Source organism: Bubalus bubalis, chromosome 22 (assembly GCF_019923935.1).
Source record: "Bubalus bubalis isolate 160015118507 breed Murrah chromosome 22, NDDB_SH_1, whole genome shotgun sequence".
NCBI lineage: Eukaryota > Metazoa > Chordata > Mammalia > Artiodactyla > Bovidae > Bubalus > Bubalus bubalis.
The window spans coordinates 22842306-22964201 of NC_059178.1; the positions used below are offsets into that span (position 1 = coordinate 22842306).

A 121896-nucleotide genomic window follows, 5' to 3' on the forward strand; every position below is an offset into this window, starting at 1 on the left:
ACAGAGTCAATATTTTGTAATAACTGTACGTGTAAGATAACCTTTAAAAATTGCATTAAATTTTTTTTTGTTGTTTTTTAGAAAAGAACTAGCTAGGAGAAGTGTGAAAAAATGTGATTGGCACAGAAAAAGCTTATGCATAGGAACACAATATTTGCTATAATTGAAATCTGTCCCAAGCACAGGAGGTCACAGGAAGGGAGCTGGGAAAATCGTAGAAGATAAATAAGCAGCTGTGAAGTCTGGGCGTGGGGGGGCTCAGCCCTCCCAGAGAGGCCTGCCTTCCCCGGAGGGAGACCTGTGATGCTGACAGACATGTGGAATCCAGTTACTCATGTGACTGCACATTTCTGAAAACTCACCGATCACCACAGAAGACCATCCCTTTGCTGGAACATACCATTCCACTATCTTGAATAATTTGGGAAAAACAAACAGATGGGAAACGCCGAGAATTCATTCCAGGTGAGTAAATATTCCATCGCAATTGTACAGAGAACGTAAAAATAAAAACCTCTAGGGCGGGGAAAAAAACAAGCACACCTGGGAATTTTGGACAAAATGATAGATCTGTCATTTTATTTTTCCTGGATGGATGACATTGTAATTGGATTTACTTTTATCTTCAGAGATAGAGAAATGTTGCAATCTTTTATTTTCCTTTAAAAAAAAAAAAGTAACAAAAAAAATAAACCACTCTCTGGTTCCAGATTGCTTCCCCCTCGGGAGATGTTGCCGGGCGGCCAGGAGGCAGGAGGTTCCAAGAAAATAAGTAGAGCATGAACTGCTCCTGAGGTAGAGACGTCTTTCCACATGTGACTTTCAGAAACAGAGCTCTTGGCCCATGAGGGCCAGACATTGGCTTCGGTGATCAGTTTGAGGTTAATCATAGAAATGAAAGAAATCCAATACTCTATAAAGCTAGGCCCCCTCACTTCTCAAAAGTCAAGACAGCCATCATCCATCTACCTGGATCCCCAACTGGCTGGAGGAGTTATTAGTTTTAGGAAATGGATTATTCCCCATTTAGTACTGCTCTGTCGCTTTCTTGAGGCTGGAAGCCCTTGCAGCCAGGTGGTGGTGAACAGCGGGGCTGAAAGGCTTCTTGTAGGTCACACTGTACTGAAAAGAGTTTCGTTTCATCCTGATTCAGTCCTGAACTTGAAACCAAATAGCCATCCGTATGAATTATCAGAAGGTCACACGAAGAAAAATGTTAATACCGTTGTTAATATCTTTCCTCCAAAATGTTTCCTCCTGTTTTCTAATATTCTTTTCATTTTTCTTTGAGTATGTAAGATGATGAAAGATAACTACCTATCATTTCCTAAAAGCTGCATATTCAGCTAATAGTTCTAAATGGCAGCACGTTTCTCATTTTTAAGGCTCCTTCCAGGAAAAGGAAAAAAACAAAAGGACTTTGGTTGAGAAAGCTGAGCCCCTCCCCCTCCCCCCCTTTTTTTTTTTGCCAAACCTCCTCTGAGCCTATTCCATTTGAAAATGAAAATCTGACATCACATCCGTAAGGACCTTGGAACGGTTTACTGTTGCTCCCTCTCCATGTCTCAAATCAGAATAAATGAAACGTTTCAGGCTTCCTTGACTGAAGGCTGACATTCCATCCTTCATGAATGTCTACTGGCCATAGAAGGAAATGAAGAAATAATTTCAGAGTTCCTATTGATCTGGCATTGCATTAACTGTCTGCTGAGCCAAGCTGCTTATTGACTAAATGCTCGCCGACCACTTCTAATTAGCTCAGCGATTCTGAGCGATTTTAGGATGGGGTGAAAAGACGCCAGAACAGGAGCCTCTGAAGCTGTCACAGAGCTATCCATATGACCTCTAAATGTCATTCTTATTTCCCAACCATATTTTAAAGAGTGGAAAGGCAATATTGGATTCTTAATGACAAAAAAGGGCTTCCCAGGTGGCACGAGTGGTAACAAACCTGCTTGCCAATGCAGGAGACATAAGACACGCAGGTTTGATCCCTGGGTCAGGAAGATCCCCTGAAGGAGGGCATGGCAACCTGCTCCAGTATTCTTGCCTGGAGAATCCCATGGACAGAGGAGTGTGGCGGGCTACAGACCATGGGTTGGCACAGAGTCACACAACTGAAGCTACGTAGCACACACGCACACATTCACAAACAACCCCATGTATGGGGAAGCGTGAAACTATCCCTTGAGAAAAATTACTGATCCACACACACCGCAAGGTTTTCTTTCATGGGTCAGATGGCCGAGTCCATAAGCTAAGACCAGGTCTTTCTGTGCAGGAATTCCGTCTCCCTTTCAGTCACTGGTTACTTGCAGTGACACCCTTTTGGAAGCCAGTCTTACCCACTTAGAATCTGTCTTTGGAATCTTTGGAATCTCAAAGAAAATCAGGGAACAACTAGGCTTCTGTAAGAGTAAACTCTGTTTTGAAATGTAAGTTGCATATGTAAATGTCCATATCATTAGTTCAAACTAATGATATGGTCACATTTCCATATAAACATATATATTTTATAAAGTGAAAACACCCGTATAACCAGAAAACACAGCAAGAAACAGAGAGTTACCTGCACTCCAGAAGCTTCTTCAGTCACTTCTGTCCCTGTCTCCCAAAGGGTAACCACTATGTGGACTTCTAAGACCATAGTTAGTTTGGCCTGGTTTTGAACTTTATATAAATGGAATTGTTGTTCAGTCACTTAGTTGTGTCTGACTCTGCGACCCCATGGACTGCAGCACACCAGGATTCCCTGTCTTTCACTATCTCCTGGAGTTTGCTTAAACTCATGTCCATTGAGTCAATGATGCTGTCCAACCATCTCATCCTCTGTTGCCCCCTTCTCCTCCTGGAGTCAGTCTTGCCCAGCATCAGGGTCTTTTCCAATGAGTTGACTCTTCTCATCAGGTGACCAAAGTATTGGAGCTTCAGCATCAGTCCTTCCAATGAGTATTCAGGGTTGATTTCCTTTAGTTTGAACTGGTTTGATCTCCTTGCTGTCCAAGGGACTCTCAAGAGTCTTCTCCAGCTCCACAACTCAAAAGCATCAATTCTTCGATGCTTAACTTTCTTTATGGTCTAACTCTCATATCCATACATGACTACTGGATAAACCATCCTTTTGACTATATGGACCTTTGTTGGCAAAGTGATGGACTATGTAGTATGAAAACTTTTATCTCCAGCTTCCTTCAATCAATGTTCATTTTGTAATATTCAACCAAGAACAATAGAATTTTGAGGCTAAGCTACATGGGAGGTAATATCTGGTCTATACTTATTTTTTTTGCCTAATTTTGACAAGTATGTATGAAAATCAGAAACCAAACTCTCAGTCTTTATCAGTAGGAGTTTAGCAAACCAGTGCAGATAGTCAGGAAGAGAACACTTCGAGTAAGTAGAAATAGCCATGTCTAATTACTTCAGAAATATTTCAAAAGACCATGTGAGTCCAGGTCTAAAAGAATAGTAGAAAGTGTGCATACGATTTCAAGTCTAACACAAATGTATGCCTAGTCATAGTATTACAGTGACTCCCTTCTTTCAAAACTTTGCAAAATTCTTCTAAGCCTCCTAAATTCCCTGCAGCTTAGAGAGCCAACAATATAAATATTCACAGGATTTTCCAAAGCAAAAATTGCTGCTTGGCTCCAGACAAGCAAACCAACAAGAGACTTTACTGGAACAAGATGCAAAGCACAGTCATATTGAATTTGAACATCAATTTTAAAAGCGATTCTTTATAATTTCTGGAGCTCATAATCAGAGAGGCCGCATGCTAATGAGACTGTGCCAGATAGCTTGGCTCTTCCACTTGGGATTTGCTTCTGCTTTTATTTAAAAATAAAAATAACCTGTAATACATAAAAATGTTTTTCTTCATATTATTTAGTCAAAGTCAAAATTACATTTTCTGACAATTAAATCATGCTTCCTTATTTTAGTAGAGGGAATGTTTGATTTTTTTCTCTTGCCTGAAAAAGGGTCACTGGAAAGACATCTATAGGAAAGCACCCACATCCTGAACTGGCTGTGGAGAGACCAAGATGAGTACAAGATGAAAAGGGATGGAAGATACAAAATTAGCATAGGTTCACACCCAACTGATTCTCAGAAACCAGCATGGAGTGCTGAATATATCCAGAAAGGGCCCATTCATTCATTCATTCCTTTAGGAACTCTGATTGTATCCTTACCAGATATCAAGAACAAGCTGATAATGATTTACCAAATGAATAAAGTTTCTTGCTTAAGGGAGAAAATGCATTCTTGGGACCAATTATGTGCTAGTAAACAGGTTCTTCAAGGGAAAAAAAAATCCCTGTTTTTCACTCTTTTGTTGGCATGATATAAGTATTCTCTCCACCTGTGATTTCAAGATACCCATTGAATTATGTGATCATAGTACAAAAGGTGAGTATTCATCTACCCCAAGTAATTATTTAACTATGTTGGGTAAATGGGCAGTTATGCTTCTATGGATGCTTATGATAGGAGGGGTGACGAAAGAGAGGTAAATTTTCCTCTACTACAGTGAGAAGTGAATAGATGCAGGTAAAAACGGAAAGGATGATGAGAAGTACCATGCTTTTCATAACAGGCTGTTGAAAACAGTTGTGTCTGGAATCCAAGAAATAGGCAGAAGAAACTGGGGACAGATATTCTTCCAATAGCCTTGGAGAGCTTTATGAGTCTTTAAACTAGATCTTGAAAATTTTAAAACAGGGTTAATAAAAGTTAAATTTAAAAAGGTACCCGTTGAAGTTGCTGAACCGGAGTTGGAGGGAGATACACAGTTGGGCTTTCGTGATTAAACAGGAGTCAACTCTGACACATCACCGCCTAGAACAAGTATTGCTGATGATGTGGAAAGGTATCCTTGAGACAGGATAAAGGCCGCATACACAGCACTGCACCTTCTCACCAATTAATCAAGGAAAACTGAGTGTGTATTCTCTGTCTCTGGAGGCCCGTGTGCACGTGTCTCAGTCAAGTCCAGCCTTGCTGAAAAGCGAGCCATGGTGTTCCAAAGGGAAGCAATACAAGCAGAATAATCATGCAGGGCAGGGATTTAGAAGAGCTCCAGTAGGTCAGCGAGCCCAGATAGCTCCCTGTGCAATTCCGCTTTGAAGCCTGAAATTCCCAAGGTCAGCATCAGGAGGCCTCGTGAAATGCCAGGGTTGTCCCAGAGGGGTAACAAGTCACGCCCCTGGTAAGCAGGTGGTGTGGCACAGCGGAAGGAGATCTGGCTGATCAGTAAAGGTATTCCATTCCTGGTCAGATAATAACTGATTATGAGATGGGTGGCAAGTCCCTCAGTTTTGAATCTCAGTCTCTGTGTACCCAATGACATCCTTTGTCATGCTCATCTGATACGTTGCAAATCACCTCTGCATCTAGCAGGCCTCTGGACCAAGACAGCAGATTTGTTGGTGGCTCTGTGCTACAAGGTCCGATGCTTTGACAGTGTGCTTTGTTTGGAATTGGGGTATGGAGAGAGATGTCCACCTACTTTTTACAATGTGTGGTATTTAGTTGCTAAGCCCTGTCTGACTCTCTTGTGACCCCACGGACTGTAGCCCTCCAGGCTCCTCTGTCCATGGGACGTCCCTGGCAAGAGTACTAGAGTGGGTTGCCATTTCCTTCTCCAGGGGATCTTCCTGACCCAGGGATCAAACCCATGTCTCCTACGTCTCCTGTGTTGGCAGGTGGATTCTTTACCACTGGGCCACTAGAAATGTTGTGTTCTGTAAATAATTCACACTTTCAGTTCAGTTGCTCAGTCATGTCTGACTCTTTGCAACCCCATGGACTGCAGAATGCCGGGCTTTCCTGTCCATTGCCAACTCCCAGAGCTTACTCAAATTCACGTCCTTTGATTCAATGATGCCATCCAACCATCTCATCCTCTGTCATCCCCTTCTCCTCCACCCTCAATCTTTCCCAGCATCAGGGTCTTTTCAAATGAGTTGGTTCTTCACAGCAGGTAGCCAAAGTACTGGCGTTTCAGCTTCAGCATCAGTCCTTCCGATGAATATTCAGGACTGATTTCCTTTAGGATGCACTGATTTGATCTCCTTGCTGTCCAAGGGACTCTCAAGAATCTTCTTCAATACCACAGTTCAAACGCATCAGTTCTTTGGTGCTCAGCTTTCTTTATAGTCCAACTCTCACATCCATACATGACCACTGGAAAAACCATAGCCTTGACTAGACAGACCTTTGTTGGCAAAGTAATGTCTCTGCTTCTTAATATGCTGTCTAGGTTGGTCATAGCTTTCCTTCCAAGAAAAGTGTCTTTTAATTTCATGGCTGCAGTCACCATCTGCAGTGATTTTGGAGCCCAGAAAAATACAGTCTCTCACTGTTTCCCCTGTTTCCCCACCTATTTGCCATGAAGTGATGGGACTGGATGCCATGATCTTAGTTTTCTGAATGTTGAGCTTTAAGTCAATTTTTTCACTCTCCTCTTTCACTTTCATCAAGAGGCTCTTTAGTTCTTCAATTTCTGCCATAAGGGAGGTGTCATCTGCATATCTGAGGTTATTGATATTTCTCCCAGCGATCTTCATTCCAGCTTGTGTTTCATCCAGCCCAGTGTTTCTCATAATGTACTCTGCATATAAGTTAAATAAGTAGGGTGACAATACACAGCCTTGATGTACTCCTTTCCCTATTTGGAACCAGTCCATTTTTCCATATCTAGTTCTAACTGTTGCTTCTTGACCTGCATACTGATTTCCCAGGAGGGAGGTCAGGTGGTCTGATATTCCCATCTCTTGAAGAATTTTCTACAGTTTGTTGTGATCCACACAGTCAAAGGCTTTGGCATAGTCAATAAAGCAGAAGTAGATGTTATTCTGGAACTCTCTTGCTTTTTCGATGATACAATGGATGTTGGCAATTTGATCTCTGGTGCCTCTGACTTTTCTAAATCCAGCTTAAACATCTGTAAGTTCATGGTTCATGTACTGTTGAAGCCTGGCTTGGAGAATTTTGAGCATTACTTTGCTAGTGTGTGAGATGAGCACAATTGTGCGGTAGTTTGAGCATTCTTTGGCATTGCCTTTCTTTGGGATTGGAATGAAAACTGAATTTTTCCAGTCCTGTGGCTACTGTTGAGTTTTCCAAATTTGCTGGCATGTTGAGTGCAGCACTTTCACAGCATCATCTTTTAGGATTTGAAATAGCTCAACTAGAATTCCATCACCTTCAATAGCTTTGTTCATAGTAATACTTCCTAAGGAACACTAGACTTCACATTCTAGGATGTCTGCTCTAGGTGAGTGATCACACCATTGTGGTTATCTTGGTCATAAAGATCTTTTTTTATAGTTCTTCTGTATATTCTTGCCATCTCTTCTTAATATCTTCTGCTTCTGTTAGGTCCATGCCATTTCTGCCCTTTATTGAGCCCATCTTTGCATGAAATGTTCCCTTGGTATCTCTAATTTTCTTGAAGAGATCTCTAGTCTTTCCCATTCTATTGTTTTCCTCTATTTCTTTGCATTGATCACTGAGGAAGGCTTTCTTATCTCTCCTTGCTATTCTTTGGAACTCTGCATTCAAATGGGAATATCTTTCCTTTTCTCCTTTGTCTTTCACTTCTCTTCTTTTCACACCTATCTGTAAGGCCTCCTCAGACAATCATTTTGCCTTTTTGCATTTCTTTTTCTTGGGGATGGTGTTGATCACTGCCTCCTGAACAATGTCACAAACCTCCATCCATAGTTCTTCAGGCACTCTGTCTATCAGATCTTATCCCTTGAATCTATTTTTCACTTCCACTGTATAATCAAACATTTCTCTCTCATTCTTGTCGTGATCACCAGCTTTTACTAGTGCTTTATAAAGGTCCTCAAGACTTTCAAGATGTCATTCAACTATCAAGTCAGCATCAAACTTTCAGATTCTAAGAACGACATGAACATCATAAAATTTTTTGCAGCATTTCTCTGTGAGTCAAAGTGAGCAGAAGCATAAGAGAGGCAGGAAGTTTGAGTACCGGGAACCAAGGTGAAGAGATAGATGAAATAAGCACTTTAACATAGTAAACCGGGCATGGAGTTTCAAGAGGGAGTTTCCTGTCTCTCCTTCACAGTGCATCCTCCATCCACCCAGGGAGTATTATAAATGTGTGTTTTTATCATCCTCCCAAGAATCTTAAAAGTTACAGCCCAGTAATCACACATTAGAATTCACTTTGGTCAGCAGTAATTGACAGACAAAACTGTGCTAATTTCACCCTGCTCATCATAATTGTACCCCAATTCACAACAGACCCAGACAACACACAACACAGACCTTGAGTCGGCTCAAACAAGAACCGCAGTGCCCTTCAGAACAGGGTACTGAGGATCCGAACACATGCCTGTCACTGCCCTGGTTCTTAACTCCTGTTTGGAGAAACACAAATTTTGCCAAATCTTCATTTTTAAATCTCCTGGCATTAAAAAAAAAAAAAAAAAAAACTTGCTCTCCAGCCATATTTAAGCAAGGAAATGTGTTTGTCCAAATACTTACTTGGTCCTGAGGAGGAGACATTACTCCCATCAGAGAACATCATGGGCTTTAAAATTTTGACAAACTCCATTTGTTCGCGGGCATCTGGCGTGAGCTGACATCAGCGTGACTCTGACAGCCAGTTGGCATTCGAGCCCTAGGATAAGAAGTAAGAACTTTAGAAGTAAATTGTCCGGGGGAAAGGCCATTTGAGGTCTTGCAACCCTGGCTGCCTCAGAGTTTTTCCAGAGATAATGAAGCCTGTGGTTAAGAATATCCATTGATCGCTGGACCAAAATGGGCTTCCACAGGCCGAGAAGCTTCTTCATTGATCTATTTATACTTGCATCATAAATTTTTTTCTGATTCTGAAAGAAATGCAAGCTTGTAAAAATACAAATGGTAAAAAGAAGTAAAAGCAAATGTCTCCTGTAGTCAACTACCCCAAAAATAATGTTATTCTTTTTTGTGGATTTCCTTGAGTTTTAATGCCTATGTGAATATCTACATAATAATTACCATGACTTAATAAAAGTGGATCATAACATACGTGTATATATAGATACACATATATATAATACACAATATATATGTGTATTATACACTATAGGCTTCCCTGGTGGCTCAGTCAGTAAAGAATCCACCTGCAAAGCAAGAGACCTGGGTTCAATCCCTGGGTTGAGAAGATCCCTTGGAGGAGGAAATGGCAACCCACTACAATTCTTGCCTGGGAAATCCCATGGACAGACAAGCCTGGTGGGCTACAGTCCATGGGGTATCAAGAGCCAGACATGACTTAGCAACTAAACCACCACCATGTATATATGTAAGATATATATATATATATATATCTTTTACCCCTCGTTATTGAAGGGAAGTTATAACCGACCTAGACAGCATATTAAAAAGCAGAGACATTACTTTGCCAACAAAGGTCCATCTAGTCAAGGCTATGGTTTTTCCAGTGGTCATGTATGGATTTGAGAGTTGGACTATAAAGAAAGCTGAGTGCTGAAGAATTGATACTTTTGAATTGTGGTGTTGGAGAAGACTCTTGAGAGCCTCTTGGACAGCAAGGAGATCCAACCAGTCCATCCTAAAGGAGATCAGTCCTGGGTGTTCATTGGAAGGACTGATGCTGAAGCTGAAACTCCAATACTTTAGCCACCTGATGTGAAGAGCTGACTCATTGGAAAAGACCCTGATGCTGGGAAAGATTGAGGGCAGGGGTAGAAGGGGATGACAGAGGATGAGATGGTTGGATGGCATCACCAACTCAATGGACATAGGTTTGGGTGAACTCCGGGAGTTGGTGATGGACAGGGAGGCCTGGTGTGCTGTGGTCCATGGGGTCATGAAGAGTCGGACGTGACTGAGCAACTGAACTGAACTGAACTGATCCTGGACATCTTTCTAGGTCAGTTCTTGTAGTCCCATGCCTTTCTTTTTAGGATCTGGACAGAAAGGCCCCTCTTTCAGGATCATTGTGTTTTCTTTGTGAGGGGAACAGAGGAAAGGCAGTGTCCCATTTCACAGAAGGACAAATGGAACTGCAGACAGGATGTCTGCCCCTCCCAGGGTCCACAACCAGCTGATTCCCCAGCACAGTTGAGACCTCCACAGTCTGGACCTTTGGACTAGCGACCCTTTCCAGGTGTCAGCCCATTGCTCCCCCATCTCCTGAAATAGAAGTTAAAATGATCACTTTTGAACAGCTAAGCTGTGCTAACCATAGATTGATTTTGCAGGTTGCTACCAAGAGGGATACTCAATCATTAAACCACAGCGGATGGTCATTCATTCCCGCAAGAACTAAAAATAAACACAGTAGGTCGTCTCTGCACTGTTTTCCAGCAGAACTCGAAACAAACCAATGATACAGGCTTAGCAGTGCTGGTGCCTGTTCCCTTAAGAGAAACAAGCTCTCGGAAATTACAGTTATTTATTGTTCCCTGTTAGACACAAAGACCATCATGAGTCTTCCTTTCTCTATCGACTGGGAAGACAGCATTTATCACAGCAGGAATCTGAAGTTGGGGTTGGGAGTGTACTTTGGGCTGCTTCTGCGAGGAAGGGCTGGAGAACCCCTGCTCTCCATGCTCAAGGCTCTGCTGTAGTCTATGCAGGACACCCTGTCCTTGTTCCTGTCCTTCCACCCGGACCACCCACCCCTCCGGACGCATCTGCTAATGGGCATTGCCTTCTATCAGACTGCTCGTTGCCCCCCACCACTCCAGCCTTGAGCCCCTCCTTCACCAGCTTCTCTCTCCAGATACCTGGTTCCTCTTAGCTTCTTTTTGTTGCTCTTCTGTCTCCCCTATTGAGCTTTGCAGGTGGCTCAGTGGTAAAGAATCTGCCTGCAATGCAGGAGACACAGGTTCAATCCTTGGGTCAGGAAGATCATCCTGGAGGAGGAAACAGAAACCCACTTTGCCTGGAGAATCCCATGGACAGAGGAACCTGGTGGGCTAGAGTCCATGGGTTGCAAAGAATCAGACATGGCTTAGCACTGAACAACAACAAACTCCCTCGCTACTGCACTCAGACTGTCTGCCTGGGCCTTATCCACTGGCCTGTTTTCACTTGCTCTCAGCCACTGAGTTCTGTTGGTTCTTCCAATGCACCCAGCATCATCTTGCCCACCTCAGTCAGCCCTCATCCCACATCAGTTCAGCCCTAGTTCCTGTCAAGTTGCTGTATGGATGTCCACCTCCAAGGTTATTTTCACACCAGATGTCCTGTCTCCTGTCTCCACTAAACCTTCTGGAAGCACAGCTCCCATCACACCCCTTTCCTCTTTCAGAAATGTCCAGGGGACCCACTGCTGGTTTTCACTGGGTCTCTCAACAGCTGTTTGTTGGTGCTGAGACTTCAAAGGTGAATAGCATCTAAATCTCTGCCCACAGAGGTACACATCTCACCTGGAGGAGGATGAGCCAGTGAATAAGACATGGCCAACCCAGACGGCTGCAGGGGGAGGGGAGCCCAGGTGCTGAGGGGCTCCAGGCCAACTCCGGGGGTTAGGGGAGCTCCGGGGAGGGGATGACAGGTCACAGCCAGTCCTGAGGGAGGAGGGTCATTGAACCAGATGACAAAGGGAATCATGATCCTCCACCATCTGGCCTGAGTTTCTAACTTCTTCTCCTTGCCTTCCTCCTGTCCCACAGCTCTCTTCCCCGCCCCCAGCAACATTCTGTAGCTCTCTTACACCCCGGACTTCTCTGGGGTCCCCTCTGCTTAGAAAGCCTCCTGCCCCCAAGCCCACCTTGTCTCTCCAGTCCCCAGGCAGTCTGACCCCTCGTGTGCTGTCAGCTGTCCTGTTCAGGTGTTCAGTCTACAGTTACTTAGCAAATGTTTACAGAGTGCCATTTTGGCCAGGTTTTGAATGATGGCAGAATAGAGACACACGGAGGGGAATAAAAGATTTAGAATCTGTAGTATAAGCAGCTAACTCCCACCCCCGATTGATGGTGTCATTATATTGCAGGTAAAAGGTTTTCTATCAGACATCTGACCCCCATCTACTGGATAACTTCTGCTGTCTCCTCCTCCCTCTTCTGGTTCTTTTCCTTCATTCCTGTAGTCATTCAGATCTTTATCATTCACGTATTTGCCACATGCCAACTTGTGTTACTGATTTATTTCATCTGCATTCTTTCTCTGTCTCAGTTATGAGCTCCTATTGGTAAGGAATCTCTCTTTTACTACACTTCTATACTTCCATAGTTAAGGTTCTTGGCTCTGTAAGACATTTAGGCTTTTTTCAATGGATAAAGATGAATGAATAAAGAATATGTGAATATGTAGATATATATATATTATGTGATACAATAAAGTACCAAAATATCCTGGTCACATATTATATATTATATAATATGTGAATATATATATATATATATATGATGGGATACTACTCAGCACAAAAAAGAATGAAATAATGCCATTTGCAGCAACATGGATAGACCTAGAGGTTATCACACTAAGTGAGGTAAGTCAGAAAGAGAGGTGCAAATACCATATGATATTACTTATATGTGGAATCCAAAATATGACACAAATCAACTGAAACAGAAACAGATTCATAGACATAGAGAACAGACTTGTGTTTGCCAAGGGGCAGGAGGGTAGGGGAGGGGTGGACTGGGAGTTCGGGATTAGCAGAAGCAAACTCGTATATATGGAATGGATAAACAATAGGTCTGACTGTAGAGCACAGGGAACTATACTCAATACCCTGTGATAAACCATCATGGGAAGGAAGATGAAAAATACACATATGTATAATTGAGTCACTTTGTTCTATGGAAAAAAATGGACACAACATTGTAAATCAACTAAACTCCAATAAATTAAAAAAAAAATAATAATAGCCCTTGGCCCTGGGGTCCCCTCATTGGATGGGAAATTGAGGACACGGATGGGAGGAGGATGTGGGCCCTGCAGACACCACGCCCCCAAGGTGCTGGCGCTGATGCCTTACTTGGGATGAGCAGGTGAGCGGGAAACATCGCCGTGACAGTGCCCAGCCTGGGTGTGGTCCCCTCACGTCCTCCCCTGGGCAGCCTCTGGGCCTTCCTCACTGACTGTTGATGAAGAGAAGCATTTCCATCCTCCAGCTCTTTCTCCCACCATGAGCGCGCCCTGGCATTTCTGTTGTTCAAACCTGGACACATAAGCCACTACCATAATGCAATAAATTTCTTTTAACACTAAAGCCAGAGCTGTAATGATTTATCTCAGGATCTCAAATCATTTTGACTCTCACATATACTTAAATTATAAACCATGTCAGGAAAATATCTCATTTTCCATAAGTAGTAATAGTCAGGTTTATAAGTTACGGGATAATATTTTATATGAGAAAAGGTTGAACTCTTGTCATTTCCTTCCCAAGCCTGAAATAAGTAACACGAATAAAATGGGTTTTCAATTTTCCAGTGACTTTGAAAACCATCTAAATGGGAACCACTTCCCTTTTTCCTTTAATGCAGAGACCTACATTCCATAGACTTTCAGAAATATTTTTGAAAGTTTTCACCTTGCTTTTGCTTCAGGATTGCTGATAAGCTGGAGCTTAAATTGAATTTATTTGAAATAGAATTAACAAATTGACTTTTTTCTGGATTCTGTTCTATCTTGCCAAAATTTTAATGAGCTTTTCATATAGAACCTTGAAAATAAATGCATTAATAATAATTCCAGCCACAGTCATATTAGTAGAAGAGTTACCAATGCAGAGAGGTATGGGAAATGTTCCATTACATATAAAGATTAGATAAATAGATGAAGAGAGAAATAAATTGAAATAAAACTAAAGACCTAATAGTGACCAGGATATTTTGGTACTTTCTCTCCTGTATGTCTTTTTTTAATAGTAAAAAATTTATAAAATCAACTTCTGGAAATGTTCAAACACAGCCGTGGTCAGACAAATAATATACTTGACTTGTACTTCATATTTCTTTATACTTCTTACCTTTAGCAAAAAAGAAAATGTAACAGTGAGAAAGCAGAGCTGCTGTAAGAGAAACATCTGTTTCTCTATTCTTAAAGCAACTGAAAAAAAAAAAACTATAATAAGATTCAGTGGACATTATTCAATTAAAAAAAAAGCCTTTCTTCAAGAAAACATTTTAGTGCACCAATTTTGTTTCATTACTAATGGGGTCATTTCAATTGTGGAATACTAAAACTCTTTTTCCATTATCACTGTTAATCGTACAGAATACAGAGTCCCACCTGCTGACGATTTTGACAAATTTACGTTGCTGATAAAAGGAAACCATCTTCGTTTGCAACCAAATCACAGGTTATCGCTGCCTTCATAACTTGGGAATTGAAATTCACTGCTCTTCCAAACTCGGGACTTCAAGAGCTGTATTTTCTCTCTTATCTGGGATCACCGTCAGCAGTGGGGCATTTCATATCACTTTGGACCCCATCAGTATCGCTGAACACACTGGGTAACATGAAGCAAGGTTAACTGGATTGATAACATAGCAATATCCAAATGGTTGAATATTTTAGCATCCCATTTACTATAAATCTGAAAGCACTTGTCATTTCCTCCCTTATTTCTGGTGAGAGTCTAGCCCCCAAGTTTTACCATGTAACCTTATGACTCTGACCCCTTCCCTCAAGCATTTAACCGGTCACCTTGGCACTGACCAGTGACTAATTCAGATGGAACAGCAAAGCTGGTCTCTTTTTATAAGAGAGAGAGAGAGCGTGTTTTCCATAGCGCAGCCCTGCTTGATTTGTTTTTCCATCGCTTTTCAGAAGCTCTATTCTTTTACTGCCCAGGAAAAGGGAAGGTTTATATCTGCGCCCAACAAAACCACTCATGTGCGAGGGAAACATGGGCTCCAGGTGCCCACTGGCACCACTGCCATCTGAAATCAGGCTACCCATAGGCATCTGCTTATCCAGTCGATGGTTTTGAGGCCTGCAGAGAGCACCCACCAGGGATGGCTGGCAATGAGAGTCTGCCTCAGAAGCTGACAGCTAAACCCAGGTCCCCACCCCACGGGAGCCCTGTTGGCCCATCTCTGTGGAAACTCACCAGCCCCAGGTTCACACAGCACCTGGGCAAGTGGATGCACTAACTGTCCATTCACCCAGCCAACATTTGTGATGGGGGTAGGGGTTTGAGGGCCCAAGTCTGAGATGCAAAAATAAAGGAGACCCAAGGGACTTCTCTGGCGGTCCAGTGGTTAAGAATCTGCCTTCCAGTACAGGGAGTGTGAGTTCGACTCCTAGTCCGGGAACTAAGATCCCTATGCCTCGTGGCCAAAAAAACCAAAACATTAAACAGAAGCAATGTTGTAATAAATTCAATAAAGACTTTTAAAATAAAAAAGGAGACCTAACTGCCTCCTTCCAGCTCACAGGTGGAATCGTTCATACCAGGAGTGGAGATGACATCGCTCCGCAACCACTGTAGAATGCCATCCTGATGTCATGGGATCCTGAAAAGAGAGGTCTGGTGGGAACAGATAAAGGAAAATGTCCAGAAGAGCATCACTAGCCCACTGAGGAGTCAGCATCACCTGAGCATGCAGGGCTGGACCTGAAGGATGATGGGAGCCAATCAGCAGCTGGTGAGCCAGGGGCTTCGAGGATTCCATAGGTGGACAGTTACCATCAGGCTCCTGTCTCATCAAACACACCATGAGTCACAGAGTCACCGATGTTTACGGAACACCAACTCTGCCCCCATGGTACATCATCTCCTTGAATCCTGAGAAGTCTCTCAGGTTGACACTGTCATCCCATTTTACAGATGACAAGCTGAGACTCCATAACTTTACTGAAGTCTCACAGCCAGCAGATGTGGGAATTAGAATTTGACCTCTACAGCAGCAGTCCCCAACCCTTTAGGCTCTACAGACTGGTTTCATGGAAGACAATTTTTCCACGGATGGGAGTGGGTACTGGTTTGGGGATGGTTCAAATGCATTACATTTATTGTGCAGTTTAGTTCTATTATTATTATTATTACATCAGCTCCACCTCAGATCATCAGGCATTAGATCCCGGAGGTTGGGAACCCCTGCTCTAAAGTGAAAGCTGTTTCTTTTTTTTTTTGGTCTCTGAGCCAGGTTTCCACCCCAAGAGGACACGGAGGTTCCCAATAAGAACTGGGCATTTCTGCTCCAGGTTTGGAGCAAAGAGCCAGCCCCCTTTACCCCCTCCCCCACTTTGGGTCCCCTGATTCACTGGATCAACCTACCTAGGATTCTCCCCAAGCCAGTCATGGCTGGGCCAGTTTTGTTACCTTGTGAAAGTGAAAGTTGCTCAGTCGTGTCCAGCTCTTTGCAGCCCCATGAACTATACAATCCATGAAATTCTCCAGGTCAGAATACTGGAGCGGGTAGCTGTTCCTTGGTCCAGGGGATCTTCCCAACCCAGGAATCGAACCCAGGTCTCCAACATTGCAGGCAGATTCTTTACCAGCTGAGCCATCAGGGAAGCCCAGCTGGCTCTTTTCTCCCCTACGTGAGTGGGTGGGCCTGGGTGGCTGGGCCATCTGTTCCTCCAGCCTCTGCCAAATCTGGGTTTCTTTCCATCACCTGCTATCCACACTGCTAGTTCCTACTTCTCCACCCTGTTTCTCTTCCATCCAATGGTCTTTTTTTTTTTTTTTTTCCCATACTCTTCCTGATAGATGCTGGTTTCATCCCAAATAATCTACTAACCTGCCTTCTAAAAACGATTCTGGTCAGTCTAAACATTTCAAGGCTTTAAAGAGATGTTACATTTTGGAGTCAATACATCTACAAATTATAACTCTGCTACTTACCAGCTGAGTGATCTTGAGCAAGTGGCTTTACCTCTCTGAGCCTCAGTTTTCTCATCTGCAGAAAGGATACAGTGATGACGCTCTCACAAGGTGATTGCAAGGACTCAGTGAGCTTGTTTTTACAAAGAGCACAGAGCAGTGCTTGATATCAAGACCACCGCACTGCACAACACCAAGCTAGGATGGGAATAGTGCCCCCTGGATGCATGCAGTTGCACAGCGCACAGACTATGCTGGATACAGGACTGTATCCAGCAGTCCTGCCTGGTAAACAGTTAATAATCAAGAAAATGTTATTATTCTTTGTTTTCCTTCTTGCTAGTAGCTGCTTTGTAATAGGTCTTTAAATTGGCCCATGTGGGATGGCTGCTGTTGCTGCTGCTAAGTCGCTTCAGTCGTGTCCGACTCTGTGAGACCTCATAGATGGCAGCCCACCAGGCTCCTCTGTCCCTGGGATTCTCCAGGCAAGAACACTAGAGTGGGTTGTCATTTCCTTCTCCAATGCATGAAAGTGAAAAGTGAAAGTGAAGTCGCTCAGTCATGCCTGACTCTTAGCGACCCCATGGACTGCAGCCTACCAGGCTCCATGGAATTTTCCAGGCAAGAGTACTGGAGTGGGTTGCCATTGCCTTCTCTGGCAGGATGGAGCACATACTTAAAGATTTGAAGAACATAGCTGCACTGTGATCCTCATCTATGTAAATTGTTAAGGAAGGCTTTCATGTAGAAAAGCAGATGTCAAGAGTAGCTGTCTCTCTTGACAAGGGCTTAGACACAGCAGCCCCTGGATGCTCTTCTCACAGCCTGCTGGGCAGACTAGCTGCTTAACCCAGCCTACTCATTTCTCCATACTGTACTTCTGCCAAGCAAGTCTTGTATATTGAATAGGTATTTGCACAATAAATGTATATTTTCCAGTAAGTGCCTCTGGCTTCATTGTACTGCCAGAGAACTTTCTATGCAAGTGGCAAGGTCTCTGTAAAAAAAGGAGGTCATCTGAGTTGTTTTCCAGCCAGAGACCTTTAAATCCCCTACTTAACATTATTAGTTCCCGAGCCCATTGTTGATAACAAATATCCTTGTGATTGCTTGACCTGAGCATGATTGTTTGAATTTCAGTCCTATTTTTACTTTCCCTTCATAGCCAAGTTCTGTGTGATCTGTATCTACCGTCTCTATTGTATCTGCTTCCTACTCTCTAGACTCTATAATCTGTCTTTGATCAGTTTCTGTTAAACTCTCTTCTGCCTTGTTAAGGCTTTTCCGTCTCTTTTTCTTGGCATCCCTCCAATTTCCCCGATTCTTTTTCTTTTGAAGTCACCAATGACTTCTTCCTGGCCGAATACTGACCTTACCAGGCTGCAGAGAAATCCCCTGGGGAAAGGAAAGTCTTTCCACAAAAGTGGTGTCAGAACAACTGGAAATCAACATGGGGAAAGAATAAACCTTAACCCTTACTTCATAATTTCATACCCCCAAATTACAGTTAGATGTAAAAGCTACATCTACAATTCTTTGGAAGAAAACATTGAAGAGAATCGTTGTGACCTTGAAGCAAATAAATATTTCTTAGACAGGACCCAAAAAACATTAACTACCAAAGATAAAGTGATAAATTGGACTTCATCAAAATGAAAAACTTCTACTCAACAAGAAAGAATCATGAAGACAACAAATAGGCAAACTGTAAACTATCAGAAAACATTAGATAAATCTGATAAAGGACCTGTATACAGAATACACAAAGAACTCTCACAACTTAATATTAAAAAGCAAAAACACCAATGATGAAAGCGGCCAAAAAATCCCTGACCAAAGAAATGGTCCGCAAGCACTTGAAGAAGTATTCAATATGATCAGTCATCAAGGTAATGAAAATTTAAAAGACTGGCAATACGAAAGTTGATGAGATGCAGAGCAAATAATATTCTTAAGTGTTGTGTAAAATCATACAACCACTTTGAGAAACTCTTTGGCAGTTTCCTATGGCACTAAACATGTAACTATATTATACCCAGCAACTTTGCTCCCAGAGTTGGCCCAAGACAAATAAAATTAGATATCCTTAAAAAAAAAAAAAAAGACTTCTACAAAAATGCCACAGATGCTTTACTGAGAGTAGCCAAAACTGGGAGGAAAATGGCCATCAAAAGGAAAATGGATTTTAAAAGTGCCGTAGAGCAATCCGATGGAACACTACTCAGACTACAAAGGAGCAATAGCTATAATAACATGGATGGCACTCAAAAGCAGCCTAGTGAAAGCAGACAGACATCAAAGAGTGTGTACTCAGTGACTGCATTTATGTGAAATTTATGAGCAGGCAAAGCTCAGCTATGGAGACAGAAATCAAAACAGTGGCATCCTGTGAGGTAGGTAAGGGGGTTGGTGAGTGGGGACTGACTGGTTGGGGACACAAGGGAACTTTCTGGGGAGGTGGGAGTGTTCTGTATCATGATAGGAATGTGCCTTAAGTGTGTAGGCATTTGTCAAAACTCATTGAACATGCGCACTTAAGATCTGAGAATTTAATTGAAAGTTGTAATTCAATAAAAGCAAATTTTTAAACAAATGAAGCTTCCCCTTCTCAGGCTTTTTTGCTGCCATATAACATCTATCTCCTCAAACTGTACCCTGGCTCTGAGGATTTCCCAGCCCCCTAACTCCCCACCTCACCCCACCCCTGTTCTGTGTGCTGACTGCCAGAGGCTGGACCCTCATGCCCTCATCCTTTTTCCTGTGTATTACCTCATCTGCTCACTCATCCTGAGCACAGCCACTGTCGAGATACAATAAACTAAATTCACAGATTCAAGACTTTTTTTCCTAACAAAGTTGGAGAACATTCCTTCTGCAGCCTACGAAATGCACCCAGGGTGATTCATATCCCTTCCCCTTACTACTTCCCACAGAAACCAAGCAAAACCAAATCGCTTACCTGGAAATAGCAGATGACCCACAAATGTCCACAGATACCCATCTTGGCACCCGGCATCCTCCCAGGTTCATGTCATTACGTCATCCTTGCTTTTTGGAAATAGGCTCCCTTTTCGGTTTGAGTCCTGTCGCATTCAAAGGCTAAATTCACTGGAGAGTCATCATGGCTAATGCTGGTCTCCTAGTGACATCTAAGTGCATTGCTGATGTTCAATGAATATTAATAAATAATAGCAACTGTAGGCTTGAGTAAGAGAACCAAGCCCCAGGCACCATGCGACCGGGAAAACTAAATAAGAAATTTTGAAGCTTTCTACCGTCATTAATTAAGATTAGAAGGCTAGTGAACTATGTAAGAAAAATGAAGCAATCTTTTATATTCAGGCCCAGAAAGACTGAGGATGATTGCATTTTACTGATGTCTCTTTGTTTTGCTTTATTGTGTGTGTGTGTGTGTGTGGCAAAGAACCCTAACTCAGACAACCATTAAGAAAAGTCATTAGAAAGAGCAACTGAAGAACATACAGATGTTATTTCCTTACTAAGCTTTTTTACTCAGCTGAATACTCAGAAATGTGCAAAAAGAAAAAGGTCTGGCTATAACATTTTTAAAAAGAACTATCCAAATGAACTTACTTATAAAACAGAAACAGACTCACAGAGAATGAGCCTATGGTTGCCGGGGAGAAGAAATATTTAGGGAGTTTGGGATCGACATGTACACTCTGCTAAATTTAAAATGGGTGACCAACAAGGATCTACTATGCAACACAGGGAAATCTGCTCAATGTTATATGGCAGCCTGGATGGGAGGGGAGTTTGGAGGGAATGGATACATATATACGTATGGCTGGGTCTCTTCACTGTTCACCTGAAACCATTACAACTATGTGTACATCTGTGTGTGTGAGAGAAGGTCATTTATTTGTGTCTGACTCTTTGTGATCCCATGGACTGTAGTCTGTCGGGTTCCTCTGTCCATGGAATTCTCCAGGCCAGAATACTAGAGTGGGTAACCATTCCCTTCTCCAGGAGATCTTCCCAATCCAGGGAGTGAGCCCAGGTCTCCCACATTGCAGGCGGATTCTTTATCAGATGAGCCACCAGGGAAGCCTAAGAATACTGGAGTGGGCAGCCTATCCCTTCTCCAGCAGATCTTCCTGACCCAGGAATCAGACCGGGGTCTCCTGCATATGCAGATGGGTTCTTTACCAGCTGAGCTACCCCAATACAAAATAAAAAGTTTTTTTTTTAAAAAAAGAGAGCTACCCAGATTAAATAGTTTTCTTTTTCCAGCCCTTTGTACCAAAGACATTGAATGGCTTTTTCCATTGTCTATTAATAGAGATACTTTTGCCTGATTTTCTGAAGCTGGTCCTGTCTAGTTTGAGAGGATAGTTACGGATAGAAGTCATCACAGCTTTTACTGCTATCCCTAAAGACATATCGAAGGCTTGGACATCTTTTGATAACACACATTCTGTTTTACAAGATTGAAATCATTGTGACCTGGGGCTCATTTCCTGGGAAAAATATGTAAGCAGAGCCGGGCTGGAGAAAGCAGGGCTATGTGCAGGACAGCTGTGAGTTGGGAGGGAGAAGAGGACATGAGACCGGGGTGGCCATAGCAACCACAGTGGCGACCAGGACTCCCCGAGGGCTCAGTGAGCGCCAGACCCACTGTGACACCCACTCAGCCCACCTGTCACCTGTGCCTGCACAAAGTTCTCGGGCATACATGTCGAAAGGGCTGTACTTATTTTTTGTTTTAGTGTGGATAATTTTTTTATTACAGTATAGTTGATTAACAATCTTGTACCAACCTCTGCTGTACAGTAAAATGACTCAGCTACACACATATATGCATTCTTTTTCAAAAATAATCTTTTCCATTATGGTTTATCCCCCAGAGATTGGGTGTATTTCCCTGTGCTAAGTCACACTGCTACGCATGGGGCCGAAAGCCCTGGCTTCCCACATGGTAGCCAGCGTTCATTTTTATCCACATCCAGAAAATGGTCTTGTGCCATCCACTCTTCATCTGTCACATCCTTGGTAACTGCCCCATGAGGAGCTTGTGAGCGAGCTTTGAGTGATGGTCTGGAGTCACCGCTTGGGGCCAAGGTCTCTGCAAGGTCACCTCTGCAGGGCTAGCGGGCCCAGACCAGCAGCATCTCAGGCGGGTCACTGGAGGTTTGGGACCCTGAGTTGTTTGCTGTCCAAGTCCCAGTGGGGAGTCTGGTGCACAGTAGGCACTCAAAGAATATTTATGGCTTTGTTGAATTCGCCACGAGAGATTCAGTAACTCACTGTTTCAGGACCTCCTAAATTATGTGGCCAGAAAGACAGGATGAAATAGTTCTACTTGTCCCTATGAGAATTCTCTTCAAAAGGAGTATAATGAACCAGGCATTTTAATTATTCCAAGGACACTGCCCGGTCAGTGTCTCACTGAACCACACACATGCTGGAAGCCTGGATGCCCTGCATTCTATTTGGTTTTGGTGCCTGGGGTCCACCCAATTCCCATTTCCTTGTTTCTGCTTTTGTTCCTCAGGAGACTTGAACCAAAGCACCTCCTGCGCTTAACCAACTAGAAATGAGTAAACTGAGCACCTCAGATTGTAATGAAACAAAGGGCCGTCTCAGAAACTGCACAGCCAATCCCTGAGGAAAACCCTAGCCTTCCTCACCCTTGGAGAAGGAAATGGCAACCCACTCCAGTGTTCTTGCCTGGAGAATCCCAGAGACGGGGGAGCCTGTTTGGCTGACTGCTATGGGGTCGCACAGAGTCGGACACGACTGATGCGACTTAGCAGCAGCAGCAGCCTTCCTCACCCACCAGCCCACAGCCCTCAGCCCAGCTCTTGTCAGCAGTTGGGGAAAATCACAGCTGCAGAATCACCAGGCTGGGAATTCTCCAGGGATTTTTACATAAAGTCGTCTCACTTTTTTTTTTTTTTTAGTTATCTCCCACAGTGGCAAAACTCATTTCAGCCTGATCTTAGAAACCGAAATCTGTGTTCACACAGGTTAAAAAGAATAAGCAATGTAAATGATGTAAGAATTGTATCAGAGTCAGGTTACCTCTTTGATATTTGACTCCAGAGTGAAATGAGGCCAAACCACTTTAGAAACAGGTTTTAAATGAGTCCTCATACGATAGCCCCAGCCCCAGAACAGAAAGTTTAGGAGGAAGGTACAGGGTGCTTTGGGGCTTCCCTGGTGGCTCAGATGGTAAAGAATACGCCTGTGAATGCAGAAGCCATGGGTTCAATCTGTTAGGCAGGTAGAATAGGGAAAAGGAGTCCAAAATGGTGGTGGCTAAAAGACAAGGACGGGAAAAGCCCGCGAAAATAGAACAAAGGAAGGTCAAAGGAAGGTCCGAGGACCGGAGTGAAGACTTCAGGTAGAACAAACAGCGCTCCGGCTAAGCCCAATTTGCATAGGGCAGGCCCAGGTGGAGGAAAAAACATATAAAAGGAGGCGCCAAAGCGCTTTCTCTCTCTCTCCCTCTCTCCCTCCTCTGCGTGCTCCTCCACTCTCTTCTCTTTGAGTCTTTGGGTCGGTATGCCCTCGCGCTTTGAGGATGGATTCTCCTGCTATCTTCTAAATAAAATAGAGCTGTAACACTGATTTGCCTAAGAGCTATAATACAGTTTGTCCAAGACCCGAGAGCTGTGACGCACCGAGGGCTTTAATGTCTGTTGCTCCAAATCTTTGTTGTGACGAGACAAAGAACCGAGGAACATACACTCACGTGACAAATCCTTGGATCGGGAAGGATTTGTTTGCCATTCCCTTGGAGAAGGGAATGGCAACCCACTCCAGTATTCTTGCCTGGGAAATCCCATGGACAGAAGAGCCTGGTGGGCTACAGTCCATGGGGTTGCAAAAGAGTTACACATGACTGAGCAACTAAACAACAACAGGTGCTTTGAGGGTCCTGCCGCCCCTCCCCTTGGCTTCCCCACTAGAGCTGGGAGTACAGGCCCTAGTGTGGTGCCCTGGCCGCCTTAGTGAGCCATTGTTTAACTTGCTTCCTCTGCAAATGGAAAATAAGATACCTACTTGGTAGGCTTATTGTGACACTTAAAATGAAAATGTCTGATAGTTATATCAGAGGTTCTCCATGAGTGGCAAGCATTTTCTGCAGGCACAGGGAGTAATACAGGAAATGGGTTGTTGACTGACCTTTGAAAAAGCTGGACTCTATTTGCCAAGGAGGTGGAGTAGCCGGAATCATCCATGCATCACTAGTGGAGTGTTAAGTGGTGTAACCATTCAGGAAAACAAAACCAAAAAAAAAAAAAATTCATCCAAAACTTGCCAGATGACCCAGCAAGACCACTCACAGATATAGACTCAAGAGAAATGAGTATGAATGACCCTTCCAAAAAAGACTTATATGAGAATATTCACATCAGATGTGTCAGATCTATTCATAAGAGCCAAGAATTAAAAATAGGTTAATGTCTGTCAAGTGGTGAATGAATAAACAAACTGTGGTTGATCCCTACAATTGAATACTATGCAGCTGCAAAAAAGAGGGAACTATTATTTCATACACTTCATGGGAAATAGATGGGGAAACAGTGGAAACAGTGTCAGACTTTATTTTTCTGGGCTCTAAAATCACTGCAGATGGTGACTGCAGCCATGAAATTAAAAGACGCTTACTCCTTGGAAGGAAAGTTATGACCAACCTAGATAGCATATTCAAAAGCAGAGACATTACTTTGCCAACAAAGGTTCGTCTAGTCAAGGCTATGGTTTTTCCAGTGGTCATGTATGGATGTGAGAGTTGCACTGTGAAGAGGGCTGAGGGCCAAAGAATTGATGCTTTGGAACTGTGGTGGTGGAGAAGACTCTTGAGAGTCCCTTGGACTGCAAGGAGATCCAACCAGTCCATTCTGAAGGAGATCAGCCCTGGGATTTCTTTGGAAGGAATAATGCTAAAGCTGAAACTCCAGTACTTTGGCCACCTGATGTGAAGAGTTGACTCATTGGAAAAGACTCTGATGCTGGGAAGGATTGGGGGCAGGAGGAGAAGGGGATGACAGGATGAGATGGCTGGATGGTATCACTGACTCGATGGACGTGAGTCTCAGTGAACTAAGGGAGTTGGTGACGGACAGGGAGGCCTGGCGTGCTGCGATTCAAGGGGTCGCAAAGAGTCAGACATGACTGAGCGACTGATCTGATCTGATCTGATTATTTCATACAACAGCATGAGTTAATCTGAGGAATATTATTTTAAATGAAGGAAACCATATATATGAGAAAATATACACTATATAACCGCAGAGATCAAGAATTTCAGAGGTCAGTGGTGAAATAGTGACTCCTGCAAGGGTGGGATCGTGATATTGGCAGGCAAGGACCCTAAGAGAACTTTTTGAGATGATGGACATATCCTAAATATTGATTTGGATGATGACTGCCCAGACAGGTACAAAACTCATCAAGCTATATTGTTCAGGTGTGTGCACTTGATATTTGTAAATTATACCTTAAAAGTAAATTTGAGAGTCTCTTCGGCAGTGAACAAATTCCCTTAAACAAATTCTTAGGCCATCCATGCAGTCATTTCCAGGAGTCAGAAAAGCCTAAACCCCTCCCCTGCCCTGTCCATCACCTCTCCCTACACCTGTGGGTGGGCTCTGCATGGCTCTCTGAAAGCAGAAGTCTCCAGCCACTTGGCAGATGGCAATCATATTTCTGCTATATGACAAGATACAGGAAGATACAGGAAGAACACAGTAATACCTCCTCATTCTAGTTACAGGAAGTCTCTAATCTGGTGTTGAGAAAGGGGTTGGAACGTAGATATTTGTGGGTACATATTTGGGTACAGCTGGGTGTTTCTCCTAGGAGCAGGAGGAACTGATGCTGTGTCACTCAGGGGATGGGAGCCTGACACCCGAAGAGGAGCCTTGGCTTCACAGGGCAGTCAATTACACAGCCAGCCTGCTGGGATGGGGGCGGGGTGCTGGCTGCTCATCTCCCTGCCCTGAATCCCCACACTGTGTCTTGGCAGGGTTTTCCTAGCACATCATTCCATTCTTTCATCTGCCTTCAAAGAGTTTGAAAACATGTTTGTGAATTACTTACTTTTGTGGAACCTATTAAGTCAGAAGCTTATTTTCTTAATATAACAAGTAGATTAAAATGTGAGCAATTTCATGGTCTGCAAAGACAGTCAAATGTTGATTTAATTCCAGAAGGCATGCTCTAATGTGCATTCATAAAGCCAAAGTGTGTTTCTTATGAACAAGGAATTACTATCTGCAGGCAGGGCAGTGGTGGCGAGGGTGCTGGGGTCCTGGCCCCTGCATCAGAAGGCCATCTAACACTGCCCATGTGCTCTGGGCCAGGGGTAGAAGCAAGCCGTGGCTTGTGGGGCCTCGGTAACCTCCAAGAGCGTGCGTGTTCAGTTGCTAAGTCGTGTCCGACTCTTTGCGACCCTATGGACTGTAGCCCTCGAGGTACTTCTGTCCATGTGATTCTCCAGGCAAGAATACTGGCGTGGGTTGCTATTTTCCTCCTCCAGAGGATCTTCCCGAACCAGAGATCGAACTCAAGTCTCCTGCCTCTCCTGTGCTGCAGGTGGATTCTTTATTGCTGAGCCACCAGGGAAGCCCACCTCCAAGAGCACTGGCACCTTTTAGGATCAGAATCATTCAGCTATGGGCAAACAGTCTACAACTGCTTCTGCAGAGTTAACGATTATTAATAACACCTACTGTTTCTCAAGTGCCTCCTGTGAGCTTGGAACTATTGGTTTCTTCCTAGGCATGGGGTTATTTAACCCTTAACAACAACTCTGAGAAACTGGCTCAATATTAGGGGCTAGGATTTAGCAAACACTATTCCATAGACTGTATAGTCCAGGGAGTTGCAAACAGTAGGACATGACTGAGTAACTTTCACTTTCACTAACAAGTCCAAGGCATTTAACCCTTGCAGCGGCAACTCCACAAAGAGGGAATTATTCTCCCCACTTGACGATGAGAAATTTGAAGTTTAAGAAGCCAAGGAACTTGTTTGGAGGTTACACAATCCCAAGTTGCACAAACTTTAAGATTTAGTTCAACCTAACACCCATGTCTGAGCTCCCCACTCCCACCCCACCTCAGAGCAGGTTTGCATCAAGGAGGGTGACAGGGAAAAGGGGAAAGCTGGGGCATTCAAAGAGCTTCCCAGGTAGCTCAGATGGTAAAGAACCCATCTGCCAATGCAGGAGACATAAGAGATGTGGGTTCAATCCCTGGGTCAGAAACATCCCCTGGAAAAGGGAATGGCTACCCACTCCAGTATTCTTGCCTGCAATGCCTGGAGAATCCCACAGACAGAGGAACCTGGTGGGTTATAGTTAGTTACGACTGAGTAACTAGCACTTTCACTTTTTTTCAGGACATTTAAAGGCCAGTTCCCTGGGTGTGGGGAGGGCAGGACTGGGAGAATCTGATTAGCCACAGAGACGGGTGCTGGAGAAGAAGGAGCCCAGTAACCATGAGCGCCCGTGTGTCTGTGTGGAGCTGAATTGGTGGCCGTGATGACAGTGAAGGTGGAGACGTGCATGGTGGGCGAGGTGCGTTGGGAGGGCTCCATGCTTTCTGTCCTAATTTTGGAAGCAGGTACCCTGTTTCCATGGTGGCCAGTCTCTACCTGAAGAGACTAGAGCCAAAGGCATATGGCTTTCTTTCCCAGAGAATTCAAGGGCTTGGGCGCATACACACACACACACACACACACACACACACAAACACAAACAAAAACCCAATCCTTTGTCCCAAAATAGGGCAGTTTTTAACATGGCAATTTATTTTAAAATGTTACTGTTCTCTGCTGGAATTATTTTAAAAATTCCTGCCTGTATCATTTATTTCCCCAAGTAGAATATCAGCTCCTAGAAGGCTCTCATGGCAATGCCTGTCAGCGCTTCAGCGCCCTGCCAGGTCATCTGGGTCCAGGCAGTCCTGACCCACACTTGAGGCACCAGTTGGTGGCCTCCAGGTGGTCATCCCCTGAGCCAGAGCCTGGGTGGGCCACAAGGGCAGGACAGGGAAAGCCCTGGGCCAGTTTCTGGCAGAAGTAATGCCAGGCCATCCCTGTTGCGAGAACCCAGAGGCATCATAAGCACTGTCTCCCAAGACTCCTCAGAGGAATTTTACTCCAGATGGTGGCAGGTGCTCCCCGGGGCAGTCTCCCTCCTCCTCCTCCCCTTCACTTTCTACCCTTCATTCCCTCCCATCCCTGTTCCCCTCCCAGGGCTTCCTGGGATTATCTCCCAAACACACTCCTGGCCTGGAAACTTTGCCTCCGTTTTCAGCTCTCGAGAGAGTAACCCAAATAAGACAAATCTGCACTGTCCTCAGGACTCAGCATCCAGATCAGTGATTCCCAAAATGTGGGCACCAGGCCAGCAGCATCAGGGCCACAGGGAATTTGTTGAAAATGCAAATTCCCAGGCTCCACCCAGACCTGCTGCATCAGAATCCCTTAGGGCGGGGGTGGGGAGGGGAACCAGAACTCTGTGAGTTAACAAATCCTTCAGATGATGGTTTTGTCTTTATTTTTAAAAGTTTTATTCTATATACAAAATTTCAGATTTGTCTTTTTTTCTAGTAGGTCTTGGAACTGTGGATCTGAAACAGAAGAGTAATTCAACATCTCCTAATTTTCAAGCTGTCCTCCCCACTGATAGGTTGCATTTCACTTCACTAGCTAATTCTCATAACTAATTAATACAAGACTGCATCCAGTTTAAGAACTATAGGTATGCACTTGTCTGAATATTCTTTAAGAACGTAGAGTTTTTTTCTCTACAAGACTGCTTTTTTTAAACTAAAGATATAGCACCTCTATCTTTTGGTCCAGATGATGGTTTTGTTTGCTTGTTTGTTTTTATTTTGTTTCCAGCTTGATTGAGATGTAATTAACATAACATTTGTAAGTTTAAGGCTTATAAGGTAATGATTTGATGTGTATATGTATTGCAGAATGATTGCCACAGTAAGTTTAGTTAACATGCATCCCCTCACGGAGCTTCCCCCGTGGCTCAGTGGTAAAGAACCTGCCTGCAATGCAGGAGACACAGATGACGTGGGTTCGATCCCTGGGTTGGGAAGATCCCCTGGAGGGAGGGCATGGCAACCCACTTCAGTATTCTTGCCTGGAGAATCACATGGACAGAGGAATCTGGTGGGCTACAGTCCATAGAATCGCAAGGAGTTGTCGACTGAAGAGGCTTTGCACATACACACAACCTAGACAGAGTACACAATGCGGTTGTTGCACAAATAACAGACGAAGGAGGGAAAGGAGTTTGCACCTTTAGTCACAGCCAATCAGACTGACAAATACACGCTCAGAACCCTCCGGGAGAAGTCTGACGAACCTTTCAGGCCGGACAAGGCAAAGAGGAAACCTGCCTCGGGGGAGAGTTCGCCAGCAGCCGGGCTGACCCTGGGCGATCAGGGACTACAGTGTGAGACACCTGCGCTGAAGCAGGTCGTCTCTCCAACCACCTGATTTGACAAGACTTTGCCTAGGATCTTGCCTGGGGTTCAGCAGCTGACAGTCGCAGCCTATGCTCTTTGTCAATGCTCTTTCTGGGGATTCAGTTTCCCTTCTTTCAGCTCATGATGACCCTGCTAGTTGTCAGTGTGTTCATCATCAGTGTGATGAACACAGTGCTGAACATCAGTGTGGTTACAGAGGCAGACGCCCCCAGACCAGCAGCAGGGAGACCAAGGGCGGAGGACCGCACTGAGTCCAAGCCCCACGTGGACACTAGGAGGTCCCGCTGCCCACTTTCCACTTCCGCCCACCCAAATCACTCCATCACACCAGCAAGAAGAGGTCCAAACAGATGGCCCAAATGAGGGGCGGTGAGGGGTGGGGAGACGGGGAGGTTCAGAGAGGATGGCAGGGCTGAGAGAAGGGTCCAGAAGTGACCCAGATGTTTGGGTGGAGGATGGAGTTGGTGAGCCAATAGGACATCCGTAGGCAGCAAAACCATAAGCACTGAGAGATGAACCCACAGGCTTCACTCGGTCACCAGTGGTGACCCCTCTTCAGAGTGCTGCTCTTATAGGTGGGGAGTGGGGAAATCAGTGGAGTCCAGGACAGGGGCCTCTCTCTGCTACAGCAGATCAGCTGAGCTCCCCGCCCCCTGGAGCCACAAGTGTGAACGCTTGCCGAGTGGAGTTTTAAGGCTTTGCTGCCTGCGGCAGTGTGATGTCCACACGAGACCCTTCCCTCTGGACCCTAGGGTTGGGATCAGCAGTTCTGACCCTGTTCTTTCAGGTATGAGTCTTTACTGGCACTGATTCTCTACCGCACAGCCTGCTCTATAAGGGAACAGGGCAGGACTTGCTGTGCAGATGTGCAGGCCAGCACCCCGGGCAAGTGTCCTTCTCTGCGACGCTGCTGTGGTCTCCACTGCCCTCCACCCAGGCTCTGAGTGCACCCTGCTGGGGTGAGTGCCTGGTCAGGGCCTCAGGTGCCCTACAGCCCTCAGGGTGTATTAGTGACACCATCTGCCCAGAGTATCACTCCCTCTGGGACCAAGAGATCAATGATGAGCAGACCCCTGCCCTGTGCTAATGGGCTGATGGGAGACAGCATCTTGCCTTTGGCCTTCTGGCTCCAGGGTCCCTCATCTGTGAGCCAGCCCATCACTCATGCTAATGGAGGCCACATCTTGGGTAAGGAAGGGCTGTGAAGCACATGAGGCAGTGGCAGCCTCACACCTGGCCTTATCAAGGGCAACTGAGCCGTGCTAGATGCCACGTCTGGGGCTTCCAGGGCTGGTACCCTGGCTCCTGCCGGACAGCTGTCTGAGGCTGCTTTCTAAATTGTTTATTTATTCATTTTTGGCTGTCCAGAGTCTTTGTTGCCGCACAGGCTTTGTTCCTGCTGCATCATTGGGGTCTGCTCTCTAGTTTGGTGCGCAGGCTTCTCATTGTGGTGGCTTCTCTTTTTGTGCGGCACAGGCTCCAAGAGTGAGGGCTTCAGTAGCTGCGGTTCTAAGAGCACAGGCTCAGTAGTTGTGGTGTCTGGGCTTAGCTGCTCCATGGCAGGTGGGATCTTCCCAGATCAAGGATCGAACCTGTGTCTCCTGCATCAGCAGTCGGATTCCTTACCACTGAGCCACCAGGGAAGTCCTGAAGCTATTTTAAATGAACACAATCGTTCACTTGGTTTTTGTCAAGGTGCTACCAGGACGTGAGTCATTCCAAACTCTGTGACCTTCAGGAGGCAGTGGCTTTAAACTGAGTTGTGTTAACCTGAGTGCATGTCAAGGGTGGGCTGGCACACTTGAGCCATCAGTGACCCTTTCCCATCAGAGTGGGTCCAGAGCCACCCTGGGAACCTGCATTTCTACTGCAAATTACAACCCTCGCCACACTGTCACCAACTCTTACTACTTTTTCTTTGAACCTGCTCTAAATTCTAAAGTACTTTGCTCAGATGCTTTGTTTTACCCAGGGGCTGTAACTATAGTTTGTCTGTGTTCCAGGCAAGGCGTTTAGAAATGGATTGACATACAACTGCTGCGGCTGTAAGAAATGCACACACTGAGACACTTCAATCCCTGGGTTGGGAAGATTCCCTAGAGGAGAGCACAGCAACCCGCTCCAGTGTTCTTGCCTGGAGAATCCCGTGGACAGAGGAGCCTGGCAGGTGGGCTATAGTCCATGGGGTCACAAAGAGTCAGACATGACTGAGCAACTAACATACGAGAGGGACGTGCAAACAGCTTAAAAAACAGGCAAAGCAGGGAGTTCCATTTGTTGAACTGAATGTTGTATACTATCCTGTTTGTATGAGTTTGTTTATTCTGTTCTAGAAATTTCTCATGGCAAGCTATGAATTAGTTCATTCCGACAATATTCTCTAATTTCAATAAAGAATGCAGGCTTGAGTCAGGCTGCTTGACTTCAAAGCCTCCTCCCATCGCTGGGGACAGATGTGTATTCTTTCTGTACTTTCATTTCCTCTTTAAAAGTTTTGTTTCAGTTTGTTGTACTTAGACCAGAATAAAACTGAAATTTCAAATTAATGGGGGAAATGATGCCCAAGAAAAATGGTGCTAGAATAATTGGTTAACAAATAGTTAAAATAAGGTAAAACAGTTTTGAGTGTTAAATATTAACAAAAATAAAAACAGAAAGAGACAGAGAGAGAGGAAAAGAAAGAAAAGGAAGGAAGGGAGGGAAGAAGGAAAGAAAGAAAAAGAAAGTTCAAAGATTAATTCAAGAAAGTATATTTGCAGCATAACTATAGAGGAAATATTTGATAGATACAATAGTATAAAAACTTACCTTTATCAAAAAACAAAATTGAAAGTCAAACAGCAGGGGAAAAATAACTTTTCAAATATAAATGTATAACAGAGGGTTGTTCCCTTTCTAGAAAGAGCTCTTAGAATCAGGAGGAAACAATGACCATGCTACGAGAAAACAGACAAAAGAAAATAAACAAGAAATTCACAATAGAAGTGGCGCAGATGAAAACTAAACCTGTGATAAACATTCCATGGCAACGGTAATTAGAAAAATGCAAATTAAAAATATGAGCTCTCATTTTGTCTCTATTTAGTTTGCCATATTTATAAAGAATAATAATAATACCTGTGCTGGCAGTACTTCGGGAAAACAGGCGTTCTGATACAGGACTGACAGAAGCACACATTTAGTAAAGATAAACTTCTATTTCTGGACAATTTCAGCAAACGTTTACTGAGCACATATGCTTCGGTAGCGAGCACTGAGTCAGACCGGGGGACATAACAGTCAACAAACCGTCAAGGATCCTGCAGTTCTTGGATCCTGCGATCCAGTTCCAGGAGGTTGGAGGGAGGGAGGGAAGTGATGGAGAGACAGTCATTAGAACACATCTAGTGTACGCCAAGAGTCGGACACAGCTGAGCGACTGAACTGAGCTGAGCTGAGTGCACACCAGTGCTAGCCACAGAACAGTAGTCACTTTCCACAGGCTTGATGGCCCCGCCTGCACGGCTGCAGAATGCCAGGCGGAATATCCACCTATGCCCACCCACTCACCCTCCTCACACTTCCCCCAGGTTTTTAGAGGGAATTTCCAAGAGGTTTCTTATAGATTCAGTTAAAAAAAAAAAAAAAAAAGAACAAAACAACAGAGCCATCCCTATCTCCTTCTGCTGCTGCTGGTATGTCACCATCACGGGGGCCATGGGGGCTCTAGGGCAGGAGTTCTGCCCCGCTCAGGGCAGCCTCTCTGGTGTCCTCCCAGCCATAAACAGAGTGGAGGAAGGCTCAGTTCTATTCAGGTCTTATGTATGAGGACTGTGTGTCCTCATACAGCTCCTCAAGGAGTTGTACCCTGTTCTATAAAGAAATACCAACTGTCAGATTTCTGTGCTCAGAAGGCCTCTGAAGCTGGCTTTATTCCCAGGATCAACCCTAGAGAAATTACAGAAGCTGGAGGCACGTATGGGCTCCTGAAACTTTTAAAAAGTGAGAAAAGCCCTGGGATGAAGAAGGTTGTTTTGGAATGATGTATGTGGGGGCAGGTGATCGGAGGCAGAGCTGACACAATGGGATGAGGGAAGAGTTGAGGTTCTAGTCTCCATTCTTCCTTGAGATGTCCTGAGTCATCTGCTCCTTCTGTCCACTGTATCAACAGGACCCCATCAGGGGTGAAGCATTGATGAAAAATGAAAAAGCCGGAAAACAAGACAGAACATCCATTACAATCCCACAGCTAGAATTCTTGCCAGGAGAGACGGCTGGAGGAGAGAGAGAGACCAGAAGGACATGAAAACATGCTCCAGTATTTACTAGTTAGTAGGAAACTAAAGATACTATTGAGTTTTTAAAAATCAACAGGGGTAAATAACCATGAAAAATTTTAGGTTAAGGACACACACAGACAAAATTAGAATATTTAGCTTTTAAACCAGCAGAAGAGAACTCTATCTACAGGAAAATAGGAAAAGAGAAAACAGAGATAAAACAGAGAAAATGAAAATGGAGTGCAAGAAAAAGAATGGCAAAAACCGTTCCTAATAGTATCAGTTCAGTTCAGTCACTCAGTCGTGTCCGACTCTATGCGACCCCATGAATCGAAGCACACCAGGCCTCCCTGTCCATCACCAACTCCCGGAGTTCACTCAGACTCACGTCCATCGAGTCAGTGATGCCATCCAACCATCTCATCCTCTGTTGTCCCCTTCTCCTCCTGCCCCCAATCCCTCCCAGCATCAGAGTCTTTTCCAATGAGTCAACTCTTCGCATGAGGTGGCCAAAGTACTGGAGCTTCAGCTTTAGCATCATTCCTTCCAAAGAAATCCCAGGGCTGATCTCCTTCAGAATGGACTGGTTGGATCTCCTTGCAGTCCAAGGGACTAATAGTATAGTAATCAATAAATACAAATGGGTTAAACCTACATATTCATTAATCTACCAATCAGACATAACCTTATTAAAAGTTCAGCTGCATTTTTTTTAATTCAATGAACTTAGTACCTGACTTTGTACGAGAATACCAACCCAAGAATAGCCAACTCAACTCTGAAAATGAAGGGCGGAGAGTAAGAACTTGTCTAGCAGATTTCTTAAGACATTAGAAAGCCAGGGTAGTAATAACATGAAGATGGGGATAAGAATAAAAAGAGAGCTGCTCAGAGGCAGATCCATGCACATATACAGCATCACCACAGGGGATGATGTGGCCTCACAGATCCCCCAGGGTAGGGTGAGTCGCTCAGTGGATGGCGCCTGGGCACTAGCTCACTAAAGAGCGAAATTAAAAACAGAATCCCCCCCTGATACCACTTACAAAGTCAATCTCAGGTGGATTAAAAGCGATGTAATCAGAAGACAGCTCAATAGACCATTTTGTGACCCAAGGACAGAGGAAGACTTCCAACACGTCAAAGCTTCCATCAAGTTCACCCAGCAGAATCCACTTCCCTGTTTTCCTGCTCCATCCTCCTGCTCCATCCCTGGGCTGTGACACGCTTTTCCACAGCCACATCAGCCCCTGAAAGCACTCTAGGTGTCAGGCACCCAGAGTTTCAATTATCATTCAGACAGAATCCCAGTTTACAATCAGCTAAAACATCCTGCCACATCACCTACTTCTAAGAAACAGGGTAACAGCACTATATGAAAATCAGGATGCTAGACTGCAAAACCATCCAAGAGCAAACATCAGAATGCAAACTAGAGAAACAACAGATCTGTACTGGTGGTAAGATTATATGTCTGTGTGTCCTTACATATTTTACACATTTTCTGCCTGAATCAAATAGTACCTTTGTAATTAGAGGGGGAAAACCTTGCTTCTCCAAATGGGCAGGTGAAATAGGAACCTGCCAGTGGGTGTGTGACCACATTGCTCTGGAAAGAAGAAGGGGTGGCAACTGTGCCCACATAAATAGAAACATCGAGTGTAAACTTTTAGTGTATGCGCCACGCTCCAGAACATCACACAGAACCCTCAATAAACATTGAATTGACTTGTTGCTCCTGAAACCACATCTCCTGGGACCACTCGGGAATGAAACTGCCTGAGGGTGTGCACTTCTATTTTTAAAGTCCAGAAAGTACACATGTTCATGTACACACACACACACACACACACACTGCTCTGGATTCTGTGTATCTGTCCTGGATCCAGTGATTCTGAGTGTTGCAGGGGCTTCTATTTCTATTTTTCCCAACATCTCATTCCACCAGTTAGCTCCTAACTAGAAGTGAAGGAAGCTTGGTTCATGGAATTGAGAACATTTCTCTACTTAGACAACTTTTACAGGCTCTCCCTCCTCAATAAATACATTCATAAGTTTCTATCGAAAAGATCATCAACTTGTGATTTTCAGCCGTGAAGATCTCTTTAAAACGTCCTTGTTCTCAGATGTGAAATCTGATGAGCATCTTCTAAATCGGCAATGATGTGCTTCACATTGGCATGAAATGGCGCACCGTTCTTGGCTGAGGGTCATCAGCTCTGGAGGTCTACTGACTTTATTTTTAGTTTGTTTGGTATCCTCATGAACTGTCACTTAGGAAGTGGAGTCTGGTCAGGCACTTTGTATATTCAGAGACGTGAAGACAACTAGAAAGAACAGAATTGGATTTGTAACTTTAGGACGCTGTCAAGACTGAGTATTTCTCTGTATGAATCAAGCACGTATTGGCATCTGTTTTAAAGCAAGCACTGTTCTCTTCTGGAAGCTTGATCATGGCCTCTCTTTCTGTTTTTTTTTTTCCCTCCCCCACCTCATTCCTTACTGCATCTTTCTCTCCTTTATTTCTTACTTTCTGCAATTATTTAACACAGAAACATCCATGCCCATGGCAGCCTGCTACCTGTTTTTAAATATAAAGCAAGAGCCTTGCTCTTGCTTCCAGGAACGTGGAATCCAGATAAAGTGCTATATGCCCCTGCACACACACAAAAAGTCCAAACCCAAGATTAAGACTTGATAGCATTAAATTATAATGTAGAAGAGATGTTGACAAGACAGCAGGATAAAGTAAATGGAAAGGAAATAGACTGTCTAGAGAAAAAGGAGATTTTTTTTTGTTTTTTTTTGCTGGGGAGGGTTTTTCGTCTCTAGCCAGTTAAACAAATGAGCATTACGCAGGAACCTGAAAAAGATGGAGGAGCTGTGTTTACTTGAGATGGATCACACAGAATGCTTATTGAGGTGAGAGCTTAGATGGAGTGAGAAGTAACGTTTCTTGCAAAGCAGACGTGAACAGGGAAGGCACGGGATGGGGCTGGGGAAGAGAACACGGCCATCTGACTGAGACGGGAGTTCCTGCTGGGCAGTGAGGGAGAGAGGCAGGTTTTTCCATCTGTCTCCTTTTCCCTGTGAAGCAAATTCAGACAGCATTTGGACAGGAGCCCAGAGGAGTGCGCTGGAAGAACTCGTTTAAAACATGGCATCAGAGCACATCTGGCAGGCAGTGTTTCCACAGCATTCATGACCAGCACCTTGCCTGGACCCAACTTACAGGGCCATCAAATTAAGGGGAAAATAAATCCTAAAGACACGTGTCTGGAGCTTGATGAATGAGGCCAAGCCTATCTCGTTGGGTGTCTATTAGCCTCAAGGTTTAGGCAGATTCAATCCCTGAACACACCTTTTAATCTAATCACACACTTTGCATCATTTTTCCATCATTGATGGAAATTGAGCATAGTGATTAGCTAACAGGAAATATGAAACAGTATATTCTCCACGATTATACCTTGAACCTTTCATTCTAGGAAGCCTAAGGATCTTTTCTGGAGGTTATTAAGCAATCATAGCTGCTTAAGGAAGCTCGATAATTTTTTTAAATCTCCTGGTTCCCTAGCACGATAGAGTATCTGACCCACCCTTCTCAATAACAAAATCAGTCTTGCATAGAATATCTAATTTTAAAAGGAATTTTAAGGGGTCATATGAAAATGATCTGGAGACTTAGAATCTTTTATGGTCTTCAGGTAAACTGAAAAAAATCAACAAGCAGCAAAGTACTGTTGAAAGTTTTCCAAGTAAGTTACACACAAGCCACTGGATACCAATAAGCAGTCTTCAAAGTGCATGGGTAAAAAGAAATGGCTGTTTAACAGAAACAACAGAGCACCATGAACTTGGAATTGAGCAAGGTGGGGGGGCCAAGACCTTGTCCCAACCTGCAGAGATGAAACTCCTCAAGTACAAATTCCTCAGAGTGGAAATGACAGATGCCTCGGCCAAGGAAGATCCTGCTGCTAATCAGTCATGGGATTCTTTCAGCTGAGTCTGAATTCAACCTCAGAATCCTTCTCAACATGGTGCCTCAACAGGTAGTGCCCATTCCTAAGAGCTGATAGAGGAGGTGGGATCTATTTGCATTCCTGACATGGATTCCTACTTGCATGACGTGCAGTTAGCACACTGACAAAGTAAAATGTAGAATAAGAGGCTGAACAGACAGCTTGGTGATGGAGGTGTGGTGGGGAGAGTTATTAGGGTGAAGAATATAAAGTTGCCATATTTGTAGGTCAAGTGTTGGTCAAGAACAATCAGAGATTTCATACAGTTCAACCTGTTATTTAATGAGATGGGTGGGGTGGCACTTGAGCTGATTAGTCAACAGTAGAATGATGCAGATATACGAATACCTGGAAAGGGGCTCTCTGGACAAAGATCATGTGCGAGGTACCAATGCCAAATTGCTGGGCCAAACTGCTGCATCAAAGAACCAAGAGAAGTGGACAGAGGCTGAAACAAGGAGGCTGAGGACTTAGGAAGGAGAATGAATTTATTCTATTGCAATGAAGACTTTAGCAAGAGAGTCATATGACCTGATGAAAGCAAATGTTAAGATTGTTCTGGCTGGAACTTCCCTGGTGGTCTAGTGGTTCAGATTTCACATTCCAATGCAGGGGATGTGGGTTCAACCCCTAGTCAGGGAGCTTAGATCCCATATGCCTCACAGCCTAAAGGAACAAGCAAAACATAAAATTGAAGGAATATTGTAACAAATTCAATAAAGACTTTAAAAATGGTCCACATCAAAAATTTCTTAAAAAAAAAAGAGTGCTCTGGCTGATATATGGGAAATAAAGTGTGGAACAGGAAGACAGTTCAGAAGTTTACTGCAGAGGTCTAAGCGACGGACAATCCATAGTGGCTTGAATGAGGATTATAGCCAAGAGGCAGGTGAACATGGCTGGATTCCAGATACATTTTGAAGGCTGAGCTTCCTAGCCTCCTGATAGTAACAATTACAACAGTATAATCATTAATCATAAAGAAGGCTGAGCATTGAAGAATTGATGCTTTTGAACTCTGATTGTGGAGAAGACTCTTGAGAGTCCCTTGGACCGAAAGGAGATCAAACCAGTCAATCCTAAAAGAAATAAGTCCTGAATATTCATTGGAAGGACTGATGCTGAAGCTGAAACTCCAATACTCTGGCTACCTGATGCAAAGACCCGACTCATTGGAAAAGACCCTGAAGTTGGGAAAGATTGTGGGTAGGAGGAGAAGGGGGTGACAGAGGATGAGATGGTTGGATGGCACCATTGACTCAATGCAAGGAGTTTGAGCCAACCCTAGGTGATCGTGAAGAACAGGGAAATCTGGTGTGCTGTGGTCCATGGGGTCACAAAGAGTCAGACATGACTTAGTGACTGAACAACAACAATAATTAACCATAAGTAGAAACCACCAACCATTACTGTCTGTCAAATACTTTCTGTGAGCCAGGCCTGTTGGTTGCTAAGCATTTTGCACACATTATCTCAATTTACACAAAAAGTCGACAGAGTAGATGCTATTATTATCCACATCCTACAGATGAGAAAACAGCTCAGAAAAAAAAAATATTAAAAGCTGATCCAAGAACATATGGCCACTAGGTGGTAAAACTGGAATTCAAAATAAATGGGTCTGTTTCCCAAGGCAGAGTTCTAGAATACTCTAAGTTCTCGACATCCAACCAGAATCCACAGAGGAGTATGCATGTGTAATGCATGCCTGAGTGGGGAGGTGAGGGGAAAGGGAAATTTCCATGGAAGCCATTCCAGAAGTGGAAACCACAAGGAGGGAAAGACAGTATGGGTAGGAAATAAAACAAAACAAAAATTGCTCCTTTGACTTTTAGTGGATGAATGCTAACTAAGCACCAAGATGGTTCTCTTTTTAACCAACCCATTCCAAACCTACAAGTGTACACTGATCGAGCCAATACATCCCTCATTCAGATATAGCATCTTACCTTGTCCTCAGCTGGCCTGTTTTTCCTAAGGTTTTATGGCTTAAACACACAAGGAAATCACCTGAAAATTCTTTGAAAGGACTGATGCTGAAGCTGAAGCTCCAATACTTTGGCCACCTGATGCGAAGAGACAACTCATTGGAAAAGACTCTATTGCTGGGAAAGATTGAAGGCAGAAGGAGAAGGGGGCAATAGAGGATGGTTGGATGGCATCGCTGACTCAATGGACATTAACTTGGGCAAACTCTAGGAGATGGTGAGGGACAAGGAAGCCTGATGTGCTTCTGTTCATGGGGTCATGAAGAGTCAGACAAGACTTGGTGACTGAACAACATGACTTACACATGACAGTCTCCTCCTCAACTTCATCAGGCTTTGCAGGAAGCCAAATGGAATTTTACATGAAGACCACAATCACCCATAATGACACCTGAGACGCATCCAGTCGACTTGCCTTAAACACCCTTTATCCCTGCATGGTTCCAGCATTTTAGACTCCAGATCACTCTGGATAAGTCTGTTCTTTCATTCAGTGAGTGGAAGACTTTGAGTTTGTGTGCAACAAGAGGTATAGACAGTAAAAAAAAATAAAAAGACCCCTTTGGAATGGGAAGTATACTGGCAAAGCCAGTGGAGCCAAGTTGTCAAACTGATGTTTGTCTTCATCAAAAAAGCGAGCAAGGCTCTTTTTTATCAGAAGCGTTAAGTTTCCCAAGAGGGACAGAGCTACAGACTGTGAGAGATGCTAAAAACACAACTGTGGCTGAACACGCAGTGTCTACATTGGAGCACAGGGTGGAAAGATCTGGAAGAATTCTCTCTCACTCCTGAGTGTCACCTTTAAATTCAAAGGACACGTTAGAGCCTGTTCTTGATAACCCGTCCTGGGATCCCGTCCCAGGCGAGTCACCCACTGTCACCTGCCCTGCGCTGTTCAGTAGATGACAGTTAGACCTGCCTTGGAGGGAGACTGACAGAGGCTTGTGTTAGTGCCTGAGTGTATCCGCCTGACTGCATCCCACATGCAAAGGAACACAGCAGAATATTTCTCCCCTTCCAGTGATCAGCGTCTTTTTCCTTCCATAAGAATAACATTCAAGAGTTACATTCAAGGCTTCCCTGGTGGCTCAGTGCCAAAGAATCCACCTGCCAAGGCAGGAGACGCAGGTTCGATCTCTGGTCTGGGAAGATCCCACATGCTGAGCAGCTGAGCCCATGCACCACAGCTAGTGAGTCTGTTCACCCTGGAGTCCGGGCTCCACGACAAGAGAAACCACCACAATGAGCAGCCCTCACATTGCAACAAAGAGTAGCCCCCACCCTCTGCAACTAGAGAAAAGCCTGCACAACGGTGAAGACCCAGCACAGCCAAAAATGAAAACAAAATTTTTTTTAAAAAATTGCATTCGTATATAAATGTAATACTTCTTAGTATTAATTTGCAATCCTCCTGCCTCTCCGCGGGAAACGAAGAGAACTGCTTTGTCTACTCAGTTCCCTGTCGGGGTTCTGGATAAAGCTCACTTCCTGTGAAGAATAATGTGATTATCAGACATGATATTCCTGTCAAGATCCAGGCTCCATGTTTTATCTCCTCACATCAGACAGCAAAGCTAATTAACTCACAGCATTCAGAGGTCTGGGAACTTCATGAGTCAAGGGTCACAGAGAACCCGAGAAAGCGTTGATGATGATGAAGTGTTAACAACTAATTACACATCTGAACAGGGGGGATCAATACGACCCTGCAGAGCCTTCCTCCCTAATTGCCTCGTGGAGCAGCAAAATGCTTCATAAATGAAAAAAGAGGCACACAAAGAGGATAATGGGAATATTGCCTTTGAAAGTAACCAAGAGGCAGAAGGGAGAAGGCAATGGCAACCCACTCCAGTACTCGTGACAACAGCGGCTTTTGAGAGATGTCAGGTGTTACTCCATCCTCTGGTATGGGCGAGTCCTTAGCTGCTTGGCATCTATGCTGGTCTATGGACAACAATTTGGGCAGCAAGGAAGTAGTGAGACAACATGTACTCTGAATATGCGCATGAAAGCGATGCTGATGAAACTTTATTTGCTCAAGTAGACTCAGAAACTCACATGCCTTGAAGCTCTAGACTTTCCCTCTGTTCTTTGTACAATTTCTGACTTTGCTAGAGGTGGCTCCAGGGTTTTTGAACATCTAAGCTTCCAGGTATTTAAAGGTGAAAGGGTGGGGGGAGGGGGCTCAGAGTCTCCAGGGAAACTGTAGAGAGGTGGAAAGCAACAGAGCATTTTTATGAAAAAGCACTGAAATGAAATATCTTGACACTTGCTCTTTCCCAGCCACATGTAGATGCTATAAAACTTCATAGTGAGATTGTTACAGTCCTTTACAGAGAGATGGCCGAGCTCCTGACAAGTCCATTTGCTTCCAGCCAAATAAGACCCAGACGATGTAATGAATACTTGATATTGTTGGACCTCTACCTTAAATTCCTTGCATCATTGTGACCTGAACTTTAGAAAAGTACCATTGAGGAGGGAAAATGTATACTTTTTAAAAATACATTTAACCACTGAAAAAGGTTTCAAATACAGTTTTTAACCACTATGGCTATTTGCTTAGATGAATCCTTCATTTTTTAATACAAATTTTGGCACCAAATTCTATTTTGTTCCAAAATAATTATAAAATAAAACATTGATATCCTTGGGGTGTTTTCCCAAATCTACTCTGAAATTGTCCATATTCAGAACCACTAAGATAATTTCTATCATAAATATTACACTTTCTAACATGCTAGCTTTTTAGGCAAATGCCTTCAATATCAGGGGTGATGACTCCTATTTCCTCATCCTGTTCTAATAACTGATTCATTTGTGGTGATGAAAAACAGCAATTATTTTTGCCTCCATGTCCTTATTTCTATGCAAATTTCCCTCTTATTTATTTTCAGGCAGTGACAATTGCCTGGACAACCCGGATGAGATAATATCATTGCCACTTCCCAGTATTAAATAATGTTAAAATAATGTCTTATAAAATCAACAGAATAATAAAAATAAAATCCTCACAAACCCTATTTGAGGAATAGTAATTCAACACAAAGGTGCTTTGTAAAAAAAGGCTCCCCCAGTGGCTCAGTGGTAAAGGACCCACCTGCAATGCAGGAGATGCGGGTTTGATCCCTGGATTGGGAAGGCCCCCTTGAGATGGAAATGGCAACCCACTCTGGTATTCTTGCCTAGAGAATCCTATGGACAGAGGAACCTGACAGGCTATAGTCCATGCGGTCGCAAAAACAGAGTTGGACACAACTGAAGTAACTGCATGCAACCCCAGTAGAAAGTCAATAGAAACTCAGGAAGCAGAAAACCTCATCTTTATAAGCTCTGAGAATGTTTCCTCCATGTTCTATGGCTGTCACCCAAACAGGCAGAGATTGTGTTATGTATATTCCAAAGATTCAGGAAGTAAAATGGATGGAGAGAGGGAAGGGGCTTAGGAAGAAGGGAGGAAGGAAGGGAGAAAGAGGTCAGACAGGCATGTGTAAGTTTATGTATGTATATGTGTGAATACATATTTCTAATTTCAGCAAGTTTGAGAAGAGCTACAGGCAGGGGAAAGACAAGTACAGTTGACCCTTAACAACATGAGGTTGGGGGCACTGACTCCCCGCAGTCAGAAATCCTCCAGTGACTTAGAGTCCACTCTTCATATATGTGGTTTGGTTTGGACTTTGATATTTACTACTGAAAAGAGTCCCTGTGTAGGTGGACCTGCATAGTTCAAACCCTTGTTTTTTAATAGTCAACTCAAGACAGTTGACTTGATGAGTCTCTTGTGATTACATTTTAATGTCTGTTTCTTCTAGGGTACGTGTGTGTATGCTCAGTTATGTCTGACTCTGTGACCCCCTGGACTGTGGCCTGCCAGGCTCCTCTGTCCATGGGATCCTCCAAGAAAGAACACTGGAGTGGGTTACCATTTTCTCCTGCAGGGGATCTTCCTAACCAAGGAATCAAACCCATGTCTCCTGTGGCTTCTGCACTGGCAGTCATTCTTTAACACTGCATCACCTGGGAAGCCATTTCTTCTGGTGCTTTCCATTTAATTCAGTCCTTCCCACCCTATTTCAGAAAGCTATCTAATCATAACAATATATAAAACCTCTCTATATTTAACATAAAGACTTTACTCTGCTAATTCTGGGGCTCACTGTCTTCACTAAGAAATTGGGACCTGATAATCTCAACAGTAGAGTCTAAGATAGTATTTGGGTTTGAAGCTGCAGATGGAGAGGAGCAAAAACTTAATTCATAACTTCAAAATCTTCTCCTTCCCTTGGTAGGAATAACTTGGCTTCTTGGTGATATGGGTGGGGGAGTGGGAGGGAGGTAGAGAGAGAAGATGCCCCTGGCCCTCTCCCATGAGCTTCCAGGCTAGGTTAGGCCAGGGTGCAGAGAGGTCTTCAGGCCCTAGCCTCCTAATATAGAACATTCTGAAATATTTATTGCATTTTTATGGTACTGTGCTAGGTAATGAGGGAATAACCCAAGGAGTGCATGGTCCAAGGAGAGACACACATAAAATATTTACCTTTAAAAAAACTGTAACATTTTAACCGTATGGAAAAACAATTTTTAAGAAACTTCTCTCTGATGCGGGTTGTGCGTTTGTGCTCAGTTGTTCAGTCATATCCAACTCTTTGAGACCCCATGGACTGTTGCCCACCAGGCTCCTCTGTCCATGGAATTCCCCAGGCAAGAATACTAGAGTGGGTTGCTATTCTCTTCTCCAGGGGATCTTCCTGACCCATGATCAAACCCACATCTCCTGCTTGGCAGGTGGACTCTCTACCACCGAGCCACCTGGGAAGAACCCCAGATCCCACATATGGAATATAAAAACAGAAGGAGAAGCAGGTGTGGCTTCCTTAAAAGAGACAACAGGACATTTGCTATCTGGAAGATACATATCAGAACAGGTTCCTGTCTGCCCATCCATCCTCACCCAGCAAGCTCAGAGCTATGGTGAGTTTTCTCCAACACAGGCATTGTTCATATGGTGGATTATTCTCTTCACACAGAAGTCACATAGACCTAGTCAATAAAGAGTTGTTCCATACAATGAAGGTTTGAAATCCTCATACAGATTTGAACGGGACTAGAAGAAGAATATCAAGAGCAAGAAATATCTTTCCCTGAGTTTCTTTTGAAGTCTAGATCCGGAAATATCTAGATGGTGGTTACACTTCATTCCTCAGGGGAAAAAATAATGAATCCTCACAAGTATTCAGGACTAAGAAATAAATGAAAGAAAAAGCTTAGCTTTGGGTGAAAATTAAGACAGAAAGCACTAGACTTCTTTGGGTTCTGAATGAGACCCCCTCAGGATCAGTGTGATCAGTGTGCATCACTCTTGGAAGAGAAGGACTACCATCTGGGACTGTCAAGTACAGCAGGCACTTTGGGAACCAAGTCCGATCCTCACTAAGCCAGTCTGGGTCTTGGGAGGCTTGTCTGGTTGGGTGGGTCTCAGCGGGAAATGACCTTATAACCGGGTTCTTGGCTCCTTAGGGATCCTGGCAGCTCTATGTCAACACTGGGAAACACAGGAGACACCCTGAAGCTGCCCCATCCAGGGAGAATTTCCAGGTTCAGATGACCTTGGCCGCCATGTTGATCCTTGGAGGAGGGCTCACTCTAGGAGCACCCATCTGCCCAAAGCTTGCTGACAGAAAACCCCACGTTTCTTTTTGCTCATGATGGTCTCATGTATGCAGACCTTTCACTTAAGAGAATCACTGTCACTCTCTATCCTACCTTATCCACGAGAGCCTCAAAATTTTTATTTTGTATGACTGAAACTTCACAAAGTCCACATTGCCAAATATATGAACAAGAGTTTCATTTCAAATAGGGGATGTTTGCAAGCCCTCAGATTCTCCAGTTATACACGTGTCTGGCCTGGCACCGGGGCAGGATCCGCTCCTCTGTGAAAACCCTGGACCTCCACTGGGAAGCCATCTTTCCCCACATGAGAACCTATTCCTGCACATCTGACAACCACGCCTTGATGGTCCCTAGAAATTCTGGGTATAAACTCACTCAGGGGTCCTATGAAGAAGACTCTTCATCTCTCTTCATCCCAGAAGGCATGCTTCTTTTGCCAGCACCCCGGGAGGACATGATGGCAGCTTATTCGAGAGAAGAAAGTGAAAGAAAACTCTCCACCTTTGTAAATAAGATCATGTATACCATTTTTCCCCCAGACTCCACATATATGCATTAATATACGATATTTGTTCTTCACTTCCTGAACAGACTCAGACACAGAGAACAAACATGGACACCAAGGGGGGAAGGTAGGGTGAGATGAACTGGAAGATTGGGATTGACATATACACACTACTATGTATACTATAGATAACTAATGAGAGCCTACTGGAGGGCACAAGGAACTCTACGCAGTGCTCTGTGGTGACCTGAATGGGAGGAAATCCAAAAAAGAGGGGATATATGTGTACGGGGGGCTTTCCAGGTGGCGCTAGCGGCAAAGAATTCACCTGCCAATGCAGAAGCCGCAGGAGACATGTGTTCGATCCCTGGGTCGGGAAGATCCCCTGGAGAAGGGCAAGACAACCCACTCCAGTACTCTTGCCTGGAGAATCCCATGGACAGAGAAGCCTGGTGGGCTACAGTCCATGGGGTTGCAAAGAGTGGGACACGACTAAGCAATGAAACAGCAAACAATATGTATATGCATGGGTGATTCACTTTGTTGAACAGCAGAAACTAACACATTATAAAGCAACTATACTCCAATAAAACACTTTTTTAAAAAAGGCAACTTTGGGTCCTCTGATGGTTTTCAAGTAGTGAGCAGGTTGACCCCAGGAGGCTGAGGGCACCTGGTGTGGGAGATTTGTAACCTCCTGGCCCCTCCCACTCACCTGCTGGGGGTGGGATCCCAAGCTAGGCTGGATGTTCAGCCAGGGACCCCCCTCTGCCCTGGGCTTTATGCTCACCCCCAGCCCCATGATCTGGCCACGCAGAGACCTGGGGCTTCCTGTTTGTGTCTAAAAGCTTCAGCTCCAGCTCCCGAGATGGTTAATTTGACATTAAAAATGCTCCATAGAACATACCATTAAGCCGGCTTCCCTGCAAAGCTCATAAAGATGCGCCAAGGCCGGTTCTGGCTCTCTCCACAGTGCAGCCCTGCAGGGACCATCTTTTACGTTCTGTATGAACCCCACAGAGCAGGTGGCTCGTCGCTGAATGGGACTCCCATCCTTGTCCATTAGGCTGGATTTTAAAACAATTGGCAAAATTTGTGGGAAAGTAACTTGAGATCTCGTTTTCAATTCCCAAGAATATGTGAGCCCAAGACCTGACCCCCACGAAGCTCTGACTACAGTGAAGTGAAGACAAAATCTGGAGGGTGACTGAGATGCAGGCAGAAAATAGCACTTGCTGGCATGGTAGGTTAGCATCATTACCAGTTCCTACATCACCAACGCCTGAATCCTCATGACCAAAATCAGACTCCTTTGTCTGATTTCCCCACGCTTGGCTTTATTTTATTTTATTTTATTTATTTAGTTAAAAAAATTTTTTTAAACGTATTTATTTTTAATTGAAGGATAATTGCTTTACAATATTGTGTTGGTTTTTAATTTTTAAAGATTTTTTTTTTATGTGGACCATTTTTAAAGTCTATTGAATTTGTTACTATATTGCTTCTGTTTTCTGGTTTAGGTTTTTTGGCCCCGAGGCATATGGTATGTTAGCTCCCCAACCATGGATCAAACCTACACCCCCTGCATTGGAAGGCAAAGTCTTAACCATTGGACCAGCAGGGAAGTCCCTACCCTTGGCTTTAGACAAGCTAATTCCCTAGTTCTCTCCCCATTGGCTTGTCTGGGGATTTTCTTTTCTGCTCACCTCCTTCAGTGATCATTAACGGCCTTTGGGATCCCTGGAGGCAAAGGAGACCATGTTCTCTGTCCAGTTCCAACTCTGAGCCTCAGATCACACAGCCTGGTGGTGAGGAATGTGTGTTGAATGGAGGTACAGTGGAGTTGACATGGTAAGGATGCTCTGGAAAGAATCCACAGGGCACACTCATGGCCACTTGATTCTGGGAGTGAAACTAAGGAAGGGCTTGGGGAGAAGGCAAGAAGCCAAAGGGGAATCAGGAAAGCACACGCATGAAGGGCTCTTCCTGCATTTCTTACCCCCAAACTAGATTTAAGAGAGAAAAATGTAAGAAATAATCAGGATTGATTTCCCAATTGTGGCAAATGTTTTCCAAGCCCTGTGATGGGCAGGGTGTTACAATAGTTTTCAAACTATCCGAAAGCGATGAGGGAGCTATGGGACCAATGAGAGATTTGTAACCCTATGCTGTCTGGGTTTTGGAGACTAGGTTTATCAGAGGGGCCAGAGGGCTGGGAAGTCTTTGCCTGAAAGAACACCTCACATTTGGGGGACATATTTGGAATACCTGGAGCATAGTATTCAGGGAGGAGGGTAGTGGTAGAAAAGATGCTGCAAAGGTAAGAAAGGGCTCTATGGTCATGCTGAGGAATTTGAACCTATGGTGGATAAACTGGGTCTAATGACCCAGTGCACAATTCAGAAATGTGATTTTTATTATTAGATTTTTCAAAATTGAAGTATAGTTGATTTGCAACGGTGTGTTCGTGTCAGGAGCATAGCAAAGTGATTCAGTTATACATATATTCTTTTTCAGATTATTTCCCCCAGTGACAACCCACTCTTGTGGGTATTCTTGCCTGGAAAATCCCATGGGCACAGAAGCCTTGGTAGAGTGCAGTCCTTGAGGTCACAGAGAGTAGCACACAACTGACCGTGCACGCCATGCCATGCTGCTGCTGCTGCTGCTGCTGCTAAGTCACTTCAGTCGTGTCCGACTCTGTGCGACCCCATAGATGGCAGCCCACCAGGCTCCCCTGTCCCTGGGATTCTCCAGGCAAGAATACTGGAGTGGGCTGCCATTTCCTTCTCCAATGCATGAAGGTGAAAAGTGAAAGTGAAGTCGCTCAGTCGTGTTCGACTCTGAGTGACCCCATGGACTGCAGCCTACCGGGCTCCTCTGTCCATGGGATTTTCCAGGCAAGAGTCCTGGAGTGGGGTGCCATCACCTTCTCTGACGCCATGCCATAGGTTAGTACAAATACTGAGTATAGCTCCCTCTGATGTATAATAGGTCCTTGTTGTCTATTTTATATATAGTATGTGTATATTTTAATTCCAATCTCTTAATTTCTCCTTCTCCCCCTTTCTCCTTTGGTGACCATAAGTTTGTATCAATTTTTGATAAGTGGATAGTATACACAAGAGTGGAAACACCTCATGGGAAAGAGGCTGATGAGTTGGTAACTGGGAAAGGTCATGGACCAGATGATAAGAGCTGGTCCAGGCAAGGGCAGGGTGAGAGATGGGCTGCATGAGAGATGGAGAGGATGGGCTGTATCTGAGAGAGTCTTGGGAGGAGAGTAAGAGATGTAGAGACAGCATGTGTGAGAGGCTAAGAGTGAAGGGGCGTCAAGGATGAGGCAAGGTGTGTAATGTGATCAGCCCATTGTAGTTTCTCTTCCAAGGACTGAGGGAGCCCCTCCCCATTCTCAGATCTTAAAAGGGATTGTTGTGAATCCCCTCCCCTTCCTCACCCTTCCAGAAAGGAAGACACAAAACCTTTCCAGAGCTTATCATCATACTCATTCATTAGTCTACTTCCAAGCTGGAAACCAGTTGAGGCCCGGGGATTAGCTTTGGTTAATATCAGGTAAGAACAGCTCCCTGGTGAGAAGAACATCACTGGCCCAGTCTTCTTCAGCCTTTCATTTCATTTATGAGAGGAGGGAAGAACCAAAATCTTTTTCTGCTTAAAACAGATGCTAACTCATCTCTTGGATATAGCCGATCAATAAACATTTAAAAATCAAGACTTTGTTCCCATCAAAGTTGCACCAACCATAAAGCTGGCATTCTGAGAGGACAGGGCCCTTCCTTCTCTTCCAGGTTGGGGACCTACTGTTCTCCAGTAATGCAGTCTGTGCAGTTGAGTGTGTGTCCCTTTTTGGTTTAACTGTATTTTTTGGCTCAAGAAATCTCACATTGTCTCATAAAGTCCTGGCTTATCGCCAGTGACTAATGGACAGTCCGTGGCTGTGAGCCCATGGTTGACTGACAGGCTTGGTCGAGTTGTTAAAAGCTGACTTGCAAACAGGTAGAGGGGAACAACACTGGCATTTGATAACAGGCCAAGTCGAATATTCCAAGCTATTTCTGAACAATGAATTGCGTGTGAGGCACCTACCTGCTCAGGTGGCTTTGAAAATCTTTAAATCATTGGTTTGTAAAATTGCTATTAGTCCCTTGATTGTTCCACTTAGCACAAAATTTACATCTAATAAAACCATCTTCTCCATTTAAAACGTATTTGCTCTTCTTTCTAGTTTATTGTGTAACTCTGGGCTAAGCAAAGAAAATCATGTGTCTTCAGCGGCTTTGTTTAGAGTTATTCCACAAAAGCAGGTTTCAGTAAAAAGAAAAGAACATAGAATATAGAACAATTCTTCTACCTGATTTTCATTGCACTTCCTCTGGATGTTTTTTTTTTAAATTGTGGCAGGCATATTTATTTTTATCCATTGCACTGTGATTTTTAATTATCTTTTTTTAAAAAGGCTTTATTTTAAAATTCATACAGAAGTCTTGGTCTGCTACCAAGTTTTGTGTCTTAATCAGTAAAGTGTGATTTAAATGAGCATACATGTTTGCAAGAGCATCTTAGATAATAAGTCCCTGACTCTGAAAGAGTTCTGACATTTTTGAAACTGAACAAATGGGCCATGCTGTTTCATACAGCCTTAGGCTGGTCAGATTTAGCAAATAAAAATACAAGATGTCAGGTTGAATTTCAGAAAATAATTTGGTTTTCTAGGACAGGTATTTGTATGCACTATTTGGAACACATGTATACTAAAAAAAAAATCATTATTTATCTGTTATTCACCTGGGGTGTCCTCTGTTTTATCTGGTAAACCAAAACCTATAAATTGAAGGTTAACATACAAACCTAATAAGTCTGGCTTCCTTGACATTCTGTATTTTTACATAAGACAGTTTCAACTATTGGAATATTTTCTTTTGAAAGGTTGCCCTGCTCTGTATGTATGCGAAGAGTGTTGTGTGTTTTTTTTAAGTGACTTTTGGTTTTATTTTGTTTTTTGCTTTTTTGCCGTACTGTATGGTGGGATCTTAGATCCCCAGTGAGGGATTGGACCCAGGCCCCAGCACTGGAAGCACAGAGTCCTAAGCCCTGGGACGCCAGGGAACTCTTTCAAAGAATGTTTTTGGCAGGACAATGTCATACTTGATTCTTGGGGATTGAGCCTATGGACCATCCTTCAAGGATAAACACTAAAGGGACCTGTAAGGACAAATCAAAGATGCTGTGGACACATGAAAATGTGGCTCACTCTCCATTTTACTCACAACTTGTGAAACAGAATGGGGATCCAAGATTCTGGGATTAACACAATTCGCAGGCCATGACGATCTTAGCTGGGTCTTTAACTAAGATGGTAACATGCTCTAAATTGGGGCTTTCTGTAGCCATTTCACTAAATTGCATTCAACAGAGACAAAGGATTCCACTTATATTCCAATGAAAATTGCTTTACTATTAGACAGACCCTCTTGAAGCCTGTGTCACTTTACAAGGGGAAGCTAAGGAGAACACTTAGCATTCTTTTTATAGGTTTCCACATAGAAAAAAGCTCCTGTTATTTCCCTTCTAAATTCCTTTGAAAAGTGGCTGACCTTTATTTCCCCTTTTCTCCCAGGATGAGATGATTAAGGAAAAAAAAAAAATCAACCCACATGGGCATGAGGTCATTTAAAGATAGGCCAATTAATAAAGACATTATACAGCATCCATGTTAATCCACTCCTTAATTTGCTCCCACCCTAGGCTGCCTTCTGAGGGCTGGTTGGGATCATGTGTGGACCTTAGTGATGGAGCACTCTACTAGGAAAGTGCCCTCTACTTTCCTAGCCAAGGACACTGACGCCCCTAAAGGGACTTCCCTGGACCAAAGTCACACATCCAATAGGAGATACTGTTGTGTCTCACATTCAGCTTTCCTGAATCTTTTCTCCAGCGATGATTTCTGTCTTCCCCAAGTACTCTACAGATATAAGTGAAAACTCATGATTATTTAAAGTCACCAATTCACTTATGTTCACAGCAGAATTATCCACAATCACCAAGAGTTGGAAGCAACCCAAGTGTCCACAGACGGATGGAGGGATAAACAAAACACGGTCTCTACAAACACTGGAATACTATCCAGCCTTCAAAAGAATGAGTGTCTGAGACATGCCACAACATGGATGAACCATGAAGACACATTATGCTCAGTGTAATTAACCAGTCACTAAAGTCGGAGAAGGCAATGGCACCCCGCTCCAGTACTTTTGCTTGGAGAATCCCATGGATGGAGGAGCCTGGTGGGCTGCGGTCCATGGGGTTGCTAAGAGTCAGACACGACTGAGCGACTTCACTTTCCCTTTTCACTTTCATGCATTGGAGAAGGAAATGGCAACCCACTCCAGTGTTCTTGCCTGGAGAATCCCAGGGACGGGGGAGCCTGGTGGGCTGCTGTCTATGGGGTTGCAGGGGTCGCACAGAGTTGGACATGACTGAAGCAACTTAGCAGCAGCAGCAGAGGACACAGTGGAGGAAGGGAATGGCAACCCACTCCAGGATTCTTGCCTGGAGAATCCCATGGACAAAGGAGCATGGTGGTCTATAGCCCATAGGGTCAAAAAGAGTGGGACACGGCTGAGCAACTAGTACTACTAGTAGAGGACACAAACTGTATAATCCCACTTCCATGAGGGACCTACAGTCATCAGATTCATAGAAATGGAAAGTAGAATGGTGGTCGCTAGGGCTGGGGGCTGGGGAGGAGGGCTGGGGAGGAGGGCCTGGGGAGTAATTTAATGGGTGCAGTTTCAGTGTTCAGCAAGATGAACTGTTGAAGACTGGTTGTCAACAATGCGAATGTACTTGTGCTACTGAACTGTACATTTTTAAATGGTTATAATGGAAAATTTTATATGATTTGTTTTCTACCACAATGAAAAAAAAGCCTCATCAGAGAAATTAAATCAGATTTTGTGAGAGTCTAAGGCACTCACTTCTAATGCTCTGCCAATAAGAATTGGGTTTAAAACTGAGGACAGACCTGAAGCATTCAACTATGTAAAGGATGTGTGAGTGGTTAAGAAATCTGTGTCGAGGGTGATGTTGGTGACTCTGGGAGGGAGGAAATGATGATTTTCAGGTGACACCCAAGTAGAATCGGACGGCGGGCTTCAGGGAAGGGCTCTAAGAAGGCCGCCCTGCCCCAGGGCACCCCCAGGACTGCCTTCTGTTCAAGAGATTCAGCTCAGTCAAGTGACTGCTGGCGGATTCATTTTGATATTTGGCAAAACTAATACAATATTGTAAAGTTTAAAAATAAAATAAAATTTAAAAAAAATGCAATCTCCCTGGAAATGTTTATCGATAAATTCCAAAACCGTGAAAGCAACACACTGGCCTTCTCTTCGGGTTTCCCAACTTGTGTCCACTCTCCAAGTCTGCACCGGACACCCCATGCTTTGAACTCCCATCCCCCCAGCTCTTCCTTCAGAACACTTAAAGGCATGTGATTTACAAACTATAGTGGTAACTGTTTTCATTAATCTACTTTTGGCTGCACTGTGTCTTTGTTGCTGCTCTCAGACTTGCTCTAATTGAGACAAGCAGGGGTTACTCTTTAGTTGCAAAACACTGGCTTCTCACTGTGGTGGCTTCTCTTGCTGGGAGCCTGGGCTCTAGGGCATGGGCTCAGTGGTTGCAGTACTTGGGCTGAGTTGCTCTGCTGCCTGTGGGATCTTAGTTCCCCAGCCAGGGATCACACCCATGTCCCCTGCATTGGCAGACAGGTTTTTACCACTAGACCACTAGCAAAATCCTACCAGCTGCAGTTCTTTGCTTGTATCTGTCCACCCCGGCTCCCTGGAGGCAGGCATGTTTCCTCCTCCGATCTTCTTGTGACTCAGCATCTGGAGCAGGCTCACAGGAACCAATTCTCAAATGTCTGGGTCAGTCAGCAAGCAGTTGAGAAGACCAGTGGGTCTGGAAAGCTCAGCAGGGTGGTGGTTAAGCCAAGATGTTGAAGTATCACTAAAGTTCTCCTTTGCATCTTCTCGGTAGCTATAAAAATGGACTATTCTCCACGATTCTGATGCCAACATGATGTGAAGGGCTCCTACAGGAAGCACTGAAGCTGTAAAATCAATCTAAGGATTACATTCCCAACTTTTAAGACAAGGTACATTTTTAAAAGCAGACCTATGAATCTTGCATATTTCAATCCTAACTACTTAGTAGCTACAAATAAAACACTGTAAACCTTTCCTTGTGGATGCTTAATGAGAATCAGCACTAAAGATACAGATAGAAACAACTGTGTCTTTCAGTATTTCAGCAGAATGTAGTCAGTGTGTATATGAATATATATTTCCAAAATACTTTTTTGCCAGGAGACTTAATACTGGACAATTAAATATTCTATTTGCTCCCGTGGAAATTAAAGTGACAAATAATAATCCTTTGTGAAATCTCCTTGTGACTGCCCATGTCCTGTAGATTTTCTCTGTAGAAAAGAATTTTTAAAAAAAAATAGATATATGATAACTGAATTGCTTTGCTGTACACCTGAAACACAACATTGTAAATCAACTGTACTCCAATATAAAACACAAATTAAAAAATACTTTTAAAGAGAGACATTTAATTTTAAAAAGAAAAGAAATTACAAGGACAGATGTTGAACTGAGGCTGTTCTGGGGCTGAGAGTTCATATTCTGCATCAGTGTTGTAAGTTACAATATGACAGATCCAGTGAACCTCTTAAGACTGCAACTAGGCCCACAACTGGAGCCAAAATTTATTCCCCGCCAGCTTCCACCATAGAAAAGCAAGACAAACTAATGATTTATTGTATTACAAGTGATTTTAACAGAAAGGTTTTCCTTTTTTTCTCCTATGAAAAATCAATTCTAAAAGTCTTTGTCTAAGGTTGAAAGGTTATAAAGCCATCTGAAAAGTCATTACCTTATTTTGGAAGTTGGAAATTGAGATGTTTAAAATAATGTATTCAGTAGAAACTGGGAAAAATTGACTTCTCCACTTTCATCTTTTGTACAACATAAAATGTCCAAGGATTTAACGAAAATTACATGAACCTAAAATTCTCCTCTAATGAGGAAGAAGCCAACCAATCTCTCTTTATTTCATGTACAGTGTAAGAACTTTCCTGATGGCTCAATGGTAAAGAATCTGCCTGCCAATGCAGGAGACTTGGATTTGATCCCTGGTTCAAGAAGATCCCCTGGAGAAGGAAATGGCAAACCACTCCAGTATTCTTGCCTGGAGAATCCCATGGACAAAGGAGCCTGGTGGACTACAGTCCGTGGGGTCACAAAGAGTCAGACACAATGATGAAACAACAACATGTCACTTCAACACCATGGTGACGTTTCAGATAAATTTCTGATTGAATGACATAAAATAGTTGGATTTTTTGCTTATCAATTGGCTTCATCCTTAATAGACATGTCTCCTTTTCCCCCAAAATTCAAAAGTAAGGACTTTCTGCTCCTTCCTATTATCACATGGTTCCATTAAAATTTGTGTAACTATGAGACCCCAGGTGGTAAAGCTTCCACTTTGAAAGAAGATCAAGAACAAAGTTGGCAGTGCTCTGCCTGGAATATCATAATTTGATAGCATAATATAAGACTTTCCAGCCTGGTATTTAAAAAAATGAAAGCCAACATCTGCTCTCCTTGGGGTCTAAGCTAATTATTCTTAACTCAGCAAAACTACCTTTTCATTTCTCTTCCTAGATAGCTAGTTTTTGTAACTGACAAGGAACACTCAGAGCACGGTTTGGAAGGCAACGATTTCTTGATTGACGCTAATGATTTCCAGATGTCTAGTGTCTCTGCTCTTCTTGATGTAGCATTTTAATATTTGCTTCAGTCTCTTTAGGTTTTTAACACCAAAGTTCTTCTGTCATGAAGCAATCACAAAAATTAATAGCATTGACTTCAAGTACTGGCATCTAAGTTGAAAGCAGGATGGTAGGAATGTAGCTTTTAGTTAGGTGGAACATGGAATAAAAGAACACAAAGATCATCTTTATGAAAAAAGTTCTCCCTTGACAGAATGGTGGTTCCTCAAAAAAAATTTTTTTAATAGAATTCCTATATAATCCAGCCATTCCATTTCTCCATATACCAGCATCCCTGGGAGATATTGCAGTTTTGTTACAGATCTCCACAACAAAGTGAGTGTCATGACAAAGTGAGTCACACAAACTTTTGGTTTTCTGGTTCATGTAAAAGTTACGCTTACAGGGCTTCCCTGGTGGCTCAGTGGTAAAGAATCCACCTGCCCATGAAGGAGCCACAGGTTCAATCCCTGGTCTGGGAAGATCGTAATTTGATAGCATAATATACTATCAGATATATCAGATCAATCTACTGGTCTGGCCAGTAGAAGGGTGGTTGCCAGGGGCTAAGGAGAGAGAAGAGTGGGAAGTTATTGTTTACTGGAGATAGGGCTTCAGTTTTGCAAAATGAAAAGAGTTTGGAGAAAGACAGCGGTGACAGTTACACAGCAATGTGAAAGTACCTAATACCACGAAGCTGAGCGTTTAAGAAGGGCCAAGATGGTATGTCACCTTGGCATGATGGATGAAGTTGTACCATTCCAAGGGAGCATCTCTGCAAGGCATGCTGGGATGGAAGCAGAAGGCTGGTGGAGGAGGAAGCAGGGCTGATTTCACGTGGGTCGGGGGTGTATAATATAATCTAGGTTTATCCCTGGCCAAGGTGGTTGCACAGTGCAAATCACAAAGCTCAAACACAGGTATAGAAAACTTAACTTTGACTCAAGGTGTCAACATACAAAGAGAATAATAAAAAGAGAGTGGGACAGGGTAGCCCAAGTCTCGCTGTGATAAATAGCCCCAAAGTTGGCAGGAGGCAGACAGAGTCTCCAGCTGGTGGTTTGAGCAGGGCAAAACCTTTACGAAGGAATCAGTAGTTATCAGAGCCCCTCCAGGGCAGCTGGGGTTAATAGCTTTGTAGGAGCCAAATGGAAACCAGGAACCAAAACAGAAGCTCCAGCAGTTAGTATTGTGAGTGTCTGTCTGCTTGACTCCTTATTTCACTTCTCCTCACACCATTAGTTACAGCATCTCTTATGTTGCACTTTGTGCCATGCAGAGGTAACAAGTTTTCCATAGACTAACTCATTTAATACACAACCTGTGAGGTTTAAGTCCTATCCTTGGAAGGAAAGTTATGACCAACCTAGATAGCATATTCAAAAGCAGAGACATTACTTTGTCAACAAAGGTCCGTCTAGTCAAGGCTATGGTTTTTCCAGTGGTCATGTGTGGATGTGAGAGTTGGACTGTGAAGAAGGCTAAGTGCCGAAGAATTGATGCTTTTGAACTGTGTTGGAGAAGACTCTTGAGAGTCTCTTGGACTGCAAGGAGATCCAACCAGTCCATTCTGAAGGAGATCAGCCCTGGGATTTCTTTGGCAGGAATGATGCTAAAGCTGAAGCTCCAATACTTTGGCCACCTCATGCGAAGAGTTGACTCATTGGTAAAGACTCTGATGCTGGGAGGGATTGGGGGCAGGAGGAGAAGGGGATGACAGAGGATGAGATGGCTGGATGGCATCACCGACTCGATGGACGTGAGTTTGAGTGAACTCCAGGAGTTGGTGATGGACAGGGAGGCCTGGCGTGCTGCGGTTCATGAGGTCGCAAGGAATTGGACATGACTGAGCGACTGAACTGAACTGAACAACAACACAAATTGGCAATTTCACTTTGAGTCCCTTTCCCCCTTAACGTTGTATTCCTTCTGGTCCAGAAACAGTTCTCCTTCCAGAAAAGGACCACCTTGAGGCTGACAGTGTCATCAATTTTATTCTATTCACAAATGGTCCAGCTTTAAGCATACATTCATCCAGCTCACTTCAGAGCATGGGTCAGAATCGAATATGCTAGATCTTGCTCCAAAATAATTTCGAACACTCCATCATGTCCCTTTCAATCTAATGAAAAGAGACGATAGTTCTCTGGAACCCAGATTTTTGGCCCATTCTGTGTGATGAGACCTCGTCACTGCCATAGAATTTAAGTTCAAGGGAAGAGTTATGGAAAAGACATAATGCATGATGAGCGTAAAAAGAACAGTGAAGTGTCCTGGTTTCCTTCATCCCTCTATGGGCTATGGGGATCAAATCCCCAAGAAAGTGTGATCTAAACCCTCTAATACTGTGCTTACGATTCCATTTAAACATAAAATGAGCTCAACATAGAGTTGTAACCATGCTTAATAGCAGAGAGAAATATCTACTTTAAATATTTTGTTGTTATTTTAGTTGCCAAGTCATGTCGAACACTTCTGTGACTCCATAGACTGTAGCCTGTCAGGCTTCTCTGTCCATGGGATTTCCCAGACAAAAATACTGGAGTGGGTAGCCATTTCCTACTGCAAGGGATCCTCCCAACCTAGGGATCAAACCTGCGTCTCCTGCACTGCAGGCAAATGAATGATATACAGCAGTTTAAAAATGTACATTGTTCTCCTCCCCTGTAGCTCATACATATTGTTTTAAAAATTAAAAATGGCTGCATAAGTATCATAATTGTATTGTTTATGTGACTGATTACAGAAAAACAAGATATACTTTGTCACAGATGTTGTCTACAGATAACTATTAACCATCGAGCAATTGAAATCAGGCTCGTGGGCTGAAAGCTATTAATTAATCTATTAGTTAATTCAACTTTAAAAGATTGCAAGGAGATTTTAATAGAAGTTTATATAACATCTCTGAGCACTAGTATTCCATTTCTCCTGATAACAAACTTCTCAGACACTCTTAATATTGGAAAATCAAAGATTGCTGGGGAAAATTCTGCAGGCGAAGAAAAACTTATAGGGTAAAATTTTCTGATATTATAAAATACTTAAAAGCTATATTATTTCATACTCATGAAATTTTGGAATTATCTATATTCCCAATCTTTTCAATCATCTTAGCCTCAGAATATTTTCTAACTACTCTGCACTCAAAACCTAATTCACCCATTTCTCAAGCATAGAATGAATATAAAAGATCTCAATTTTTATGCCACTGGGGAAGAGTGTTTTCAGGCATGATCATTTGCGTTGATGACTCTGTTCTGGTGCTCTGTAATGAGAGCAATAAGAATTAAATTTTTTGAACGTCAGGGCATCATTATGGTTCCAAGATTACCCTCCTTCTCTGTTTCCTGGTTTGCACTTGACTATTCAAATGGAATAAGGAACTAAACTCACCAACTCATGGAGCTGGTTCTTAAATTCAAAAAGCTTCCATGGAGAATGCTGTTCTACAGATGTTTAAAGTGAGAATAAGATGCTGACTCCAGAGGAGAAGATACACGGGATCTAGGTCAAGAGTGGATGCTCACCTGCATTTTTCACAAGGGCCTTTTCTACCTCTCCTGCTTCTGTCTGATGGTGATCCAGCTCCTGAGAAGTCTATTTTAGCACCCTGCCATTGTGGCAAGAGCTCTCTCAATAAGCAGAACAGAGGTAGCTACAGTGGTAACACGATTTCAACCAGAAACTAGATTTGCCTCCAGGGAGTGAAGGCAGCTCTGTGCATATTAAATTCTGTATGTGGCTGAAATCTGCTTCTCATTTACTGGGTTTGAAAGCAAATAAAATGCATGTTTGGATTTTTAGATCCTTTATCTGTCATCAGAAGAATATTTTCCTGTGCCTTATGTAATTCTTTCAAAGATGACACCAAGAATAACCTGCAAAACTTACGCTCTTAAACTTATGAAACTGAAAATTGGTTCAGTTTCAGCCAAATATAGCAGATAGCATTGCAGCATCTGTCTTTCATGTCCTGAAATATTCCAAGTTTGACTTCAGTAAAAGAGTAAACATTTTTCTTTCTATTATTTCCTTACTTGTGAGCAACTATTTATTATGGTTCTTATTAGTGACACTTTCCTCTGGGGTGGGGAAGGGGGCTAGAAGATGTTCATAGAATCTTCTTTGGAGCCTTTTAAAAATACAGGTGCCAACCACATATATATAGTCAACTGATCTTTGATAAAGGAGCAAAGGCAATACAATGCAACAAAGATGGTCTTTCCAACAAATGGTGCTAGACACTCATGAGTGTCATGAGTCCAGACACAGACCTCATACCCACCACAAAAATTAACTCAAAATGGATCACAGACCTAAATGTAGAAGACAAAACTATAAACTCCTTTGTGTTGTTTTTGTTCAATCACTAAATCATGTCCGACTGCGACCCCATGGACTGCAGCACACCAGGCTTCCCTGTCTCTCACTGTCGCCCGGAGTTTGCTCAAACTCATGTCAATTGAGTCAGTGCCCTAAAAGATAACAAATAAAAAAACCGAAATGACCTTGGGTATGACAATGACTTTTCAGATACTATACCAAAGGCAAAATTCATCAAAGAAATAATAGATAAGCTGGGACTTCCCTGGCGGTCCAGGGGCTAAGCCTCCACCTCCCAATGCAGGGGGCCTGGATTTGATCCCTGGGCAGAGACCTAGATTCCACATGCTGCAACTAAGCATTTGCCTGCTGAAACTAAAGATTCCACATGCCACAAGAAAGATGGAAGATCCCACATGCTACAGCTAAGACCCAGCGCAACCAAATAAGTAATAAATAAATAGTTTAAAAACTGCTCTGTGGAAGACAATAGCCAAAGAATGAGAAAACAAGCCACAGGCTGGAATAAAATATTTGCAAAAGGCACACCTGATAAAGGACTCTTATCCACATATACGCAGAATGCTTAAAGCTCAACAATAAGAAAACAACTCAGTTAAGAAGTGAGCCAAAAGTCTTAACAAACACCTGACCAAAGAACATATATGATGGCAAATGGGCATTAAAAAAAAAATGGTTCACATAATATTTTGTCAGGGAAATGCAAATTAAAACAAGGTACCACTACACACCTATTGCTGCTGCTGCTGTTAAGTCGCTCCAGTCGTGTCCGACTCTGTGCGACCCCACAGACCGCAGCCCACCAGGCTCCCCCTTCTCTGGGATTCTCCAGGCAAGAACACTGGAGTGGGCTGCCATTTCCTTCTCCAATACATGAAAGTGAAAAGTCAAAGTGAAGTCGCTCAGTTGTGTCTGACTCTCAGCGACCCCATGGACTGCAGCCCACCAGGCTCATCCGTCCATGGAATTTTCCAGGCAAGAGTACTGGAGTGGGGTACCAATGCCTTTTAGAAGGGCCCAAATCCAGAACTGATGACACCAAATGCTGGCAAGGGTGTGGAACAACAGGAACTCGTGTTTACTGACAGCAGGAATGCAAAATGGTACAGCCACACTGGAAGAGAGTTTGGCCATTTCTTACAACTCTAAACATGCTCTTTTACATACTATCCAGCAATCTCATTCCTTGATATTTACCCAAAGAAGTTGAAAACTTATGTCTATATGAAAGCTTACACATGGATGTTTAAAGCAACTTTATTCATAATTGCCAACACTTGGAAGCCACCAAGTGAAAGTGAAAGTGAAAGTGTTCGTCTCTCAGTCGTGTCCGACTCTTGGCGACCCCGTGAACTGTAGCCCATCAGGCTTCTCTGTCCATGGGATTCTCCAGGCAAGAATACTGGAGTGGGTAGCCATTTCTATCTCCATCTTCCCAGCCCAGGGGTTGAAGCCAGGTCTCCCACATTGCAGGCAGATTCTTTACCATCTGAGACACCAGGGAAACCCACCAAGATGTCCGTCAGTTGGTGAATGAATAAATAAACTGTGGTCCATTCAGACAATGGAATAGTATTCCTCACTATCAAGCCACAGAAAAAGCACGAGGAATCTTAAACGCATATTACAAAGTGAAAGAAGCCAATCTGAAAAGGTTATATACTGAATGAGTCCAGCTATATGACAAAACTACAGAGACAGTCAAAAAAAATCTCATGATTGCCTGGTGGGGGCAGGGGGTGGTAGGGATGAGCAAATGGCGCACAGAAGAGTTTTAGGACAGTGAAAATACTCTGCATGATATTATAAGGATGGTACATGCCATTATATTAGGTTGGCCAAAAGGTTCATTCAGGTTTTTCCACCCCATTTGTTTGTACATTTCCAATACGTACTGCATTGTTTTTGTAGTACATTTGTCTAATCCCATAGAATAGGTACTTTGGCCACCTCATGCGAAGAGTTGACTCATTGGAAAAGACTCTGATGCTGGGAGGGATTGGGGGCAGGAGGAGAAGGGGACGACAGAGGATGAGATGGCTGGATGGCATCACCGAGTCAATGGACATGAGTTTGAGTGAACTCCGGGAGTTGGTGATGGACAGGGAGGCCTGGTGTGCTGCAATTCATGGGGTCACAAAGAGTCAGACACGACTGAGCGACTGAACTGAACTGAAGAGTGAACCTTAATGGCAACTGTGGACTTCAGTTAATAATGACCTGTCAATGTAGGGTCATCAACCACAGCCAAGGTACCACTGTGGTGGGAATGCTGATAGGGGGCAGGCTGTGCACGTGAGGGGGCAGGGATACAGGAACCTCTGTGCCCTTCCCCTCCATATTGCCATGAACCTAGTCTAAAAAAATAAAATTTAATATAAATTTTTAATAAATTAAAAAACCCGCCAACAACAGATGTTCAAATTCTGGCTTGAGTTTTAGTGCACCCATGTTTCTGACAGTAGGCCAGGGGTGGGGGTCCCACCTGTGAATTTGAAAAAAGACTCCTCATAATTGTGATGAGCCTCTTAGTTGAAATCATTGGCATTGTAAAGTACTAAACAGATTGCATTTAATAATGAGACTTTTTAAACCTTTCCGGGCATGCTCAGTCACTTCAGTCATGTTCAACTCTTGGCAACCTCATGGACTGTAGCCCACCAGGCTCCTCTGTCCATGGGATTCTCCCAGCAAGAATACTGGGAGTGGGTTGCCATTTCCTCCTCCAGGAAATCTTCCCAATCTTTAGCATGGGTATTAAGTGATGGGGGATGGCAGAGGAAATAATAAGATTATATTTTACTCCTTCTGAGTAAATTATGTCTCTTCTGCTGGTAAGTGAAAACAAGCAACAATGTGAGAATTCTATTACCATCACAGATCTGCTACCTTAAATTTTTCGCATGAAGTGTGATACCATTTTTTAAAGCCCAATACAGCTTTTCAGTATATCGACTGAGTAAAGTCTTTTCACTTGTCTCCCCAAAGCCTATTTTCCAATTTCTGATTCTGTTTGCAGTTTGGACACACAATATAATCTTAAAATCTCTTTACAAACTGTTTCCAGGTTCTCTGAACAGGACCCTGGAGAAATGGTACAGAACATGCATGCATCACAAGCTCTATACAGTAGAGATTTTCTTTTTAATTCTATATAACATCATTGGGTTTGGAAGCAGTTGCTTTAAAAGAAATATGTTTTCCTTCTCGCATCTTAAATGAATAATGCTTAGAAGCTGTCTAAGATGCTTACAGATCTGGGGAAACAGGAATCATAGGTGACTTAAGCTTCTCAACGGTATAGACATTTTTGAAAGCAGAATAGGTAATTTAACTTTCAGAGATGCTGAAGTGTGGCAGACTGCCCCAGTCACCCCTCCTCCTGAAACCTATACACAAACACAGAAAGTAGAATACTTTAGAGGATCACAGTGAAGATGAAACCTATAAAATGAGCTTCCTGTACAGACATAATAATAGGAGATCACAAAGTATGTATTGTCTACTTGGGTCCTATTAGAGGATTAGTATGCTAAGAAAATATTTGTCAGAACTCTCAATCCTTACAGCATCAAGGTGAATTGAAATGTGCAATCCTCTGCAAAGAAAACTCTTTATTATATTTGATGTTTTTCAGAGGAGCTAGTGGTAAACAACCCACCTGCCAAGGCAGGAGACAGAAATGGGTTCGATCCCTGATTCAGGAAGATCTCCTGGAAGAGAACATGGCAACCCAACTCCAGTATTCTTGCCTGGAGAATCCCAAGGACAGAGGAAGAAGATTGTCTCTGAATTTGCTCTGCCTCCTTCCATGGTCCCTGGGGAAAGTAAAGGCTTACTAAACACCTCATACATCCAACCACACACACAAACACACAACCTTGACCTGACTTCCTCCTCCCCCTGAGCCCCCACCACGAAATCCAGGGCATACACATGGAGACACAGGATGAATAAGGATATAAGACCCAAGTGATGAGCAGCTTGATGCTTAAATGGGAAAATTGGATTTTATCCTAGAAGCAAGTTACAGCCACTAAAAGTTTATGAGCAGTGGAATCATATGATCTAAATGATGTTTGAGGAATATTCCTCCTATGGTGGATGATGGGGAAATTCATGAAACTGTACCTTGTTACTATGATCTTCTAAAACATAACAGCAAAATAATCAAGGGAGCAATGTGGAATTACCACATTTCAAGTCGCCTCAGGCACCACTAAGAGATTTCAGCCTCTGAATGATAATACTGATGTTAGCAGTACATAGTTAAAACTTCCTGAGCTCTAAACAAACCCTCACATATACAGTCAAATGATTTTCCACAGTGATGCTAAGACCATTCAGTGGGAAAAAGGACAGTCTTTTCAACAAATGATACTGAGAAAATCAGAAATCCACATACAGAAGAATGAAGTTAGACCCTTACCTAACACCACATACAAAAACTAACTTAAAATGGATCAAGGATCTAAACCTAAGGTGCTAAGGCTATAAAACTATTAACTAGGAAATGCGGGGGAAAGTTTTGTTACATTGGATTTAGCAGTGATTTCTTGGATATGATACAAAAAGCACATTTAAATATGACACCCAAAATACACTTCAAATGATGTAGATGATACATTTTATATTATGCATAATTTTATCACTTTTTTAATTTTTAAAGAAAAATCTTTGAAGATTATATCTTTTAGCATCAGCTTTGACTTGTAAGGGCTTCCCAGGCAGCTCAGTGGTAAAGAGTCTGCCTGCCAATGCAGAAGATGAGGGTTCAATCCCTGAGTCAGGAAGGTCCCCTGGAGAAAGAAATGGCAAGCCACTCAAGTATTTTTGCCTGGGAAATCCCATGGACAGAGGAGCCTTCAGTCCACGGAGTCACAAAGAATTGGACATGACTTAGTGACTAAACAGCAACAACAATATGTAACATATACAGATTGACTTGTAAACAAAATCTCTGTATCAGAACACATTCTGTGTTTGACCCGAGGGTACGAGTTAGAAACAATGCTGAGGAATCCACTGTAAATAACATAACTACACAGAAATATCCAGTCACCCAGTCACCCACACAGAAGGATCTAGGAAGAGAGGGCTGGGCGCTGCTTGACTTTCTTCCCACAGAACCAAAGAGAAACTCTAAGATTACTTGCTGATGGAAAACCAAAACTTTGCTGTAACTCTTTCATGTGAGAAAGAAGTTTATGTGCATTTCTCTTTTTTTTTACTTTTCCACACATAAGAATCAGCAGCAAAGCTCAGATCCAGGAAAAAAACAATATACCAACCTTTCCCTTCGCCATGAAATACCATCACCATTGCATTTTCTTCAGCTGATGGAAAGAGAGTTAACTGCAAAGCCAAGAACGCAAGCCTATATACCTCAGAGGGACATCTGGGACCCTTTTCTAGAGCAGCGGTTCTCAAGGACTGCCGAGACTTGCAACACTGGTATTGCCTGAGATCTTATCAGTAAGCCCCAGGCACCTATGTTTTAATAAGCCCTGATGAAGTTCAAGAACCTGTCAAGTATGAATGTCATTACCACTCATGCAATAGGAACCCCAGGAAGACAAAAGGGGTGGGGTGGGGGTGGGGCAGGATTTTCAAAGCATGAATGAAAATGAACTGTTGACTTCTGAATGGTTGATTGAAATAAAGAAATAGAAAATTAAACCAAAAGAAAATTAATATCCATTTTTCTACAAAGAGCATCTAATCCAATTAATATTTATAGTTTGTTTTTTAATTGAAATCAATTTTTATTAAAAGTTCTAAAAGAAATGTAGTGAGCACTCAGTATGTTCAAAGGGCTTTTAGGTACACTTTCCCACTGAGTCCTCACATTATTGAGAGAGTCATTTCCTAGGCAGGTTGATAAGGAGTCTAGGGGTCCCCAAGGAGAGAGGGGTCTGGAATTCTCAAGGAGGAAGAAAGGACAAGCTTTTTTTCTTTCTCCACATTCCTTAGGATTATTTAACAATAATGTATCCTGCCTAAGGACAGTCTTTGGATTCAACCTTCTGTTATCTTAAAATGTTAATTATGGGAGTAGACCTGGTCTTTACAAGGATGTATCTTGCCTGAGGACAGTGTTACCTTAAAATGTAAATTATGGGAGTAGGCCTGATGAAGTCTTTACAACCTCCAGACATTCTTTGGATTATATAACCTCATTGTTAACACTAGCAAGCGGGTACTCTTTCTGCCCCCTTCTGATGCCTATGTCAGAAGCTTTCTCTATCTCCTTTATACTTTAATAAAACTTTATTACACAAAAGCTCTGAGCGATCAAGCCTTGTCTCTGGCCCTGGATTGAATTCTTCTCCTCCGGCGGCCAAGCATCCCGGTGTCTCCGTGTGATTCAACAACAACCTTTCATTATCCCACATGGTGGGCACTATTATTCCCATTTTACAGATGAGAAAACAGCCTGAAGAGGTTTTAAAAAAACTTGCCTATAGTCATACAGCTGGAATAAGCAGCAAAGCCTGGATTTAACACTGGGTCTCTCTGATTCAGTCTGGGCTTGCTCAGCATTTGTTGTCGTCTGTTGGGTGGATCTTCCTGGACATTGAACTTGAAGACAGTCTTAGACCCTAACCTGGAATCACGTGTGATTCACCTTGCTCCTTTACCCCATGAACACCATCTGCTTCCACTTTCTTTTTTATTTCTACTGAAAATTCCTCCCTTTCCACCCAGACTTCATTCTGCTGGGCAGTGATTTTTCCTTAATCATGACTTTCAACCAGTCAGAGACTATTCAAAAACTCCTAAATACCAAATCGTTCTTTTCTTAGTGTCCTCCTGTGAATTCTCACCTGCAGAGTGGTTCAGATGCTCTCTCTGGCTACAAACCTTGGTCTGTTATTCCCTTTGCTCTCAAATGCATTCCCTCCTCCCTCGATTGGTCAGTCTCCTCCCAGTCTCAGGAACATTCGATGGTCACCTAGCTCCATTCTTCAGCTCCCATTGTCTTCTGGACTGGAATGCCCTCCTCTCTTTCTTCTGCACATTCAACCCCCTCCCCTGCTCACCTCTTAGCTTGAGCCCACCTTGACCTCTTCCTCCCCTGCCCTCCTTCAGCCCTCACTCTCTGCAGGGGTCTCTCAAGTTCACTAAACAAGATCCCCCTCAGTAGACCATTTGTACATGCACATTTATAAACTACATTAATGAACAAACCATATGGACGCTGTAAATGTGCATTTCAAAGCATTTGAAAATAGAAATTAAAAACTGATACTTCTGATCTTTTCTTCCTTCATCTTAAAAGATAATCCCCGGGCTCTGACCACATGTGTGACCCCTTTGATGATTCTGCCAGCTTTCCTTGTCCAGTTTGTCATGCATCCCTATTTTATATTCCTTAAAAATATGTTGTATGTTCTTAAGGGGAATAACTCTCTTTTCAGTGACAAAAATGGGATATTACATAGGAGGTGCCCAATTCTTTTTTTTTGGGGGGGGGTATAGTTGCTTTACAATGTTGTGTTAGTTTCAGGTGTACAACAAAGTGAATCCGCCCATTCTTTGATACAAGTTCACTGATGTCCACTGCACTCAGCTGACATGTTAGGTTTCAAGGCTGCTGGTTATTGTCAGATCATAGCTTCTGGTTGTTGCATAAAATGAGACGTCAGTGGTTTCAGTTTGTCTGACTTCAAAGGGAAGCCAGGCAGTGCCTGAGTCCCATGTCACTTGGCCAGTTCCTGTGAAATTGCGCATTTCCAGAAGAACAGTGTGACTCGCAGCCAGAAAGAGAATCACATATTTCACCAAGTCTTGGCGAATTGAGAAGGGGGTGACCTTTTCGTTTCTTTCCCATATCCTTGCGGCTCTCTCTCTCTTTTCCCTCAGGGCTTCATTGAGATAGAATTGACATAAAACATTGTGTAAGTTGAAGGTGCACTAGATGTTGATTTGATACATTTATATATTGTAAAATAATTACCACCTTAGCATTAGCTGGCATTCCCATTCTGTCACATAATTACCATTTCTTTCTTTGCAACAGGAACATTTAATACCTACTCTCTTAGCAATATTCAAGAATATACTTCTATTAGCTATAATCTCTGTGCTGTACAATAAATGCCCAGAACCTATTAATCCTATAACTGAAAGCTTATACACTTTGACCAATATCTACCCCTTTCTTTCATCCCCCCAGCCCCTGACTCTATTCTGTTTCTCTGAATTTGGCTTTTTAATATTTCACATATAAGTAAGATCATACAGTATGTCTCCATCTGATGTTTTTCACTTAACATAACGCCCTCACATTTCACCCAAGTTGTCACAATGGGCAGGATTTCTTTCTTTCTCATGGCTGAATAATATTCCATTGTATAAACCCCACCTCTTCTTTATCCATTCATCCACTGATGGACGCTTGGGTTGTTTCCAAGTCTTGGTTATTGTGAGCAATGTTGCAAAGAACAAGAAGGTGCAGATTTCTCTTCCAGATAGTGATTTCATTTCCTTCGGGTAAATAACCGGAAGTGGAATTGCTGGACCATATGGTGCTTCTATTTTTAATTCTTTGAGGAGCCTCCGCACTGTTTTCCCGAGCGGCTGCCCCCACGTGCTTGCCCACCAACAGTGTGCTAGGGTTCCCTCTTCTCCACACCCTCACCAACACGTGTCTGTTCCCTGCCTCTCTTTGAACCCTGTATGGATGTCCCCAGATTACCTGAAGGTCAGGTGTCATTTCCTGAATCACCTAGCAAGATGAAAGTGTACCCTGACCAACATCTAATCAACAATCTAACATTTTACAATCATGCCTTCTCCCTGATAAAAGTTTCAGTTAATCTTTGCTTAGCAAGATAACCTTGGTTGGGAAGAGTGTTATTACTGAGGTGTGCCTTTTTTCTTTATCTTAAAAGTCGTTTCACATCTTTAAATGTAGTCTTATGTTATTAAAAATTCCCTAAACACGTCTCATTTCTTTCTGTTCTCCCCTCCATGTTTTACACCTTTGTTAATTATCTGAGGGATGCAGAAAGTAGCGTCTCTACTTTAAAAGTGATGTTTGCCAATGCTGACAAATTAGATAGTTGCCAAGTGTTCAAAGAGAGGGAGGGAAGATGGGTAGGAATTAAAAAGTCACACCATTCTTAATGAGAAACTGTCTAGCCATTGACATGAGTGACTCATCTGAAGGATTGGCACCCTAATTTAGACACACAATAATCCTGCCAGAGAAGACAAAACTCCACAGCAAGACCTGGCTTCCATATTCCTTGGGGTAAAATGCCAGGGGGTTGCCTGTTTTATTTTCAGGGGAGGCAATGGATGCTTTTATTGGCATCTTGATGAAAGAATCTTACCAACCAATACTGTGATTTTGTACACGACTTTGGAAAGCAGAGTGTGGTCAGGAAGGAGTCACTTTCCTGGTCCCTGGTCTCCCTGTTACAGGCATGATTGTAAAATGTAAGACTGTTGACTAGATGTTGGTCAGGGTGCACCTGTTTACCCTCCAGCCCAACATGATGCAGAGAAGCACAAGGCTCAGCCATGCCTGCAGAATTCTGGGGGTGGTCTCAGGTGGTCAAGATCAAGTTGGGGGCCAAGGTGAGAGTGAAGTCGCTGGTGTTCCCCTGTGCCTAGCCTTCTGGTGATCTGGGGAGTAGAGAGCAGACAGCCATCCTTATCATCAATATCCATGTGGTATTGCTGGATTTCCTGGCTATCTTCCCTTCCATCACCTGCTGAAAAAAGTAGTGAAAGCGTTAGTTGCTCAGTCATGTCTGACTCCTTGTGATTCCATGAATCATAGCCCGCCAGGCTCCTCTGTCCATAGGATTTTCCAGGCAAGAACACTGGAGTAGGTTGCCATTCCCTTCTCCAAGGGATCATTCCAACCCTGGAATCACACCTGGGGCCTCCTGCATTGCAGGCAGGTTCTTTACCATCTGAGCCACCAGCGAAGCCCGCTCTCACCTATTAAGCAACTATTATTTCACCTTTTCAAAAATCACCTGGCAAAGCAGATATCAGGATACCATTCTCCAGGTGAGAAATTGAGTTCAGCAGGATGAAATCATTTTTCCAGATTCACACAGCTAGGAAGTAGTAAGTAGACAGTCAAAGGACTTCCCCAGCGGCTCAGTGGTAAAGAATCCGCCTGCAATGCAGGAGACACAGGAGACGCTGGTTTGATCCCTGGGTCAGGAGATCCACTGGAGGAGGGCACAGCAACCCATTCCAGTGTTCTTGCCTGGAGAATCCCATGGACTGAGGAGCCTGGCGGGCTACAGTCCACAGGGTCACAAACAGTCGGACACGACTGAAGCGCAGAGGCTGATCTCGAAACTCAAACCTTTCCATCTCACCGGGCTACTTCTCACCTGCATTACTGAGTGGCTACTCACTGTGTATAAACAGATCTGTGCACACATATCCCCACCCCCATTCGGCCTCACATTAGCCTGATCCATCTAATTCCTAAATCCACCACATTTCCTTGGAGTTGGTTGTTGCTGTGATCGCTCAGTCCCTTCTGGTTCCCCATGGCTTCTCCCTGAAGTCTCCAGCAGCAGCTGAAGAAGGTATTTGTTTGTTTTTTCTGAAATGCCATCAGTAGCCCCTCCCCGCCATTTCCTACAGAATGAGTGTCCAAGGGAGAAATTGTTGTCCTTATTTTGATGGCATTTCAGACACAGGGCTCAAATAGCCACAGAGCCCATTAACTTAACTGCAACACAGTGGCAAAAAATAAGAAGTTTTGTTTTCTCTGCATTTTTATCTGCTATTTCTATACTAGCATTCCTTAACTATTACTGAAGATTCTGGTCTTGACAGAGGACTAACTCTGTGAGATGTGGGAGGTGGGAAAAAATAGACTTCATCTAACTATGAGAAAAGGATCTTGAGGGTTTTTTAAAAACCTTTCTTTTCCAAGCACCTTTCCCACCTACATTCCAAGTTAAGAAGAATGTTACCAAATATCTCTTCTTAAAATATGTCCTTTGGAGTCTGTGAAATGGCACTGTTATAAAGAGTATAACAAGCTTTTTTAAAAGGAAAGGGGGGAAAAAGGAGATTTTTTTTCCAGGAGAATGTTTCTCAAAGTATGGTCCTGAAAACCCTGAGTAGTAACTGAGACCCTTCTAGTGGAAACCTTAGAGTTAAAATAACTTTCACAACAAAATCCACACATTATTGCCTTTTTACCCTTATTCTTTCATGAGTACAATCAAGTCTCCTGGGGGCTATTTGGCATGTAGTGACTACCATCTGACAGCTTGTATTCTGATGTATTTTAAAACTGCAATTTGGTACATCCACTATGAAAAACATTGTTCATGATCATCAAAAACTTAAAAATAGAACTACCATACAATCCAGTAATTCCACTTCTGAAAATATATCCAAAGGAAATGAAAACATCAGCTAAAAAAATATCTTCACCCTACGTTCATTGCCACATTGTTTACAACAGCCAAGAAATGGAAACCACCTAAATGCCCATCGAATGGATGAATGGATAAAGAAGTTGTGAGATATATTTCTAATGGAATATTATTCAGCCATTTAAGATGAGGCAACCCTACCATTTGAGACAGCATGGATGGACCTTGAAGGCATTAAGCTAAGTGAAATAAATCAGACAAGGACAAATACTATACAATCTCATTTATATGTGTAGTCTAAAACAAAGAAGCCAAGATCATAGAAAAGAGATCAGATTTGTGGTTACCAGAGTCCCAGGATAGGAAGGGGGAACTGGAGGAAGGAATCAAAAAGGACAAACTTCCAGTTATGACTATCCGGGGTGTAAATTACAACACGATGGCTGTAACTGACACTGCCGTATTATATATAGAAAAGTTGGAAAGAGAGTAAATTCTAAGAGCTCTCATTGTAAGGAGGACATTGCTTTCCTCTTCCTTTTCTTTCCTGTTTTATTTTTATTGTACCTATAGGAAAAGATGGATGTGTTAGCTGAACCTACTGTGGAAATCATTTCACAATTTGTATAAATCAAAACATCATGCTATGTACCTTAGACTTACACAGTGATGGATATCAGTTATTTCTCAATAAAATTGGAAATAAAATTTTCACTTTTATTTTCTAACATGATAAACATGATTATAATCCACATAAGCAAAACCTCCTTCGGGTCCCAAATGATTTTTTAATATTTATTTTTATTCATTTATCTATGGGCTTCCCCAGTGGCACAGTAGTAAGAATCTGCCTGCCAATGCAGGATCCCTGGGTTAGGAAGCTCCTCTGGAGAAGGAGTGGCACCCCACTCCAGTACTCTTGCCTGGAAAATCCCATGGACGGGGGAACCTGGAAGGCTGCAGTCCATGGGGTCGCTGAGGGTCGGACACGACTGAGTGACTTCACTTTCACTTTTCACTTGCACGCATTGGAGAAGGAAATGGCAACCCACTCCAGTGTTCTTGCCTGGAGAGTCCCAGGGACGGGGGAGCCTGGTGGGCTGCCATCTATGGGGTTGCACAGAGTAGGACATGACTGAAGTGACTTAGCCGCTGGAGAAGGAAATGGCAAACCATTCCAGTATTCTTGCCTGGAAAATCTCATAGACAGAGGAGCCTGACAGACTACAGTCCATGGGATTGCAAAGACTCAGACATGACTGAGTGACAGAGCACACATTTATTTACTTAGCTGCACCAGATCTTAGCTGTGGCAGTCAGGATCTTTGAGTGTGGCAGGCCAACTCTCAGTTACGGCATGTGGGATCTAGTTCCCTGACCAGGGATCAAACCTGGGCCTCCTCAATTGGGAGTGTGGAGTCTTAACCACTGGACCACCAGGGAAGTCCCCCCAGTAGCTCTTTAGGAATGAAAGAAGATTGTAAAAGCAAAGTCTGTGAGCCGCTATTCCAAGAAACACATGCTCGTTGGAAACTGGTGTCTCATGAAATACCCTGAAAGAAGGCACCGTGTCACCAGGGTGGTGACTCTGGTGAAAGTCCCGGGAGGAAAGTAATCTGACTTCCAGTATTCCCAAGGACGCTCCAGGGACATCGGGCTGGGACACACTTCTGGCAGGCTCTCTGTACACACAGCAAACTGAAGAGATGAAAACAAAAGAGCAACGATGGGCCTGTGATCTGAACACTCACTCAGAGCTGACACTCAGCAAAGGTGAGAGGGCTCAGCGGGGAAGTCAAACGACAAATGCAAATGGAAGTGTGCGTCCACACACGCTGGGTTCCTATGGCCACACGCAAGTCCCTGAGAGCAAGCCAAGGCACTAGGGTCTATTCTGCAGCCTCTGTCTGAGTCCAGAAAGGGAATCAGAGGCAAATGCTATGCCTGCCTGGCACGGGCTCTTCTTGCCTCCAGATGACAGTTGTGGAGGAAAGCTGCCTTTACAGAGAGTCCACCTGTCCTACCTCGTTGAGGATGATGCTCCTAGAGCAAGTGATGGAATTCCGTCTCAAGGCTGCCTCATCGCCTGTCTGGCAGAAGCAGCCTAGATAGATATTCCTTGTGCCATCAAACAATACCACATTTCGTGGTTTTGTTTGCACTCAAGATTGCAATTATCTGATAAGAAGTAGCATTGATGTGCTAATTTCTTTGAAACTTTGGGAAGTTGAGAAGTATAAAGTATCTACTCTTAAAGGAAAGCAAAAATTGTCTCCTGGTATTGATGGGTGTACTTTATAGTAGCAGCTTTCAGGACTTCCCAAGTGGTCCAGTGGTTAAGATTCTGAGCTTCCAAAGCAGAGGGCAGGGGTTTGACCCCTGGTTCAGGAACTAAGACCACACATGCCACAAGGCGCAGCCACAAAAATAAATTAATTAGATAAAATAGACAACCAACAAGGGTCCACTGTAAAATAAGTATGTGTGTGTGCTCAGTCACTCAGTCAAGTCCAACTTTTCATGACCCCATGGACTGTAGCCTGCCAGGCTCCTCCATCCATGGGATTTCCCAGGCAAGAATACTGGAGTGGGTTGCCATTTACATTAGACCACCTTAAAAAAAAAAAAATAATAAAGAAAAGAGCTCAAACTGCAGTAAAGGAAAACCACTCCAACATTCCTCTGAGCTGCTTAAATCAAGACAATTTCCAAGGCTGGGCAAATGAAATGTGCCAAACCAAATATGACATAGCCTGAAATCAGCAAATGGAGATCCATACTGGGGTAGTAAAATGGATATACAGCTGTACTTTGAACATGAAGATTATTTTAAATCACCAGGTGTATAGGTATTGTAAAACTCATCAAAAGACTTTTGCACCCTGGACTGTCCTCGCCTTATTGGGGGCCAGCCACACAATCTAACACTTGGCGGCAGCCATCCTTAGTGTCCAGGTTTGACTGCAATGTTTGCACAGCTGTTTGGACTGTTTGCACTCGTATCTAGATATCGATTTGCAGAGTCAGTATTCTCACACTTGAGTCCTTGAGAGACAGGACCTAAAATCCAGGGCTACGGTTTTCAAAAATAAGTAAAAGGTGTTCTTCTTGAGTGACAAGGTCTTCACAATACATATTAAGTGAGACTAATCAGGTTATCAAGCAATATATAGAGTAAGCTTCTATTTTTCCATAAGAAAAATATATATAGGTATAAACTTGTCAGAAATTTAAAACAGCAAATTCGTTAGTGGGATGGTCTAGGGATGGGAGGTGGGAGGTGTGGAAAGATATACAGGCTTATTTTAAATCAGAAATGGAACTTACCAAACAGCAAATAAGATGGCCTTACATATAAAATGATTTTATGCATCTAAATTTAGTCAAGGAGAAACCAGCAGGACATTAATTATGTTCCAATCATCTAACCAAAATAGGTGTGGGCTTGATTCACTGAATTAAGGTACAAAAGCCACATACAAAAGCCTTTTCAAAATTCAGTAAAGCAGACAACTCACTCATGTCTTAAAAGAATTTGAAAATTATTAACATTATCAACCAGAGGATATTTTTCTTCAATATTCAGTGAGAAGTCTTTGCAAACATATGGATGCTTTCTATTAATATTTTTAAAAACTTGTTCCAGGATGTATGGCATGTGAAGTGAAAGTTGCTCAGTTGTCAGACTCTTTGTGACCCCATAGACTATAAAGTCCATGGAATTCTCCAGGCCAGAATACTGGAGTGGGTAGCCTTTCCCTTCTCCAGGGGATCTTCCCAACCCAAAGATCGAAGCCAGGTCTCCCACATTGCAGGCAGATTCTTTACGAGCTGAACCATGAGGGATATAATGGCATTTAAAAAATACTCGATTATTTTGCCCAAAGCTAAGGTAAATAATTATTCATCCAAATCATAATTATCAGTATATGATTAGAAAAGTTATTCCAACACAACAGGCTACATTAGCATTAAGGGTCACAGTGGTTTTTCTAAACTTTGTGAACCACAAAATGATAAATATGTTGTCATAAAAAATGGACATGTTATGTAGAATAGCCATTAAAAATGCCTGGAGCATTAAAAAAAAAAAGGCAGTATAGCTCTAGAGAGATAATGTTTGAGCAGAAACAAATCTTATTTGTTACAATTCTCTCAATTCACATAAAGGATTTATTCATTTAAAGAGAAAAAGAAACATCAAAAATATAAGTCCTTAACATTACTTGAGGCAGATTTTTCTGACATCAGCCAAGAAGCCAGCAAGTCTCATTGATTGTTTCTATGGTGATGTTTCTAATAAATACATTTTGATGACAATAAAACCATCTGAACAAAAAAGAACAAAATATCTATTTTCTTTTTATTAACAGAGATTTTCCAGGCCCTTCTTTCATTTTTCCATCACAAGAAAAGCCAAATTTGGCTCCTTGACTCAAACTTTATTACAAAGTTATAATAATCAAAGCAGTATGGTACGGGCACAAAAATAAGCCACATAGACCAATGGAACAGAATTGAGAACCAGAAATAAACCCACGCCTATATATCAACTAATATTTGACAAGGGCTCCAAGAATGTGACACACACACGCAATGGAATATTAGACATAAAAAATGAAATCCTGCCATTTTCAACACTGTGGATGAACCTTGGGGACACCATGCTAAGTGAAATAAATCAGAGAAAGATAAATACTATTTGATCTCACTTATCTGTGGAATTCAAAACATTGCACTGATCAAAACAGAAATAGAATGGTGGTTGCCAGGGGCTAAGGGCTGCATAAAATGTGAAGATGCTGGTCAAAGAGTAGAAACTTGCACATACAAGATGAATAAGTTTCAAGGAGGGCTTCCCAAGCGGCACTAGTGGTAAAGAACCCTCCTGCCAATGCAGGAGAAGTAAGATACAAAGGGCTTGATCCCTGACTCAGGAAGATAAGGAAACGGCAACCCACTTTAGTATTCTTGCCTGGAGAATTCCATGGACAGAGGAGCCCGGCAGGCTATGGTCCATAGGGTCGCAAAGAGTCCGACATGACTGAAGCAACTTAGCTCGCACCCACGCAAGTTCCAGGGATTCTAACGAACAGCATGGTGACTATAGTTAACAATATTGTGTTGTATATGTGAAAGTTACCATGAGAGTAGAGTTTTAATGTTCTGGCTAAAACAACAACAACAAAATGATAGTTTTGTGAGATGAAGGATGTACTAACTGATCTTATTGTGGCAAACACTTCACAATAAATATGTGTATCAAATTATCACATGATACACCTTAAATTTACACAGTGTTATAGGTTAACCATCTCTCAAATATATAAGGGGAAGAAAAAGAGCCACCAAATTTGGGGTTCTGTGGGAACCATTTTAGACAAAGTTTGTAAAGGAAAGGCAAACAAAGTGTCAAAAAATATCCATGACCACATAGGAATTTATGTATATGGCAGGTCTGGCACTTTCAATGTTGTTTGTACTATCTTTTTTGATGATGTGAAAGTCATCTGAATCATGTAAACCAGGAGAATTTTATTTCCTCTAAACTCTGATGGCTTGGTGGGTAAAGAGGCAGGCGGCAGGCTAAGTCGATTCCGTCATGTCTGACTCTGTGAGACCCTATGGACCATAGTCCACCAGGCTCCTTTGTCTGTGGGATTCTCCAGGCGAGAATACTGGACTGGGTTGCCATGCCCTCCCCCAAGGGATCTTCCTCACTGGGTAAAGAATCCACCTGCAACGCAGGAGATACAGCAGACACGGGTTCAATCGCTGGGTCGGAAAGATCCCTTAGAGCAGGAAATGGCAACCCACTCCAGTATTCTTGCCTGAAAAAATCCCCTGCACAGAGAAACCTGGTGGCCTACAGTCCATGGGGTTGCAAAGAGTTGGACAATACAGAAGTGACTTAACAACAAGGGCAGAGGCACATCCGTTTGGAGAAAGCGCATTTCAATCAGGTCTCCTGGGACAGGTTTTGGCAGGAAGAAGAGATGCAAAAGAGGGAACTGGGCCAGTCCTGAGAAGGAGCTCAGGAAAAGCCTGGAGGTGGGCAAGAGCTCACAGCCACCTTGGATGCCAAGTGAAGACAGAGTGCGTTGGGAGGAGGCACGATTGCTGGGAGGGCTGGTAGCCATCCCGGACTGGGCTTCTTTCGACATTTTCAAATTTTATCTAGAGTGAACCAAAGGTCTTTGAAAAGGACTACGCAAAGGAAGAATCCCTGCGCTAGTATGAGAAAAATGAGCCCGAGGCAGAAAGGGTGCAGTCGGGGGCGGGGCGGAGAAGCACCGCAGTTGGGAGCCTAAGACAGACCAGACTAGGGAAGATGAGTTTGGAAACCACAGCAATGGAAGAGGCGGACACCTTAACACAGTGATATGGAGGTGACCTGGCCAAACCTGACAGGCCTCTGGTGACTCAGGGCTTCCCCAGGAAAAAGCTGAAACACTGGAGGAGAAATATCCTTTTCTCATAGATTAAAAAAAAAAATCTGGATTTTTATTTTTAAAATCAGCATTGTTCTTTTTATGGATCAGCCATATGTGAAATAAGAGAACGCTAACAAGTTTGCTTAAAATCTGATGATGGAGCAAATTTCTGCAGCAAATCCTACCCTTTCAAGTGTCACTTAGACAGCATCTGCCTGGGAAATTTACTAGTTGTTTACCGTTCCAAAGAAGGTCCTCATGGTTTAGAGACATCTAACACAGAACTCTGTCACCTTCCTCTTCTGGCTTCTTGGGTCTGGAAAGTTCTGCACAGGCCCGTCACCAGTGGATGGCCCCACCACCCAAATAATTGACAAAATGAAAAGAGCTAGGGTGAGGCCAGAGATAGAGACCAACAAGGTCCAGGAGCCTTACTAAATCTCACTTGGTGAAAATGAACATCACCAACTAGCCACAGGACATGGCTCTTCTTGGCAAAGAATGTGGCTCTGATTTTAAAAGCGGAAGAGTAGAAACCAAAGTAATATTCAGTCCAGTTGTCAGCCCCGGCTTAAGGTGAGACAGACATACACAACTACCAATTTTAAATCCATCGTATATAGTATTTAGAAAACTTCTTGCTTTGTAAAATGTGGCAAAGAATCACTTTTCAGATGATTAGCTCGGAGAAGGCAATGGCACCCCACTCCAGTACTCTTGCCTGGAAAATCCCATGGACGGAGGAGCCTGCTAGGCTGCAGTCTGTGGGGTCGCTAGAGTCGGACACGACTGAGCGACTTCACTTTCACTTTTCACTTTCATGCACTGGAGAAGGAAATGGCAACCCACTCCAGTGTTCTTGCCTGGAGAATCCCAGGGACGGGGGAACCTGGTGGGCTGCTGTCTATGGGGTCTCACAGAGTCGGACATGACTGAAGTGAATTAGCAGCAGCAGCAGCAGCTGCAGCTCCAATGTATTGCTAAGTTCACGGGCTTTGCCACAGATCAGAAAACAGCCTAAAGAGTTTCTGCATCTAGAGTGTTCTTTTCACAGGCTGGCATGCATCAAGCCAAGGAGCGGGAAACGGCAAGTCCTAAATCTTTAGAATGAGTTGATGAGTTGCAGTTATGTGGGAGGTTTATTGATCAGTCACTGCTGTTTGATATTATTCAGCAAAGGGCAGAGCTTCCCATGGAACTTTCTGCTCTCAGCAACTTGGAGAAATTCGTATTATAATGGAGAGGTACTTATTTTATTTTATTAGAGTATAATTGATTTACAACGCTGTGATAGTTTCAGGTGTGATTCAGTTATATGTATATACATATTCTTTTTCAGACTCATATAGGTTATTACAGAATATTGAGTAGAGTTCCCTGTGCTCTAGAGGAGGTCCTTGTTGATTATCTATCTTCCATACAGTAGTGGGTGTACGTGAATCCCAAGCTCCTGATTTATGCCCCTCCCCCCACATCTCCCCTTTGGTAACCATAAGTTTGTTTTAGATGTCTGTTTTAAGTCCGTTTCTGTTTTGCAAAGAACTTCATTTGTACATTTTTAAAAAACTTACATTGCACATATGAGTGATATCATATGATATTTGTCTTTCTCTGTCTGACTTATTTTATGTCGTGTGATAATCTCTAGGCCCATCCATGGTGCTGCAAATGGCATTATTTCATTCTTTTTTGTAGCTGAATAATATTTCTTCACATGGGCTTTCTTGGTGGCTCAGATGGTTAAGAATTTCTCCATGATGCAGGAGACTCTGGTTTGGTCCCTGGGTAGGGAATATCCCCTGGAGAAGGGAATGGCTACCCACAGTAGTATTCTTGCCTGGAGAATTCCATGGACAGAGGAGACTGGTGAGCTACAGTCCATGGGGTCACAGAGTCAGACACGACTGAGAGACTAAGCATGAATGCACACATGCATATTCCCTTGTCTATATGTACCAGGTCTTCTTTATCCATTTACTTGTCAGTGGACGTTTTGGCTGCTTCCGTGTCATGGATATTATAAACAGCACTGCAATGAATACTGAGGTGTATGTATCCTTTTGAATTATGGTTTTCTCCAGATATAGGCCCAGGAGGGAGATTGCTGGGTCATATGGTAGCTCTTTATTTATTTATTTACTTATTTATTTTTTACTGTACTGGGTCTTCACTGCTGCTTGGGCTTTTCTCTAGTGTGGCGAGCCGGGGCTCCACTCTAGTTGTGGTATGTGGGCCTCTCATTGCCTTGGCTTTTCTTGCTGTGGAGCACACACTCCAGGGCACGCTGACTTCCTTAGTTGTGGCATGTGGACTTGGTCGTTGCAGCTCCCGGGCTCTAGAGCTCAGGCTCAACAGTTGTGGCACACGGGCTTAGTTGCTCCACAGCAGGCGGGATCATCCTGGACCAGAGATTGAAACCATGTCTCCAGCATTGGCAGCTGGATTCTTTACCACTGAGCCACCAGGGAAGCCCTTGTTTTTAGTTTTTTAAGGAACCTCTATACAGTTCTCCATAATGATTGTACCAATTTACATTCCCACCACTCTATTTTTATGGGGAAAAAAAGGGAAAATCATTCTAAGGCTGATGCATGCCATGCCAAACCTAAGGAGGTCTGGAGGATCAGTGACAATTCAGTGGTTTTAAGTCTTACAGTAGGATTCCACTTGGAGGAAAAGCTGGTTAGGAGGATGGGCATGTCTGATTTCGTAAGAAAAACATACAGGTGTTCCATCCACAGCATTTTTAAACTTCTGATGTTATTCAATTTCAGTCCAAGCCGCTTGAGAGGGAGGAGGCTGGTGACGGTGTCATTCTTAGGGCTCTTCCTCGTTTTCAAAGCCCTTTCATCAGATTATTTCATTTAATCCTACCTATTCAATGAGGTCCTCATGGCGTTCCCAATTTATCTAAGGAGATTGAGATTCAGAGAGGTTAAGTCTGAGATCCCACTGCTGGGAAAGAAACAGCACTGGGGAAGAAGCTGGAAGACATTCCTGGAAATCACAACTTTATTTGACTTTTTGCTTCACGTTTTGAAGTTTGCAGGGGCAGGACAGCAGCAACGAGAGAGAACGATTTTTGCTGCAAAGGCCAGTCTCCAGTTTATGCATCAGGAGGCCACGGATGCCAGCCTTCAGTTTTGCCAGCCCTTGTGTTTGCAAAGATGGCTCCTTAGAGAAAACACAGGGAAGTCTGCCTTTCAAAAGATTGCATAAACCAGCTAAGCCACTTCTGCAGAATCCAACATTCACCTTGAAGGCTTTTGCTAATGAGACAAATTTAAGAGAAATAACGCTCTTTTCAACTATCGCATTCCATTAAGGATGTGCTGAACAACTTGAATAGTTAGAATACCTAAAATTTCTATCAGAGCTGTATCTTTCATTTAATTCACTGTATTCTACCGCAGTATCTACCTGGATACTTTGGGGGGATTATAGAAAATAAAAGCCACTTTTTGCAATTCCAAATATAAGTCACTGTCTCTTATGTGTAGTCTCCAAGCAGAGTCATTAAATAATATTAATAGTAGGACTTTTGTTGTTTTAGTCACTAAGTTGTGTCTGACTCTTTGCAACCCCATAGACTGCAGTCCACCAGTCTCCTCCGTTCCTGGGATTCTCCAGGCAAGAATACTGGAGTGGGTTGCTTTTTTCTTCTCCAGATGATCTTCCTAACCCAGGGATTAAACCCTCCTCTCCTGCATTAGCAGGCAGATTCTTAACCACTATGCCACCAGGGAAGCCAATAGTGGGACTGGCGTCAGTCAAACTTGCTTTCTGAATTGTTCTCAAACACAAACTCAGATTCTCCGAAAGTATGCAGAACAAGGTACATGAAAAATGGGATGATTAATCAATGATGAAAATTTGTCCCATGTGTAGGAGTTTTCCATTTCATTTTGTAGAAATGTTTTCTAAGGACTTCCAACTTAAAAAACCCAAGTTTGACCCAGAGCTTTAACAGTACAAGAAAGGGATTCATTTCCCTTGTGAGCTGAGTTGCCACTTTGGAAAAAGACAGTGCTGAATATGAACCCTTTTAATGAGTTCCTTCTGCTCCAAGAGACTCTGTTTCACAAGAGGAAAGTGTCCAAAATCGTTTTAATAGACTCCATGATTTGAAAGAATATGTTTCAAAACTTTCATTGAACTTTTCATTTTGATGCCTGGTGATATGTAATTTCACCTTTTGGCCAACTAAATGGTCAGATGATCGCTAACAACCTTTTGTTTGCATATTACCTGCTTTACTTCCTATTCATCAAACACATAGTTATTTTAAGTCTTTTACATTCTTGATACTCTTTTACTTTACTCTGCTGTTTTTTTTTTTTAATAATCTTTTTTTAAAGATTTTTTTTTTATGTGCACCATTTTTAAAGTCTATGGAGTTTGTTACAATACTGCCTCTATTATTTACTTTCTGGTCTTTTGGCCAAAAGGCATGTGGGATCTCAGCTCCCCCAATAGAGATCGAACCCACGCCCCCTGCTCTGGAAGGTGAAGTCCCAACCACTGAACCACAAGGAAAGTCCCTACTCTGCTTTAATTATAGAGGCCTCTCTACGAAATTTTTCAACTATCTGGCTTTGATCTCTTTAGTCACACTGACAACCACTTAGCATGTGAATCTATCAACAGTTAGTTGTAAATGTGTTTATGTGTTCCTGGAATCTCACCCATTCATTTAACAATTATTTATTGAGACTCTATTGTATGCCAGGCTCTGATATAGGCACTGAGGATACAGCAGTAAACTTAAGAGACTAAAATCTCCTTTTTTGTGGGGTTTACAGTCATGGCAGGGGATGGGTTGACTGTAAGTAATTAATAAAAACAATCTATACTATGTTGAATTGTGATGCAAGCTATAGAGGAAAATCCAGCAGTGAGAGAGAGAAGGTGTGTTGGAAGCAGGGAGTGTAATTTCAAATACAGCGCCCACAGGAGCCTTCACTGAGGAAGACCTTTGAGCAAAGGCCTGGTGCTGGTGCAAAGTACAGGGACACCTGGGGAAGAGCATCTCAGATGCAAGGAGGAGGATGCACGTCAGGAGCATCTTGGAAGCCAATGACCTTGAGTGGGGCCCAGGGTGGAGAGCAGTAAGACATGAGGGAGAAGAGGCATTAAGACCAAAGGGGCGGTTCTGTTTGGATTTGGAATTTTTATGCTGACAAAGTAAAAGCCATGGAGTAGGGACCTGAATGGAGAAGGAAATGGCAACCCATTCCAGTGTTCTTGCCTGGAGAATCCCAGAGATGGGGGAGCCTGGTGGGCTGCTGTCTATGGGGTCGCACAGAGTCGGACACGACTGAAGCGACTTAGCAGCAGCAGCAGCAGCAGCAGCAGGGAGCTGAAATGATACGATATATTTGAAAAGTATGATGTAGGCTGAGGAGCTGACGACAGTCTTCGGTAGAGCCAGGTCCAACACAGGGGACTGGTGATGAGGCTAGAGATGATGTTGATCTGAACCAAGACAGCAGTGATGGAGGTGGTGAGAAATTTGGATTCTGGACCGTGTTCAAGGTGGAACAAACAGGCTACAGATCAGGCATGGGGTGTGAGAGAGAGGGTGTTACCAGGCATGACTCTGGGATTTGACCTGCTCAACTGCAAGGACAGAGACATCATTTTACTGATGGGGATGGTCAGGAGCAGACAGCAGTTGTGGGGGCCCAGGAGCCTGAGACAGAAGAGGCTGCAGGAGCAGGGCGCAGCAGCTGGGGCAATAGGGAGGGGGTGGCTAATACGGTCAGAAGATGCTTACACAATGGGACTTCCCTGGTGGTCCAGTGGTTTAGACTACATGCTTCTGCTTCAGGGGGCATGGATTTGATCCCTGGTTGGGGGGACTAAGATCCCACATGCTGCACCATGCAGCCAAAATTTTAAAAAGATGGTTACACAAGGCGAGTCAGGAAAGTAAGTCAATATTCTGAGGGTAATGAAAGGTGACTCTCTGTCAGAGAAAAGATTTACAACTAAAGAGGGAGGGCTAGAATGAACCCTGAATGTTTGAGGCAGAATTGGTAGTACTGACGTACTATTTACATCTCTAGATAAATAAAGAGATCAATTTACCTCTATATGTTTTCATAGATATATACATATAAATGGCTTGATAGAAAAATAGATGCATAGATATACACACACGTAGCAATAGACATAAATGTGTGTGTCTGCTTGTGTGTGAACATTTGTCACTTACTTCCTTGCTCGCCCCACTGAGAGAGCCTAGAGGTTAGGACATGCTAGTAGCAGTGAGCGTTTGGGTGCCCAGAACTCGTTCCTTAATGCCATCCTCTATGAAAAGAAACCAGGGCTCCTCATAGAGCTCACTGATTCCAAGACCGGGGCAGGGAAAGTACCAAATGAGTCATCTTGATGTGCCAGAAAGTGAGAACCACGGGGCATGGTCAGAGGGACCGAAGAGCCAGCTTGAAGAGACACCCTCTGGCCAAATCTGGATGTGTGAGCATCAAAATAAATAACGAAAGTAATAATATGATCTGTGGGCTGGAATAGGAATTCATGACTCTATACTGCCATAAACAGATAAATGCAGGGAAGGGAACTATTGTTTTCACAGAATGCCAATACACACTTGAAAAAAGGAATTATGCAAATGGGGGATAGTCATTTGGCAACCATCATAGCAGTGGCTGATTCAGGCAAGACTGGTTGAGTGAAGTTTCAATGAGAAACAGACAATTGATGTAGCCTAGGAGTCTGTCCCTATACTTGTCAATCACAGGACAGAATGCTGACTTCACACTGGAGGATTCCAGTGTCTGACAACCCAGGAGATCAAGGTTATTATCACAATGATGGGATGCTTCTTAGTGAACTGTCTAGAGCAGAGTAGCATTTCTTTGATGCACCCAACAAAAACGCACGACCTGGGTCAAACATGAAGAAACATCAGATGGATCCAGGTTGAGGTCTCTGAAATCTACAGAATAAAAGGCATGTCATTTTCAAAGCCATCAAGGGCATGAAAGATGGAAGAACTGTGGCAGATGAAAGGAAAAGAACCGGATGTGTCACTTTCAGGAAATGTGTGCACCTAGATTGGATTCAGGACCAAAAATGAAAATGAAACATTTTGCGGCAAGTTCGGAAATCTGAAGGGATTCTATGGATCGGCCATACTGTGCTGATGTGGGAGAGAATTCTAGTTTGGGAGAAACATACCCTGGAGTGTTTAAGGATAATGGGACATCATGTCTACACCTGCTCTTAAATGATTCAGACAAAGAATATTGATTATGAGTATCTACCCATCTAGTGAGAAAAAGAGGTCAATGTGAAATGGCCACAATTCAGAAAACTGGGACAGAAGGACTTACTGAGTTCTTTGTACGATTTTCCATACTGTTCTAAGTTTGAAATTGTTTCAAATCATTAAAAAGTGACTTCATTGGTCCCTGAGCCTAATCTCACCCTTTTACAGGAAGGAAACATTGAATGACACACTGCTATGCGAAGTCACTTCAGTTGTGTCTGGCTCTTTGTGACCCCATGGACTGTAGCCCACCAGGCTCCTCTGTCCATGGTGATTCTCCAGGCAAGAATACTGGAGTCAGTTGCCATGCCCTCCTCCAGGGGATCATCCAGATCCAGGCATGGAAACGGTGTGTCTTGTCTCTTGTCTCTTGCATTGGCAGGCAAGTTCTTTACCACTAGCACCACCTGGGAAGCCCGAATGACACTAGGAACCCCTAAGTTCTGAATGAGCAGTAACACATGTAACAAAGGATTTTTCAGGTATCACGTGCCACTCACCCATTCAAAACGGATACAGAAGTGCCACCCACACTAATTGCAGCACCTTGGGAAAGGTATTTTGCTGGTAGATGGGGTGGAGCACTGCTTTCTTTTATAAGGAGGTCAGAGACAACTTCGAGGGTAAGAAATGGTGAAAGATTGTGAAACCAGGTCACATGAGAAAAGGCTGGAAGCCCAGGGCACTTTCCTCTGGACGAAAGAAGTCACACAGGGGATCTGTTATTTGTCTCAAACAAGCTGGAGGGCTCTCTTGTGACACAGGGCTCAGACATTTCTATGACCACCAAGGGGAGGAACAGAACCAGAACCAATCAGTAAAAAAAAAAAGTGTACTGTTTCGCATTTCATCTTCAAGTAAAAAAGAGGGCATGAACACTGGCTAGTCAGTTTCTCATCACAGGCAAAACACAAGCAGGGTGAACAGTTGTCAGAAATACTCTATCAAAAGCAAATATAAAAAGGTCTTAGTTAACCTTTAAGCCCTTTTTAAACTCTGTTTACAATAATAGCTACTATTCACTGCATGCTTCCATCTTTCCACAAGCAGACATTGTGCCCAGCATTATAGACTGTGCTATCTCAGTGAGTCCTTCCTACCGCTCCATCAGACAGGACCTCTGATCCCCTTTACACAGATGAACAGAATGAGACTTTAACAACCTGTCTCACTTGCAAATCAAACACAGCACACGGAAAAAATGGAACCTAGAGTCAGCCCTGTGTCTGTCTACTCCATAAGCCACTCTAAGTCCCAAGAACTCTCTCATACCTCCTCCTTCCAAATCTTGAGCCATTTGGTATGTTCAGTGGACCAAAGAGCATCCATTGATTTCTCATACTATTCACAGGTGCTCCAATTTTATCTCTCCTTGCTTTCTCAGCCACTTTAGCTCCTTCCCTACTATTAAGGAAAAGCCATCTTGTCTGGTTGTTTGTGCCTGGTCGGGCTGTCAACACATCAGATGCCTGGGTGGACTAATATTAGACAAGAGGCATGTCCCCCATCCCCACCCCCACCTCCACCTCTAATCAGGTACTCCTTCTGGTACTGAATCCAGCTGCACTCAAGTTTGAGCCAAGCCACACCTTCATTCACCCCTCAGTTTCAGCCAGTTCAGGTCAGAGTGCAATGCATTTAGCAAGCACTTAACCTGGAGTATGAAAAGACCTCCCGTGAATGTTTTGCCTCTGAATTGCACCACCCTAGTCTCCTTGGGTTTCAAGTTTTAAGAAAATGGATAAGGACAGACTTGCCTCTTTTTGAGAAGTAAATGTTAGCACTTGGCTGCCAGGAGGGGGAAAAAAGTGGCAAAGTGAACCCAAGGTGTGAGGATCTCATGAAACAAAATCTGCCTTAAGATGCAAGGAACTGGGGCTACGAAGCAGCATCCCAAGTCACTTAGCAATAAGAGGACAGCGAGAGTGTCCTTAACTGGTGACAACTGCCCCCTGACTTTCTTTAGTGAAGCCTCTTTCCTCCCCCTCCCCCTATTGAGGAGTCTAGAAAGCACAGCTAGACAGGACCAAGTGTGCCCGCTTGTCACGCTTAAGAGTGGCACAAGGGCACTCACAAAACAGAGATATGTCCCTGATGGACTATAAAACGTGCGATTTGGGAAGTTCATTTTGAAATGTACTAAACTAACAGGGAGTTGGCACTGTACCTCGCTCCCATAGATATATCAGGGAGGAAGATGTTTCTGGTTGACTGGATCACTTCCTAGAGTGGGATTTTCATCTTTTTATATGTTTTTCTCCTCCAGTAGACTTTACCCAAGGAATTGTCCAGAAAGCATGACTTCAGGAGGTACTAAGCGACAATCTGGGTGATGGCCCAGGAAACTCCTATCCCAGTCTCTAGGGAGGCAGTGGTAGGAAAAAGAAAGATCGGGTGCCCTCTGTTTACTTAAAAGACCCAGTTGTGCAAAACGCAGGCCTTGTGCATGCACGGGCGTGAGTGTTCTCCGCCTGGACGCCGAGGCGCAGAATCAAGCAAGCACGTGGCTACGCGCTGGGCCTTCCTTCAGTCCTGGGGCCTCGGTGGGCACCGGTAGGGGTGAGTGGCTAGGGGGTCGCTGGAGCCCGAGGTGCTCCGCGTCGGTGGTGCAAGTTGGGTGAGAAAAGACCCAGATCCCAGGACTTATCTTCGTATTTTAGCGTTTCGTGTGAACCCGTGTGAAGTTTAAGCGGAAACAAGCCCCCGAACACTTAAGGACTCGCATCCCCGCCGCTTCTGCCGTGACTTGAACTCTTTTCAGAAACTGCACAGATTTAATACCAGCAAAAGGAGCCGAGTTACCAGGTCCCCTTCAGGCGCGCGAAGGGCTTGTGTCACACCGCCTCTCTCTTCTCCAATCCCCGGCCGACACAAAATTGCGCGTGTGTGTGCCCGATCCTTCCCTCCTTGCCAAAGCCCAAGCAGCTCGCAGCACTCGCGGGCTATAAAGCCCGGGGCTGCGGGGCAGGAATCCAGCACCGCGAACGCAGCTCGGGGACGGAGCTGGGCGGGGCCGAGCGCCGGGACTGCCCGGGCGCGGGGCGCAGCCAACCAGCGGCCGCGGAGGGCGGGTCGGCGCGGGCAGAGGGGCGCGGGCTGTCACAGGCGCCTGGCGCGCGCTGCAGGTGGCAACTTGGAGGTGCCACCGCCGCCGCCGCAAGAGGGCCCGGGTCTGGCGGCCCCTTCCGGCCTCCGGGAGCCCTTTCCCGCCACCCAGCGGAGATCGGACGCGGGAGAATCCGTAGGAAAAAGCCGCTGCGCAGGGACCCGTGAGCAGCCCTACCTCTCCTCTGCCCTTCCGCTACTTTTTTCCTTCGAGGAAGGTTGTGCCGGGGAGCGGCGACCAGGCTCCGTGAGAGGCCGGAGAGGGACACTCCCGGCGACCCAGGTGAGCGCCTTTCCTCCACCTATTCCCATCCCTCTTCCCAGCCGGGCGCAGGCCGGGACGCTGGCTCGCCCAGTGCGCAAGGGCCGAGGCGCGGGCGCCTGCCCTTGGCTCGAGGTCGAGGAGGGAGAAGGAGAGGCAGGGGGCGAGGCTGCCCCGGCCGGGGGCTGCTTGCCCGGAACCACCCGAAATGCGCAGAGACTCCCGGTTGGGCACTTGCGGCGAGGGATGGACGGAGAGGGGCTCAGCGGTGATGGGAGGGCGGGCACCCTGCTTGCCCTGCCTGGGGCCAGGATCGCCCCAGTGCGCGCCGTTCGGGAGCCGCAGCGGGAGCCGGGCGCTGCGCCTCTGCGAACCCCCGGAGTGAGCGCGCGGGTCCGGCGAGCGCAAGAACCTTAAGTCTCTGCGAGACCCGGGCTTCGGAGGACGTCATCCCTCCCGGCCCCACAACTCATCCGCCCGTCTCGCCTCCACCCCTCCGTGCCCGCGGCGCAGCCTATTCGGAGATCCGTGCCTTGGCCGGCGCGTGGAGGGGTTGTTGCTTCCCCTCCCTGCCCTCGCCCGAGTTGGAGCGCCCCGGGGTCCCGCTCCTCTGCCCCGACCGCCCAGCAGTGCGCTGGAGGCGAGTGGGGCGGACCGGTTCTCCGCGCCGAGGGCGGAGGTGGCGCGGTCTAGCTCTCCAATGCTCGCTCTGTCCATACCACCCGCCCCTCCTGCAGTTTGAACCGTTGGCCCAGGGAGCGGAAACTCTGTATAGCCAGATCCTCGCTCGCTCTGGAAAACTGGGGGGCCTCCGGGGATGTTGGAAACCTCGGAGAAGAGGCGAGAGTATCTGCCTCCATCTGGGCGTTTCAGACCCTGCTGTGAATTGGACAGTGGCTCTGACCTCCATGTCCGAGATCTGGCGTGGGGGTGCTGGCGGCCGTAAGCGTGTGTGTGCGTGTGCGTGTGTGTGTTCCTCCGTGAGGCAGAGGTGCAGGGGCCGGCTCCCCCTGCCAGGCGGAAACGCAGGGCCCCGCCACCCGTCTTCGCCAGCCGCGCGCAGCTGCACCCAGCAACTCAGCGCTGCTGACTCTTCTCCGGCTCCAGCTGCCCGCCCCCACCCCACTCCACCTAGACGCGTCCGGGGGTGGCTATCATCTGGCCGGAAGGTGCTGACGGAGATCCAGTCTCTCCCGGGGCGAATGGGGCAGGTTTCCAAAATCCAGAGGAATGCTCCTCGCCCGGCTGTAGGGACCTCGGGAAGAGGCCGGTTGAGGCGAGTCCGCGCTTAGCGGAGGGTGTCGTGTCCCTCGGGAAGCCGAAGTTGGGGTCGCTGAGCCGCCGAACTGCCTTTGGTGTGTCCGGGTCGGAGGCGGAGGAACCGGCCGGCGGGGGGCGCGCTGCGCGGGCGGTGGGGAAGGCTGGGGACCAGCTGTGGAGGGTTCCCGGGGCCGCGGGTGCACGGGGGCTCGGCTCCGGTGTGTGTGTGGGGGGGGGGGGGCGCGTCCGGGCTGCGGTGGGCTGCGGGGACGTCCACTAGCGCTGAAGTTGAGGTCGGGGTCGGTGCCGCGTGGGGATCGCCCTCGCGGCCGCTGCGGATCCCAAGCAGTAGCCACGCGGCGCGTTCGGCCCCCACCTCCGCCCGCTGCCGCGGCTTTCGCTTTTCATTCTGCAGAAGTGGAGCTTCTACGCAGGGAAAGCCGGAGATGCAGGAGGCGAAATCCTCCGGGGAGCGAGGGCGGCGCCCAAAGACGCGGAAAGGGAGAACGCGGGTAGCGCAGAGAAACGTCAAAGATCCCCGAGGCAAGGCAAGGCTGGCCCAGGCCAGAGGTCGGGCTCCGGGCCCTGGCCGCCGCTTTCCTACGGGACGGAAGGCTCCAGCCTCCCGCGCCCCCAGCCCTGGCTCGTGGTCAACTCCTCTGTAATTCCCTGCGAAGTGCACTGGATTAAGACTGGGCACGGAAGGGGCTAGAAAGCACGAAATGAATGAAAGTGGAAAGGGCTGTAAATCCCAATTTTAATTCCGGCTTAAATCTAAACTCCATTTGATTAGAAACAGACTCTAATCTGGTCGCGCGGGGTCTGGATTCATTTCTGCTAATGATAGTTACTGGAGGGCCGGGCGAGGTTCGTCCTTCCCAGACTGGAATTGTCCGCAGATGCAGGTGGGCGGGGTGCACCGACACTTCACTTGCAGCAGGGAAGCAGTCAGTTCAGGTTGGTTTGGAAATGACCTTGCAGGCCTTCTCTTATCTGTCACAGGCATTCCCTCCTGGATCAATTACATACGTTCAGAGACTTCATGACACCAAGGGGTTAAAATCCTTGCCTGTAGCAGTAGTTTCCAAGGAGGGCTTTTTAATGGGCTCCTTAGAACTGCAGTAACCTCAGGGAACATTTTCAGCTCCGAGGAGCAGAGGTGTAAAACCAAAATTTTATAACTCGGCTATGATGTGTAATCCCCCATAAAGGAGGTTTCCTCCTGACTGTGGTGTACCTTATTGAGGGCAGGGCTCTGTCTGATTCTTTTTTCTCCAGGGCCGGGAATATAGTAGGTGTTCAACAAACACATACAGACTGGTACTTATGGCACCCCACTCCAGTACTTTTGCCTGGAAAATCCCATGGACGGTGGAGCCTGGTAGGCTGCAGTCCATGGGGTCGCTAAGAGTCAGACACAACCGATTGACTTTACTTTCACTTTTCACTTTCATGCATTGGAGAAGGAAATGGCAACCCACTCCAGTGTTCTTGCCTGGAGAGTCCCTGGGACGGGGGAGCCTGGTGGGCTGGCGTCTGTGGGGTCACACAGAGTCAGACACAACTGAAGTGACTTAGCATATAATTAAAAATGTTGGCCTGAAAAAACATTTAATAATTTCTAGGATCAATCATTATTAAAAATCAGAATCTTAAACCAAGTGTTATAGTCATTTTGAGGCCTATTGTGTGTAGTTTAGTTACAGTTTTTAAAAACCATTTGTGATTGATGAAATCACTTATGAGAATGCGCTTAGGATGTTGCTGTTGTTAGTCACTCAGTTGTGTCCGACTCTTTTGCAGTCCTATGGACTGTAGCCCGACAGGCTTGTCTGTCCATGGGATTTCCCAGGCAAGAATACTGGAGTGTGTTGACATTTCCTTCTGCAGGAGAATCTTCCCACGCCAGGCAGGGACCAAACCTGGGTCTCCCACGTTTCTTGCATTGGCAGATGGATTCTTTACTGCTGAGACACTGGAGAAGTCCACTTAGGATGTTAGGAAATTTAGAAATAACAGAATGACTGTTGCATGTTTAAAGCCCCTCTGTAACAGTCTCAGATTTCTCCAGAAATGGAGACCTCACTACTTTCACAAAGGTTCAATCCACTCTAGAAAAACTCATTATTCCAATGTTGGGAGCTCAAGGTTGAATAGGACAGGGCCTCTGTCCTCACATGCTGGTTGGCAAGCCAAAAAGGAAACGTGATTTTGGTCCTGCTGTGTAGACATATGGGAAAGTTAAGAGATCTCAGTGCTTTGAGTGACAGCAGCAAGGGGCACCTGACTGAGGACAGTCCTGTGGTTTGGATTTGGAGGAGGAAGAGGACTATATAAACAGACTAATAAGAACTTTCTCAGTACTTCCCTGGCAGTCCAGTGGTTAACACTCTGCCTTCCAATAGAGGGTGCCCTGGTTCCATCCCCCATCAAGGAACTAATATCCCACATGTTGTGCAGTGTGGCAAAAAAAAAGAAAAAAATTAATTATATATTTAAAAAAGAACTTTTTTGAAGCTTAGCCTGCCTGTCTATTCCTTCCAGAGCCATCTCCTGAGCTGTGACCCTCACACCATCTCTCTTCTCCATGCCTACCCTTCTTCTCTGTAACAGCAGTCTCCAAGCCTCTCTGTTTCTTCTCTTCTTGAAGCCTAAGATTCTTCATGCTACACCTCACCCTGCATAACCAGCTCACCTCACAGCACACTGAATATTAACATGCTATCTCTGAAAATTAAAAAATGGGGAAGAGGAGCAAAAACTCAAGCAGGGGATGATTTGTGTAGGACTTGAAGTCAGAGCGGTTGGCGGTGAATAGTTCATTAAAAAGATCCAGGGAGTGGGATGAGTCATGGTCCATTCTGGGCAGCCACTTCCTGGTCTGGAAGGAGAGTAATCATTTTCACCTGCCATGTGGTGAGAATCCATTTATGGCTCCTGCGTTATCACAGATGCTGGGAAGGCGCCGGTGAGAGCGAACACATAGAACCTAGAATTTTCCAATCAGAACCGGTTAACCAGGAATAGCAAGACCCACAATAGTAAGAAAACAGGACTTTCCCTGGAGAGCTGCTGAAGGGGCTGGAGATGTTGAAAGCTGTTGAACCATGATCTTCACAGTAAAGATGGAAGAAACGTCAATGGCTGTTATAAAGTTTCTGATTTATCATTTTGCCAGGGAGTCATTGAAGCAGTAATGGAGGAATCAAAGCGACCACCAGATTGCTGTGGGGAAGACAATCATTGTGTTTTAATGCTACCTGAGTGGCACGTGAGGCTGCTTTTTTTGGGCAGCTTTTTGTGTCCTGATGACATGATGTAGAAAGCAGGTCTGATAGATGGACCACCTGTGTTCTGCAGGGCCACCGGTCACAGGGCCCAAAGCTAATACTAGAGCTCCTATCCTGGTGGGATGCTGGACAGAATTCAGGACACCAGAGCTAAAAGTCCAGTATCTTGGAACCCTCAGTAGCAGAGAGTGAGCAGCTATCTAGATTAAGAGCAGTGATGTGATAGGGAATGGCACTGCATATAATCAGGGCCAATTAAGAGGGTTTCGGTCAAGTGGAATGAACCCAGATCAGAATGGGAGGAAAGATGTGAATGGGCACAGGAGCGCCTGGTAGAACTTGGTGCCTGGGGACTCGGGAACAGAAGGAGGAGGAGAGCTGTCCCATCTCAGTGGGAAAGCAAGGGCCAGAGGTGGCAATCGGTCCTTGCTGCTGCTCTAGTATGTTGTTGCGGAAGGTCTCTGAGCCACAGCATCTCCATCAGGAAAATGGGGAGAAAGATGCTTCCTAGTGAGGAATCAGTACCATGTAAATGCCTTACATGTGGTCTGGCTTCCAGGTTAGCTGCCCTGGCAACAAGCTTCCAGTTTGCTAGTCCAGGAATGTAGGCTGACTGGATGAATTATCACCAGGTCATTCTCTTCAGCCTCCTTTAGAAGTCCAGTCTCACATTTTCAGCTGCCAAGTAGCTTCCCTGATAGCTCAGTTGGTAAAGAATCTGCCTGCAATACAAGAGACCCCAGTTCAATTCCTGGGTCAGGAAGATCCCCTAGAGAGGGATAGGCTACCCACTCCAGTATTCTTGGGCTTCCCTTGTGGCTCGGCTAGTAAAGAATCTGCCGCAATGAGGGAGACCTGGGTTCGATCCCTGGGTTGGGAAGATCCCCGGAGAAGGGAATGGCTACCCACTCCAGTATTCTGGCCTGGAGAATTACATGGACTGTATAGCTCATGTGGTTGCAAAGAGTCGGACACGACTGAGCAACTCACTTTTACCCACATTTTCAGCTGCCAAGTAGATATTTTTACCCTGCTGTTCCACAGTCACTTGGACTCGATGGATCTCAATGTTTCATTCATCTGTTTCATGCTTTTCTCCCTTATACCAGTACGTGCCCTCAGTCTCCAGGCAGGAAGCCTGGTCTTCATTTTCTTTGCTTCCTCTTCTCACGTAGCTCCCCTGTAGATACACAGAAATGCCAGTAGTCATGTTGTGACTCCCATTGTTGCTCCCTTCCCCAGTATCTTCCTGCCTGGACTGTTGTGTTGTTATTCCAGCTTACTGTCATCCCACCCCCTAACCTGGGCTTCCCACTCAGTCCTTTGATCGGACAATTTTGATGACATTGCTGCTGCTGCTGCTGCTGCTAAGTCGCTTCAGTCGTGTCTGACTCTGTGCAACCCCATAGACGGCAGCCCACCAGGCTCCCCTGTCCCTGGGATTCTCCAGGCAAGAACCCTGGAGTGGGGTGCCATTGCCTTCTCTAATGCAGGAAAGTGAAAAGTGAAAGTGAAGTCGCTCAGTCGTTTCCGACTCTGTGTGACCTCATAGACTGCAGCCTAGCAGGCTCCTCTGTCCATGGGATTTTCCAGGCAAGTGTACTGGAGTGGGATGCCATTGCCTTCTCCATGATGACATTGCTGCCTGGCTCCAAACCTCAAGTCTCTCCTATTTCCTGATAGGCGCTCAGCCCTTTCAATCTGGTTCACAACCGTGTCCAACATTCAGTGTGACCTCCCACTGGCCCCCAGCAGGAAACCCATTACATCTGTCCCTGGTTCTTTTTTTTTTTTTTTTTGGTTGCACACCTTGGCATGTGGGACCTTAGTTCTCTGGCAGGGATCAAACCCACACCCCCTGCACTGTAGGCAGAGTCTTAACCACTGGACCACGAGGAAAGTCCCTGTCCTTGTTTTGAATGTACATCTTTCGGTTTTGTGTCCACATCCTTTGCTCATCTACTTCCTTCAACTGAGATCCACCCCCTCTGTATTTTCTTGAAATCCCACTGGTTTTTCAAGGTCTAACTCAAACACCACCTCCCTTCTGTCTTCCCGGGTCATTCTCAGAAGGTCTCCCTTCCCCTTCAGCAGATCTATGCTTCTTCCTCACGCAAATACCATGTTTTCATTCCGTGGTGTGTTCCTGTTGAGAACTTATTGATCTTTGTCTTCATCACTGAGTGGTACCCTCCAGAGCGGAGGCTCCATCACTTTTCATTGAATGAATGATTGTGTCGTGAAGCCTGAGAAAGACAATGAAAGAAGGATGCTCGAAACCCAGGTCAAGACCTACCTCCAACCTAGGTAGGAAGAAGAAGTGGCCTTGATCAGGTCTTTGCAGACAAAGTGGAAAAGAGGCAATTATCTGGAGGGTTCACAAACCACCCTCTACCTCCTTTTGGTCTAGTTACATGAGTAACTCAAGCTTTGGCAGCCAGAGGAACCTGTAGCATTATTGACATTCTTCATTGTAGAAATCAGCTTCTAGTCATGTGAGTTGGACAGAGCTTTCCAAAGCAGGCTGGAGTGTGGGAAAGCCAAGCTGACAGTGATTGGGCTGAAAGGAAACAGGTATCCTGGGCAAGATGCCTGTAAATGCTGGATGCAACCAGAAAGAGGAAAGATTCTTGGTCTGGGATTCAGGAATGTCTGATCTAGAATTCCTTTTAGGAAGCTTTTCATCTGATTCCTCTCATGGCTCCTTGCTTTACAAGATATACATACTATATTATCAAAATCTATAATCATGCATGTGTTCATTAGCATGGGTAGTTGTTTGAATGTTTCTGATGGAGAAGAATGAAAAGACTAGGTCGATCCTCCTGTGCATACAATATGTTTGAGGACAGGTGGGAAAACAAGTTATTATAAAAAGCTTGCCAGTTTGCAAGTTCCAGGAACAGAAATGCTTCCAAATAGTCTTAAATATACAAGCTTTCAAACCTGAGAGGATAAATCCATCCTCATCAAATAGTTATAAACAGCCCATTGCACACGAGGAACGAACAAGTAGGAAAAAAATAGGGCACGATCAGGTGCTAAGGTTTTGAATAGTCAGGAATGAGACACTTTATTAAATGATGTTTGAATTATACTCTCAAACCTCTTCTGAAATCTGAGCAACTGGATGATCTAAGTGATCAAGAGCTGTTGTGTCTGTGCTATATAGACTTTAACACATGGTGTTTATATAGTCTGTATACACATTACAAAATAGAAAATATGTTGGTCATCCAGTGTGTGAGAACATTTAGCCACATGTTTGATTCCTATCTAGGACACTGTCCAAACTGGCTAATAGAGATGATAGTGTTCTGTATCACAGAAACAACAACAAAAGTACTGAATGGCATCTCAGAGACACAGCATTTTAATTACTACTCTGATAGTTTAAAAAAAAAATCAGCATTTTGCCATAGAAATCTCTTCATCTCTGTAACCTCCTCGATATAAAAGTCCATCGTGGAAGATTCACAAGAACTATTTCAAATACAAGCAAATATTTGTTTTTTAGGTTTTATTGAAGTTTAATTGACTTATACTGTTACATTAATTTCTGCCCTACAGCAAAATGATTCAGTTACATATATAGATGTGTGTGTTTGTGTATATATCCTTTTTCATATTTTTTCCCATTATGGTTTGTCTCAGGATATTGAATATAATTCACTGTGCTATATACCCTGCTGTTTATCCATTCTATATATAATAGTTTGCATCTGCAAATGGAAAAAGAAAATATTTTTTAAAACAAATGTGATTTCTTTTTGGCACTTTTCACATTAGAAAAAAAATTTTTTAACCAAGGTACAATTCAGTTAGGAAGATAAACCTGCCGATTAAACTGCAAAATGTTTCTGCATTTTAAGATAAAATAGAAATGATTATTTTGTTGATCTACCTCCTCTGCATCATTCATGTTGTAAAAATAATGTCACAGACGTTTGTCTCTGCACTAAAATAATCCATGACAAATTCATTTAGACTCTTTGATCTTGAAGTGATCCACATTGATCATGTAATTACCAAGATAATTAGGTAAAACTGCTGCAGCTTCTTTTTTCAGCTGGGCAGAGCTGATCTGCTTCTTGAAAAAGCAGTTCCGTTTACAGTGGATGCACGAGTAAGCCATGTTTCCCAGGCCAAAGAGCTTAATAACCGTAATGCGACTCACTCTATCGCCACCTGCAATCATGTTAGTTCTGAATAGAGTCAGATTTAGCCTACTGACCTTAGGAATCCCTGGGGATCACTCCCTGGCTTGTGAAGCCAAATTCTTCTGGGCTGCCTGCACTCCACCATTTTCACTTGCTTTTTATTCAGGCCACCATGATGTCAAATGATGACATTTGACATCAAAGATCCCAGATGCACCCAAGGATGCTGTTAAACCCAGCCTGACTTGAACCCAGTAGAGAGGTGCCCATGTGGCCAGCAGGTGACGTGCTCCCCAGCTTTCCCAAAGTCTGGATTGAGTACAAGTTCAGTAGAAAAGTGAAGTGAAAGTGTCAGTTGTTCAGTCGTGTCTGACTCTTTGTGACCTCATGGACTGTAGCCCTGCCAGGCTCTTCTGTCCATGGGCTTCTCCACGCAAGAATACTGGAATAGGTTGCCATTCCCTTCTCCAGGATCCCAACCCAGGGATCAAACCTGGGTCTCCTGCATTGCAGGCAGATTCTTTACCATCTGAGCCACCAGGGAAGCCCACAGTTTCCACGCTAGTAGTGCTTGGATCGCTACTTAGCTGGCAGCATTGTCCTCATGGCCCCGTGAGGTCCAGCATTCAGCCCTTTGTCTTGGAGACACCACCACACAACAGAGCCTCTTGGCGGATTCTATGATTGACGTGAAGTGGCTCCTTCACTCAGGAGCCAGACACGAGGGAGCCAGGCATACTCTGTATCACACTCCAAGCCTGTTACAGGTTTCATGGTTTCATAAAATATCCCTGGCACACAGTAAATGTGTGAACAAAGATACCAAGCTTCTAAGCTTATGAAATGTGTGTGTGTGTGTCTCCACACACGCGCTCAGTTGCATCCAACTCATTGTGATCCATGGAGTGTAGCTCACCAGGCTCCTCTGTCCATGGGATTCTCCAGGCAAGAATGCTGGAATGGGTTGCCATTTCCTACTCCAGGGAATCTTCTTGACCCAAGAATCAAACCCACATCTTATACATCTCCTGCACTGGCAGACCGATTCTTTATCACTGCACCACCTGAGAAATCTTGGAGTTTATCAAATAGGCAATGGAGACCCATGGAAGGAATTTGTGTAGGAGAGTCATATAGGAAATTAGAAATAGGCTTACTCTGGCTGTGGGTGGAGTAAGCTTGATGGCACAAAAGGGCAGAAAGTTAGATGGGCAACCAGGAAGCTTTTCCACCTTGCACCACACTCCTTGCTGACCTTGGACTTTGAATCTCTTCCCCTTTGATTTGGATTCTTTCCTGGGAGGCCCCTAACTTTTTCTCCTATGATTAGATGCTGGAATAATAGAATCTAAAACGTAGAGATCTCATTCTTCAAAGGTTGGGTGGCTTAGATACTTTCCTTCATAAATTTTATGAATCTTGGGGAATATTATCATATTTCAACATCATCTACATTATATTTATAAAGAATGAGTAATGTGCTATTCTTAGTCATTTGCTTTCTTTGGAAAACATATTAAAGATGAAAATGAATTAGGTAATTCAACAATGAGTAATGCTGCTGAAGTGTATGTGCAACCCAGATGTCAAATCTTTTCACTCAGTGAAAAATATCATGATGTTCTGATGTATGTCTTATACCTTCAATATACAAGTATACACTTATCTTTCAGGTTATTTCACATAGTATTTTGTCTTAAGTGTAGCTTTGTCCACCCCCTAGATACAGTTAGGAGATAACTGTGTTTCATGAAAAATAAACAGTGATGTAATTTTCCAGATTGTGGGTTTATCAGCATTTAATTTCCCTGGATGACTGTTTATTCATCTTTAGGATGGAGTTACAGCTGCTCCAGCTTTCAAATCTACAATCTGAAAACATCATCATAGATTTAAAAAACCTTTTGTTTTCTAAACCTGATAGCATCACATAAACTTCATGATCGATTTTACACGTCAGCATTATTGAAACATAATTTGGGCTCAAGGAAATGAAAATATCACTTTGCAAGGGTCTGCTGTACAAAAATACTAAATTCACTGTATTGCAGAAATTAACACAACACTGTAAATCAACTACACTTCAGTAAAATAAACTACAAGGGAAGCAAGACCAAATACTAAACAATTCTTTAGTAACAATAATAATAGTAGTAGTATTAGAAGCAGAGGTAGTATAGTTTTGTTCTCTGGATAATTGATCTCATTTGTCTGATGATGATGTCCTATTTTTCAGAACTGGCTCAACACTTTCTTTAACCACATTATCCAGAATTTCATTTTATTTTCCTCCCCTTTCACCTCTCCTCCTAGATTTGGATGGTCTCAAAGATATTCTAAGCAATCTTTACAAAGCCTGGGAAGATGATTTATCTCTGTGGTTTTCACTAAAATCTATTGGAGTGATCAACACAGGCTGAAGTATAGCATATCTTTCAGAATGCTTTCTCCTAGACTCCATTTGGCTTAAGGAAAGGAGGTGTTGGTTACATCTGGCCAGCTGTTAGTCTAGTAGGAAGTCAAGGTCCATTGGGCAGGGCTGGAGTGTAGCAAATGGCTCTAGCGGTGAGCTGTTTGAAACTTCAAAGAGCAGCTGGGCTGGGACTTCCCTGGTGGTCCGGTGACTAAGACTCCTTGCTCCCAATGCAGGGGGCCCAGGTTCCATGCTTGGCCAGGGAACCAGATCCTGCATGCTGCAACTAAAGACCCAGCACAGCCAAATAAATAAAAGAACAGCTGGGCTGAGCCACTGGTGACTTTCTATGGGAGTGCGGTTCACTTATTGCCTGGAAATGAGAAGATTTGGGAAAAGTGACCCATAAAATTATTGCTCTGACCAAAAGTGTACTTTTAACAAGACTGAGAAATAGAATTGAAAAATAGAAAAACCAAAACCAGGAAAATAACCATTTCCTCACATTATACTTCACTGTGTTGGATGAAGGTGAGTGCTGGGTGTCATGGATTCCGTGAAGCAAGTTGCATTGTGTTCACAGAAAATTAGTCAGAGTCAAAGAAATATGCTCTTCTTCTTTCTCTGCCCATTGCTTCTGAATATTGCCCCAGACCTTGCCTCAAAAATAGCAACAACAGGGACTTCCCTGGTGGTCCAGTGGCTAAGACTCGGTGCTCCCAATGCAGGGAGCCTAGGTTCAATCCCCGGTAAAGCAACTAGATCCCAATTGCTGCAACTAAGACCCTGCTGCTGCTGCTAAGTCGCTTCAGTCGTGTCCGACTCTGTGCGACCCCACAGACGGCAGCCCACCAGGCTCCCCCATCCCTGGGATTCTCCAGGCAGGAACACTGGAGTGGGTTGCCATTTCCTTCTCCAATGCGTGAAAGTAAAAAGTGAAAGTGACGTCGCTCAGTCGTGTCCAACTCTTAGCAACCCAATGGACTGTAGCCCACCAGGCTCCTCCATCATGGGATTTTCCAGGCAAGAGTACTGGAGTGGGGTGCCATTGCCTTCTCTGAACTAAGACCTGGCACAGTCAAATAAATAAATAAAAATAAATATTAAAACAACAACAAACCCAACCAAAACTCTTTTCTTTTCCTGATAGTTTTATTGAAATATAATTGGTCTACAGGGCTTCCCTGGTGGCTCAGTGGTAGAGCCAATGCAGGGGATGCAGGTTTGATCCCTGGGTCAGGAAGATTCCCTTGGAGAAGGAACTGGCAGCCCACTTCAGTGTTCTTGCCTGGAAAATGTTGTGGACAGAGGAGCCTGGCGGGCTACAATTCATGGGACCACAAAAGTGTCAGAGGTGTCTTAGTGACTAACCAACAACATCAACAATTGACCTACCACACTGTGTAAATTTAAGGTGGATAGCATAATGATTTGACTTACATACAACATGAAATGATGACCCCAGTAAGTTTAGTGACCATCCATTATCTCATATAGATACAAAATAAAAAAAAAAGCAAAAACTTATCTTCCTTGTAATGAGAAGTCTTAGGATTTATTCTCAATTTTCATATAAACTATACAGCAACATTCAGGTCTTCATTATATGTATCATATTGTACATTATATCCTAGTGTTTCCTTATTTCATAACTTTGTACATTTTGACCACTTTCATCCACTTCCTCCTTCTCCCCTGACACCAGCTCAGGAAACCACACATCTGATCTCTTTTTCTGAGAGTGTTTTTGAAACATAATTGACCTAAAACGCTGTGTCTGTTCTTGGTGCACAGCATTGTGATTTGATATTTGATGGCATCACCGACTCGATGGACATGAGTTTGAGTAGGCTCCGGGAGTTGGTGATGGACAGGGAAGCCTGGCGTGCTGCAGTCCTTGGGGTCACAAAGAGTCGGGCACAACTGAGCAACTGAACTGAACTAATATGCTACACGATGATCACCACAGTAAGTCTAGTTACCTCCTGCCCTGCAGGCAGATTCTATACTGTCTGAGCCACCAGGGAAGCCCCAACATATTATACAAAGATTAATTACATAGTGATTGATTATATTTCCCATGGTGTAGATTTCATCCCCATGACTGGTTCATTTCACAACTGAAAGTTCCTGCCTCTTAATCCCCAAATTCTCTTAATAGCCAAGAGCCAGATTTTTGTGAGGCTGTCCTTTAATATAGAGGACATGAAAGTGAAAGTGTTAGTCAGTCAGTCATGTCTGACTCTTTGTGACTCCATGAACCGTAGCCGTTTAGGCTCCTCTATCCATGGAATTCTCCAGGAAAGAATACTGAAGTGGGTTCCCATTACCTTCTCCAAGGGATCTTCCCAACCCAGGGATCAAACCCGGGTCTCTCACGTTGCAGAGCACATAGTAAGCATTCAATAAATGCAAAGAATCCTAAAAACTTGATTTAGCATCATGAACCAGGATGCAAACTAAGCATGTCTGCTCATCTGTTTTCAAAAAAGTTTAAGTGGCTGAGTTCATCAGAGTGGTATTTTAAAGATCCTTGTCTCTGCTTGTATCTCCTTGTATCTGCAGTGAGGGGTTTGCATTTCCCTTTACACCCAACAGTCAGAGAGCTGTGAGCATGTGTGTTTTACCCAGGATAAAAACACTGTGCTCAGTTCCAGGTGCCTTCTTGTCTCAATGGTCCGATACGATGGTCCGATGGTTTCCTGATTGTAGCCACAAGCTGAATTTGTCCCTGTGAGGTTGCTTGCTTGAAATTGATGGTATGGTTCTCCCCTACTCTGTGTTGACTCTTCTCTGCTCACAGAGAGACACAGTGAATTCAGAAATTGGCTTTTTGGGGCATTGACCTACCAAAGTATCAGTTTGTTCCTGATGTGAAAGTCAGCATCAGAGATGTGAACAGGATGAGGTCAGTGACCTCGAACATCCTGAAGCCTTTTATTTTTCAGCTGTGCTCACACAGGGGAGAAGCCTGGCTTCAGAAGTCCTGTGCCCTTTGGAACAGGTTGAGCAATGTTGCCAACAGAGTCTTTTTTTTTTTTTCTTTTTGAGCCCTTGGTCTTCTTTGAAACATTTATACTTCTGCACCCCCTGGCAACCCAACCCCATAAGGAATTGGACTTCCCTGGTGGCTCAGCAGTAAAGAATCTGCCTGCCAATGCAGGAGACACAGGAGACTTGGGTTTGATCCTGGGTGGGGAAGATCCCCTGGAAAAGGGAATGGCTACCCACCCCAGTGTTCTCACCTGGAGAATCCCATGGACAGAGGAGCCTGGTGGGCTACTGTCTGTGGGGTCGAAAAGAGTCAGACGTGACTTAGCGACCGAGCACAAACTCATGCCACAAGGAATGCATGCAGTCATATACTTTGACAAGTTTCGGCACTCCTTTTCTGAGTTATTTTTCAAAGCAGAAGTCGAGCAATGATCAAAGGGCCCTTTAATGGATGTAGTGTGTTTTGTTTGTAACAGCACGGAAATGCTTATTTTCTTCAACCTCTGGCCTTTCAGTCCTAGGGGTGAGATGATTAGACTGATAAAAGGCAGAGACCTATTTTCTGAATACAGTCATTCCCCATTTTACAGAAGAATTGTTTTTCCAAAAGTACATTTGTTAGTATTTGTTTGAAATGTTGAATTCTTAGCCCGTTGAGAAGATAGTGAAAATTATGGTTAGGTTTCTAGGCTAGTTCAGACAACTATGCTCAGTCTGTGTCATGAGCATATGTTGGAATTATTAGTACCACTACTAGGACTCAGACAGGAAGCCAGTGGTGCCTCATCATGGGGACAGCCTATGGTGAAAATCTTTGAATTCATATATAGCATCTCTTCCTGATTCCTCCTTCATCTTCTCCTGCCCACTTCTCTGGGCTCTGATGTCCACATACTTTCTTGAGTCTCACTTCTATGCTTTCCATTAGGCTTTCTTCCCCCAATACATTCCTTATTCCAATTGTATTACCTTCTCTATTTCCCAAATAAAGCTATCATTTCCTTAGTTCTGCTGATCAATCCTGATATGAGTAGGAAAGCCATCTGATTGAATTAACTGTAATTGTGTGTTTGTGTGGAATTGATAACCTGATCAATCCTGATATGAGTAGGAAAGCCATCTGATTGAATTAACTGTAATTGTGTGTTTGTGTGGAATTGATAACCTGATCAATCCTGATATGAGTAGGAAAGCCATCTGATTGAATTAACTGTAATTGTGTGTTTGTGTGGAATTGATAACCCCATAGCCCTTTCATGCTACTGTATTAAAAAGGAAAATGTCTCACAGATGGCCAGCAGTCACATGAAAAGATGCTCAACACTGCTAATCAACAGACGAATGCAAACTGAAACTGCAATGAGATATCATCTCACACTGGTCCGAATGGCCATCATCAAAAGCCTGCATATAATAAATACTGGAGAGGGTGTGGAGAAAAGGGAACCCTCTTACACTGTTGGTGGGAATTAAATTGGTACAGCCACTATGGAGAATAGTAGGGAGGTTCTTTAAAAAGCTAAAAGTAGAGTTACCGTTTGATTTAGCAATCCCACTCCTGGGCATATGTCGGGAAAAGAAAACTCTAATTCAGAAAGAACCCCAAAGTTTATATCAGCACCATTTACAATAGCCAAGACATGGAAGCAACCTAAGTGTCCACTGAGAGATGAATGAATAAAGATGTGGCAATATATATATGATGGAATATTACCAGCCATAAAAAGAATGAGATAATGCCATTTGCAGCAACATAGATAGGCCTAGAGACTATCGTATTGAGTGAATTAAGTCAGAGAAATACACATATTATAAGATATCATTTATATGTGGAATCTAAAAAATAACACAAATGAGCTCATTTACAAAACAGAAACTTACAGACACACAAACAAATATGGTTACCAAAGAGGAGAAGGGATAAACTAAGAGTTTGTGATTAGCAGATGCACCCAACCATATTTAAAATAGATAAACAACAAAGATTTCCTGTATTGCACAAAGAAATATATTCAATATCTTGTAATAACTTAATGGAAAAAATATATATATATGTATAACTGAATCACTTTGCTGTACCCCTGAAACTAACATAACATTGTAAATCAAGTACGTTTTGATTGTAACTCAAGTCAAATGCAAGGTGTTGTATTTACTTCAATTTGATTTTCACTTATTTTTTACAAGCAAGGTACTGATGCAGGCCATGAAAATACAAGTGTGAATTAAAAACTGTGCTTATCATCTTATTGGGAGACAAATATATAAATGCCAATAAACATGATACAAAATGTTATGAATTTCTAAAGAGAATTTTATGAAAATATCAAATCTTATACCTCACTGGAGTGAAGCAGATAAACTGATAACAATAATATTGAAAAACAAGGGACTTCCCTGGTGGTCCAGTGGCTAAGACTCCATGTTCCTGAGGCAGGGAGCCCGGGGTTTGATCCCTGGTCAGGGAACTAGAGGGGCTTCCCCTGTGGCTCAAACAGTAAAGAATCTGCCTGCAGTGCAGGAGACCTGGGTTCGATCCCTGGGTCAGAAAGATCCCCTGGTGAAGGGAATGGCAAGCCATCCAGTGTTTTTGCCTGGAGAATTCCATGGACAGAGGAGCCTGGTGGGCTACAGTCCATGGAGTCACAAAGAGTTGGGCACAAGTTAGCAGCTAACACTTTCACTTTCCCTGCTGGCTCAGCAGAAAAGATTCCACCTGCCAATGCAGGAGCCACAGGAGAGGAGGGTTCAATCCCCGGGTCAGGAAGATCCCCTGGAGGAGGGCATGACAGTCTACTCCAGTATTCTTGCCTGGGAAATCCCACGGACGGAGGAGACTAGCAGACTTTGCAATCCACTTAGCGACTTAACAACAACAAAACAACATCCTAAGTGCATTCTTATAAGTGATTTCACCAGTCCCAAATAGTTTAAACGTTAAAATTGAAGAAGTTTCTAGAAGTCACGTCAATCAAGTTACCACATCCAAAGCTAGATGTCAGGGGGACTTCCCTGGTGGTCCAGTGGTTAAGATTCTGCACTTCCATAATAGGGGGCACAGGTTCGACCCCTGGTTGAAGAACTAGGATCCCATTTGCCATGCAGTGAAGCCAATAAATGAATGAATGAATGAATCAGTGAATAAATAAAGTGAATAAATCAGTGAATTAATTAATCAGTGAATAAATAAAAAGTTGTCAACAGGTGTCAGGGAGGAGAGTTTCAACTAAATCATCATGAGATAGAGATTTCTATTTTTAATCTATTCATGAATCACAGGCATCTGTCTTCACCATATACACATTCCGTCAATTCTGTTTCTCTCTCTGTACATGTAATGGTTACCTAAGAATTGACCAGCTCTTGGATGGCAGGTTGTGAAGTGAAGAAAAAAAAAAGGGAGGAAACCAAGAAAGGAACTGCCATTTACTGAGCACCTGCTGTGCTCCAAGTATTCTGACCTAAGGGCTAAAAATGCCCTTATTTCTGACCTTTCTTACAGTTCGGCAGAGATGAGCAAAGACAACAAAATCAAGGCTTGCCCAGGGCAAGTGACTCGCCAAGCCAAAGTAGATTCAAAAAGACAGACTATCTCTGTGAAATCATACTGGTTCCCTCCTTGCTTTACACCCCTCAGAAAAAAAAAAAAGAGAGAGAAAAACAGGGAACTATATTCAATATCCTATAATAAACCATAATGGAAAAAAATATTTAAAAATGTATACAGGTATATAACTGAGTCACTTTGCTATACAGCAGAGATTGGCACAATGTTGTGAAAAAACTAAATTTCAATTTTAATAAATAAATTTTGAAAGAAAAGTTTTAATTAGATCCACTCAGAAGTTTAGCTTCCCAAATGGCTCAGTGGTAAAGAACCCACCTGCCAATGCAGGAGATGCAGAGACCTGGGTTTGATCCCTGGGTTGGGACGTTGCCCTGAAGAAGGTAATGGCAACCCAGTCCAGTATTCTTGCCTGGAGAATTCCATGGACAGAGGAGCCTGGTGGGCTACAGTCCATGGGGCTGCAAAGAGCCAGACAAGACTGAGTGGCTGAGCACACATGCACACACTGAGAAGTTTAATTCCTTGGGTTTTTTGCTCAGATGTCTAGCATTTTTTATAGGTCTGCCCTCCTCTCCTGACGTTCTGCCATCTCAGTCTTGCTGAAAGCCTTGAGCATCTTATCAGTTTTGTTTTGTTTTTTAGGGTACAGACTGTCCCCTCAGTGATGCTGTTCCAGCAGGCGTCCCTGGAGAATGCACTTTGATAAGAATGTTTGATGTGACCGGCCTTGTTGCCTGGCTGCGTTCCATCATCTCCTTCACACCCATTTCCTTACGTGGATATGCCTTAGATCCATCTTCTCTCACTGATGTTACTAACATGCAATTATTTTCTTGTTATTAAAATCATAATCACGCTTTTGGTTGCTATTTATTCCTGGAAATTGCATATTAAGGTAATTATTTTTATCTTGCCGACATTAACAGCTCATAAATTTTACAGTCATAAATATTAACCACTTAGCTGCCTGCCTCTAGCTCCTTGGTGAAGAGAGAAGTGAGGTTTTTTTCCCCCTAAACCCCTAACAGTTAGGGGAATGCAGAAGGGACTTGAGGATGGATAAAGCTTGCAGCAGCTTCTGAGGTGACAGGTACCAAAAAGCCAATAGGGCTAGCAGAGGGGGTTTGCGGGCAGCACAGAAGGGCTCACTTCCTCATAGCTCGGTTGATAAAGAATCCCCCCTGCAATTCAGGAGACCCCAGTTCCATTCCTGGACGGGGAAGATCCCCTGGAGAAGGGATAGGCTATCCACTCCAGTATTCTTGGGCTTTCCTGATGGCTCAGCTGGTAAAGAATCTGCTTGCAATGCGGGAGATCTAGGTTCTATCCCTGGGTTGGGAAGATCCCCTGGAAAAGGAAAAAGCTACCCACTCAGTATTCTGGCCTGGAGAATTCCATGGACTGTATAGTCCACGGGATCACAAAGAGTCGGACACAACTGAGCGACTCTCACTCACTCAGAAGGCCTCACTGAAGTCAGAAAGGACCACCTATCCTGGAAGCTCTATTTCTTCCCGCCGCACAGAACATCCTCAGAGTAGTGACTCTGATCTTGGCTCCACTGGAATGTGGGCTCCTCTATAAACATTTCCCACTTCCCAATTAACCATAAAGTGGGTTTCAAAAAATGAGCACAACGCAGACATTGCACCAACCACAGAGGGAAAGTTATTCTTTTTGAATGCAACCTTGAGATTCATTGTAGGCTGATGAAGCTTTATGTTGGAGCTTTATGAATTCATGTTTCTATGATGAATCATTAAAAGGTAGAAAAGTAAGTTGAGCGGTGAGTAATTCTTTACGTCCATCACAGGCAGGGCAAGACACTGTAAGTGCAGCCTCCAACACGTGTGGACCAGACTGATCTTGCTTTTTGGTTAAGACCAGAATCACGCATGTGGCCCCCGGGGGCTTCTCCTGCATCCTTCTCAGCCTCATCTTTTACCCTTCACTATCCTGATTTCCGTTGTAGACACTGTGGTACCCAAATATTTTGGTCTTAGGACCTCTTTCCTTCAATCATCCTTAAAAATGATTGAAGAACCTTTGTTTATTTGTGCATACTTATTGATATGTACCACATTCAGAATTAACAACTGAGAAGTTTTTCAGATATTTGTTTTTAATTCACTTTAAAATAGTAAATTCCATACCATGTGAATGTAAACATTTTTTAAATTTATGTTTAACTGGAGGTTAATGAACGTGAATATTTTTATGAAAGTTGCCTATATTTCCAAAATAAGAATAATTTAGGGTAAAGAGTGTTACTGCAATTCTATTTAATGCCCAGCTTAAGAGAGTGAATTCTTATGTAGGTTCCTGCTTCCCACTTAGAAACTGAAGGTGAGACCTCAGAGACCATGTAGCTTCCAGAAACTTCCACTGTATGCAAAAGGCAAATTTGTCCATGGGGTCACTAAGAGTCAGACACGACTGAGCGACTTTACTTTCCCTTTTCACTTTCAAGCATTGGAGAAGGAAATGGCAACCCACTCCGGTATTCTTGCTTGGAGAATCCCAGGGACGGTGGAGCCTGGTGGGCTGCCATATATGGGGTCACACAGAGTCGGACACAACTAAAGCGACTTAGCAGCAGCAGCAGCAGCATGACTAGGGAAAGGGCTTCCCTGGTGACTCTGATAAAAAAAAAAAAAAATCCACTTGCCAAGCAGGAGACGGGATTCGATCCCTGGGTCAGGAAGATCCCCTGGAGAAGGAAATGGCAACCCACTCCAGTATTCTTGCCTGGGAAATGCTATGAACAGGGGAGCTTGGCGAGTCAGTGCATAGCGTCACAAAAATGTTGGACATGACTCAGCAACTAACAACAACAACATGACTAGGAAAATTGTTTTGATCTCATGGGCCTCCTGGAAGATGCATAGGGGCCTCCCGGAGCCCTGGACCCCACTTTAGAAATAGACTCATGGGCCTTCACGGAGTTGGAAATAAGCCTGTAGGGATGGATAATGAGAAATACAGTTGGAAGTTGAAGTTGAGGCTACAGCATATCCTATTTCAACATTTCTTATCCAATGAAGGGACTGAGCATTCTTGCTGAGAAGCAGACAATAAATACTCAAGGACATTCCAAAGCCCACTCTGAATTTTCCCTGCTCATTTCCCAAAGGTCTTTTCCAAACATCATTTCATTTCCTCTGCACCATAACTTGATGAGAAAACCAGGACCTTATTCTTCTTTTCCACTCAAGGAAACAGAGATGTTTAATGACTTGCTCAAGATTCCCCCAGTTCCTTTAAAGGACCCCTGAACCCACATTTCAGATTCCACAAGTCTTCCCCCTACTCTGGCCATCTCCCCTCACTGTGAGGTCAACCCGGGCACTCAGGGCCCAGGTTCACCGGGTGATGGAACCTGTGGGCAGAAGGTGATTGAAACCAGATGTGTACGCTCACTTCTGTGACAGTGGCTCCTGTATGCACCTACGTACTCCCTTTCCTGAGTCTCTAGGAAAGAAAAACAGTCAATATTATTTTTATCCACAGAGAGGATCAGCCATGTCCTTTGGCCATTACCAAGGAAGTCCATGTGTTCTCACTGGGAAGAAAACACCATTCACTATTAGAACTAGGAGAGTAGATGAAACCAAATGCTACCCACTAGTTAAGTTCTTAAACTTTTTAAATATCCAGAGGACGTTAGGGGCACTTTGCAAGGTTCCGCAGACTTGGACGGATCAGGAGGGGGCTGTGGGCTGAGTGCTGACAGCTGGCTCCTCTCTGGTCTCTGCAGGCATGTCTGTCACACTTCATCCAGTGCCCTTTAAGTAACTGGTTCTGTCCCAGACCTGCGGAGAGGAAGACCAGGTTTCTTGAGTATGTGCTAAGGCTGCTTTTGTTTCACAGACTGCAATATTTTTTAACATTTTATGCCGACCGTGACTTAGATTCTTATTCTTTCTTCTAAAGATTGGGTCTACAAAGGGTGACCAAATAATCTACAAAGGGTGACCGGTAATCATTCTAACAATAGCTGTTTTGAAGTGTGGTGATGTGCTGACTCACTGGAAAAGGCCCTGATGCTGGGAAAGATGGAAGACAAAATGAGAAGGGGTGGCAGATGATGAAAGAGTTAGATAGCATCACCGACTCAATGGACAGGAATTTGAGCAAACTCCAGGAGATAGTGAAGGACAGAGGAGCCTGGCATGCTGCAGTCCATGTGTTCACAAAGAGTCAGACACAGCTTGGTGACTGAACAACAGTATGCACATAACATAAAATTTAGTATCTTAATTATCTTTAAGTTCAAGAGTGATACATCCTTTTGCATTGCTGTGCAGCCAACCCTGAGGACCCTTTTCATCTTCCCATTGAACTTCAACTCCCTATTTCTCCCTCCCCCCAGTTCCTGGCAACCACCATTCTATCACTTTCCTTCTCTAGGAATCTGACTACTCTAAGGACCTCACAGAAGTGTAATCACACAGTATCCGTCCTTTTGTGTCTGGCTTGATTCATTTAGTGTGATGTCCTCAAGGTTTATTCATGCTGGAACATGTGTCAGAATTTCATTCCTTTTTAAGGCTGAATAGTATTCCCTTCTGTGTATGGACCACATTTTGTTTATCTATTCATGCACTGATGGACATGTGGGCTGCTTCCACTTTTTGACTATTGAATACAAGCCTGCTCTGAACATGATGTGCAAATACTTCTTCAAGACATCGCTTTCAGTTCTTCTGAGTTGATAATAGCTTTTAAAGTAGTGGGCTTCCCAGGTGGCGAGGTAAAGAATCTGCTTGCTAATTCATACGCAAGAGAAGTGGGTTCGATCCCTGAGTCCAGAAGATCCCCTGGAACAGGAAATGACAACCTGCTCTAGTATTCTTGCCTGGGAAATCCTACAGTCCATGGGGTCGCAAGGAGTTGGACCTGACTGAGCGGCTAAGCACACTTACATATCTGTAAGGCCGAGGCCCACGAGGCCCTGGTAGACCCAAGGGTCACAGACTTCCTCTAGCATGACTTTGGCATGGCCTGGTCTTCCAAGGTGACTTCCACGTGGCAAGCCTGTGACAGATGCTCTGTTTTAAATGAAGCCTGTTTGGGGAGTTCCATTGGCTGGACGTTATGTTTCATGTGGCTTTACCTTGTGAAATTTCTTCCCTAATGGAACAACTATTATGGCTGATAGGATTGAAAAACAACATGGCCTAGAAATTTTGTAGCCATAAAATTTTTTTCTGGCCCCTATAAAAAGATAATAATAATAAAACTTATTTCTGTGGTCTTTTCATTGACAAATTCAAATTCTGTTCTACGGCTGTGACCTGTAGCACATTCTAAATGAAAGTCCCTCAGTTGTGTCTGACTCTGCGATCCCATGGACTATGCAGTCCATGGAATTCTTCATGCCAGAATACTGGACTGAGTAGTCTTTCCCTTGTCCAGGAGCACATTTTAAAATGGGCTATAATTTATATTCTTAGAAAAGGGATAATTGGAATTATTAGTCAAATGCTTGTGGGAGTATGTAAATAATTTTACTGAGTTTTATGATTTTGATTTTGAAATAGCCTAAGTTTTTACTTGGCCACAGTGTGCCTGCAATGCAGGAGACCTGCGTTCAATCCCTGGGTTGGGAAGATCCCCTGGAGAAGGGGATCGTCAACCCACTCCAATATTCTTGCCTGGAAAATCCCTCAGGCAGAGAAGCCTGGCAAGCTACAGTCCATGGGGTCACAGAGAATCAGACACAACTGAGTGACTTACACACTTACTTGACCACAGTCTCAAACTCCTCCCCCTTTCTAGGCCACATTGCTTTCATTATTTTTATGTCCCTATGCATTCATACAACTCTTTTGTAGTCTCTTTCTGGAAACATCTATTATACATTCAAATGTGGCTTGCATGTGTACAAATACAAAGTTATTTGTAACTTATTTGTGTTATCTTATCTGCTCGTTGAAAGTGTTAACAAGAGATCCCTTTGTGTCTCTTATGAATTATCTACCTTTTCTTTTTTTTAATTTCAATTGGAGAATAGTTGCTTTCCAACGTTGTATTAGTTTCTGCTGTACAACTTATGAATACATATACCCCCTCTTTTTCGGATTTCCTTCCCATTTGGGTCACCAGAGAACACTGAGTACAGTTCTCTGTCTATACCGTAGGTTCCCATTAGTCATCCAGTTTATACACAGTAGTATATATCTGTCAATCAGATATACACTGATCTGTCAATCAGTATATATCTGTCAGTAGTATATATAAGCTCATCCCATCTCCTTCTTTCCCCCTTGGTATCCATAGTTCTCGACCTTGTTTTCCTATAGCAACTTTCGCCTTGACCCACTGTGTCTTGGCAATGGGGCAGTTTCTAGAAAGGAGAGAACTCTTACTATCATGCTCAGAATGGGGATGAGTTATCACTAGGTGTTGAATTACTTCTAATCTGTGTTTTCTTCTCCTTTCTGCTCACCTCCCTGTCTTGCTGCCCCTTGGAACATGGCACGGGACCTGCCCATCATCTGGAAAAATGTTATCTCTGGGCATGCGACACGGACGATGTGGGTGAGTCATGAAATTAATGTTTAAGCTGTTGATTTCTGTGTTTGGAGAAGAAGAAAATTGCCAGATGAAATTCCTTGTTGGGAAAATATCTTTAGCATCCTGGTGCCCACCTGCATGCACCCTATGCGCCTTCGTGTTTTGCTCTTGGTTTTATTTCTGAAAGGAGGGGTTTTGTACAATTTTGAAGAATAGTTCTTTATAACAAAGTAGTTTGAAAATATCCCAAACAGTTTGAAATGGAATTTTCTAAGGCTCTTGTTTGGTTGTTTCTATAAGTTATACACCACGGATATTCACAATTACCATTTGTGGCAGATATGTGTGTTGGTTTTTGGGATGCTGGCATTGTTTCTAATATAAAGGCATTGGAAATGGTACCCTATGGATGTATTTATATTCAATGAGTTGTGAATTTGACATGGAATCTTCTCACTTTAATTGGTCCCACTTTAATTGGCCCTCAAGGTAGCAAGATTCAAAATATCAAACTTTTGTTCTTCCAAAGCTGGGCAGTAAGAATGTACTGGGCACCCAGCTATTCCACCTGTGGGACCAGGGAGGGGAGAAAGGGTTGATGTCTGCTGGTGGATTTCTTGTTGTAGAATGGAGACCAGATGACAGGCAGGTTTTGAATACAAAAAGTAGAGTTTTAGTTACATTTATTTCTAGTTATCAAGCATGTGGGAAATAAGATTCCTGCCCCGCCCCCGCCCTGAAAAAGGCTTTGATTAGCATGATACTGTAGGAGTGGCTGGTTTAATAGTGTCTATCCATTTTTAATTTCTTTATTTTTAATTGGAGGATAATTGCTTTATAATATTATGTTGGTTTCTGCCATATATTAACATGAATCAGCCATAGATATACATATGTCCCCTCCCTCCTGAACCTTCCTGCCACCTCCCACCCCATCCTACCCCGCTAGCTTGTCACAGAGCACTGGATTTGAGCTCCCCGGGTCAGACAGCTCATTCCCCCTGGCTATCTGTTTTACATATTGTTATGTATACGTTTAGGTGCTACTCTCTCACTTCATCCCACGCTCTCCTTCCCTCACTGTGTCCACCAATCTGTTCTCTATGTCTGCATCTCCATTGCTGCCCTGCAAATAGGTTTATCAGTACCATCTTTGTAGATTCCATATATATGCATTAATATACGATATTTGTCTTTCTCTTTCTGATTTACTTCACTCTATATAATAGGCTCTAGGATCATTCACCTCATTAGAACTTCTATCCTTTTTTTAAAAAAAATGTCCTTAGCATGGCTGGTTCCTGGGAAAAAAAAAAAAGAAATCCTTTGGGGTATTCTTCTGTAGGAAAATCATTGTCTTGATTATCCATTCCACTTTCATCCTGGGTCTCCCTCCTCATAAATTCCAAATAAATTTCAAACTGTCATCTTAGCCAGTTGAGATGGCAGGATTTCACTTGCTGGGAGCAAATGCATGTTACTGTTACAAATACATAATGCCATCTGTTATTTCTGGAATCTCTAAAACTATATATTGAATGTTAGCATGAAATTTGGCATGGATGTTTGTAAGATTTTCTATTCTGGTGTATGTAATTTGGGAATCTTATTCTTAGATGATATGGTTGCCCGTAAATATCCTTAGGACTACGTATCATTTAAGTTTACTCTGTTGAGCTATGAGTTGTTGATTTGATGCAATTACCGCTAATCAGCAGTTTTGCCTTTTGGGTTATGCTATGATTTTTCAGTTCCACATCTCAAGTCCCCTTTTGGGATTCACACTGTGTGTTTTCCTCCGTGTATGTCTGTAGGTCTTTCCATTATCCTTCTCGTTAACGAGCGGTCCTCAACCTGGCACCCAGGGATCGGTTTTATGGGGAAGACAATTTTCCCACAGACCAGGAGTGGGGGATGGTTTCGGGATGATTCAAGTGAATTGCATTTATTGTGTACTTTATTTCTATTATTATTACATCACCTCCACCTCAGATCATCAGACGTCAGATCCCAAAGGTTGGGGACCCCTATTGTAAACGATAACCTGCTGGACAACCATCCTTAAAATCTTACTTTCTCTTCCAGTAATAATCAGTAACTAGAACCTACTTCTTTTAAGTTAATCATGTGCCAAATACTGTGAATTCTTCTTTCTTCTAGGACTCAGAAAGTTTGGAAGATAGCGCTGTGTCTGTGAGATGTTCAGGGAATCTTCTGAAATCTCTGCTAGAAGCAGCAAAGTACAAGCCAGAGTGTTTGCCTGTTTTTTCACCCTTGACTCCATCCCAGAGCATGTGTATCCTATCAGTTTCTCCTTTTCTTTCACTTTCTAAGGCTCCCTTCTACTCTATTTAGGAATCTTATGTTGTGTGTGTGTCATTTGGGCTTTTAAAATTTGTTTTCGTTCCATTTACAGAGAGGGGACAGGCAGGGTCTGCAGCCTAAAGATTTAGTCAATCTGGGATCACTTTCTTAAAAAAAAAAAAAAAGCTAATGGGCTTGTCACTCGACGTGGTTTCTTTTCTGGGATGTGCACGACCAGATATCATCAGCAGCCTCATTTTTGGCAACACCTACATCACTTCCTCTTTCCCAGGTGCTGGGCGATGGACTGTACATGCATCTCATTTAATCTTCATAACCTCATGATAGGAACTTACCCATCATCTGATTTTATGGAGGAGTAAACTGAGGTACAACTTACCTGCTAAAAGCCACCAGGGTCCTAGTCATAAACTGGCTTTGTTTAGACATATTTCCTTTTAACCATTTTAATATACTTTTTGACTCTCCTGTACCTTCAAAAACGGAATTTTGGTGCATCTCAGACAATATTTTGTCACATACAACTAAATTTGTCTTTCATCTGGAGGTTATATAAAGCTCTTTCATTGTGCAGGGGGAAGGGGGATTAGAAAGAGTTATATTAAAAAAAAAATGTGTCAATCAGTAGGGTGATTTGCCCTATGAAAGAGATTTCTGTTTCTAGAGAAGTTGCTGTCCTCAACAGTATAATATTTTGGTAGAACTAATAGTGGTTTTTCAGGAAAAAAAAGTCAAACAGAAACTAAATTTTTTTCCCAATTCATATAAAGCCTTGTACCTACAAATTCCATTTAGATTTCCAACTCTTGCTTTTGAGGGTTATTGAGCTTCTAAATCTAATCATGAATACTTCTCTAATAGCTAATTTTCTGCTTTATTAGTCAGGGTAATAAGGCCCGTCTCAAAATCAGAGAGACATGAAAAGCGGAAAGTTATCTTGGTCAGCTAGCTCTCCCTGCTTGGCTCTCCCAAGGGTCTCCATTGAGAAGGATAGGAGTTGATGAAGCCAAGCCATAGACGTCTTGGACAAGAAGACTGGGATTTCCAGTTGCCCAAGGTGTGCAGATTCTCATCATATCTTCCCTGAGTTTTGCAACGGCTTGCCAAATCCTTCTTTTCATCTTTACGCTATCCTTCATCTGGCTCCAGAGATGCATCCAAGCTATAAATCTGCCCATACCTCCCTCTTGCTTTAAACACCCCAGTGGTTCCATCTTGCTTCTGGTCCTGCTTCTCCACCATAGTTTTGCAACAGCCTGGTGAGCATTATCGTTTGTGTGGGTGTCACAGGTAAGGGGCTGCTAATAATAAGTCTAAGTATTAGAGCTTAAGAAGTATTTATTTCTAAAGTAAAATAGGCTGGATTCACGTTTATCTCTATGGCATTGTTGTCTGTACTCACTTTTATTCTGTACTGTTTCATCTGTGTGTAAAATAAAGATCTATTAATATCTATCTGTGCTGTGTGCTCAGTCGCTCAGTTGTGTCTGACTCTCTGTGACCCCCAAGGCCTGTAGCCCACCAGGCTCCTCTGTTCATAGCATTTCCCAGGCAAGATACTGGAGTGGGTGCCCTTTCCTCCTTCATGAGACCTTCCCAACCCAGGGATCAAACCTGCATCTCCCACATTGGCAGGCAGATTCTTTATCATGAGCCAGCAGGGCAGCGCATCTATCTATCAGATGTCATATCTGGCTATGTACTGGGGATTGTGTATAAAATCATCAGCCCTCCTTATTTGTCTTATCACCTAGTGGTTGCTGGTGTGTCACTAATAATTCTGTTTATCAAGAATCTCTGTAGCACTTGTGAGTTGTAACTTTGTAGTTATTGACTGGGTCTATGTAATTACTCGTGGGTAATTCCTAGGTAGGAAGGAAGGTAACTATCCCTCGTAGTTCAGATGGTAAAGAATCTGCCTGCAATGCAGGAGACCCGGGTTCGATCCCTGGGTCAGGAAGATCCCCTAGAGAAGGAAATGGCAACCCATTCCAATATCCTTGCCTGGAAAATCCCATGGATAGAGGAACCTGGTGGGCTGCAGTCCATGGGGTCGCACAACTGAGTGACTAACCCACACACACACAAGAAGGAAGGCAAGGATAGCTGAGGATAACTCCAACATTGTATTGTATGTAATGATGTTATAAACATTCTGACCCAAATGGCAATAATTTCTGATGACCACATAAACATCAAAGTGATGATAAGAAGTAAAACTTTCAAGAGGACAAGTCATATAAATAAAAAGTTAAGATCTGTACATTTTGTTTGTTTCGGTAACAATAAATAATGTAGTTGCTCTTCAAGAGTCCATGTTTATTTACTTTTCTAACATTACCCATGAAATCGAGATTTGAAAAAAAAAGATAAAGTTCTTTTTTCAAAATAAAATGGTTTGAAAAATCTTATGTGCTGATGATTTTTCTTATAAAATATCTAATTCTGTGCATAGTAGATAATGTCAGAAATTACACATTTATGTAAAGTGTTGTCCATACCACCCTCGTACTCCTGAAATGTCTGTGCTGCTTTTTGCTTTATATTCCCAAGTAATTTTGGTGGAGGTCAGGAGTTGGGAAAATCTGGAAGTGTAGATTGCATGAAAGTCATCTGTCTTATGTCTCCGTCTATAAAAAGGTCAAGAACAAAGTTCCTTACCATTACCTGCAAGTTTTCCCTGATCCTGTTACCACCTACCAGATGCATCAGCCAGGTGGCTTTTGGCTCCAGGCTTGTGTCACTTGTTACTCCTTCTGTGCCCCACATGTGTCCTGCCTTTAACATCCCAAGGACTTGCTTGTATCCATGATTTTTCTCATTTTCTCTCTCTTGCTTTCAACTCCTTCCCTTGTCCTTATCTAGTAATTCCTGCTTGTCTTTTACACACAGCTCCCAAAAGAATTCTGTCCTAATAAGCATCCCCTTCTCCCATCCTCCTGTGTATGAGAATCCATCAGACTCTTTCAGCACCTGAGTGTGTCTCCCTGTATCTTTGCATGTCATAAGGAGTGATGGATTTACCTATATATGTCCCTGTTGTTTTATAAAACCATGAAGAACTGAGACTTCTCTTGAACAATTCCTTATGCCTAACACCTAAAGTCTACAGGGATGTCATGGGTTATTTCTTGAGGATAGATTGTGAAATGGACATTGATGATGAAGATATTTATTAGCAGGATATCCCTGAAACCAACGCCAAGGAGGAAGGCAGGACAGAACAGAGGGAGAAGTTGTGATCCCCACAAAGGTCTCGGCTCACCCTATGAGGACCCTTAGAGCTGGGGTGACCTCCAGGTTATTTCCAATTAGAGCAAGATGGCCCAAGCATCCTTACCTGCTCCACTGGAAGGATGTATGACATAGGCAAGGCAGCTGTCTTCAGTGGAGGCAACTCCATGAAGGGCTGACAGCTGAGAGCTGCCTATTGACAGCACTTCCGGAAGCTGGAGGATTATAAATCACTTGTTCCTGGAAGAATATCATGGTGCCCACACGCATGCATGCTAGCATCATCACTTCAATCATGTCCAACTCTTTGTGACCTATAGACTTTAACCCGCCCGGTTCCTCTATCCAGGGCATTCTCCAGGCAAGAATACTGGAGTGGGTTGCCATGCCCTCCTCCAGGGGATCTTCCCGACCCAGGGATCAACCCTGGGTCTCTTTCATCTCCTTCATTGGCAGGCAGGTTCTTTATCATCAGCGTCACCTGGGAAACCCCTCGTACTGCCCACTGTAGGGTTATCATGGTGTCCACTGTAAAGGCACAGAACTCTTGTGACATTGACTGAAGAAGAGCAAAATGCCTGTGAATTTGGGAAATTGGGGCTGAGAGGAGGAAATGACACACATGGGTGATTTCTATCTGCTCTATTAATAGAAATGGTTTTAATAAAAATGGATTTTTCTCTGAATAAGGAGATATGATTTTTTAAAGACCCTTTAAGCTCTAAGCCTTCCAGCCCTGAAAGCAGCAAATGCATTGTTTGTAACTGTTCCAAATATTGAAACTTCTGCTGCTCATTCCACAGATATTTATTGACTCCCCAAAAGATACACAGCACTATAGTAGCTGGTGAGGGACCCAAAAAATTGTTTAAAGAAAAAAACAATCAAATATCCAGGAGATTTCAACCCATTGGTAGATAAGGTCATCTAGACAACGGATCACAAAGCAGAGCAGAATGAAACTCTGGAGCGAGATGTCACATGAGCTGAGCTTTGAACCTCCAGAGCCTTGAGTCTGACTCTTCCAGGAAATGGTAGCTTTTACTTTTCTCCCCGAAAAAATATCTCATTTGACTTTTGTAGCCTCTGCAAACAATGAATTAAAAGAGAGGCACTCTTATCACAACTTACAGTGGCCAATGAAAACCAAATCATAACTCTTTCTTCTGTGTTCCATTCCCAGACTCTAAAAATGAAATGATGCTTGTGCCTTTTAGCCGTGGTTTCTGTAGGGAAAAAAAGTCCCCACACGTGGAGCTATATATCAGTTCCAGGGCTGGGCCTGCAGAGGCTTATGGGTCTTGCTTGGTGATGTTTGCTTCTAATCACCTCTGAGGTTCGCTGTGGGCTCTTGTCCCAACTGGTGATCCTGAGTCACCTGCAGGGTGGAGGTGCGCCTCAGCTCATTTCCACTGTATTTAAAAGAAAATGCCTTTGGGGACTTCCCTGGTGGACCGGTGGTTAGGACTCCCTTGCACTGCAGGGAGGGCGAGTTGGATCCCTGGTTGGCAGACTAAGATTCCACATGCTGTATGAATCAAAAAATAATAATGTTAAATATTATTAAAAAAAATAATAATAAATAAAACAAAGTGCCTTTTCACCTTGCTTTTATAGAGGACTCGCCCTTCCTTTGAATGACTTCTATGTATATTATAGTTCCTTTCTTTCCCTACCTTATCTTTAATTGCTAAGATGGTAACAGTGTTGATGAAGAAGACATGTGATTCTCTCTCAAAGGTTTAGTAAAAAGGAAAAAAAATGAAGCAAACTGAATTACAATAGCAGAGTTCTCAATTATGCTTATGAGGCAGTGTTGGTGATAAGGAAGTAGTTAAACATTACTTTGCTTAGGAATTGTTCTCGGGACCAATACCAAGTATCAGCAAAACAAAAAACAATTGATCTATCAAGTTCTTTCCTCCTTGGCATATACAGAATGAGATTATTAGCTTGGCAAAGTTATTCTACAGTCTATTTTAGTGTGTAGCTTTCTCTACCCACCATTTTTTTCCCCTGATGTTCCTGAAGTCCCATATTTAAAAAATTTTAAAACATCAGTTACCCAGTCTCCTCTGCTGACCCTTCTAAAGATGTTACCCTCGAGATAAAGAGAGGAGAGCTGAAGGGCTGTAAACCTGTCAAGTCTGTATTGATCCTTCCTGTTGAATTTAGCATCACTTTCCTGATATCCATCATGCAGGAAGTAGATACGAGATGCCCAGGTCACCTATCTTTTAGGGAAGAATTTGAATATAAGTTTTACTCCATAAGACTCTATTATCATAGTATCAGTACTGGCTACAAGAGGGCAGCAAGAGAAACGGGGAAAGCGCAGTGTTTGGGGGAAGTGTGTGAGTGTATATTTTCTGTGCTACGGGGTGGATTTCACCCCACTCCCATCTGAAAAGCTAATTGGAAAACTCCAGTACACTGTAGCAGAAGGAATAAGAGCATCAACATGGAAAGTTGGTATGAAAATAAAAGCTTAATGAGCAATCTTACATGAAAGTTGTCACTTTTAAAGGTATTGAAAAAGGCTCTTATAGTCTGTCCAGTTCATCTAGTCTTTGTTTTAGCCAACAAACAGCTTGAGAACCCAAAGCTCTGATAATTTCTCTTCTTTTAAAAAAAAATCACCTGCGCTTCCCAGGTGGCCCAGTGGCAAAGAATCCACTGCCAATGCAGGAGATGGGTAAAATGCCGGTTTGATCTCTGTGTCAGGAAGATCCCCTGGAGCAGGAAATGGCAACTCGCTCCAGTATTCTTGCCTGGAAAATCCCATGGACAGAGCTACAGTTCACGGGGTTGCAAGAGTGGGACACGACTAGAGACTGAGCTCACATACTGTCATCAAAGAAGATTATCCACTCCTCAGTGCTATTCTTCTTTATCCTATTGATTTTGCTTCTGTAAACCATTTATGGTAGCAGAACAATTTGAATTTAGTAAATAGCTTGAAAAGGAAGGGAGCGGCTTGCTTATGGACAATATGATCAGATCAGATCAGTTGCTCAGTCGTGTCCGACTCTTTGCAACCCCATGAATCGCAGCACGCCAGGCCTCCCTGTCCATCACCAACTCCCGGAGTTCACTCATCAAGCCATCTCATCCTCTGTCATCCCCTTCTCCTCCTGTCCCCAGTCCCTCCCAGCATCAGAGTCTTTTCCAATGAGTCAACTCTTTGCATGAGGTGGCCAAAGTACTGGAGTTTCAGCTTTAGCATCATTCCTTCCAAAGAAATCCCAGGGCCGATCTCCTTCACAATGGACTGGTTGGATCTCCTTGCAGTCCAAGGGACTCTCAAAAGTCTTCTCCAACACCACAGTTCAAAAGCATCAATTCTTCGGCACTCAGCCTTCTTCACAGTCCAACTCTCACATCCATACATGACCACAGGAAAAACCATAGCCTTGATTAGACGAACCTTTGTTGGCAAAGTAATGTCTCTGCTTTTGAATATGCTATCTAGGTTGGTCATAACTTTCCTTCCAAGGAGTAAGCATCTTTTAATTTCATGGCTGCAGTCACCATCTGTAGTGATTTTGGAGCCCAGAAAAATTAAGTCTGACAATGTTTCCACTGTTTCCCCATCTATTTCCCATGAAGTGATGGGACTGGATGCCATGATCTTAGTTTTCTGAATGTTGATGGTGCCCAATATGCTACTGGAGATCAGTGGAGAAATAACTCCAGAAAGAATGAAGGGATGGAGCCAAAGCAAGAAGAATACCCAGTT

The 121896-nt window shown here is 43.7% G+C and overlaps 1 protein-coding gene and 1 non-coding gene across 2 annotated transcripts; one reads left to right on the top strand and one right to left on the bottom strand.

The window, feature by feature from the left end:
• Positions 1 to 27299: 27299 nt before the first annotated feature.
• Positions 27300 to 107359, top strand: LOC123331190. Its single transcript, XM_044934605.2, has 5 exons — positions 27300 to 27335; positions 29386 to 29546; positions 87465 to 87586; positions 87718 to 88415; positions 106722 to 107359. Exons 1-5 carry the CDS (start codon positions 27300 to 27302, stop codon positions 106920 to 106922), a joined length of 1218 nt encoding a protein of 405 aa, XP_044790540.1. The 3' UTR covers positions 106923 to 107359.
• On the bottom strand, positions 72670 to 72742 carry TRNAG-CCC. Its single transcript has one exon. It is a non-coding gene; the product is annotated as a tRNA-Gly (tRNA).
• Positions 107360 to 121896: the final 14537 nt, after the last annotated feature.

Bases quoted from the DNA above. Each gene is read 5' to 3' on its own strand.
- LOC123331190 (XM_044934605.2), top strand. From the start codon at position 27,300: ATGACAGTGAAGGTGGAGACGTGCATGGTGGGCGAG. The intron at 27,336-29,385 runs GTGCGTTGGGAG...CCCTTCTTTCAG, and splicing joins AGACGTGCATGGTGGGCGAG to CTCATGATGACCCTGCTAGT. The intron at 88,416-106,721 runs GTGAGCGCCTTT...TTTGTTTTTTAG, and splicing joins GGACACTCCCGGCGACCCAG to GGTACAGACTGTCCCCTCAG.